The sequence below is a fragment of the Geotrypetes seraphini genome, chromosome 3 (genome assembly GCF_902459505.1).
Source record: "Geotrypetes seraphini chromosome 3, aGeoSer1.1, whole genome shotgun sequence".
NCBI classification, from domain to species: Eukaryota; Metazoa; Chordata; class Amphibia; order Gymnophiona; family Dermophiidae; genus Geotrypetes; species Geotrypetes seraphini.
This window is the reverse complement of record NC_047086.1, coordinates 233,708,225-233,830,120: the sequence shown is the minus strand read 5'-3', so window position 1 is coordinate 233,830,120 and position 121,896 is coordinate 233,708,225. Positions and strand designations below refer to the sequence as shown.

Below are 121,896 nucleotides of genomic sequence, written 5' to 3'. Positions count from 1 at the left end.
GCTGAATAATGCTCTTAACTGGCTGTTTTCTCACAAATCCGCAAACCTGGAAATTCAATGCCATGGCCTGGCATTGAATTTCTGGGCATAGCAGTTGTGGTGGTCATCAACACGCTGAGTGCTGCTGGCTGAATACTGAACCCTTATATTTTTCTCACTTTGGTGGGAAGGAGGATGCTGCTGCCTATTACCTGAATACAAAACCAATGAGTGCAATTGATTGTGATTTTCTCTTTTATTTCAATTGAGAATACAACCTCTTGCTGGATTCTACCCCTAAAAGAGGATGACTGCTTTTGCAAGTCAGTAGCTTCATAGACATGGTACGATGTCTCAACAAATGGTGGCAGGAAAACAGCACTTAGCCTCCCCCCCCCAAATGTAAGGTTTTGGAGGGGTAATGTTGAAGCGGCCTTACAATCAGCCAGGTCCCGGGTTCAATACCCTCGTAGAAGATTCTCATTAGGAAGTGAAATCAAATGACAAGCACAGCCAGAAGTGATTACATAAAGAATATAATGTAGAAATATGCTTAATATTATAGAAAGGCAATCTTTAGAAAGATACATAAGCTTTTACTTGGTTACAAATGGACAGACAGAAATAGACATAGGTTTTACAAATACAGAGAGGATTCAGAGATTGCTTCTGTGTTCTTGTGAATGAGAGGGAAAAGACAGCTTCCTGAATAGGTGCTGTGAGGAAAAAGAAAGAGAGACAAGGGGGTGGGGGGTGATGTTCCAAGCTTCAGGTTCCAGAGAGAGAGAGAGGAGGCTTTTATAGGTTGGAGTCTTATTCTAAAAATAGAAACTATTGTAGGCCAGAACACAGTACAGGGGTTCAAGGAAGGTTTAGATAGGTTCCTAAAGGTTAAGGTGATTGAGGGGTACAGATAGAAGTAGAGGTAGGTTATAAAAATGGTCAGGAACTACTTCACAGGTCATAGACCTGATGGGCCACCGTGGGAGCAGACCACTGGGCACGATGGACCTCTGGTCTGACCCAGTGGAGGCAACTTCTTATGTTCTTATGTATGTCCCAGTAAACTGTTTGAAACAAGGGTGAATAAGGTGAGTGGGGTGAGAAACCAACAACTCTCCAATCTACTAACCGCTGCCCTAGACTACAAAACCTTCAGAAAAGAAATAAAAACCCTGCTATTCAAGAAATCCATGAAGAGTAACTAACACCGTATGAAACATTTCAATCCTCTGAAGCAACCCGCTCTACTCTGTAACACCTCTGGACATGTCCAGAAATCCTCTTCTGTAATCCGCCTTAAACCGCAAGGCAATGGCGGAATAAAAATCACTAATGTAATGTAAGCTGCTGTAGGGGTTTCTACTGCATCCCAGAGCACTAAATGCTCTTGACGCTCACAGGAATTCTGTGAGCGTCGGAGCATTTAGCGCCCCATGCCATGGTAGAAACCTCTACTGCAGCTTAGTAAAAGGAGTGTGTGGGGGGGGAGGGTGGTTAGCCTTAAATCCTAGTTTCCACTATCCCAGGTAGACGGGAAAAATCATAAAGCAATACCCTGCCCCCCGATTACTTATATTGACTGTGTTAGAACAGAAGGTATGTTTCATAGCATTTGCTTCTTAAATAATCCTATTTGTCATTGCATACTGTTGCATTTGCTTTGAAAAGTTATTTTTATTTATTATTTATATTCCGCTTATAGTCTGTCAGTGGTCTCAAATTCACGGCCCGGGGACCACATGCGGCCCGCCAGGTACTATTTTGAGGCCCTCGATATGTTTATCATAATCACAAAAGTAAAATAAAATAGTTTCTTGATCATATGTCTCTTTAGCTATAAATTACAATATTATTATTAAGACTTAGCCAAAAGGAAAGATTTATAAACTATAAAGAGTTTTACCCCATTTCTATAATAAGACATTAACATTTTTTTCTGAAGCCCTCCAAGTACCTACAAATCCAAAATGTGGCCCTGCAAAGGGTTTGAGTTTGAGACCAAGTATTTCTCCCTACCTGTCCTGATGGGCTCACAATCTGACTAATGTACCTGGGGCAGTGGAGTGTTAAGTGACTTGCCCAGGGTCACAAGGAGCAGTGCTGGGACTTGAACCTGCAACCTCAGGGTACTGAGGCCGCAGCCCTAACCATAGGCATAGGAACAGGGTTGGTCAAGGGGGCCATGGCCTCCCCAAATATTGGCATCTTAGTTTGGTGCCCGCACTCCCACCTGTTTCCTGGCATGGTACTTTAAATCTTCGGGGCATCTGCCTTCCTGCATCAACGAGCAGACCTGCCCCGGAACCCTTCATTCTGCTTCCGGGGCTGCCCAGCGGCTGACCAAAGATTTAAAAATAAAGCGTCGGGAAGAGGTGGGTGGGGGAAGGCCACATCGTAGGACTCCACTTGGGCTAGGGCAGAGCTCCTGCCCCCTCCCCCCCAAAGAAAACCTATACAGTGTTCCGCTGCCTATGGTCCTAGCCACTAGTCCACTCCTTTCAGTTGAGTAATACAACACGGTACATCATCCTCTTTTAAACCGCCAACTTTTCTCAGCGTCATGAAACACTGCTATTCTCTGAATGCTGTGTACTACAAAAAGGCCTCAATGTACTGTGTTGTAATATGACCATCTGCTCGATGGGGCACTAACAATTTTCCACCCAGAGCCGTCCCGTGCAGTGTTCACTCCATCATTAAAACATGTTTGCTGGAATAGGCTCTCGTAGTGGCATCTAATGCAACCTTGTAGTCTGGAAATGGAACCTGTGTGCAGGTAGGAACGGATAGTTGTCCTCTTCTAACCATCTCTGCCAGTTCTGCAACCATAGCTTTTATCTCGCTTAGATCTGTATCAAAATGAGAACTGTAAAACACAAGCAACCTTTATGCATTCCTTTCTACCTCCACCACCTTCTCTCCATTCAAAAATGCTTGCGCTGCATTTCAGTGGCATAGCCAAACTGTACATTTTCAGGGGGCTAATGGGCAGATGCAATGCATTTTCTGTCCATCCCAAACCCCCCCCCCCCCCCCCACCCATCCCTGCTTCCCAACTCTCCCCAGCTTAGGCTGATAACTTTTCAGCGGCTCCTTGTATTGTGATGTCATAATAACTCATTCCACCAGTGCCTAAGAGCCAACCTCATCAGTGATGTCACAATGGCTTGGTTTCCCTATACTTGTGCTCATTTGCTAGATACATATGCCTCATTGAAACAAAGTGTCAAGAAAAGTGTGGAATAAGTGTTATGGCTCCATATGGCTCTTCTTGGCTGAGAATTTTTCAGCGGCCCCTCATAGTAGCAACATTCCATGCTACCAATCCCAAGGCAAGCAATGGTTTCCCCCATGAGTGCTTACCACCTCCCATTTTGTAGGTAGTAAGACCTGGATTCTCTAAATGGCGCCACTGTCGGCAGGTGCTTACATGACAGCGCTGTTTAGGAAATTGCGCCTCTGGCAAAGTAGGCGCCGAAAATGCAGACCAGGGTTTTCAAGGCCTAAATTTCTGGTGCCTACCTGTCACATGAATCACTCCTCCTTAGACATTTTACGGTTCCTAATGCCACTTCTGGTGTTAGCAACCCCTACAGTGGTATGGCGGTGCAATTCTGGTGATGGCCTTTTAGACGATGGTAGGCTCCTTGAAAATCAGTTTACAACACCATTTAAACGGCATTTTTCTCTTAACCTAGGTGCCTAAGTTAAGGCGCCATTTATAGAATATGGGCCTAAGAGCTCCTACATTATTCCTATACTAATGCAGATATGCTAACCCTGCCTCTGATATGCCTCCTTAAAAAACACGTAGAAAAGTTTTTATTAGCAAATTTCAAAGTTGCCGCAGGAGGTCTGAGCGGGTTCTGTGATACTTCCTTTTTTGCTGTGGTAGTTCCACATTAGTACCTAATGCAGCTTGGTAAAAGAACCCCTAAGGGGGGGGGGGAATTCACAAACGGGCCCTAAATGTGTTAATGCGTGCTAACCACTAAAGACACCCATTATATCCTATGGGCATCTTTAACGGTTAGCGCACACTAGTGTGTTTGCATGTGCTAATGCACTTGGTGCTATTTGTTGAAATGTCACCTAAGTGAAATATTGTGCAGTAATAAGCCCTACTGATGACACTACCCTAAAACAAAACATTCCCTTGCTTCTTGCTGTTCACAAGTTTCATGTGTGTTCTAATTCAATCCTTTGGGAAGCAGGGTGCAAAGATTAAAAGCTGGCTTCTTATTACTGATACTGATAGCAATAATTGAATAAACAAGATATAAGGGGGGGGGGGGCCCATAACCCAATATGTATGAGACACCCCTTGCTTGGGAAACCTGAAAAGACACTAATATATAGATAATAAAAGATGAAGCTGAAGGATATAGAAATGCTTCAGAGTTACAATATAAAGATATTGCTTGGTTAGCATTACTGGCAAATGTTAAAGTTTTTAAAGAGATGTTTGTTCCAGAATAGAGGAGGTACGTACCTATGTCATAGAGCATGTGAACAAGGTCAATGTGTCCTAAATGAACACGTTTTTACAAGACGTGCAATGCACTGAAATAAAACACCCCCTTGCATGTGATAACTAAGTCATTATTGTTGCTAGGAAAAATTACTAATAAAATAAGATTAACAAGAAACCATGTAACTTGAAACTAACCAAAAGAACATTGTTGGAGTATGCAATTTATCATTGGACCTTAGCAAAGCAATTGTAATTCAACTGGAAGATGCACCAACTAAATATGTTTAATTATTTCCTTAAGTGATGCCATAAACCCAATGAAATGGCCAATCACTTGTAATTCAGAGAGATTTTTGGTTGGTACCCTACCAGTTAGTAGGACACCAAGAACTCCCAAGGCCTTGAATGTTTAAACTACACTTTTATGTTTGGTAATTATTTGCTTGGCCTCCTCCAGAGATGGAAGAAACGGCTGTTCATGTAGTCATTCAGAGCAAACAGTAACTTTCTCTTAATGATAATGATAATTGTTGCATTATACTTAATGTTTGTAAAGGATTTGTAAGTTTGCTATATTCAAATAAAACTTATGGAATAAATATTTTAAAAAGATGGTTTGGGAAGCTGAGAATAATTAGCTATGAATTTCTGAACTTGCAATATTTATTTGTTTTTCTTTTATTTATTTATCCTGTGCTTGTAATATTGCTTGAATGTTTCAATTGAAGCAAAAAGAAAAAAGTATTATCCCAGGACAAGCAGGCAGCATATTCTTGACTGATGGGTGACGGCACCGACAGAGCCCCGGTACGGACAATTTTAGAGTGATTGCACTCTAAGAACTTGGAAAGTTCTGGTAGGCCGCACCGCGCACGCGCGAGTGCCTTCCCGCCCGACAGAGGCGCGCGGTCCCCAGTTTCTTAGTTTCCGCGGAGCTAAGAAGACGCGTTTCCTCAACGGCTGTTGAAGAAATATTTTTTCGATCTTCCCGCTCGCGTAAACCTTTGTTTTAATAAAGGTTTCTTTATTTCTTTATTATTTTCCTTTTTCAAAAAAAAAACAAAAAAAACTTAGTTGTTTTTTCTTTCTTTTTTCGTTTTGCCCCGGCGGGGCCTGTTGCCACAATCGAAGCCTCGGCTTTCGATTTGGCAGAGGCTGTCTTTACTTTCATGCCCCCTCAGCCCGGGTTTAAAAAGTGCCAGCGGTGCGCTAGGCCAATTTCACTGACAGACCCACATAACTGGTGTCTGCAGTGTCTTGGTCCCGACCATCAAGCGTCCACTTGCACCCGCTGTGCAACTTTGAAAAAACGAACACTTAAGAACCGCCAAATCCAGCAGCGGTTGCTATTCGGTGCCGAGATGTCCGATTCCAATGTACCGGCACCGACATCAATTGCATCTCAATCGGCACCGACTTCATCGACACCGCGCCGGCGTCGCAACCAGCAGGTAAGCCGGCTAAGAAGCCTTCCCCGCTGGAGCGTCCTCTGGTCTCTACTGCAGTGAGCCCAATCCTGCCGACCTCGAGGCGCCCACGGAAGCGCTCCGCTCCGATTGAAGTTAGCCCCTCGACATCGGGTTCTTCATCGGAGTGTCGAGCGGCACCCAAGGTACCGCAGAAGAAAAAGGCGGTACTGGTGCCTTCACTGGACGAGCGCATTGCCGCCGTTCTGCAGGTACAGCTGAGAGAGCAACTCCAACAGCTACTTCCTGCCTTTTTGCCCCAGAACCTTCCAGTTCCGGTACGGTCGGAGCCACCGGTGCCGATAGTGGAACGCCCTCTTTTATCGGCATCCACTTTATCGGTACCGGGTCTTACCACCTCATCGACCTTGATGCCGGTTTTAGCTCCAGAGCCTAAATCTCACCACCAGGCGGTTCAAACCTCGGTACCAGCACAACAGGTTACATCGCCTGGTACTGTATCCATGAGGTCGGGCAAGTCCACACATAAAACCCGACACCAGGAACCTTCCACACCAGAGTCTCGACACCAGGGCTCTCAGGTTAGGGATCCTGATTTGTGGGGTGATTCTGAAGAGCCCTTTCTTTCCGAGGGTGAATGCTCTTCTGATGAGGAGGAACACCTTGTTACCAATCCCTCTTCTCATCCAGATTCCGCATCTTTTCCTTCTTTTCTAAAGGAAATGTGTGAATCCTTGTCTATTCCCTTGGAGGCTGAGTCAAAGAAATCTAAGGCATTTCTTGATGCATTGGACTTTGACCAGCCCCCAAGGGAATTTCTTAAACTTCCTCTCCATGATATATTGAGAGAAACGTTTTATAAAAACCTTGAAACTCCCCTGACTGTCCCTGGAGCCCCTAGAAAACTGGACTCCTTATACAGGGTGATACCTATTCCTGGGTTTGATAAACCCCAACTCCCGCACGAGTCTCTTTTGGTGGAGTCCACTTTAAAGAAATCAGCGGGAGCTAATGTGTATGCCTCCGTCCCTCCTGGCAGAGAAGGGAAATCAATGGACAAATTTGGCAAGCGGCTATATCAAAATGCCATGCTTGCAAACAGATCAGGAAATTATGTGTTTCATTTCTCATTTTATTTGAAACATTTAATCCAAACAATTTCTACCTTTGAGAAATATCTGCCTGATCGCAAAAAATCTGCTTTTAACACTTGTACCTCCTCTCTTCTCCAGTTGAGGAAGTTTCTAGTAAGATCAATTTATGACACCTTTGAATTGACTTCTAGAGCCACGGCTATGTCAGTGGCTATGCGCAGGTTGGCATGGCTCAGGGTCTCAGAGTTGGAGGTAAACCACCAAGACCGTCTAGCAAATGCACCTTGCTTAGGGGATGAGCTGTTTGGTGATTCCATGGATTCCACCACACAGAAGCTATCGGCGCATGAGACACGTTGGGATACTCTTCTAAAGAATAAAAAGAAGACTCCACCTGCCAGGCCTTTCCGACAACAATCGGCCTACCAACGCCGCTATGCTGCTCGTCCTTTGCCTCAGGCTACTCAACAGCCTAGAAGGCAACGACAGCAACAACAACGTCAACCTCAGAGGCAGACGCAGCAGCAACAGAAACCTCCACCACCTCAAAAGTCTACTCAACCCTTTTGACGTGTTTCTCCTGAGCATAGCCAATATCATACCATCTGCCCATCTTCCCCAACCGATAGGAGGGCGCCTGACCCATTTTCTCAGTCGGTGGGAGATCATTACATCCGACCAATGGGTCCTAAACATCATCCGCCACGGCTACTCTCTCAACTTCCAGACTTCTCCCGCTCAAAGTCTACCAAAAGAGTCTGCTTTGAACACTCATCAATCCTCTCTCCTGATACAAGAGGTTCAATCCCTTCTTCTTCTAAACGCCATAGAAGAAGTTCCTCTAGACCAGAAAGGTCAGGGATTTTACTCCCGTTACTTTCTAGTTCCAAAGAAAACAGGAGATCTCAGGCCCATCTTAGATCTTCGAGATCTCAACAAATGCTTGGTCAAGGAGAAATTCAAGATGCTTTCTTTAGCAACTCTTTATCCTCTTCTCAATCAGGGCGAATGGCTATGCTCCCTCGACCTCAAGGAGGCTTACACTCATATTCCCATCCATCTAGACTCCAGACAGTATCTCCGCTTCATGATCAATCACTGTCATTACCAATACAAAGTTCTCCCCTTCGGACTTGCTTCATCTCCAAGAGTGTTCACCAAATGTCTGATTGTGGTGGCTGCTTTCCTTCGTTCACATCATCTGCAAGTTTTCCCTTACCTGGACGATTGGTTGATAAAGGCCAACTCTCCTCAAACAGTGCTACTAGCCACCAATCAAACCATCTTGTTCTTACAGATTCTGGGGTTCGAGGTCAATTTTCCCAAATCTCATCTCATCCCCACTCAGAGACTTCAATTCATTGGAGCGGTGCTGGACACGATCCTCATGAGAGCATTCCTGCCGTCCAACCGGCTCCACACTCTTCAGGTTTTGTGTCAACAGGTTCTTCCTCAAAGTTCCATCTCTGCCAAACAAATGATGATACTATTGGGACACATGGCTTCAACAGTGCATGTCACCCCTCTGGCACGTCTTCACCTGCGCACACCTCAATGGACCCTTGCTACCCAGTGGTCCCAAGCGACGGATCCTTGCTCACGTCACATATCTGTGACATCATCTCTTCGTCAGTCTCTACAATGGTGGTTGGTATCCTCAAATCTATCCAGAGGTCTTCTATTCCATCTACCTCCTCATCAACTAGTCATCACAACCGATGCCTCCCCGTATGCTTGGGGAGCTCATTTGAACGAGTTCCAAACTCAAGGTCTGTGGACAGCCCAGGAAAAGAAGCACCACATCAATTTCCTGGAACTCAGAGCGATGTTTTATGCTCTCAAGGCTTTCCAACATCTTCTCTTCCCTCAAGTTCTACTCCTGTGCACAGACAATCAGGTGGCGATGTACTACATCAACAAGCAAGGTGGAACGGGTTCTCGCCTCTTGTGCCAGGAAGCCCAGAAAATCTGGACTTGGGCCATAAATCATCATCTATTCCTGAAAGCGATTTACATTCAGGGAGAACAGAATTCCTTAGCAGACAAGCTCAGCAGAATTCTCCAACCTCACGAGTGGACACTCGATCCTATAACTCTTCAGTCCATCTTCGTTCAATGGGGCACTCCTCAGATAGACCTCTTTGCAGCTCCTCACAATCACCAGCTGCCCCTTTTCTGCTCCAGACTCTACTCTCCTCACCGTCTGACAGCGGATGCGTTTCTCCTAGATTGGTCAAATCTGTTCCTGTATGCTTTTCCTCCTTTCCCTCTCATGTTGAGAACCTTGTTCAAGCTCAAGAGGGAACGAGCCACCATGATTCTGATAGCTCCGAGATGGCCCAGGCAACATTGGTTCTCCCTTCTACTTCAACTCAGTTCCAGAGAACCTTTTCTTCTGCCACTGTATCCTTCTCTGCTTACACAGCATCAGGAAACCCTTCTACATCCCAACCTCCAGTCTCTGCACCTGACAGCTTGGTATCTCTCGGGCTGACTTCGAGTGATTCCCTTTTGTCTCAGCCTGTTCGTTCAATTCTGAATGCCTCCAGGAAGCCGACCACTCTGCAATGTTACCATCAGAAGTGGACACGTTTTTCTTCCTGGTGTCTTCTTCATCATCATGATCCCACTTCCCTTGCAGTGGAGACCTTATTGGACTATCTGCTTTCGTTGTCAGACTCTGGTCTCAAATCTACTTCAATCAGAGTCCACCTCAGTGCTATTGCGGCTTTTCATGAGCCAGTCCATGGAAAAATCCTCTCAGCTCATCCCTTGGTGTCCAGGTTTATGCGGGGTCTTTTTAATGTGAAACCACCTCTTAAAGCCCCTCCTGTTATCTGGGATCTTAATGTAGTTCTCTCCGCTTTAATGAAGCCTCCATTTGAACCCTTGGCTACTGCTTCTTTCAAGTTCCTCACTTGGAAGGTACTTTTCCTTATTGCTCTTACTTCTGCCAGGAGGGTCAGTGAGCTACATGCACTAGTTGCGGATCCACCTTTTACAATCTTTCATCATGACAAGGTGGTTCTACGTACACATCCAAAGTTTCTCCCTAAGGTTGTCTCTGATTTTCATCTCAACCAATCCATTGTTCTGCCTGTCTTCTTTCCGAAACCTCACTCGCATTCTGGAGAACGGGCTCTTCATACTTTGGACTGTAAGAGGGCTCTAGCTTACTATTTAGAGCGTACTAAGTCCCACAGGTCAGCTCCCCAGCTCTTCCTGTCATTTGATCCAAATAAATTGGGTCGTCCTGTTTCTAAACGTACGTTGTCTAATTGGCTAGCAGCGTGCATTTCATTCTGTTATGCTCAGACCGGACTGACACTGGAAGGTTCTGTCACTGCCCATAGAGTCCGAGCTATGGCAGCATCTGTAGCTTTCCTCCGTTCTACTCCTATTGAGGAAATCTGCAAGGCTGCTACTTGGTCCTCAGTTCATACTTTTACATCTCATTATTGTCTGGATACTTTTTCCAGACGGGATGGACACTTCGGCCAATCTGTTTTGCAAAATTTGTTTTCCTAATGGCCAACCTTCCCTCCATCCCTCTTTTTGTTAGCTTGGAGGTCACCCATCAGTCAAGAATATGCTGCCTGCTTGTCCTGGGATAAAGCACAGTTACTTACCGTAACAGGTGTTATCCAGGGACAGCAGGTAGATATTCTTGCATCCCTCCCACCTCCCCGGGTTGGCTTCTTAGCTGGCTTATCCTAACTGGGGACCGCGCGCCTCTGTCGGGCGGGAAGGCACTCGCGCGTGCGTGGTGCGGCCTACCAGAACTTTCCAAGTTCTTAGAGTGCAATCACTCTAAAATTGTCCGTACCGGGGCTCCGTCGGTGCCGTCACCCATCAGTCAAGAATATCTGCCTGCTGTCCCTGGATAACACCTGTTACGGTAAGTAACTGTGCTTTAGGGTCCCTTTTACAAAGCCACGGTAGCAATTCTCCCACAGCAAATGCACTGAAGCCCATAGGAATTGAATAGGCTTTCATTTGCTGTGGAGGATTCGCTACCGTGGCTTTGTAAAAAGGGCCCTTAGATTTCTGCTAAAATTAGTATATAATGGCTTTTGCAGAATTTTTTTTTTTTTTTTAACCAACTAAGGGCCCCTTTTACAAAGCTGCAGTAGTGATTCCCAGCATGGCAAATGCAATCAAGCCCAATTTCTATGGGTTTTGCAGCATTTTTCAGAGCGGGACTTGCTACTACAGCTTTGTAAAAGGAGCCCTAAAGGTGTTATTACTGAAACCACATACAAAATCTGTAGAAATTCCCAAAGTGCCATAGCAGCTCATGGTATCTCCTCTGCTTGACCCAGATGGGCACAACATAAACAGGGGGTGGGAACACCACATGTGCATCAAGTACAGGGCACCAGTCTTCACCAGTGGCAGTGTGATTCAGCGTAAGAGGAGCCACCTGCGAAGAAGCCGGCAGCATTACTGGAAGAGGTATAGTGGTAGGCGGCCCACACAATCTTAAGGAGTTGCACCAACACCCTCTTCTGCCATTAGGTTTGTGGCAGCCATGTCCAAGTTCAATCCTTAATGGGCACAAACAGGACAGATTTTCAGAATACTAGTGAGCATGAGAAATTTTATTTTCATAAAGTGGAAGCAGAGTAGATACAAATCTCTTCAAGCATAGTCATTAGGAATATGCAAAATAATCAACCTGTTTGTGGTTGTTAAGGACCAAATTTGGACGCCCCTGCTGTGTAGTTTGTGTGAATGATTTAATATGGAGCTCAGAGCCCAGGAATACTTACCATGCATGTTGTTTCTTTTCCACTGTGTCATCCAAAACCCGCACACATTGATATCTTTGAAGATAAGTGCTTTCTGTAACAGAAAAAAATATTAATGATGAATATTAATGGTAATCCATTATTCTGTAGAAAATAGTTCATGATTTTAAATAAATTTTTTAAAAAACTGATCAAAGATGAAAATAAAGACCTTCTTTACTGAGGCTTTTCCCCAAGTTTGTGTGTATGGGTAGAAATGCATGGTAAACTATTCACTCTCAATCTTCTTCCTTACTGTTCTTCCCCTCTCTTACCATTTTCTAATAATGTTCACACTTAACCACTTTTCCTTACAATCTTGTCCAGTTACCACCAACACAGTTTGGAATTTCCAGGCTATTGATCTTTGCATTGTCCACCACTATCTTTCTCCTCCTCTTAACAATGGTATCAGTGTCTATCAATGAAACAGTCTCTTCCAACAGCACCATATTATCTTCTGGTTTGGGTATACATTGTTCCACAGCACCCACATGTGATTTCTGGCATTCTTCAGATAGACAATTTACCCTTGGAAAGCAGTGCTTCTCAACCCAGTACTTGGGACTCATCCATTCAGTTAGCTATGGGGCTCATAATCGAAAGAGAAAAATGTCCAAAAACCATCCTAAGTCGGCACTTGGATAATCATAAATGAAAGACGTCCAAGTGCCGATTGACGGAACTTGGATGTTATGACTTAGACCATTTAAAACATGGTCTAAGTCACAAGAAAACACCTAAAGTCACCAGATAAGCACTGCAAATACACAATATAGACCTCCACACAGTACCCCAGTGATCACTGACCCTCCCCACCCCCATAAAAATATTAATCACAACTTGAAAATTGTGCCTCCAGAACATCATCACCTGGCAGCCTGGTATAGGAAAGCCTTGTGCTGCACAGAGGTTTCTTAAACCATCTTGGGAGTGGGTTAGGAACCCAGAGAGAAGTGGACCCATGCCCATAAGCCCCTGTAATCACTGCATTGATACTGAAACATGTGCATTCCTCTATATACCCCCAAAACCCTTTTTTACTAGCATATAAGTGACTCCTGCAGCCATAAGGGTGGTAGATAAATGGGTCTAGGGGATTCTGGAGGTGGTTTTGGGGGGGGGGGGGGGCTCACCATGACCTATAAGGGAGCTGTAATGAGATGAAGACATTGCACCCTTTTTGTGAAGTTCACAGCAGTGGCCTGTAAGGCCTGTAAGGTGGCATGTCTGGGTGTTCAGTCCATCACTTTGCAGACCCCTCCCACATCCAACAGGGCTTGTTCTAGGCATTTTTGACTTGGGCGAAAAGTTGGACGAAAATGTGGTATAAAGATGGATGATTTAGCGGCTTGGACAATCAGATCGGCAGGACATATAGTTAGTCAATTTTCGAAACAAAAAAAAATTTGGATGTATTTTTCAAAAATGTCTCCTAAGCTATTTTTTTTACTTTGGATGACTTGCGCCTTGGATGAAAACGGACTTAGACGTTCCTTTCGATTATGCCCCTCCACATGTACAATGAATATGCAGGAGACAAATTTGCATATCAAGAAAGCAGTGTATGCAATTTTTTTCCCATTTTTTTAACTTTATTAAAATGTTTGAACTTATAAACAAGTCATATTATCAAGACAATATTGTTTCACATTTTTACATTTTTTAACGTGTATATATGTGCGTCTTCATAAATGTCAGTATTGGCCAAGTGGTTTCAATGTTCAAAATATTTCTTTTACACTGGACTCGTCATCAGACCCGGTTAAATATTTATTTATTTATTATTTTTTTAACAATTATAAAGTGCTTTACTTTGTATTCATTTAAGTTGTATTTATAAGTTAAACTTTTCTTTAAAGTTGTTCGTATCGGGAAGGGACCTGTTGCTTCAACTTGTTTCACCATTAGGCTGTGTCAAGAAGAGTCCCGCTGTTATAGCTTATTGCACCATCTGGGACTTGTAATTTCTCTTGAACTTATAAACAAACATATTCTTATTTGTACAGCAAAGACAGTATCCTAACAAATAAATCAATTAGGATAGAAAAAGGAAAATATTCTGAGTCATTGTAACAAGCCCTCTCTCTCATGGTAACTAATTTTTTTTCTCTCAAAAATGTGCCAACATTGGAAATCTAATATATACATTTGAATGTGTGTCATATGTACTTCTTAATGTTGCCACCAGATAAGAGATGAGTGCAGCGTTCTCTGCGAGGGGAGAAGCAAAAAACAAATATTTGAAATCATTGCTTTGTTAGAGCATACCGTGTACAACATGGACAACAAAGTACAACTGTTTAACTGTTAACATCCTTCAAAGTAAAATATGTGTTCTTCACACCAGACCATCTACGATCTTCTTTAGATCTCAAGGGTTTATCTAGTGCTGGGAGTGTAGCTTAAAGGAATAATGCCGGGTTGTAGCGTTTAAGTCTTTTCTTTGTATTCTACTGCAATCTTACTCCCTATAATTTCTTTATTTCTCTCTTCCTCCTAATTGAGGTCTAAGGAAGAGTTAAGTTTCATAATAATTTTTATTTTAAATTTTTATTTCATGACACTGAGATGTTATGATGTTATTCTCGTTGGAACATGATTCTATATTTCTATATACTTGTAAACTATGTTACATTTAATAAAAATTAAAATACCAAAAAAAAAAAACCCCATCCTTTAAAGTAGTCTCCCAGGTTGTCTTGTGTGTCATCCAGTTGATGAGGAGCACACCGTGAATGCACAATGTTACAAGTCATTGCTGCGATCCCACCTGCATCATGCAGTACGGGAGAAACATCTAGAACTGTTGCACATTGCCATAATCCTACCTGACAACTCTACAGCTCACACAGCAGACAGTTGTTTACAGCGCTGGGGACGGGAGACTACTTTGAAGGATGTTAATAGTTAAACATACTCCCTCTCAAGGTGATTGTGCGGTTGATTTAGCGAAACAGCTAACATTTATTACTTGTTTATATTTAAAACAGAGATTGCTGCACTCATCTCTCATCTGTTCTCAACGTTAAGAAGTACATGTCACACATTTTCAAACATATATATTAGCTTTCCAGTGCTGGCACATTTTTGAGAGAGAGAAAAAAAATATTGCCATGACTTATGAATCAACTCACCCCCCCCCCCCCACAAACATACCCCCTAGACAGACAGACACACACACACATATATATATATATTCACCCACCCACAAACATACCCCCCCAGACACACACACACAAATATATATTCACCCACCCACAAACATACCCCTCAGACACACACACACATATATATATATTCACCCACCCACCCACAAACATACCCCCCAGACACACACACACACACATATATATATATATATATATATTCACCCAACCACAAACATACCCCCCAGACACACACACATATATATATTCACCCACCCACAAACATACCCCTCAGACACACACACATATATATATATTCACCCACCCACAAACATACCCCCAGACACACACACATATATATTCACCCAACCACAAACATACCCCCAGACACACACACACATATATATTCACCCACCCACAAACATACCCCCAACACACACACACATATATATTCACCCACCTACAAACATATCCCCCAGACACACACACACACACACATATATATATTCACCCACCCACAAACATACACTCCAGACACACACCCACACACACATATATATATATTCACCCACCCACAAACATACCCCCCAGACACACACACATATATATTCACCCAACCACAAACATACCCCCCAGACACACACACACATATATATTCACCCACCCACAAACATACCCCCAACACACACACACACACATATATATATTCACCCACCTACAAACATATCCCCCAGACACACACATATATATATTCACCCACCCACAAACATACACTCCAGACACACACACACACATATATATATTCACCCAACCACAAACATACCCCTCAGACACACACACACACACACACACACACATATATATATATATATATATATATATATATATATATATATTCACCCACCCACAAACATACCCCCCAGACACACACACACACATATATATATATTCACCCACCCACAAACATACACTCCAGACACACACCCACACACACATATATATATATTCACCCAACCACAAACATACCCCCCAGACACACACACACACATATATATATATTCACCCAACCACAAACATACCCCTCAGACACACACACACACACACATATATATATATATATATATATATATATATATATATTCACCCACCCACAAACATACCCCCAGACACACACACACACATATATATTCACCCAACCACAAACATACCCCCCAGACACACACACATATATATTCACCCACCCACAAACATACCCCCAACACACACACACACATATATATATTCACCCACCTACAAACATATCCCCCAGACACACACACACACATATATATATTCACCCACCCACAAACATACACTCCAGACACACACCCACACACACATATATATATATTCACCCACCCACAAATATACCCCCCCATACACACACACACATATATATACAGTATTTATACATACATACATATATATGAGGGATCTTCAAAAAGTTTCCACACTTATTTTTTTAAGCACTCTTTATAAAATATCTCAAAAGCAAATTACATCACTTTTCCACATAATCACCCTGTTTTGTGATACATTTTTACAAGCATCCTACTACCACCTCTCGTACCGCTTTTCCTACCCCAACCATTTCTCGTGAAAATCTGAAACTTTTTGAAGAACCCTCATCTATATATATATGACACAGGAGATGAAATGAGAATAAAGAAAACATAAAATGCAATCAAGAAGAAAAGGGATGGGGACGTATACTGCCTTTCTGCAGTTTCACAGCCACACTCAAAGCGGTTTACATACAGGTACATCAAGCATTTTCCCTATCGGTCCTGGTGGGCTCACAATCTATCTAATGTACCTGGGGCAGTGGAGGATTAAGTGACTTGCCCAGGGTCACAAGGAGCAGCGTGAGGTTTGAACCCACAACCTCTGGGTGCTGAGGCCGTAGCTCTAACCACTGCGCATGCAGATTTCTCATGCATATTCATGGTGGATACCCTGAAAGCTGGACTTCGCTGTCCCAAGGGTTGGCTTGAGAACCGCTGACATAATTAACAGTTTATACTCGGATAAATGACTTTTGAAAAGTGCACATTTTTCCATCCCATCACTATTCCCATGAACTGAGGTCCACTTACAGCAGGCACGGGCACAGGCTTCTTTGCCATTCCACCATAGGTCACCATAGTGCTCCCATATCTGAAAGACAGAGAGCCATAACAAGGAAAACAAGAACAGATGCAATTGGTAAATAAATGCATACTACACTTTCACCTATTTTGCTGCACTACATAGGTCTGAGGCCTCAATGCTGAAAAGGTTTCCGTACCATTAAGACTTGTTAAAGCAGTCTTACTGGCACGGAAACTCTCCTTCCTGTGTTCATAAGGGTTCTCTATGGCTGCAATTGATCCTCATAGCAACCACCGAGAACTCTATGCAAATGCATTACAAGGAGCTCATTAGTATTCTAATGAGCTATACTTGTGATGCACTAAAGGGAACAAACCCCCCCCTCCCCACACACACACACACACTTTTACAATTGCAATTTTCCAGCAGATTTGGAGCTGCTGGTAGCTGTTGTCATGTGTTGTTGATTCACACAACACACGCACAACAGCTGCGCCCTCCCCAACCAACGCCCCCCTCCCCCCAAAAAAGACTTCACCCGCTGTTATCTTCCTCTGCCCATCTGATGGCAGCTCTGGAGCCGCAATCAACTGAGAGCAGGCAGAAGGGAGAGCGATGGCTGCTGGTTTAGCTTATTCTGGGCTTACCCTGCCGGCTCCAGAACCCCAACTGATCGGGGCGTCCCCTGCTGTTTAGCTGTGATCAGCTGATTGGGACTCTGGAGCTGGCAGAAGAAGCCCCGACCAGATGATCGTGGCTAGCTGGAAAGGGAAGCCCCGATCAACTGGGACTCCGGAGCCAGCAGGAAAAGCCCCAAATGAGCTGCTACTATTTGTTTTTTTCCCAGGGACTTGTGACCATGAAGACGGGATACTGGGTTAGATGGGCCATTGGTCTGTCCCAGTAAGGCTATTATGTTCTTATGAGATAAAACCCTCAACTACCAGTTCTATGAACCAGCAAGAAAGCCCTAACAGTCTGAGAAGCATATTTCAGGCATATTGCCATCCCTGACTTCTGGATTTGTAAACATAAGTGCCCTCTTAAATCTTGGGTTTTAAAAAGACTTTCTAGTGCTGAGTTGAAAGGACTTCTGTCTCGCCCTCTCCTCCCATGCAGTCAGCTGGATCATCGGGAGGGGAGGGGGGGGGGTAACTATGTCCTGGAACTATCTGGAATGTTAAATCTAGGTAACACTTTGATTCTAGGTGTTTGTGTGGTAATGCTTTCCTTACATTAACTCTGTTTTTCTACACTGTTTAGCAAACACTTGATGTGATGTTTTCCTTTTCTTAACCCTTGCTTCTCTTCCCAACTCTTTTTTAAAATACCTGCCGCAGTGATGGGAGAATATTCTCTATTGGGGAAACTCTAGAACTCTAACCTTGGATTCTTTTAAGAGCTGGGAGTCTAGCCCAAGCAGGGAAAGATCTTCTATGGGCTTTCCCTGAAGACTGGCAGGAAAAAGTTGCTCTCTGTAGGGGAAAACTCTTTATCTCTGATCAGACTCTTAAGAGCTGGGAGTTCTGGCCCAAACAGTAAAAGTCTCCCTAGAGGCTCCTCCTGAAGACCAGCAGCCCTTGGGAACAATTTCAAGGCAGAGAAGCTGTGGGGAAAAAGCTCAAGGCAGAAAAAGGGCTGTTGAAGACACAATCGGTGCCTGAGGCCATGAAGACCAGAGACTTTTAGGAGCATACATAGGGCGGGTTGGGAACGATTAGTACCAGGACCAAGGTGGAGACAGTAGTTATTGGTACCAGGAGCAAGTGGAGGCTTTCAGGGTGCTATCAGCACCAGGGGCACAGCAGTGCTGGAGTGCAATCAACGTTTGGAGCTCAGCAGCAGGAACTGGCTCAGCCAGCCTGACTAGGCTCTCAATGAAAGTCCAGCAGCTACCGCCCCAATGTGTATATCTGTAGGAGGATGAGATTTGGGGTCTTGCAGGCAGATTCTCAAAACTCTCATGGAAAAGCCAACAGTGCATATCCCAAACTGCAGAAACAGTGCAGAAAACTAGATCTCCAATGCTCAAAGGAAGTGATATTCAAATTATATGTTCATTCAGTGGCATAGCAAGGGTAAATGGTGTCCCTCACCTGCCCACTTCTCCACCCCATCCCGCTCCTTCCTGAGCCCCCCTGCCGCACACAAGCATCCCTTCCTCCATACCTATTTTAATTTTCCAGGCAAGAGCAACAGCACGAACTTGCTACCCTTTGTTGTCACTTCCTAGGCGCGGGGCCCAGAAGTGACACCAGAGAGAGGTGACACCGACACAGGCAGCAAGTTCATAATACTGCTTGCACAGGAAAAATTAAAGAGGTATGAAGGAAGAGCGCCTATATTTGTCTGCCTCTATGTTTAGGACTGTCTTGCAGAGTGTGGCATTATCATGCTTAGACTACTGCAATTTGGTGCTTCTGGGTATGCCTGCATCAGCACCGAGTGCACTGCAGGTAGCCCAGAACGCGATTGTTCAAAGTCTGTTTCGATTAAAAAAAGAGTGATCATGTGACAGAATGTTATATATCTTTGTATTGGTTAAAATTAGAACAGCGAATCCTTTATAAATTACTGGTCATAGTGCATCTTTGTATACACAATAAGGCAGCAAAACATTTGATGGATAGCATTCTGCTATATGAACCACAGTGTATGTTGCGCTCGGTGACTCACGATGACCTACATTTTCCGACAGTGAAACGGCTGCGGCTAGCTGTGTCTAGAGCTAGCATGTTTTCGTGTGCGGGTCCTCGGGAGTGGAATAAGCTTCTGGGATATTTATGACGGCAAACGAGTTTGAGTAGTTTTAAGAAAATGTTGAAGAAACACCTCTTCTGGAAGATGGAAGTTGAAATATGAGACTTGATTTATAGTTTTTTGATGCGAGGTCTTTGTAATTTTAGGAGGCTTTACATTATCACTGTTATGTTTTATTCATGTTCAATTTGTTGTATGTGATTCTGTCTGTGTATGTATTGTATTGTGACCCGCCTTGGGAAAGGCGGAGTATAAATAAATAAATACAAATACGTCAGTGTGCACTGTAAAAGCGACAGCAAGGAGGATACTTGATGCATGCACAAAAGAGTTTTGCTGTAAGCGCAGATCTCGTGTGCATGTGCCTAGCAAACCCGACCATGAAGCACACATTGGTACTGCTCTTCTGTGCCTTTAAATATAAGCTTTTCAAAAACTTTTCAATTGGAAGGCTTATATTTAAGCCAATGAATGATTTCCACGTTTGGGTTTGCTGGGACTTGTGCACATTTCTTTCTTAGTACTGGTCTTTCATCTGCTTTAAAAGAAAAACACAAACAAACAAAAAAACCAACAGATTATATACTGGAAGTCAAAAGATATCCTCTCTTCAAATCCTCTACAACCAGCTCCAAGATGGTGTTACTTTTCCAGCGGTATGAGCAGGGTTTGTGCACTGATCTCTCCCTGAGCATCAGGAAAGCATAGCAAATGACACCATTGACCAACATACATTGGATTATATTTTAGTACAAACTGCAGCCAACTCTGCACAGTACATACCCTCTGAACATAACACACAGATTAAGATGTGTGCTATTCCAGCACTAACTGGCCTTACCACCAACAGTAGGTTTTGAGACTCAGCCGACTGATGGGGAAGGAGAAGGGTTAAGACTTGGGAGGAGAAAAGGGTGGGACTTAATAAAAACGTATTTATAACCGCAATACCTTGCAGTTCAGAGCGGTTTGCATCAAGAGAAACTGCCAAATGCAGTGAATACAAACAGCCATGCGTTTAGTACCAGACTCAGCCCCTCCTTTATGAAGCTTCGCTAGTGTTTTTAGCCCTGGCTGTGGCGGTACAAACTCTGACACTCACAGGATTTGAATGAGCATCTGAGTTCTTACCGCCATGGCTGGCACTAAAAACGCTAGCGTGCACGATATGACCACCAGCCTAACTGCATTTTCTACAGCTGGTGCAGATTTATGGAATATGATACCGGTTAGCCTTCTTTTGTTCAAGAACATTGAGCAGTTGCATAGATTGTTGAAAACGTATTTGTTTGCACATGCATTTTTTTTTTTTGTGCTGATTTTGTGGTATATAATAGGAAGGCTGCTATTGGGTGCTATTGTTGTTTTTATGTAAGTTGTATGTATGCTGTATTGTAACCCGTCTAGGTATTAGGTGGGAAAGAAATTTAAAAATAAAGAAATAATCTTCCCAGTTCTTTAATCTAGATCAGTGGTTCCCAACCCTGTCCTGGAGGACCACCAGGCCAGTCGGGTTTTGCGGTTAGCCTTAATGAATATGCATGGAGCAGTTGCATGCCTGTCACCTCCATTATATGCAAATCTCTCTCATGCATATTTATTAGGGCTATTCCCAAAACCCAACTGGCCTGGTGGTCCTCCAGGACAGGGTTGGGAACCACTGATCTAGATGCTTATTTTATGACCACTGGAGTAGTATCAGGAAGGCAGGCAGGCCAGAAAATAGTCACTCAGTTTGAGCATACTTTCCCATGTCAAGGGCTACGGTAACCTTCTCTCCCACCCAGCATATAAGCTGTGAAGTTTTAAGCCCTTGAGTGCTTGCTGGGCTCAGAATGCACATGTGGCAGAGGAAGTGAAGTGGGTTCTCCATAGACAGCAGGGGAATACAACCACAGTTGCTGGTGAACTGCTCAGACTGATCCTGTGTGTTAATGATCTCCCCCCTAGCTACAGCAAGCTTTTATCTTATTGGGAATGTGCAGGGACAGCTGATCTCCATAGCTCCTCCCTTTGCCATGTCAGTTTTTTCTCTAGATGAAAAATATATCTCTCTGAGAGGACAGCCTGTGGCTGCTTTCCCCTGCTGTGTAAGGAGAACCCAAATTACAGGTAAGCAACTTTGCTTTCTCTGGAGACAAGCAGGGGAGATGTAGGCACACTTGTTGGCGAGTCCCTAGTTTTACAGTATCCTTTTAACTCCCTTAAGAAATTACGTTAGTTCTAAATCTAATAGATACTCGCACTGTCATCTAGACCAGTGGTTCCCAACCCTGTCCTGGAGGACCACCAGGCCAATCGGGTTTTCAGGATAGCCCTAATGAATATGCATGAGAGAGATTTGCATATGATGGAAGTGATAGGCATGCAAATTTGCTTCATGCATATTCATTAGGGCTAGCCTGAAAACCCAATTGGCCTGGTGTTCCTCCAGGACAGGGTTGGGAACCACCGCTATAGTCCTTTGATATTCAACTTTTGGAAGTCAATATGGGGACAGATTAATACCATACTGGAATCATCAATTCCATTGACATATGAGATAGTCATATGTGGAACATTATTGCATATTAAGCCCCCCATGGACCGCTATAAAGGCCGGCTTTTCCTAATTATGACCGGGATAGCCATGCAGATGGTAACTTGTAATTGGAAAAATTATGATCGCCTTAATTTTCCTTTTTGGTGGGTGAATCTATGCTCAAGTTATAGATATGAAAAAATGAATGCTGACATATTGAGGCATAGTAATTTATTTAAACTGGTTTGGGGCCCATTGACGTCTTTTATTACTTCATTATAGTTGTCTTTTGTCTTTAATTTTTGTTTATTTCCACACACATCCAGGGAAGGGTGAGAGGGTGTGTGTGTGTGTGTGTGTGTGTGTGGGGGTATTTCTATCTTAATTTTAGCCCTTTGAGTATATACATAAGAACATAAGAACATAAGAAGTTGCCTCCGCTGAGTCAGACCATATGTCCATCCTGCCCAGCGGTCCGCTCCCGCGGCGGCCCCTCAGGCCCATTGCCTGAGTAGTGATCTATACCTATCTATACCCCTCAATCCCTTTTTCTTCTAGGAATCTATCCAAACCTTCTTTGAAACCATTTAATGTTTTCTTGTCTACCACAGCCTCTGGAAGTGCGGTCCATGTATCCACCACCCTCTGAGTGAAAAAGAACTTCCTAGCGTTTGTTCTAAACCTGTCCCCTTTCAATTTCTCCGAGTGCCCCCTTGTACTTGTGGTGCCCCGTAATTTGAAAAATCTGTCCCTGTCTACTTTTTCTATGCCCTTCAGGATCTTGAAGGTTTCTATCATGTCTCCTCTAAGTCTCCGCTTCTCCAGGGAGAAAAGTCCCAACTGCTTCAATCTGTCGGCATATGGGAGATTTTCCATTCCTTTTATCAGTTTAGTTGCTCTTCTCTGTACTCCCTCAAGTACTGCCATGTCCTTCTTGAGGTACGGCGACCAGTACTGGACACAGTACTCCAGATGCGGCCGTACCATTGCACGGTACAGCGGCATGATGACTTCCTTCGTCCTGGTCGTAATACCCTTTTTAATGATACCCAACATTCTGTTTGCTTTCCTTGAGGCAGTGGCGCACTGCGCCGATGCCTTTAGTGTTGCGTCTACCATCACTCCCAGGTTTCTCTCCAGGTTACTGACCCCTAGTAGTGTTCCCCCCATTTTGTATGTGAACATCGGGTTCTTTTTCCCCATATGCACGACCTTGCATTTCCCTATGTTGAAGCTCATTTGTCATTTTTCGGCCCACTTTTCCAGCTGCGTTAGATCCTTTTGGAGATCTTCGCAGTCTTCCCTGGTTTGAGCCCTGCTGTATAGTTTGGTGTCATCTGCAAATTTAATGACCTCACACTTGGTTCCCGCCTCTAGGTCGTTTATGTAGATATTGAACAGGAGCGGTCCCAGCACCGACCCCTGCGGAACTCCGCTCGTGACACCTTTCCAGTCTGAGTAATGGCCCTTTACTCCAACCCTCTGTTTCCTGTTTGCCAGCCAGTTTTTGATCCATCGGTGGACCTCCCTTTGCACCCTGTGGTTCCATATCTTCTTAAGCAGTCTCTTGTGTGGTACCTTGTCGAAGGCTTTTTGGAAGTCAATGTAAATGATGTCTATAGATTCCCCTTTATCCACCTGGCTGTTCACACCCTCAAAAAAGTACAATAAGTTTGTGAGGCATGACCTACCCTTGCAGAAGCTATGTTGACTTGTTTTTAGCTGCCCATTGTTTTCGATGTATTCACAGATGCTGTCTTTAATCAGTGCCTCCATCATCTTTCCCGGGACTGAGGTCAGGCTCACCGGCCTGTAGTTTCCTGGGTCACCCCTTGAGCCCTTCTTGAAGATGGGCGTGACATTTGCTATTTTCCAATCCTCCGGGATCTCTCCGGTTTTTAAGGATAGGTTGCATATCTGTCGAAGTGGCTCCGCTATTTCGTTTTTTAGTTCCTTGAGTACTCTTGGGTGAATGCCGTCCGGACCTGGCGATTTGTCGCTCTTTAGTCTGTCTATCTGCTTGAGTACATCCTCTTGGCTTACCTCTAAATTGACGAGCTTATCATCCTGGTCTCCTATTACGATCTCCTCGGGTTCCGGAATGTTGGTTGTATTCTCCATCTGACGTGAAGAACTTGTTTAACCTATCAGCTATCTCTTTCTCTTCTTTTACTACTCCCTTTCTGTCTCCATCATCCAATGGTCCCACTTCTTCTCTTGCCGGTTGCTTCCCCTTGATGTATCTGAAGAACAACTTGAAGTTTGTTGCTTCCTCTGCCAGTCTCTCTTCGTATTCTCTTTTTGCTTTTCTAACCATTCGGTGACACTCCTTCTGGTGTTCTTTGTGCAGTTTTTGGTTCTCCTCTGTTTGGTCTTTTTTCCATTTTCTGAACGATGCTTTCTTGTCGCTTATCGCCTTTTTCACTGCATTTGTTATCCACACTGGGTTTTTTGTTCTATTTTTTTTGCACCCTTTCCTGAACTTGGGGATGCACAGGTTTTGCGCTTCGTGCACAGTCCCCTTGAGTAAGGTCCAAGCTTTTTCTACGGATTCCATCTTCCCTATATTGCCTTTGAGTTTTTTCCCACCATTTCCCTCATGGCATCATAATTTCCTTTTTTGAAGTTGAGTGCCGTCGTTGTGGTTCTTTTCCCCTTTGATGATCCAATTTCTAGCCTGCACTGGATCGTGTTGTGATCGCTGTTACCTAGCGGGGCTAATACCGCCACCTCCTTTGCTGGCCCCCCTAGTCCATTGAAGATTAGGTCAAGAGTGGCATCGCCCCGTGTTGGTTCCGTGACCAGTTGCTCCATGAAACAGTCCCTCGTGACCTCTAGGAATTTAGTCTCCCTTGCGCAGTTTGAATGCCCAATACTCCAGTCTATCCCAGGATAGTTGAAGTCCCCCATTACCACCACATTTCCACTTCTGCATACCTGCCTCAGTTCAGCCTCCAGGTCCTGGTCGATTTCTTCCAGTTGTCCAGGTAGGCGGTAGTACAGACCCAATTTAATGTCTGCCCCAGTTCCTCCCTGTAGCTTAACCCATATTGATTCCAAGCCATCCGCCCGTACTGTTGTTTCCATCCTGGTTGAGGGTATGGAGTCCAGGTGGGATTACATTACTATTTTAAATAAGTAAAAGTTATTGAAAGAATCTATGCTTTTTTTTTTTTTTTATTGATTAGTTTTTGGGTGGGTGGGATAAAATGGTTGCTCATATATGTCTGTAAGATGAATGTGCTTTTCTTGATTTATTATATGCTTATATACTTGTGTATTGCACTGTTAATATTTGGAAAATCAATAAAGAATTTTTTAAAAAAGGAATTAAGCAGCAATGAGCCCTTTCCTTTTAACATCTGGAACTGGAAGGTCCCAATCACCCGTCCCCCCCCACACCCCACTCTTGAACCCCACACCCCACCACCGCTCAATAACTAACAGACACCAATTTATTGGAAAAATTAGGCCGCAGCCCTGTATATTGGACAAAACAAGGATAACAAACCACAAAATGTTATAACATCTGAGCTACCATGTAAACAATTTTTTCCTAAATCCCCAATTCCCCGCCATCCTTAGCTAGGGCCTGGGGGTGGCATGACCCTGATGCCCCTCCGATTTCCATTCTCTGATGCTCGTTCCCCCTGAGCTCGCGTCTTCTTACAGCTCATCGCCTGATGAGCCCACCCCCCAAAAGTCTTGGTAGCTTGGGACACCGCAGCTGCGACATCCCAACTCCAACAGCCACCGAACCACCCACGGAAGGGAGGGAGGGAGGGAAAAGCCACCCACAGGAGCCAGGAACCCCTGACCCCGGAAGGTCCCAGCCTTTTATACCCCCCTCTCTAGAACCTTCCATGCCCCAACCAATCAGAAGCTCTGACCAGTTGGGGCGGGAAAAAACCCTACATTATCTTTTTGCCTAACCTAATCCCAGTGGACGATAACTGGGCCCTCAAGCCCAGTATTAAATTTTGCCCATCGAGACTGACTCTCGGGCTTACACATTTGGCTTTCATTCCTATCCAATTTGTATTTCCAAGCCTATTCCCTTTTGTTTCCCATCTGTCTGTTTCATTTATCCCCTTTTAATATGCCATGTATCAGTTGATGTTTCTCTATAATTGTTGTCTTTCCATATGTGTTAATGGTATTGTTAATGGCATTTTTATTATGTTCATGATCTGTTGTTTCTTATTTTGTAAATATTGTAAATTCACTTAGAAATTGGATAAGCGATCGAATCAATTTTTAATAAAACCTTGAAACCTATAAACTGTATATGGGTGGTGGTAAAAGTTATGGAGCAAACAGGTTTCGCAAGGCTGATTGTCCAAAACAAATGTCCTGGGCTGAACTCTGGTCCAAACTGTAATGTTTAGTAGAAAATGACACGGTGACAAAATTCATCACCGTTCCCATCCCCGCGGATAACCGCGGGAAATAATCCCATGTCATTTTCTAGTGTCTATTTCAGCCTCGGTCCTTCTACACCAGCATTCTTCAAAGCAAAGCTTGCGGGTCAGTGGTTGTGGCCATTCATACTCTGATTCTTATGTGAGCCAAGGATAATGAAGCCATTGTGACATCACTGATGTGATTGGCTCTTAGGCATTGGTGGAATGAGGCATTATGACATCACAATATCTGCTCTGGATACCAGAGACTGTCAATCCTTCTACACCAGCATTCCTCAAAGCAAAGCTTGCGGGTCAGTGGTTGTGCCCAATTATACTCTGATTCTACCCTCTCTCCTTAAAGAATGACATGAAGATGGTTTCCCGCGGTTATCCGCGGGGATGGGAACGGTGATGAATTTTGTCACCGTGTCATTCTCTAATGTTTAGTAAAAGTGTGCACTGAAGACTAGGGACTCCTTTTACAAAGGTGCGCTAGCGGTTATATCGCACGCACCGGATTAGCGCACGCTAGCCCCAAAAAATCTACCACCTGCTCAAAAGGAGGGGGTAGCGGCCATAGCACGCAGCAATTTAGCATGCGCTATTCCACACGTTAAGCCCCTAGCACACCTTCGTAAAAGGAGCCCTAGGTTGCTGCTTTGCAGATGTCCTGAATTGGAATGGAAGTTTAGCTACTGATGAGGCTGTTGCATGTGGTCCGTGTGCTCCTATTCTGCCGGGATACGGTTGGCCTGGTTTAGTGTAGCAGTATTGGATGCAAAGAGATATCCACATGGAGAGGGTACTTTCAGAGGTCAGATGGCCCGGATTGGCTGGGTTGCAGGTGATGAAAAGTTGATTGGTTTGATGCAAGTTTGCAGTTGCTTTCAGGTCGAAAGGAGCGCTTTTCTGCAAGCCAAGATATGTAGTGATAATAATAATAATTTTATTCTTATATATCGCCAAAGCCGTGATGTTTCGAGGCGGTTTACAACAAAGAAGGGCTAGACAATCAGCGAATATAGGCAGTGGTGTACCTAGGGTATGTGGCACCTGGGGCCCATCATTTTTTGACACCCCCCCATGTAAAAAAATATTTTTTGTAATAACCATGAAACGGAATAAATGGCCAGAATAGAAATAGGCAGTGAAAATTTTCTTTTATTGAACCTCATATAAGTAGCCATTATTCCAAACATAACATAACAAATTATGTCTAGTGTCTGGTCTGCAACTACATATGGTGTAGTTGCAAGCGATGCTTGGGACATTTCTGATTGTGTTAGTTCGGTTTTATGTGTTTTTTGAATAGAAGGGTTTTTATTTCTTTTTTGAAGGTTTTGTAGTCTGTGGTCGAAGTCAATAGGTTGTAGAGTTGGGGGTCGAGTGTTGCAGCTCAAGTGGCTAGGAGGTTGTCGTACAGTTTTTTTCTTTTGACGTTTTTGGTTGGAGGGTGTGTGAATGGTGTGTGGGTTCTCCTATGTAGGCTGGGCTGTCTCCGTTTATTGCTTTAAACAGTAGGCAGGAAAATTTGAAGTGTATTCTCGCTTGTATTGGGAGCCAATATGAGTCATGGTATGCCTCTGTGATGTGGTTGAATTTCTTCAGTGAGTAGATCAGTCTTAGGGCTATGTTTTGTACTGTTTGTACACTTCTCCCTCCGATTCACAGGGGATAGGGGGCAGAGCCGGACCGCGAATGGTGAAAAACCTCAATACCTGACCCACCCCCGCCTCCCTCCCGCCTTCCCGGCCTTACCTGGTGGTCTAGCGGGCTTTCGGGGCAGGAGCAATCTTCCTAAGCTCCTGCCCCATGCAGATCGCCATTAGGAAATGGCTGCTGTGAGTTCCTGTAGTCTCTCGAGACTACGACGGGAACTCCCTACAGCTATTTCCTAATGGCGATTTGCACGGGGCAGGAGCTTAGGAAGATCGCTCCTGCCCTGAAAGCCCGCTAGACCACCAGGTAAGGCCGGGAGGCCTGGGGGAAGACTTAATGATGTTTTCTTTTGCTTTTTTCCCCCTCCCCAAAAAATCACGAATATCTGAAATCGCGATTACTGAAACCATGAATGGGGAGGGGGAATTGTAGTTGTTTTATCATGGTTGTGGATTCTTGACTGTTTTCCCTCCATTTTCTTTCTAGTTGTCTGCATTGTCTTTTTAGTAGGAGTAGTTCATTGCTCTGGGAGTTGGTAAGTATGAAAGAGAAAGATGAATGTAGGCAAACTTGTTGGAAACAAAAGACTTTTCACAAGGTACATAAGAAAGAGAGGAGGAATAGGAATAAGATTGGAAAGGTGGCAATTTGAATCAGTGGGGTAAGAGTTTAAAGAGTTAGGATTGGGACCGATAACCGAAGCAGAGGAGAACAAACAAGAGAGAGAGTTTGGAGATCATAACGGAGATGGCTGAATGAAAAGACCAGTAAAAGCTATCACATTGTTTCAGATCAACTGTGAAAAATATGATCTACTCTTTGGTATTAGCCAGCTACTTGTGATGCAGACTGCCTAAGGAACTTGGCTTGATATAGCATGGCTTATCTTAAGAACATGTGAAGAAAGTGGATACTGGGAGGGGTGAAAGAAAGAGGAAGATAGGTAAAAAAAAGGAGACATTAAAAAGTTTGGGAACCTCTATTCTAGGGATCCTATACTGTTAGTATATCCATTTTTAATAGCCTGGCTTCTGAACACCAAAGTAAACTTATTTAGCTGAAGAAATTAGTTACCTCCCCACTGCACGCACATTAATTCTCTTCCATTTTTGTTCCCATTATAAAAAGCACTGATAAGTTCCCAGAAAAAAAATACATTAAAATAAGAAGTGAAAACAAAGGCCCCTACAGATGAGAATATAACATAAGAATAGCCTAACTGAGTCAGACTAATGGTCCATCATGCCCAGTAGCCCATTCTCATGGTAGCCAATCCAGGTCACTAGTACCTGGTCAAAACCCAAAGAGTAGCAACATTCCATGCTACCGATCCAGGGCAAGCAGATGCTTCCCTCATGTCTTAATAGCAGATTATGGACTTTTCCTCCAGTAATTTGCCAAATCTTTCTTAAAACCAGCTATGCTATCTGCTTTTACCATAACTTCTGGCCACTTCATTTTTAAGCTTAGATATTTCTTTCCAAACAGAGACCTTGCTAGATGTCAAATACAGCACAAGGTAACTTCACATGGACTTAGCTGTGCAGGAAATGTGAATCTCCTCGTACACCCACCATATAGTGCAAAAATGTGCAACGGTCTGGTTTTTTTCTTTCGATCACTACATAGCCTAATGCCACACAAGCAGCGCTGTTACAAACATATTCTGAAGGTCAATGCTAAGGTTAACAAAGTTTCCTTCCTTGGACCACAAGGAGATACTGACAAACCACTTGTTTTGGGTGGAAGAGATCCCAAAACAACTACCCAGGCACAACACCCAAAAACCCATTCAGTGTGTGAACCAGTTGAGTGGAGTGGACTAACTGGGGGGTGGAAATGGGCCCTGAGTTTGCTCAGCAGAATTTCCCAGACCACCTCTTCCTCTCAACACATTAACACGCTGCCACCACCACCACCACTAGGAACACCTCACTGGGTAGGCCAGCAATGCTTATAAACTTTATAAAACACATTATTATATTTTCTTATAAAGCACATATTTTAACTGAACTCTCTGACATCCTTAGCCTTGCCATTCACAAAAACAGAAGGAATAAAAGTTCCCATTTCCTGCTGTCTCATGTCCCCGGCCTATAAAATATTTATCTTCTGCAGACCCTTCAAAAGTCTGACCAAATCCTCGTTTCACTTGCATAAAGGACTGAGGATGCCATCTCTCCCCATTCCCAGGTCCTAAAGTCTAAGACAGTGCTGCCTGATTCAGGAAAAAAAATTTTGATTCGATTCAGCCTATTGAATTGGTTTTTCAATTGAATTCGATTTTCCTGTCCAATTGGGTTTTTTTCTTTCAAACATCCTGGTGGGTTTATTTTGTAGCTTTTTCACCTCCTTTGGCTTCTCCTAACCACACTGGCGCTGTGGTGTAAAATAAAGAAACAAAAAGGACTTTTCCTCTCTCTGTTAAATCCTAACTCATGTTTGCGGTCTAACACCAACTATGGCAGGATACACTTTTCAAATCTGACATATTGTAATAACAAAACAGACAATAAAATTATTTTTTCTACCTTTTGTTGTCTGGTCAATATTCAAATCTTGTTGGTCCCAGGCTCTGGTTGTCTTGCTTGCCAGGGTCCCCTTCTTTCTTCTTTCTCCATGCTAACCATCCATCTGCCATCTCTGTCTTCCACTTCCGTTTCCCTGACCTCTCCCGGAGGTCTGGCATCTTTCCTTTTTTTTTTTTGTCTCCATCCACAGATTCACCTTTCTCAACTACCCTTTCATCCAGCATCTCTCCCTCCTTCCCCACCACCCCAGAGTCCACCATCTCTTCCTTTCCCTTCCCAACTATCCTCCTATCCAGTATTTCTATCCCCCTCCACACCATCCCTTGTGTCCAACTTCTCTCCCTTTCTGTTCCTTCCCTCCCTAAATCCCATTATCCACTATCTTTCTCCCACTCCTCTGTTTTTAGATCCATTATTTCTTCCCCCCAAAGTCCGGAATATGCACGTATCTTTGAACCCCCCCTTCCCTCCCTCCATCCATGTACTTCTAGACCAGGACGCTCTCCCCTAGAGGTCTGTACCCCTTGGAGGCCTGTCCCCCCCCCTCTCGAAGGACTGCACCTCCCCTCTGAAGGTCTGTCCCTCTGAAGGCCTGCACCTGCCCTGAAGGCCTACACCCCACCCCCTGAAGGCCTGCACCCCACTCCTGAAGGCCTGAACCCCCCGAAGGACTGTACCTCCCCCCAAATGTCTGTCCCCCCTGAAGGCCTACACCCCCCGAAGGTCTGTACCTCCCCCCAAAGGTCTGTCCACCATGAAGGCCTACACCCCATCCCTGAAGGCCTGCACCCCCACCTGAAGGCCTGTTCCCCCAAAGGACTGCACCTCCCCCCCCGAAGGTCTTTCCCCCCCGAAGGCCTGTTCCCCCTGAACCCCTGAAGGCCTGCACCCCCCGAAGGTCTGCACCCGAAGGACTGTACCTCCCCCTCCCCCCAAAGGACTGTATCCCTCCCCCCCGGGAAGGCCTGTGTGTTCCCCTGTGGCCTCCCGCGCCTCCCTTTACCCAATTCCTGCAGAAAGCAACCTGCAGAAAGGATCGCAGGTACTTTAGTGATCCTTGCAGTTTGCCATAGGGCTCCGGAGTTGTCGTCCCTCTGCCGCGGTCCCGCCCTCCTCTGAGGTCAGAGGCAGGATCGCGGCAACGGGATGACAACTCCGGAGGCCTATGGCAACCTGCAAGGATCGCTTTCTGCAGGAATCGGATAAAGGTAGGCGCGAAAGCCTTGGGGTCGGGTCATGAGAAGGGAAGTTCCCGGGCCATGACTCCAAGGCCGGGAGCACCCCCTCATGACTTGCACCCGGGGCGGACCGCCCCCCTTAGTATGCCACTGAATATAGGTACAATGTAAAGTCATCAAAATACAGGTGAGAAGTATACAGAGGTAAGACATGAGTAACGTGACCATTTATTTTTTTCATCAAAAGGGGACATCTATTAATTGTCAGTCCTGCCCCAGCCCCACCCCAACCCTGCCCTAGTCCCGCTCCCAATCCCGCCCCCAATTTCTTCCATTCATTTTTCATGTACACATAATATCTTCATATTAATTCATAATGGTAACCTTAAAATAAAAAAAAAACTACAAAGCACACTATACGCAGAGAAAATGTTAATTATCATTTATATTTGGGGGGTTTCAAAGATGTCAAGGCAAATGACTTTAAAATATGCAATGTCACCTCAGTAACTATAGAAAAATAGACAAATATAGTGCAAAATATAGACAGCAGATATAAATTCTCAAAACTGACACGTTTTGGTCACTAAATTGAAAATAAAATAATTTTTCCTACCTTTGCTGTCTGGTGATTTCATGAGTCTCTGGTTGTGTTTCCTTCTGACTGTGCATCCTTTCTTTCATTTCTTTCTTTCTTTCTGCACTCAGGCTCAACAATTGTCCCATTCTATTCCCTCCCTCCTTCCTTCCTATGTCCTCAGTGCCCCTAGTGCCTGTCCTGTGTCCTTAGTGCCCCCAGTGCCTCCTTCCCATGTCGCTAGTGCCCCCAGTGCCTCCTTCCCATGTCCATAGTGCCCCAGTGCCTGTCCTGTGTCCTTAGTGCCCCCAGTGCCTGTCCTGTGTCCTTAGTGCCCCAGTGCCTCCTTTCTATGTCCTTAGTGCCCCAGTGCCTCCTTCCCATGTCCATAGTGCCCCCAGTGCCTGTCCTGTGTCCTTAGTGCCCCCAGTGGCTCTTTCCCATGTCCATAGTGCCCCCAGTGCCTCCTTCCCATGTCCATAATGCCCCCAGTGCCTCTGTCCTGTGCCCCAGTGCTTCCTTCCCATGTCCCTAGTGCCCCCGGTACCTCCTTCCCATGTCCATAGTGCCCCCAGTGCCTGTCCTGTGTCCTTAGTGCCCCCAGTGCCTCCTTCCCATGTCTATAGTGCCCCCAGTGCCTTCTTACTATGTCTTCCCTTGCCTTTGTCCCTCCCCCTAAGCCAGTCTGCTTGCCTACCTCCTTTCCTCCCTCCAATGCCTGATTCAACCCCCCCCCCCCCACAGATTCAACCCCGCCCCGGGGATTCAAAACCCACGCCCGCCTGTCCATTCGTCCGTGTACCGCCGCTGCCTGACAGTCTACCTCCTTGCTGCGCCGATTCAAATCCTGGGCCACCTCCGCTGCTTCTTGCTTTATTCCCGACGTCAATTTTGACATCGGAGAGCAAGTTTGGGCCAGCAAGGCAGCGATTGTCTGGGCCGGAACTTCCTCTCTGATGTCAAAATTGACGTCGGGAAGAAGGCAAGAAGCAGCGGCGGCGGTCTAGGGTTTGAATCGGCGTGGCAGGGAGGGAAAGTGATCGCCCGTCCTAGTGTCCTCACGTGCAGCTTCGGGATGCTGTCCCTGAAAACGGAACATTTCGTTGTCCCGAAGTGGTGGGTCGGGACAATGGGATGGTCAGTCCAAAAACTGGACTGTCCCATTGAAAACAGGACGTATGGTCACCTTAGGCATGAGAGATCTTGGGAAACAATTCAGTTAGAGTTGAAGAGATAAGGCTTACGAGGTCTTAGGTTACAAATCGGTTAAACAAGTTTGCTTTTACTAATTTTCTGAAACTTAGGTAGGAAGAGGAGTGCGTGATAATATTATACAGTCAGTCATTGCCAGGCATTGCCCTGCTGGTGAGGCATGTGGAAGTGGAAAAAGGATGGTAGAATTATGTTTTAGTTAAGGTGGAAATCTGAAACTACCTTAGGAAGGAATCTTGGGTATGTGTGAAATTGGTTAGGGAAGAATTCTGTGTAAGGGTAGTAAGTTACTGAAGTTCGCTGACATGATTGCTGTAAGAAAAAAAACTGTCTTCCATGTTAGGTACCTGTGAGAGGCAGTCCCCAGTGGTTCAAAAGGTGTGTCCATAAGGTGGTCCAGAACAATATTGAGATTCCATGGTGGCGGTGGGTCCTGAGTAGGAGGGCAGAGATTGGTGAGGTCTCTTAGGAAGTGAATCATTAGGGGATTATGTGGGACTATTTCCCCATCTACTGGGCTGTGATAAGCAGATAACACAGATAAATGATACTGCACTGAATTTGTCTTGAGACTTGAATCAGACAAGTGGAGAAGGTAAGTCAGTATTTGTGGAATCAGATTTGCAATGGGAATCTGGCCTTGGGTAGATGTCCAATGAGAAAAATGAGTCTATTTTGACTGGTAGGATATTCTGAGTGAAGGCTGTCTAGCGGCTAGGAGAATCAATGTTACTGATTCCTAACCCTACTCTCAACCCCCCTTCCCTGGTCCAGTATTTCTCCTTTTCTCCCCCTCCCTGCTTCTCCTCCCATCCAGCATTTCTCCCATCTCTTCCCCGGCCAACAATCTATCATCTCCTCTTCTCTCCCAACCCTCCCCCTCCTAGAAGTGAATCACATGCACTTGCATTGACCAAACAGTCTTCTCTCTGATGCATCTTCCTGTTTCTGCATAAGTGAGAAGCATCAAAGACTATACAGTGGCAGTCTGACTTCCTTCGTCCTGGTTCGCTCTTTAGCCTGTCTATCTGCCTGAGGACATCCACTCGGCTCAAAACTGGTCCAACTAGAAGTGAGCAGAGTGGATGTCCTCAGGCAGATAGACAGGCTAAAGAGCGACAAATCGCCAGGCCCGGACGGCATTCACCCAAGGGTACTCAAGGAACTAAGGAACGAAATAGCAGAGCCACTTCGACAAATATGCAACCTATCCTTAAAAACTGGAGAGGTTCCGGAGGACTGGAAAATAGCAAATGTCACGCTAATCTTCAAGAAGGGTTCAAGGGGTGACCCAGGAAACTACAGGCCGGTGAGCTTGACCTCGGTCCCGGGAAAGATGATGGAAGCACTGATTAAGGACAGCATCTGTGAGCACATCGAAAACAATGGGTAGCTAAAGTCAAGTCAGCATGGCTTCTGCAAGGGTAGGTCATGCCTCACAAACTTATTGTACTTCTTTGAGGGGGTAAACAGCCAGGTGGATAAAGGGGAATCCATAGACATCATTTACCTTGATTTTCAAAAAGCCTTCGACAAGGTACCACACGAAAGACTGCTTAAGAAGCTATGGAACCACGGAGTGAAGGGGAGGTCCACCGATGGATCAAAAACTGGCTGGCAGACAGGAAACAGAGGGTTGGAGTAAAGGGCCATTACTCAGACTGGCAATGAGTCACGAGCGGAGTTCCGCAGGGGTCGGTACTGGGACCGCTCCTGTTCAATATATTTATTAACGACCTGGAGGCAGGAACAAAATGTGAGGTCATTAAATTTGTGGATGACACCAAACTATACAGCAGGGTTAAAACTACGGAAGACTGCAAAGATCTCCAAAAGGATCTGAAGACACTGGAAGAGTGGGCCAAAAAGTGGCAAATGAGCTTCAACATAGGGAAATGCAAGGTCATGCATGTAGGGAAAAAGAACCCGATGTTCACTTACAAAATGGGGGGGATCACCGCTAGAGGTAAGTAAACTGGAAAGAGACCTGGGAGTGATGGTGGACACAACATTGAAGGTGTCAGCACAGTGCGCCGCAGCCTCAAGGAAAGCAAACAAAATGTTGGGTATCATTAATAAGGGTATCACAACCAGGACGAAGGAAGTCATCCTGCCACTTTATTGTGCAATGGTGCGCCCGCATCTGGAGTACTGTGTCCAGTACTGGTTGCCGCACCTCAAGAAGGACATGGCAGTACTTGAGGGAGTACAGAGAAGAGCAACTAAGCTAGTAAAGGGTATGGAAAACCTCTCATATACTGACAGACTGAAAAAGTTGGGGCTGTTCTCCCTAGAGAAGCGGATATTAGAGGAGACATGATAGAAACCTTCAAGATCCTGAAGGGCATAGAAAAAGTAGACAGGGACAGATTTTTCAAATTATGGGGAACCACAAGTACAAGGGGGCACTCAGAGAATCTGAAAGGGGACAGGTTTAGAACAAACGCTAGGAAGTTCTTTTTTACCCAGAGGGTGGTGGATATATGGAACACGCTTCTGGAGGCTGTGATAGGCAGGAGCACGTTACAGGGCTTCAAAGAAGGTTTGGATAGGTTCCTAGAGGACAAAGGGATTGAGGGGTACAGATAGGAGTAGAGGTAGGTTATAGGGATAGGAGCAAGAGGTAGTTATAGAAATAGTCAGGGATCACTGCTCAGGCAATAGGCCTGATGGGCCGCTGCGGAAGCGGACCGCTGGGCGAGATGGACCTCTGGTCTGCCTCAGCGGAGGCAACTTTTTATGTTCTTACACCATAGACTGAATATCACCTAAACTGTAATTTTATGAATAACACTATAACAAAAATTGGAAAATAAATTAAATAATGAAGGTTTGGCACACAAGCTTTTTCCTTACACCATCCTATGCTAGTATCATTAATTGTCTGGCAGCTGCATGACTGTGAGAAAGTTAATGCTCTTTAAAGTGTGGGGGATATGAGCTTAGAAGCTCATTATCCCTCATTTAAATAATTACTTTGCAATAAATTTGATCCTGAATCACACTGGAGCAGCACCATTATCTGGTGCAGCACCAATTTAAGCAGTCGCGCTGTACCCCTGTCCTTCACTGGCCTGCAAATTGTTCAGTGGGAATTGCCAGACCGAACTGTACTTACTCCATGTGAGCGAGCAGATTTCCAGCGCTGTGGCCTCCCACACAGTTGAGAGCTAGCTTAGGTCTCCTAATGTCCTGGTAAAGAAAGCAGCACCGTGACCAGCATAATACGTAAAGTACAAGAAATAATTCATTATCACTGTCACTAGGTATTACTCTGGACACACTCCTACAGAAAGCAATCCCAGAGTTTGCACTGAAGCTCTGCAAGTAAAGCAAAGAAAGCAATTTAGAAAGGCAGTGATAGGGTGGAATGGAGCAGCTGAAGTGTATTCCCTCACAATTACCTTAAACAGATTAGTCACTTCTGGTTTCTGCAGTGCTTCTTCTGTAATTACAAGGCTGGCTCCCAGGGACTTCAGTTTATCTTTCAGTTCCTTCAGGTTAGGTCTGTGGAAATCATGTGGGAGATCAGGGAGCAAAGAATTCAACCCAGTGAAATAAAGATTAACTAGTAAATGAGCGGAAGGTTTTGGCATACAGATGCACATTATCAGATCAATTCTATCAAAGCCTGCCTTAACAATTATGCACTAATTAAGCATGTCATTCATTAGAATAATGGCATATATCTGCAAATTTCACAGACATCTTAAGACTCATTTATTTGTACAAGCTTTTTTTTTTAATGTTAAACGAATTGATCAGAGAAGAAATGTTATAAGATTATAGAACATATTTTTTAAACAATGCAGTAACATGGGGATGATTTCATTTTTTTAGCTTATTATGTTTTACGTGGAAAAGGGGAACGTAGGCAAGAATGTTGTTCATGAGAACTGGATTACGTCCTTGGGTTAATAATTTATGTATGTTTATTTTGTAACCCTAAGGATAGGCGGGATACAAATTTTTAAATACCGTAAATAAATAAATTTAATAAATGCCAGAATTCAGCCTAAGTGCTATTCTGCCAGCATGCGCGGATCCACGTAGATGGAGTATGGCAAGACTCCACTTGCAATAAAGATTACAGAATGAAGCCTTAAGACAGGGGTCTCAAAGTCCCTCCTTGAAGGCCGCAATCCAGTCGGGTTTTCAGGATTTCCCCAATGAATATGCATGAGATCTATGTGCATGCACTGCCTTCAATGCATATTCATTGAGGAAATCCTGAAAACCCAACTGGATTCTGGCCCTCAAGGAGGGACTTTGAGATCCCTGCCTTAAGACATCCACCCCATGTAAAACAGTTATAGCAAAACATGATCAATTTCTAATCAAGTTTTACTCATTATGATAACGAATGGACTTTTGTCATCAATTCCTAATATCAATTTTTACCATATATCTCTTTTTAGTATTCTTCCTATTTCCTCTTTGAGCAATGAAACCTGTGGTGGGCATATCATAACTCTACAGACGCCAGTCTTTAGAACCTCTTATGATATACTTATCATTTCAAGTTCCCGTCATGTATGTCTATGCCCACCACTACCTACCATTCCCTATTATATTTTTATATTTTTAATTATTTAACTCATTATTTAATAATAATACCCATAAATATATTTCCTAAAAAATCCTTATGAATTGTGTAGCAATGAACTTTCTAATTGTAAATGAAAGCAACACTTATCTTTGGATTTGGTGGGTCCTGCCACCGTCAACGTTGATATTTCCTGACTCCCGACGCCCTTTCTTTTTGTGGGCATTTCAACCCCAAACAGGTCTTCGTCGGAGGATGTTAAATATGAACTGCCTCTCGTACTGCTTAACCAGAACCTATATAGAGTTACTTCAGTCTTCTCAACATGTGTGTAATTATCCCATTTTTGTCACAACCAATGAACAAATTATATATCTTCTAACATTTAAGGCATGTAGCTCAAAAGTCTTAATGGGAAGAAATATCTACATTGATCATCCTACTTATATGCACATGTTTATACCAAATCAATCATCCTATATACTGTATATACAGATATAAACTAAGTTTACTATTGCAGCTAAATACATTATATTTATACACCTCCTAAGAAGATTGGTCATTTCAACTAGCTATAATCTATTTACACGCATCCCTGAAAGTTCTAGTTTCCTCTCTCTGTCAACTTCATAATTTCAGTTCAAGTAGTTTGAGAAAAGGACAGTCTTCATCCCTTTCTTGAATTTTCTGGTGTTGTTTTCTAGCTTTAATTCCTCTGGAAGGGCATTCCACCAAGTTGGGGCCATTACCGAGAACATTCTTGCCCTGGCGCTTTGGTATTTGATCTCTTTGAAGGAGGGGATTTGTAGTAAGGACTCTTGGCTCGAACGCAGAGCACATAGGGGTTTATGGTTTTGTAGTCTGGCTGCTAGGTATCGTGGTTCTGAGAGGTGAACAGTTTTGTGCATCAGCAATAAGATTTTGAATCTCACCCTGCTCTCAATCGGGAGCCAGAGTAACTCTTTTAGTAGTGGGGTGGCACTCGTCTGCTATTTCTTGCACTTATATGCCCACACAAGTGCCTGCACTTAACTCATAAGTGCATATTTTCTTTATGTATTCAGTCATTTTCTGCTATGTCCAAAAACTCTGCATCAGTTTGGTAAATAATGGGATACTTTCTATAGGGTGAAAACTAGATGGCATTGATGAATCAAGTCCTCCTGCTTTAGAAACATGATGGCAGATAAAGGCCAAATGGCCCATCCAGTCTGCCCATCCGCAGTAACCATTACATCTTCCTCTCTCTAGGATATCCCAAGTGCCTATCCCATGCCTTCTTGAATTCAGACACAGCCTCTGCCTCCACCACTTCTTTTGGGAGACTGTTCCACGCAGGTATAAGTGTCAGCATAATTTAGCCCATGTCAGATGGTAAAGAACCCAACTTTTAGCAAATTATTGATAGCAAAAGCTATCCAGTTAATTATTACTAAAGAAGCAGACTCTTGTCAGTTCAGAAGGACAGATTGTCCAGGTCCCACATGCGCCAAGGCACTATCCTGTGATGAAGGTTGTTCTGTACAATCATGTGCAATGAAACAGATGAAACAGGAGGAAGCAGTAGCTTTGCAGATTGTATTAAGTAAGGCAGATTGCTATAGGCCTTTTATGGCTGCAGTATTTCTGATCGGATAAAATGTGAACTGTGGAGCTGAAATATCTGCTTATTTCTAATGGAATTGTATGCCGAATGTCAGCTAATTTAGCATAATTTTTGTTTGCGAGTGGCATACCGGTTTTTTTTAGGATTGAAAGAGATTACAGCACTGTATAAATTTCCAAGAGGAGTTTGGTAGCTAGAACCTACAGACAATGTAAAGTATACAGGGCTTCTTGTCAAGTAGTGGCTTGAAGCTTCTCACAGAACGTGAGGAACCGTAGTTGCTACTTTAAGGTGGAAAGTAAAGTTTGTGATTTGGGCAAAATCTTTCCCTCCCTTATACAAAGCTGCACTGCCAAGCAGCGCAAACTAAATGCCGAGTCACCCATTCTATTCCTATTTGTGGCTCAGCATTTCATCTGCACTGCTTGGCAGCATGGCTTTGTGAAAGGGTGGGTTTGTGGTGTGGAGAATATAATTGTATATCAATATGCTTTGAAGATCACTTACTCTGGTTACTATAACCTTCTGAGAACTGCTGTTCATCAGTACTCTTCATGTGCTGCTGGTCTCTTTAGCTATTTGGTTTTGTTTTCTCTCCTCTGTGTTACTTTGCTAAAGAGGAAGGGAAAACAAAAAGAGGTTCTTCCTCAATCCTCCCAAGGGCTTCTCTGCCAGATCAATATAATAGAGCACCTTACCAGACCTGGGAGGTGATCTGCTCACTATGCCAGGTGGGAATGGGAGCGCCCCCTACTACCGTGTTTCCCCGATGGTAAGACACTGTCTTATTTTTTTTGGAAGGCCAAAATATGCTCTAGGGCTTATTTTCGGGGGGATGCCTTATTTACCCCTGAAGAAGACTACAGTACACAGTTATTGTTGAAAAAAAACAGAATTTTAATACCTGTATTGGATGTTCTGGCCGTGAACAAACTCCTGCAGTCTCCGTTAGGGAGGGATGAGGGAAGCTGCCTGTGTTTCCTTGCGCGGAGTCACGTGCGCGCGCTGCAGTCCTGTCACTTCCTCCTCTTCACTTCATGACGAGGCGCGGCACGCAGCCATGGAGGCAAATACGGAGGGACCACACGGAGTCACCCACCGTACCACCCGATTCGGGTAAGCGCAGGTATCGGTGGGTGGCTTATTTGCGGGGGGGGGGGGGGGTGCCTTATTTTACATTTTTTTCTAAAAAGGGGGGGCTGTCTTATTTGATGGCCCTGCCTTATCATCGGGGAAACAGGGTATGTATTCGCAGATCGAATACTTCATAGCCAGTCGCCTGGCAGAACGTTTACTGCAAGTAATCTCACTCAGAGACCTAGAAGTGGCTGGTCCACAAGCAGTGCAGGAGGGGGGGGGGGGGGGGGGCGCATGATGGAGACACTGTCTGCTCAGGACAATCCCCTTTGGTGGCTAGCCTTTCCCTAGTTGGTGCAACTGCAGTAGAGAATGGAGAGGGGTTGTTCCTGGGGCAAGGAAAACAATTGTGCCTATATCAGCGATGTAAGCCCGATCAAGTTAGACTACATTCTCTCATGAACATCGTTGGACGATTTAGTTTTGAATATGGTGAATATTTGCCTTGGTCTGTATCTGGGTGCCCCCTTTTAGGCATCCCAAGGACGCGCAGTGACAGCCTTTCTAGGACAGCATCCAGGCACTCAGATTTCATGATAGAATTACTAGTGTAACTTGGTATTGATTCATCTAACAGTTGCACAGCCGCTGTTACACTAGGCATAGCCTGGCCTAACTCTGATCATTCCAAAAGGATCTTTATTCAAATTCTGAGGCAACCCTGACTCTACACGTCCAGCGTTTCGGCACCTTACAGGTGCCTTCTTCAGGAGTCCAAGCTTTAGTATATTCACGTGTAGATGTGTCAATGGGATACAGCGTATGTTCGCAGCAGGTATTATCAATCTACTTGTGAATATACTAAAGCTTTGACTCCTGAAGAAGGCACCTGTATGGTGCCAAAACGCTGGCTGTGTAGAGTCAGTATTGCCTCAGAAGTTGAATAATGATCCCTTTGGAAAGATCTTTCTCTACTCTGTAGATGTATTGTCTTCGATATCGTAGAGGTTATTCTTCGTCCTTTTGGACTATTCCTATCTTGTCTAACTGTGATCATGTCAGTGTGGCAACGGCATGTGTAGCTTACATTATTCTGTAAGCTGTGGACATGTTAAGAAGCAGCTTTGCCCATACTCTTCCCATTCTCTAGCTAAGTGAACGTCCCCTTGCATTTACATGTTTTGTCAGCTATTCACACCCTTACAAAATAGTGGTTTGCCACTTTCCTGGTATTCTGTACATTTTACATGTGCAGGTGGCGAATATGGGTCACCAGTTACAGAACTGCCCTTTTTGTCTTCTCCAGAACATATCGGCTGTGTAAAGCATCAGAGGTATCCAACCTCAGTCCATGAGTGTCGCAATCCAGTCAGGTTATCAGGATTTCGCCAATGAATATGCTTGAGATCTGGTTACATGTATTGTTCCATTGTATACAAATGGATCTCTTGCATATTCATTGGGGAAATCCTGAAAACCTGACTTGGCGAGGGCCAAGGTTAAATCCCCTGATCTAGATTAAGTTCTTACAGTTCTTTTACTGTTGTTCAAAATCGTTTTCAGGCTGCTATCACTGTACTACAGTTTTAGTAAAATTAGACATATTTTCCAGATGTCAAGATGATCATGACCAGTGTTCAGATACCTGTCTCTAATTATGTTAATGGTACTGAGTCCCATTCCTGCAGCAATCTGAATGACAGCTTGTCCAACTGCACTGTTAGCACCATTCTGAATCACTGTGTCCCCTGAGGAGAGAAATATATGTCACACATGTCCAACAAAATCACATTTTCAAGTGTTCTATGCAAATTAAAAAGGAACATCTCTCTAGTGCCTTCACGTGAAGTTATATGGCCAGGGATGTACAAACCTCTTTAGGAGAGGTTCATACTGTATTTTTTTCAAACAAAGAATTTTCAAAGGTGGATCATATCAGTTTGATGAACCTTTTTAAAAAAGGCAAAATCTTGAAGGCAAAATCTCTTGTTGATCCATGGAAATTCCCAGATGAAATATGCTGTATTGTTTTGAAAGTCACCCACTCCATATTAGATTTCCCCCAAGATCTTCCTGGTTTCCCAGCTGCTGTCGGGATTGGTGTTTTCCTGTGAATTCATAACAGGCTGAAGTCTGCCTGGTACTTTTGCACTTACTATGAAAACACCATAGTTTCTTTTGAAGGTTTTTTTTTTTTTTAAGCTTTAGTTCTTCGAGATGCAGTAGCATCAAATCCCTGATGAAAGTCTTGAAAATGGGGCCTCAGATGCACAGAATTGTACGGAGTTGGGATATGAATATCGGCAGTTTCAGTTAAGGTAAGTCAATTTGGCATTTATGAATCGTGATGTTTTTGGATTGATTGGATAATATTGTGGGTTGTTTTTTTTTTTAACATTTTCTGAGCTTTTCACTTGGGGACATGGTTCTCCTGTAATTTATACACAAATTTTCATGAAGTTTCTAATTTCATTGTGGGATGCATAAGATTTCATATTAGAGGAGCAAAATGATGTGTATTGTCAGTGACAATTGAGTGCATTGGAACTCCTTATTGTCTTACTGGATGTATTTACAAATCACTGAAACCTCCTCATCTTTATAAAATATTTATTTTATTATAGGGGAATCATCTCCTGAGTGACACTCTCTTACATTTGGGGGAGTTTTTGATTTATTTGGATTTTAAATCTAATCTAATCTAATACACAATTTATTAATCACACTATACCAAACAGATTCAAGGTGAATTACATGCATAGAAGCCTTAAAATCTACAGGAGAATACAAAAGCAATCAATAATTAAAATATCATCATACCATGAATATTACAACAAGTCATATACTGTAAAAAAAAAAGTTTTCAAATTTTTACAACACCTTAATTGATATCAGTCCTAATGTGAATGGGTAGATTATTCCAAATTGTAATAGCAGTGTAAGCAAAAGAAGAGTTGAGTTGTCGTTTATATTGTACTCCTCTAATCTGTGGAAAATGTAGTAATAAAATACCACCTAATCTGGTGGAAGAATAATGCAAATGAGAAAAAAGTAAAATCAGATTATCTGAAGTCAGTCTGTAATATACAATGAACTATGAAAGCTGATTGAAGACTGACGTTGAATAACAGCTCTACATGCTATCGGTCGATAAACTCCTGCTAATGGAACAGCATAAACATAGTAACATAACGTAGTAACATAGTAGATGACAGCAGATAAAGACCCGAATGGTCCATCCAGTCTGCCCAACCTGATTCAATTAAAATTTTTTTAATTTTTTTTTCTTATCTATTTCTGGGCAAGAATCCAAAGCTCTACCCGGTACTGTGCTTGGGTTCCAACTCTTTTAACTCTATTCAAGCAAATGTGCTAGCCCTCCAGCTGTTTACCAGGTTTTAAGTTTCCAAAATCCTTCAGCATCCGATAAGCGGTGCAAGGGTTTACACCGAGAGTTGCAGCACTAAGGAGAGGGATGTCCTTCGCAACCGGGATCACATCAGTTGCTTTACAGACTACTTCCATTCTCCAGGTACCTAAACAAAGAAGCCATCAGCATTTTGTTAGCAATGCCAGCTCAATCTGGTTTTTATATTGATGAAATGAGGTAAACATCCCCTTCCCATGACTGGTTAAATCATTTGATTGGGGCTAGCTCAGGGGCGGGAGGACGATGGCCGCAATCCAGTTGGGTGTTCAGACTTTCCCCAACGAATATGCACAAGATCTATTTGCATACAGTGTAGGCAGTGCATGCAAATAGATCTCATGCCTATTCATTGGGGGGAAAGCCTGAAAACCCGAATGGATTGCAGCCCTTGTTCTCTACCCCTGGGCTAGCCACTAATATTCAGTGCCATTTAACTGGTTAACTGCCACTGAAAATTGCAGTTAGCACCTAAATCAAAGCTGGCTATGTTGGGGGCATTCTGGGGATGAAGTCAGCCCTTATGGGCTGCATATCACACAAATGGGACCGCATAAATGTTTATCCTATTTTTGCAGTAACCCATGTCCACTTAATTGATGATTATTGGCTTAAGCAGCTATGTGTTAGCCGGTTTAAAAATAATCAGATACTGTATTCAAAACTGAAGCTTTAAATATCCGGAAATAATGCCAGCAGTGGTGAGCAATACGCTCACTGCCCAATGGCTGAATAGTGATCCCTTGTTTAATAGCAAGTTTATAGCTCTTAGGAATGCCTATCTCTTGGTCTTGTTGTTATCCACAATGAACTGCCAAAGTATTTGCAGAAATATAAGTACTTTTAATCAGTGGCGTAACAAGGGTAGTAGGCACCCGGGTCAGTGGCATCCCCCGTGCCCTCCTCTCCATCCCCTCACTCCTTCCGAACCTACCTGCTCCTTCTCCGTCCTCCACATCATGCTAACATCCTCTCCCCCTCCTTTTAAATCTTCACCAGGGTCAGCAGCTTCTCTGGCTTGCTGCTTGTACCATCATTGGCTTTCCCCCTGATGTCACTTTTTGGCCTTGTGACCAGGAAGTGATTTCAGAGGGGAGCCAGGCTGGAGAAGTTGCTCGCGCTGAAGATTTAAAGAGGTGTGGCGGGGGGAAGAGAAGGCGCAAATGTGGCATGGGGTGGTGGAGCAGTGCCGGCGCCCCCACCAAGATGGCACCCAGGCAGTCTGCCCTTCCCCACCTTACTACGTCATTGCTTTTAATGTAATGCAATGTTTCATATAATGTAAACTGTGAAGTCAGTCCTTACCAAAACCAGCATCTACTGGAATCACCCAGTCTCCAGGCTTGGCATCACAGACTTTGCTCCCAACTTCCAAAACCTCTCCTAGACCTTCATTTCCCCCAACTGCAGGAAATGGTGGTAAGATAGCATACGTGCCTAAGAAAGACATGTGAATGGATTGCTTGTTATGAAGAAAAATGCTTTGGCTTTGTTGTAGCGTTCTTTGTAAAAGATGAGTTGCTAAGTTCATGTCTCCATCTTCCAAGTTTGTTATTTTTATATCCTGCCTATCAGTGGAGATTGTCTAAGTGTTTTTTACATTCAAGTACTGAAGCATTTTCCCTGTCTGTCCTGGTGGGATCACAATCTACCTAGTGTTTCTGGGACAATGAAGGATTAAGTGACTTGCTCAGAGTCACAAGGAGCAGGGCTGGGCTATAACCCACAACCTCATGGTGCTAGGACTGAAGCTCTAGCCAGGGGTGTCCAACCTGTGGCCCGAGGGCCGCATGCGGCCCCTTGAAGTATTTTGTGCGTTCTCGGTCCAGGGTGATGCAGTATTTTCCTCTGCTGCCCCCGGGTGTTTACCGTTTTGCCGGCTCCCTCCTCTGTCTTGCTGCGTTTGCGCAGCCCCAGAAACATTTTTTTCAGTCAATGAGGCCCAGGGAAGCCAAAAGGTTGGACACCCCTGCGAGTCTAGCCACTCTCCCTCCTTCTAGTAGTTTCTACCATTTACTAGCACACATGTTTTTATTGTCATTTTCTCCATCTCCAACTTTGTTGTTATTTTTCATCATCAATCAAAATTTCAAGGCGTTGAAAATCAAAGTAATTTTATTGTCCACAAATGGTCCCTGGCAGGTTAAATCGTCTGTTCGGGCTTTCCACTGTTACTCAGTGACACGTAACTACTTAGTGCCGCTGAATATCACTAAACTCAAAGCTGGCTATTTTGTGGGGTTCCGAGGCAATATTCGGCAATTAACCACCTAAATGTAGCAGTTAAATTGGACCGCATAAAAGTCAATCCTGTCTTTATATACATAGTAGATGACAGCAGAAAAAGACCTTAATGGCCCTTCCAGTCTGCCCAACCTGATTCAATTAAAATTTTTTCTTCTTAGCTATTTCTGGACAAGAATCCAAAGCTCTACCCGGTACTGTATACTGGACAGAGGCATAACATTGATCAAGCCTAGCAAAATATCCAGGGCTGCCCAATAGTGGGGAGTTAGATAGAAAAAATCACTCTATAGACCTGTTCAAAGGGTAAAGTTAATTGGATGATGTAACACAGTTCACCAAAACTTGCTCAGAATCAAGGAGGGGAAACTGGGGCGAACCCCAGAAAAACCACCTCACAGCCCAATCATCGCATGGAGGGTAAACAGTATCGTTATATCATTCCATGTATGCTTATAAGTTGAAAAAATATTTGCACTGTAATGATTGAATAGATTTTAAAGTCCAAGAACTAAGCAAACTTAACTTATAGCTTATAGCTTAACTTATAGTGGGGAGTGGCTGCAGTTGTCCCCCCCCCACACACACACACACATGTTCTCATCTCTTATTTCACATGCCCACCATCATGATTCTCCAGATGTGCAATGAGTATTGGTATAAGCAGAGCTAGAAACAGGCTGCCTCTGCTGGCCCCAGAAGGGCCTTTTACCTGTGCCACATTCTGCCCATAGGAAGTTACATTGGAAAGGCCAAAGAGCACAGGAAAGGCTCTGGAAAGACTGACAGAGGCAGTCTGTCTCCATTGCTGCCTTTGCTGGAAGCCCACTGGGACTTTGGAGAACCATGGGGGGGGGGGGGGCTAGAAAGTTGTTTAGGTGTAGGGGTGTGTTTGGTGTGTGTAGAAGTGGGGGAGGGGGAGGGGGTGATAAAATAGAAAATCACCAGACCTGGAGAGGAGGAGAGGGAAAAATATTGAACCTGCAGGCAGCAGAGAGAGTGAGAGACCTGGAGAAAAGGAAAGATTAAAGAAAAGGGGAGCAAAGGGAAGAGAGAGAGACTGAGGGAGGAGAGGAGGAGAGACACTGAACCAATGGTGGGAGAGAGAGATGTTGGACCATGAGGGGAGGAGTGTGCAGGAGGTAGGGAAGAGAGAGAGGAAAGGCTAGATATGGGTATGGACAGAAACACAGAGAAGAGATGCTGGGCATTGGTGAAAAAAATGCTGGACATAGTAGCATAAGGACACAAAGGAGAGGCACAGAATATGAAGGGAATATTTGGACACTGAGAAGGCAGATGCTGAACATGGGGGGAGAATGGGGAGACACTGACAGGATGCTGAGGAAAGATGGATGGTGGAGATAGAGAGAAAAGAATCATTATAAGGACAGGAGACCCTGAAAAGAGAGTTACAAATAAGCTAGAAAAGGAGATAAGAGACACCAAGACCAAAGCAATCCTTAGACAACAAAGGTAGAACAAAGTATTTCTTTTTTTCCCCCGAATGTATTCATTATAAAATGTCAGCTTTGGGGAAATGTATATCTCTGATTATCTTGCATTTCTATTTCTACCCTGTTTCCCCGATGGTAAGACACTGTCTTATTTTTTTTGGAAGGCCAAAATATGCTCTAGGGCTTATTTTCGGGGGGATGCCTTATTTACATTTTTTTCTAAAAAGGGGGGGGCTGTCTTATTTGACGGCTAAAGAATCGGTCGGCCGAAAAATCGTACCGTGTATGGCCAGCTTTATCCATCATACCATATATTGTACCATTTAATGTCCCCAATGTTCTCCATCAGGGAAACACAGTAAAGAGATTATTCTGTAGTGCAGCATCAGAGGGGACTTGACAATGTGAAACCATTGTTTATATACCGTATGCATTTTAAACAGGCTTTATATACAGTAAGTGGTATTGCTCACAGCAAAAGAAACCTGTCTGCGTGTCTCACTTTTGGATGTTCTGGCCGTGAACAAACTCCTGCAGTCTCCGTTAGGGAGGGATGAAGGAAGCTGCCTGTGTTTCCTTGCGCGGAGTCACGTGCGCGCGCTGCAGTCCTGTCACTTCCTCCTCTTCACTTCATGACGAGGCGCGGCACGCAGCCATGGAGGCAAATACGGTAGACGGAGGGACCACACGGGGTCACCCACCGTACCACCCGATTCGGGTAAGCGCAGGTATCGGTGGGTGGCTTATTTGCAGGGGGGTGCCTTATTTTACATTTTTTTCTAAAAAGGGGGGGCTGTCTTATTTGATGGCCCTGCCTTATCATCGGGGAAACAGGGTATTACTATGACAGGTTTTCTATGTAGGTTTGGAATATTTTTACTTTTTTCCAGAGTTTGTTTACTGAACCTATAAAGAGATTCTCCCTCCCCCTCCTCCCCCCCCAGTCTTGGGAGCTTGGGAGAGATAGGGGACTCATCTTGCTTTTTCTTCCTAGGACCCATTCAGTCACTGAGACTGTAAGTCTCTCACCCAAATGCCTCAGCAGTCACACTGCTGCTGTGCCATGGCTTCCTCTCTTAGGCTTGCTTAGTTTCTTCTGCTAGGGTCTAGAGCAGGCTTGCCAAATTTTTCCTGAAAGGGGAGACATTTAATATTTCATAGGTTAGGAGGGCCACGACATGCATGTGGACATACACATGCATGCTCTCTCTCCCATGCCTCCTACCAGCCTTTTTCTCTCTCTCTCATGTATCTTCCCCAACCTTCACCAAGTCTTTCTCTTGTACCTCTCAGCCTTCACCCAAACCTTTTCTACTACTACTACTACTACTACTTATCATTTCTATAGTGCTGCCAGACACACCCAGCATTGTACATTGTACCATGTAAGAGACGATCCTTGCTTAAAAGAGCTTACAATCTAATCAGATAAACAGGGCAGTTGGGGGTAGATGATTACAGAGGGAGCCAGTGGCGTAGTAAGGGGGAGCGGTCTGCCCCAGATGCCATGTTGGTGGAGGCGCAGACACCCCTCCCCCTCTCCGTCCCCGCCTCTTCCCACTCCTCCCCTCACCACGTGCTTGCCCCCTTCCCTTCCCCGCACCTCTAGTTGTTCACCGTTGTCAGAAACAACTTTAACATGCTTCCCACTGATGTCATTTTGGGGCGCCGCACGTAAGAAGTGATGTCAGTGGGATAGACAACCTTGGGGTTGCAAGGAGCAGGTTGAAGTTCTTGTTGCTCGCGGCGGTGAACAACTAGAGGTATGGGGAAGGGGAGGGCACTCGTGTGGCAGGGGGGAATCGGGGAAGGAGCAGGCGGGGGCGAAGACAAGGGTGGTGGAAGAGCTCCACAGCCCGGGGTGCCTCTCACCCTCGCTATGCCACTGAAGGGAGTGACAAAATGGACATAGAAACAAAGAAACAGAGAAACATGATGGCAGATAAAAGCCGAATGGCCCATTCAGTCTGCCCATCCACGACATCCGCTCTCGCCTCATCTCCCTAAGAAATCCCACATGCATGTCCCATGCTATCTTTACTTCAGATACAGTCTTCAAATACAGCACTTCCATCGGAAAACTATTCCGTGCATCTACCACCCTTTCTGTATTTTCGTACATTACTTCTGAACCGAGCGCTGCACTATATGTGGACGAACTATCCAACAGGCAATGTACGAGTACATATGTTGCATTTCGCTAGCTCTGTTTCAGTTATCGTGTAATTTACTAATTGCCTTTAATGTTTGATTCACCCTCGTAACATGTTTACATAATCCAGGCAGCTAAGAATTCAACACACATCTCTATCAATTTTCACACAATGGTTCTTTGGGCAGATAAATTAGTTAATACATTAACCACGTGTTCTATAAAAAATGGCTAATGTCAGCAAGCTAGTGCTCCAGGGGACTTTAGAAAAAGCCATTTTCCAGAACCTTTCAAATCTATTTATCTTTTATTCAACATTTTCCTGCCAGTATTAATATGCTTTCAAATGAAAAGGTTTAGTCGGCTACCTGTGATAAGCTGGGACATCTTTACTACACTATTGTAAAACAAGCATCCACTCTTGTGCAGATTAGAGAATGACACGGGGACACATTTTTCCCCCCATCCCTGCGAGAACTCATTTTCCCGTCCCAGCAAGTTCTTTTCCTGTCTCTGCCCCATTCCTGTAAGCTTCTTCCTCATCTGCATAAGCCTCAAATGCTTTAAAATTACAAGCGTCCAAGGCTTGTGAAGTTAAGGCAGAGCTTACAGGAATGGGGCAGGGGCAGAGACAAAACTTATGGGGATGGGAGGGGATGGGGAAATTTAGTTCCTGTGGGGACAGAGAAAAATTTGTTCCCGTGTCATTCTCTAGTGCAGATGCTTAGGATTAATTTAAGTGCAAAAAATTATAGGCGTGCAGTTCACCTGATGAAGATCTTGAGCTTGAAGGCAATAGAATAGAAGTTGTAAAGTAGGGGTAGGGAACTCCGGTCCTCGAGAGCCGTATTCCAGTCAGGTTTTCAGGATTTCCCCAATGAATATGCATGAGATGTATTTGCATGCACTGCTTTCAATGCATATTCATTGGGGAAATCCTGAAAACCCGACTGTAATACGGCTCTCGAGGACCGGAGTTCCCTACCCCTGTTGTAAAGGATTTCAATCTCCTGGGCTCTATTGTAAACAAAGAAGCAACTAGTAGGGAGAAAATACTCTGCAGAATAGCACTTGGTTGCTCTTTAATGAAAGCTCTTGACAAGGATTCAAAGACATTTACAGTGTTATTGCTATAATTAAATACCCGTGCAACGCCGGGGCATCAGCTAGTAATCTCTAATACCCCTGTGCACAGAAGGGAGGGGGGTCAGCTGCTTGGTTCCCCTACCATTGGTCGGCTCTGGCAATTGTGCCAGGCTCACTCAATGGCAGCTACGCTCCTGGTCCCAGGTGCACCGCATGCCTATAACAGGCACAAGCAATGAAATCATTGCATCGTTAACTGTGTGCCGCAGCACACTAATGTGACCTCGCAGATTCCAGGTGTGCCGCGAGATGCCAACGAGAAGAGGCACTGGCTTACTGCTTATGGGACGTGCCTCTCACACCTCTCCTCCTTCTCCTCACCTCTCCTGCAGCACCTCCCCAGCAATAATAGGAGACCCAGGGCCGGAACTGAAGGACATTCACACATCGACATATGCGCATTTCCGGGTGCCCTTGAGCCGCAGCCCTGAGATTAGTGTGCCGCAGCATAAAAAGTTTGCGACACACTTACTTAAATTAATGCTAAATATCTGCACCAAAGGGAATGTGTTTGCTTTTAAAAATGGAAACACACATATATTTAAAACTCTTTGTCCCTGCAGCTTTAGCACCTCCTTCTGAGACATGCATAAGTGTAGGCTAATCAATCATTTCAATCACAACTTTAGATGGAGCAATTATGCTCAGCCCTCTGATATTTAAAATGACCTGAAAAATGTAAAAATTGACCTTTAGAAGCTTGGATCCTTTATTAGTGACTATTATACATGCAGTTAAAAAAAAACAATAAAAAATCTGGTTCTTACAAGTGTTAAAAGCAAGTGGCCAAGTGATGCCTTTCTTTTCTGTATATGAATCTTTATAAAATGGTTGATCACACTGCACATTTGAGGAGCCCTGTGTGGCAGTATACATATTTTACAAAAGACTGCGGGGGTCAATGTTCAAAGGGGTATACCTAGGCAAGAGAGTTTCCTGCCTGGTTAAACTATGCTGCACTGGCCAGATGCCAATATTCAGAGGCACTTAATAAGGTAATACCACTCAATATCAATGCTAGCTATTCCCTGAGGGCCTGATTCTCAAAATGGTGTCCTGATTGTATGTGGCGGTAGGCATCCTACCACTATGTAACAGCCCAATTGGGAGGAATATTTTTTTTTAAAAATCAATGCGATGAATGATGCTTACAATGTAGGTGTCTGACTCATGCGTACAGAAGTGCTTATGCACGCCTATGGACACCTATAACTAGCATAGGCATGTCTTACAGTGGAAGTGGCTTTAGGCATCTGTAGACGTGCCTAGGCGGTTCCATAGACACAAGTGAAATGCCTTGGGCCACATGTCCTCTTTTACCAGATGGAAAATCTGGTAACCCTAATTGTGGGTACATGCACGCTTGTAAGTGGCACCTTGTTTTTGAATTCTATCACAACACTTACCTGTTATGATGATTTTCAGTGCTAATTTTGGGTACTCTATTTAGACTCTGGCATACATTAACAAGTCATGACTATAAATCTCTTCAGGTTTCACCACCTTCTGCAGATTCTCTTGCTTCTTTTGTTGAAAATAAAATCGTTACCATTAGGAATAATTTTTCTACAGTGGACTTTGGTCTTTTCTCCAATTTCAAGGGTAGTTTAATGCTGACGCCAGCAGATTGTTTCTGGCACTCATTTGGTATCTGAGTTCCAAGTCTCAAAACTATGCACAAAATTGATGAGATGTAAATGCATCCTTGATCCTTTTCCCTCTTATCTTTTTGCTAATATTCCACCTCAAGCAATCAATTGGCTGACTAAATTACTAAATTCTGCTTTAGAAACAGGATATTTCTCACATGACATGGGCATAATTAGCCTTACCCCTCTCTTGAAAAAACCAGACCTTGACACAACTGTCACTTCCCACTATAGACCGATTGCAAATATACCTTTTCTAACTAAACTTATGGAATCAATTATTGCCAGCCAACTCTCAAGTTACTTGGAGAAGTTTTCTATCCTTTTACCTTTCCAGCATGGGTTCCGCCCGAATTTCAGCACAGAAACCCTTTTGGTCTCTCTCCTTTCTAAGATACAGCAGTTACAATCTTGTAAGAAACATGCTATCTTACTTCAGTTCAATTTGTCTGCAGCTTTTGATGTAGTCAATCATAATATTCTGCATTACCCGCTCTCAGACATTGGCCCTGATCAGACTGTCTTGGACTGACTTGATAAATTTCTATCCTCCCGTTCTTACTCAGTTAATATGGAAGGATCTAATTCAAAATCTTGGAGAGCCCTTTATGGTGTTCCCCATTGCTCCCCATTGTCTCCAATCTTATTTAACATCTACGTGAGTACTTTGAAATACTATGACTTGAATATTTGGGAAACTCTATTAATGTATGCTGATAACATCTTCATATTACTTGAGGTCGACTCAGATCTTGTTAATCTAACAACCAGATGAAATTGAATGCTGCTAAGACCAAACTTTTATGGATCAGTCCAAAGGGGGAGGAAAGGAGGAGAGATGCCAAGCCTCAGTAGGAGGGGAGGAGAGGGAAGGAGGGGAGAAATTTCAGACTGTCAGACTGTAAGAAAAAGAGAGATATACCAGACCATGGGAAAAGGAGATGGGAAGGAGAAGAAAGGAAGGGGGAAGGAGAGAGAGATGCCAGACCATGGTAGGAGGGAAGGGAAGAGACTGCGTGAAGAAGAGAGTGATACCAGATCACAGGAATGGGGAAAGGAAGGAAAAAGATATCACACTATGAGAAGGGGAAGGGAGGAAGGAGAGAGACAGAGATGCCAGATAAGGGAAGAAAGATACCAGAACATAGTAGGGGGAGGAAGGAAGGTAAGGTGGGGATAAAGATGCCAGACTATGGGAAGGAGAGAAGAAAGATACCAGACCATAGGAAGGAGGAAAACAGAGCTGTCAGAACACAGGTGGGGGAGAGAGAGGGAGGAGATGGTGCACAGAGAAAGGAGGAGTGGGGAAGGAAAAAGAGATAGAAGAAATGCTGTGTAAATTGAAGAGAATAGGGAAGAAAGAGGAAGGAGATGGTGCACATGGATGGAGAAAAGGGGAAGAGCAGAGAGAGGGAGGAGATGGTGCACATAGATGGAGAGGAGGGGATCAGATGGAAAAATAGATTGAGAAGGAAGCAGAGAAATGGAAGAAAGTTGAACGTTAAAAGTTAATGCCAAAGATGGATGTAAAACAAAACAAACCCTACTCCCTGTTAATGTACTGGGTTGATTTCAAAAGCATATATAGCTATTTCAAACAAACATTATTAAATGTTTTCATGTGCTCATAAGTTCTTCAGCAGGATGTCACAACAGCGATATGACATCGCTGACACAATGGTTAGATTTTAATCACATCACATTTTCAATGGAGCTGACTGTGATACAAATGAGAAACGAATGGAATGTGAGGAATATTAATATTGAGTGAGATTGCCTTGGATACGTGACAGTTGTTACAGGGAAAACACAAGTACTATGAAAACAAGTCGTAAACACATACTGATTGGTGATCACAGAAGCACATCAGCTCAACATGCGATTAGCACGAGCCAGGCTAGGTGTTTCTAACACATACTGATTGGTGATTACAGAAGAACATCAGTTCAGCATGCAAGTAGCACGCATCTGATTATCCAATCCACAATGAGGGGATGGGTACTCAGCTCACGAGCCAGGCTAGGTGTTTCTAACACATGCGGATTGGTAATCACAGATCAGCATGCGTTTAGCACGCGTCTGATTATCCAATCCAAAAGGAGGGGATGGGTAAAAAGTACAATATAAATGGTGCTTTCCCTGAAAAAAGGTAGGGACTTTTCCACTGCTGACGAGCTGATGACATATTGAATAAGCCTCCTGATTGCGGTCCCCCGACAGAGTGATGATGCAATAACCGGTAACGTATTGATTCAAACTCTGTACTTAATTAATGATTATGGCTAAGAATACTATATTTATGTAATAAAACTTAATTTGTATACTATTTCGAACTCCTGGTATTCTTCCCAGTGAGGAAAAGTGACTGAAGGGTTTTTTTTGAAAACCCCTTTTAAATAGTAATACATTTCACTGCATAATAAAGTCATGGCTCTACAGATAACAAGTAGAAAGCCACTTATCTGAAGAGATGTTTCTCGGCTTTTACTTATCCCTCCCTGTTGTTTAACCCCTTATTTGTTTCTTTTACTATCAATTATTGTATTTCTTACCCTTTTTCCCTTTTGTAGTGTATGCAGTGTAGTGTATGTCATCAACCGCATTAAAAACTAACGTGGATGATGTGGAGTTTTTTAAATATTGATTGAAGAAATAAAGGAAGGTCAAGAACACTGTGTTTCATCCACAGTTTGTTTTGTCTGCTGGATTGCTCCTTTTCTGTGGACTTTGGGTCTTCATGTTTTTGTTTTTCACGGTTTGATATACTGAGTCTGTTAGTTCTTAATGCAATTGACTTACAACCAATATTTAATATCACTTAGATCATCACAAATCTGTTCTTTTGGTTTCACTTGTCTTATCCGCGGCATTCGACACCATAGACCATCATTTACTCATCAAAAGACTCAGTTTACTCAGTTAGAATCTCTGACCAAGTACTAAACTGGTTCAAATCATACTTTCAAGATCGATCAGCTAAAGTTATTTTTAATAGCTCATCATCAAACACTTTCACCAGTTCATATGGGATTCCTCAAGGTTCAATTCTTTCCCCACTTTTATTTAAAATCTTTTTATCACCCCTCTTAACCCTCAGTCAGTCTATAGGATTCTCCTCTTATGCATATGCAGATGATATTCAGCTCCTGTACCCCTTAAATACAGCAGATCTCAATGAGATAACAACCATAAACAACAAATTAAAACAAATAAGCCAATGGCTTAAGGATAATATGTTGGCATTGAACACAACCAAATCTTCCATAATGTTTTTCCCATGGAAAAATGATCTTAAATTTTCATCACAGATTCTCCTAGACAATACCCCTCTTCAAAAGTAACCACAACAAAAATATTGGGAGTAACACTAGATCAGGAACTTACCTATCATGACCAGATTAGTTCAGTGGTTAAAAATTGTTTTTATAAATTACGTCTCATTAGATCCTTATCAAAAGTCTTAAAGCCTGAGGCCCTTAACATACTAATACATACATTAATCATTTCAAGGCTTGACTATTGTAACTCTTTATTTCAAGGCATAACTCAAAAAGAAATAAGAAGATTACAGATAATACAAAACACAGCAATAAAAATTATCACTAACTCAAAAAAATATGATCACGTTATACCACTTCTACAAGCAACTCATTGGCTACCAATCACACATAGAATAACCTTTAAAATTTTATTATTAACTTTTAAAATTCAACAAACTCATGCTCCATCTTTTTTAATACCATATTCTCCATCCAGGGCATTAAGATCAACACAACAACAGCTATTGACTATTCCTTCATTAAAAATAATAGGAACCAGAAGATCTACCATTTTCTCAGTTATAGCGCCTCAGCTTTGGAACAATTTACCAATTTATATTCGTAATGAATCTTTTTTAGAAAAATTTAAGCATTCCTTAAAAAGTTTTTTGTTCAAGGATGCTTTTGAAAACAGACAACATAATTTTACAAATCACCAAACTTTTAGATCTAAATTAGACTTCTGTATAGATTATAGATTCATCTTTTTCTTTTTCTTTTTCTTTTTTTTCTTTCTTTCTTTCTTTTTTCTCATTTTTTCCTTTTTGTGTTACCTACCAAATGTGCTCCCCGCTAAATGTTTTCTTTCTCTCTTTAAAGATTGTAGCTCATCCCCTTCACCTTCCGTACCAGTTATGTATTAGAATGGATAGAATTTGAATGTAATTGTGTAAAAGAGTTTTGTTCTCCCCCCCATTTTAAAAATGTTATACGCTTTGAAGCTTTTGATATTGCGTACATAACAAAAATTTAATAAACTTGAAACTTGAAACTTGATGTAGAGTTTTTTAGACATTGATTGAAGAAATGAAGATAGGTCAAGAACATTGTGTTTCGTCCACAGTTTGTTTTACATGTCTTGTCCCCCCTGAAAGTTGTAAAGCTTTTAATAATGTACATCGCTTTGAAATATGATTAAGCGATTAATCAAATTTTCAATAAAACTTGGAAACTTACCTTGTAGCATGTTTATGTCGGCAGGATTGACAGGTGCAGCCAGCATTTTAATCCGAAGATCTTCATCCCCAACTGGGGGCAGCAGCACTTTTTCTAACCTGTAGTGGAAAGGTCTAAATTAGGGGTGTGCAAGCGAAAAAAAACCACTTTGTTTTAATTTAGTTTCATTTTATGTTCATATATTTTTGTTTTTGGACAATGCTGAAAAAACAAAACAAAACCAGGAAACAAGCCCAGATGTGGAACAGAAATGCTTAAACCTGTTCTGAGATGGTCCTTGCCGAACCAGTCCAGAAACAGGAACTCAAATTACCAGACAAACAAAACTCAGCTAGGCATGGGCTGGGTATAGCAGAGTTTCAAGAGGAAGAGTAATCCTTCCCGAAGGTGGATGTTTTCCAAACAAAGTCATGGGTTTAATCATGGCTTATGAATGATAGTAAGTAAAACCAAGACTACAATCAAGACCGGCATTCCAGTCATGGGCTGGGTATAGCATTCCAGTCATGGGCTGGGTATAGCATTCCAGTCATAGGCTGGGTTAGAGAATGACACGGTGAAAAAATTGGTCCCCGTCACCGCCCCGTCCCCGTCTCACCATCCTCTGCACCGCCCCGTCACCGTCATTCCCTTCACCGCCCCGTCACCGCCACTGCCACCCCATTCACCGCCCCGTCACCGCCACTGCAACCCCATTCACCGCCCCGTCACCGTCACCGCTGCATACATAAAAGCCTCAAACGGGTACGATTTTATATACTTTTCTAATATCTCCCCTATGTATCTGCCATTGCCCCCCCCTGTGTCCATATACCATCCCCATGGCATGTCCCCTTTTTGTCTCTGTCCCTATGCCCCATGCACATAATTTCCACTCTTTCTGTTACCTTCCTGTGTCCAGATTTCCCCTATCTTCCTCTTCCATACCAGTGTGTCTCTTCTTTTCAACCCCATCTAGCTTTTTTTCCCTCTTTCTTCCCCCCCCCCCTGCTTCTAGCATCTGGCTCACCTGCCTGTCCTTCCCTTTCTTTCCTGCTGTGGGTTTTTCTTTCCATTTTCATCACCTTGGCCCAGAATCCTTTTCCCTTTCACTCCCTCCTTACAGTCTGAGCCGGGAACACGGGTGATCGCACGGTCCTCGCAGCCCCCACCCGCCTGCCCAATCGATCCTAGTGTTTAGCCAGTTCTCTCCCTTCTCCTCACCTTAATTTGCAGGCTTTCTTTTTCAGCGACCTGCACACTTTCCCAAAGAGCCGCACACGCGCGGCTGCTCAGTGTTCAATCTTCTGCTCTGCTGCAACTTCCTGTTTCCGGTTGCGTCAGAGCAGAAGATCGAAACTGAGCAGCAGCGGCTCTTTGATAGCGTGCGGGTCGCCGAAAAAGAAAATCTACAAACTAAGGTGAGGAGAAGGGAGAGAGCTGGCTAAACACTAGAATCGATTGGGCAGGCGGGTGTGAGCTGCGGGGACCGCGCGATCCTTCATGCCTCACTGCGGGGACAAGACCCATTCACCGCCCCGCGGGCGGTGAATGGCCTTGTCCCCGTCGCCGCAGCGACTGCTAGTTTTCTTCCCCGTTTTCGGCGGTGACCCGCGGCTAAAATGCGGTGGCCGCGGGTAAACCGCCACCGTGTCATTCTCTAGGCTGGGTATAGCAGAGTTTCAAGAGGAAGAGTAATCCTTCCTGAAGGTGGATGTTTTCCAAACAAAGTCATGGGTTTAACCCTGGCTTATGAATGATAGCAAGTAACACCAAGACTACAATCAAGACCGGCATTCCAACCACTGAAGGGACCCAGGGGAAGGCCACAGCCTACGTACAGATGGAGGATGACCCAGGACGGTGGACAGAGGTCTCTGTGCAGTCAAGGCCATCCCCCAATAGTACACTACAGTCTCTACGCAGACAGCGGAGGTGGACCAGCTAGACGGAGACATCTTACAGGAACTGAGGAACCTAAGGGAGGAGGTGAAGCACTTGAGAAGCATCAGAGAAGATGAGGCCTTCATCGAAGGAGTCATCCAGGAGCTGTCCCAAATCACCGAGCAGGCACATGACAAGTCCATCCTCAAGACACCCAAACCTTCAGCTTTGAAACCAATGATTGGGGTACAGGAAATGGCTGGAGACGCTGACTCCTGGCAGCTGGTAACCTCCTCCACAGGCAAACACAGAAGACCCCCCCCTTCTCAGTTTCTTCTTCTTGTTCTCACAAACAGGGCAGTTTTACATCGACCCCACAAATCACCCTGAGGAGCAGATTCCAGATATTACAGGAAGAGACTGCCGATGAGGTACAGGAAGACGTCCGACACATGGCTCCACTTCCGGGGACAACTGATCGACTCCCCCCGAAGAAGCGCAGAGTGGTAGTTATTGGGGACTCCATGCTGAGGGGCACCGAGGGACCAATCTGCAGACCAGATATGCAATAAAGGGAGGTTTGCTGTCTGCCTGGAGCCAGGATCCAAGATGTCACCACCTGTCTAAATAGACTTCTTAAGCCCAAAGACCACTTCCCCATGCTTCTCATCCACGTCGGAACGAACACCCCGGAGAACATACCCAAAGACTTTGGAGCCCTGAGTAAGAAGCTGAGGCGGATCGGAGCGTAGGTGGTCTTCTCCTCGATCCTCCCAGTAAGAGACAAGGGGAGAGCCAGGGAGGAGCATATCCAGAGGACTAACGAGTGGCTACATGGATAGTGCAAGGAGATGAACTTCAGATTCCTAAACCATGGAGAGGCATTCCAGGGACTTCAGGGACCAGATGGACTCCACCTGACCAGAAGAGGTAAGAACGTCTTCGGACATCGACTAGCCTGCCTACTTCGTAGGGCTTTAAAATAGGTAAGTTGGGGGAGGGTACCCACTCAGATCCCAGCGCAGTAAGTAACTATCCTGAGGAGGTGAGTTGCAACTCCACTTCTGAGTCTGGGGTAAGTACACACACCGAAAACAATACTTTAGGAGTCACACTAACTCAGGCGGGAAACTCTCTACAGGGACTTAGCAAACATAAGCTATGGAGGGCTATGTATGTTAATGCACACAGTTTGGGCAATAAAATTCTGGAATTGGAGACGGAAATAATGAACGCCAATCTTGATGTAGTGGCGATATCCGAGACTTGGTTCACGAACTCACATGGGTGGGATATGGTTGTTCCGGGTTACAACTTAATTCGTCGAGACAGAGAGGGCAAGTTAGGAGGAGGGGTAGCACTATACACTAAAGAGGACATCAAAACTACCAGAATCACAGATGTTAAGAACACCAGGGAATCCCTCTGGGTGAACCTGGCCAGAGAAAACGAAAAATGCCTGTATCTTGGTGTGGTATACAGACCTCCAAGACAACAGGAAGACAAGGATATAGAATTAATTGAAGACATAGCGAACATCACTTTGCGTGGGGACACGGTTCTGCTAGGGGACTTCAATATGCCCGATGTAGACTGGAACACACTTTCCGCGACAACCAGCAGCAGCAGAAGGCTATTAACCTCCATAAAGGGAGCACAACTCAAACAAATGGTATTGGAGCCCACTAGGGACTAGGCGATACTGGACCTGGTACTCACCAATGGAGAAAGCCTCTCGGAAGTTTCAGTAGGTGATATGCTAGCCTCCGGTGACCACAACATGGTATGGTTCAACCTAAGGAAAGGTTTCACTAGATCAAACACAACAACTAAGGTCCTCAACTTTCGGGGCACTGACTTCAAGCGCATGGGTGATTTCGTCCATCGGGCGCTACAAGACAAAGCCTCTGCTATCTCATTTAGGATCAATTGGTGATCTTCCATCACGATTAGGTGAACATCATCAACCATTTCATCGGTTGTTGCTGTTTTTGAAGATCTGGAGTGGCGTTCATCAACAATGCTTGTCCGGCCATTTTTTAAACTCAGCAGCCCATGCTTTCACCATTGAAAATGAAGAATACGCATCAATATACAGTACACTGCATCTAACTCAGATTTAATTTCAGTAGGTGATTTTCCCTTCAAATGAAGGAATTTTATTTTATTTTTATTTATTCAATTTTTCTATACCGTTCTCCCAGGGGAGTTCAGAACGGTTTACATGAATTTATTCAGGTACTCAAGCATTTTTCCCTGTCTGTCCCGGCGGGCTCACAATCTACCTAATGTACCTGGGGCAATGGGGGGATTAATTGACTTGCCCAGGGTCACAAGGAGCAGCGTGGGTTTGAACCCACAACCCCAGGGTGCTGAGGCTGTAGCTTTAACCATTGCACCACACCCTTTATCATGGCGCAATATTCAATTTTGTCCATTTTTTTTATAAAGTGGAGCAGTTCACTTCAAAAGGCTGACAAGATAAAACTAGACATCAGACTGACTTGAAAATCTAGCTGTAAATGTTTATCAATGCTATCTGCTGGACAGTTATAGAATTGTGATGCTAATCTTGATCTTTCTTGGTCAGGCCATAAACTTTTCTGTTGACCCTCATATTAAATAAAGGTACTTATTTTGTACTTGGGTCAAATGGAGGGTTAAGTGACTTATCCAGCATTACAAGGAAGCTACAGTGAGAATCAAACACAGTTTCCTAGCATCTCAGCCAACTGCACTAACCTCTACTACCAGAAATAGGATACACAGCAAGGCATGGGGCTGGTTATAGTAGACTATTAAGATGGAAACTATCTCCTCCTGGAAGGTCACAGGTTCAAAGCTAGCAGATGTCTTATTATACCAATTAACATTGGAGAAAAAAGTGCTGACATTTAAGGACACTTGAAAGAAACTTGTTTCAAGTTAGAAATGTTCCAAACAAATGCACATCCATCATGTACATTATTGCTTTAGGAATCAGGTCTATGAAACAACCATTTTACAGGATACATCAGGAAACCCAAAGAGGGCAGAAGTATCAGGTACTATGTTACTCAGGATTGCTTTCTCCAATTTAAAACCAACTAACAGTGTGAGTTTGGTCAAATGAAACAGTGGGATTGGTATTTAAAAAGATTTATTTCATTAACTTGTGAAATTTGGGATTACACTCAGCATACTTTTGGCTAGATATCTAGATATCTGACAAAAGTTATCCATTTAAGAGGGGGAGGGCAAAGAGGTGTTTCATAAGTGAGTTTAAAATGAAAATAAAAAAGCAAGATAATGGGTGACCAACCTAATACATATATACAGAAACAGGACAAAGACAAAGAAAGGAAGAGTCCACACAGATATCATTTAGAACCAAGAGCAGAGGTAATCCCTATGGCTGCATAGGCGTTGGAATGGGGGGACCACAGGGGCCGTGGCCTCCCCCAAAATTAGCACTGCCCAAGCCCCCTTCCATTCCTCCCTCCCCTGTCAGCTCTTCACCAGTGGAATTGGAACAAGTGGCAACGAGCACTCCCTCAGCCAGTCAACAAGCTGCTCAGCGCCAAGCAGGAGCACCAAAGCGTGTTCCTGCTCATTGCCACTGAGTGGCAGAAGAAAGCCGATCCCGCGGTTGAAGAGCTTGACAGGGGTTGGGAGGGAAGGGGTCTTGTGCAGTGCTCGTTGCCACTTATTCCGATTCCACAGGTGAAGAACTGACAGGGGAGGGAGAGGGAGGGATGGAAGGGGGCTGAGTGAAGAGCCTGACTGGGGAAGGAGGGGGGCTAGGTACAGTGCCTGATGGGGAGAGGGGGGAGGGGAGGACAGGGAAGAAGGGGGCTAGGTGCAGTGCCTGATGGGGGAGGACAGGGGGATGGGTGCAGAGCCTGATGGGGAGGGAGGGAGGAGGCCTGGATGTAGTGCCTGACAGAGGGGGGAGGGAAGGGGGCTGGGTGGAAAGCCTGACAGGGAGGGAGGGAAGGGGGCTGGGTGCAGAGTCTGACAGGGTGCAGGGGGTAGGGAGTTGGAAGTTGGGAAGGCAGGGAAGACAGATGCTCAGGGGGTTGGGAAGCCAGATACTGCACATACAGGGAGAGGGTTGGGAAGGACAAATGCAGGGACTGGGGGGGGGGTAGGAAAGGAGCTTCACAGGTGGAGTAGTAGGAAGGGATAAAAAGAAATGCTGCCAGTGGGGGAGAGAAAAGGAATAGAATTATTGGACATAGGTATTTGGCATGAGAGGGAAAGAGAGATGATGTATATGGGGAAAGGAAGAAAGAGGGAGAATTGTTGGACATGATAGTGGTGGAGAGGAAAGAGGGAGAAATGTTACACTGGGAGGGAAGAGAGAGATGACCCAAAGAAGGGAGAGATGTCAGACCACTGGAATGGGAAGGAGGGAGAAAGATGCCAGACACAGAATGGAAGGGAAAGAGGGGAGAGAGATGTTAGACTTCGGGAAGATGGAGAGGAGAGAGAGAGATGCCAGACCATAGGAAAGGAGAGAGATTCAAGGCTATGGGAAGGAAAGGAGAAAGATGCCAAATCATATGAGGGGGGAAGGGAGAAGAGGAAGACAGAGATGTCTGACCATGGGAGAGGGATGAAATGGTGCATAGGGATGGAGGGGAAGGGGGAGACAGCAGGAGGAGATGGTGCAGAGCAATGGGTGTGGCAGGGAAGACATAAAAAGAAATGCTTCTTATGGATAGACTGAAGTAGGGGAAAAGAAAGAGGAAGGAGATGGTACACATGGATAGATGGGAAGGGAAGGCATGGAAAAGTATATTTTGAGAATAAAGCAGAAAAATGGAAGAAAGTTGAATGATAAAAGATAGTGCTAAAGATGGATGTATAGAACAAAATACAAAAAAACCCCTCTCATCAATACTGGGAAAGTTTCTCAAATAATATCTTCATATAACATTTAAAGGCTTTTAAATATTTAAATGTGCTCATAAGCTCTTCAGCAAGGTGCCACAGCAGCGGTACAATGTTGCTGAATTTTAATCATAACACATTGCATGGAGCAAGGATTCTCGCTTCTTCTGTAGTGGCAAATGTTATGGCTCTACAAAAGTTGTTTAACAGTAGACCACTTATCTGAAAAGGTCAGTTCACGGCTCCAACACAGTCTGTGTTTCGCTATGCTAAATCAGGAAGCCAGAAGGATAAGCTTTTTATATTGATTTTATTTGCAGTGTGCAGTGCCTGAGTCCTTTGGTCTACACACTTGATGTTGAAAAAAGATGGCAGATGAATGACAGAAAGTGAAGGAGAGAAAAACAACAAATGGTTAAGGTGGCCCTGGATACACCGTTAAGATCACAGACAGAAGGAAGTGCAGCCAGAGACTGGGAATGATAGTTTGTAAAACAAAATCTCCCCAGACAACAAAGGTAGGGGAAATGATTTTATTTTCAATGTAGTGATTAAATTGTGCCAATTTTGGGACTATACATCTGCTGTCTATATTTTGCACTGTTCAGGAAGAAATGCATTTGTTTCTATTTCTCTGGGGTTGTACTTCATGCAGAGTCTTGAATCGTAGGGTTTCGTTTATATATATTAGTACTTTTAGTATGTAGTCCCATATTTTCATAGAAGTTATCTGTGTTCTGGTAGGAATGAATGTTGAGAAGCATACGTACCGTGTGCTTTGTGTAGTTTAATTTTGTGGTTAGCCATTATGTGTTGTTAATAAGATTTTATTGTGTGTATATATGAAAAATGAATAGAAAAAATGGTATTACTATTAGTACTATTATGGGGGCGGGGTCTGGGGTGTAGATTGGGCGGGGTCTGTAGCAGTGCTTGTGGGCCCCCCCCCCAAACAAAAAAGCATTCTGCTGCCTATGCTATGGCTTATACAGAGAAGAAAAAAAAATCATTGGGAACTGTTTAGTATCTTTTATTCAGAAACATTCTCTGTGCTGCTAATGGAAAAGAGAATGTCGAATGTGTGATTAAAGTTGTTGCTCTTTCTATTTTAGTTTTTGCATAACTTTCTTAATCACCTTTCATAACATAATACCAATCAGGTTTACAATAAAACTATTACATAAACATATATAAAATAATAAAATGCACCACAGAGCAAAGTTGACATTTCATGCAGAACAACTTTTACTGAGATGTGAGAATATTGTTCTGGAAATTTCTGGGGAATATACAGTATAGGGGCATCTCTAGTTACATGCTGGCTATCTTTGCTGGATTAGTTTTCTGCTATTTCAGTTCCTTTTTACACAGATCGCATTCTTTAAAAATACTAGTTGTAGAGATGATTATGCATCTTATTAAAGGCCAGTATGTTTTAGAACATAAAAATTGCCGCTGCTGGGTCAGACCAGTGGTCCATCGTGCCCAGAAGTCCGCTCACGCGGCAGCCCTTAGGTCAAAGGGCTAACTGAGTCTAACCTTACCTGCGTATGTTCTGGTTCAGCAGGAACTTGTCTAACTTTGTCTTGAATCCTTGGAGGGTGTTTTCCCCTATAACAGCCTCCAGAAGAGCATTCCAGTTTTTTACCACAATGCATGAGATAAAATATTCAGATCTTTCTCACATTTGATACAAATAGGAGAATTAACTAATCCTGCAAGAAATGCTTGTACCTGTGAGAAATATGCCCTATGCAAAACTCTATACGTACATTCCCTCCAGACATAACCCTTAATAATTTTAGGCAATCGATGAATAGCTTGACTAAAATCTTGAAGTGATATTTGAGTCCCCAACTCATCATACCATTTTTGTATAATGCTATCATATATTCTATTTGGAATTAAACACCACCACCACATATGCAACAAAGATACAGAGATTGGAACCTCATTACATTAATTTAAAAAATTGAGAAGCCTTTCACAAACACCCAATAGAAGACTCCCTATTCATATTTGACCAACATAATGCTCTAATTGCATATATCCATTTAGTGACCCTGGCCCACTTCCAACCGTTAAGGAAAGGTCTGGAAATCTCCTTAACTTCTCAGACTCATCCAAAATCTGAGCAATAAACCAAACCCCCTTATTTGCCCAGGATCGAAAAATGACATTAGTCATACCCGGGGTAAAATATCCATTTTCCTGACTTGGCAAAAAATCCGTAACATTTGGATGATACTCCCATAATTTCAACATTTTACTCCAACAGTGGGGATAAAGGGCACCCCCGCCTTGTTCCCTGACTCACTGAAAAAAAATCTGAGAAAATCCCATTTAAACTTACTCTAGCCTGTGTGTCCGAATATAAAGTTCGAAGGGGCGATGCCGATTCTCGGGGGGAGTGTTCGCTGGCAGGGGGAGTGATGCCAGTTCTTGAGGGGGCGTTCGCTGGTGGTGGGGGGCGATGCCGGTTCTCAGGGGTGTGTGGAGAAGGGCCGGTGGCCTCGGGGGGGGGGGGGGGGAGGAATGAATCAAGCGAGTTTCCCTTACTTCCTATGGGGAAACTTGCTTTGATATATGAGTAATTTGGTTTACGAGCATGCTTCTGGAACGAATTATGCTCCTAAACCAAGGTACCACTGTATATTGTTCGGTACTTCAATTAAGAATAGGAGCCCGCTCAGTAATTCCAAGGATAAACTTCTTCGCATTATGACAGGAGTTGCTTTACAAATGATTACAAGGAATTGGAAGCAATGGGATGGGTTAAATATGCCGTTTTGTTGGGAGTCTCTTTGCATGTATTATCGATATGAGAAAATGCTAGCAGAGAAAGTGAATGAATCCCAAAAATTGATAGGAATCTGGGGTCCATTAGATTCTTTTGTTAAACAGCTTTAAAAGTATTCTTAAACCTGCCAAATTATAAAGGGGGGTTGTTTATTTTGTGTTTCATGTATAGTACATAAGTGCTTTTAAGGAATGTTATTGATGGCTATTTTGTTGCACTTTCTGTAAGATGTTTTTACAAAACCAATAAACCGTTTAAGAATGAAAAGCAAGTCAGAGCGAAGCAACAGCATAGCATCAAACAATGAAGTAGGTCACACGAATTTGCTTCCTTCACTCTGTTGTGTTGCTCTTTTTTTCTGCTCTCCCTAGGTTGTTTTGTTTTGGGGTTTAAAAAAAAAAAAAAATCATTAAAAAGTGTCTATAATATATGCGGCTTATTGTTTTTGTGGTTGTTTTCAATATTTTCTTTCCCTATCTAATAATATTCTTTGGATTTAATCTTTATTTTATTACTTTTCTTTCCTGATACAATATTGCCTGTCCCCCCCTCCCCCTCTCTTTATTCTTAAACAAAACTCAGTACTGGCTGAGAGTAGGAAAATCTTTATTCTAAGAAACACCAAGGTTGTACAAAGGTTGCATCACTTAATTCCGACATTTTGGGGGAGGTATTTGCCTCACCAGGGCTATTATGTACTACGTGTTAGGCGTAGAAAACATGAACAAAACCACATGCAAATCATAACTAACTGATCAGGAATTCATCAAGTTAAAGAGGAAATAATATGTGGGAACCGAAGAAAGCAAATATAAAAGAGGAAAGCACTATAACGACAATGATGGTAATAGAGAAATACTGTGTGTCACAAAACAGGAACAGCATCCAACCACGTGCTGACATGGCAAAAGGTTCTTTAGCTTAAAGGGAATGAGGATGGGACTTGAAATACCTATGGCCTCTCTGTGGTTACAATCAAAGCATTTTACATATTATATGAGGGACGTTCAATAATTTATCTACCTCAGTAGGCACGAAAACAGTTTTCAAAAAAGTTTGGTTTTGGTTTTCAGTATTTCCATTTACTTCATCCACTTTTCCTTTAACCCCTTTGAAAAGAATTCTTCTGTTTGACCTTTAAACCAGGACGTCGCAGCTTCCTTGATGTCTTCATCACTTGAAAACTGCTGTCCAGATTTTACAATTGTAAAACCTGGCAACCCTACTGCAGTCGAGTAAGTAACTGAGCATTGGGGGGGAGGGGCGGGGGCAGACCTCAGCAGTGGAAGGGGAGGGGGGTTCAACTGCAGGAGGTCCCTACCATTGGATGGCCCTGAGCATTTTGCTCAATGGTAGCTATGCCCTTACCCTCTGGGTGCCAACTTTTAGGCCCTCCTATTATAGAACTTCTCTGTTAGTTTCTATTATAAAAATGAGTCCTATACAGATGTCCTGAAGCTGACTGTAGTATGACCTACAGGAACTACAGCATTGTAGAAACCTGTGCATTAGAAAAATGCAACTCAAGTCAGTTCCAGTTAGATAATGACACGGGTACAAATTTTTCCCCGTCCCTGTGCCCGCGAGTTTTGTCGCTGTTCCTGCCCCTTCCCCCAAAGTTAGAGGAATGGTCTAATGCCTGGCAACTAAAATTCAATGCAAAGAAATGCAGAGTAATGCATTTGGGGATTAATAATAGGAAGGAACCGTATATGCTGGGAGGAGAGAAGCTGATATGCACGGATGGGGAGAGGGACCTTGGGGTGATATTGTCTGAAGATCTAAAGGCAAAAAACCAGTGTGACAAGACAGTGGCTGTTGCCAGAAGGATGCTGGGCTGTATAAAGAGAGGCGTAGTCAGTAGAAGGAAGAAGGTGTTGATGCCCCTGTACAGGTCATTGGTGAGGCCCCATTTGGAGTATTGTGTTCAGTTTTGGAGACCGTATCTGGCGAAAGACGTAAGAAGACTTGAGGCGGTCCAGAGGAGGGCGACGAAAATGATAGGAGGCTTGCGCCAGAAGACGTATGAGGAGAGACTGGAAGCCCTCAATATGTATACCCTAGAGGAAAGGAGAGACAGGGGAGATATGATTCAGACGTTCAAATACTTGAAGGGTATTAACGTAGAACAAAATATTTTCCAGAGAAAGGAAAATGGTAAAACCAGAGGACATAATTTGAGGTTGAGGGGTGGTAGATTCAGGGGCAATGTTAGGAAATTCTACTTTACGGAGAGGGTAGTGGATGCCTGGAATGCGCTCCCGAGAGAGGTGGTGGAGAGTAAAACTGTGACTGAGTTCAAAGAAGCGTGGGATGAACACAGAAGATTTAGAATCAGAAAATAATATTAAAGATTGAACTAGGCCAGTTACTGGGCAGACTTGCACGGTCTGTGTCTGTGTATGGCCGTTTGGTGGAGGATGGGCAGGGGAGGGCTTCAATGGCTGGGAGGGTGTAGATGGGCTGGAGTAAGTCTTAACAGAGATTTTGGCAGTTGGAACCCAAGCACAGTACCGGGTAAAGCTTTGGATTCTTGCCCAGAAATAGCTAAGAAGAAAAAATTAAAATTAAAAAAATAAAATAAAATAAAAAAAAAAAAAATTTAAATTGAATCAGGTTGGGCAGACTGGATGGACCATTCGGGTCTTTATCTGCCGTCATCTACTATGTTACTATATGTTCCCCATGCCTGCAAGCTCTGCCTTAATTGCACACTTATGATTTTAAAGTGTTTGAGCCTTGTGCAGATGAGGACAGAGCTTGCAGGAATGGGGCAAGGACAGGGAAAGAACTCGCCTGGAAGCCAAAATGAGTTCCTCCAGGAATGGGGGAAAAATTTGTTCCCGTGCCATACTTTAGTTACAGCATAATCCATCATTTGAAACATTTACTTACTGCAAAACATCATCGTAGTGCCCATGCCTGTTGTAGACAAGTGCATCACAGGCTTGCTGAGCTGTTGTGTGTCCTGCAAAGGTCCTTTTGCAGATTCTTGAACCATCAGAAAACTGAGCTGGCTTCCTAGTAAGAAATCTAATGCTTTCTTTTAGAGGCTGGAGCCTTGGACATGTTCTCAGTTTCATGTCAGTATTTCAAAGCCCTGTCTGCAGCGCTGCCCAGACACTTTGTGTTGCTGACTGGTTTACCAGACTGACTCTGCCCATTCGATGGCATCTGCATTTCAAAGAAGGAGGAAGAGGAGCTGTGATAGAGGAACATCGTGCAAAATTGCACAACTGTGGTTTGGCTTTTAACAGGAAGAAGCAATCACAATTTCCCAGGTGCTTGCAACTGACTTTGGGAAAGTGCTTTAGGTCCAAAATCATGGGCTCTGCACCCCCTCAGTAGCTCTCCTCTTTTCTCTCTCCTTATGCTGCACTCCTCCCCGGAAACTCCGTTCATGGGTAAATCTCTCTTATCTGCAGTGGCGTAGTAAGGGGGAGGGAGTGTGTGGTCTGCCAGGAGCGCAGCCTTCCTTTTTTTCTATATCTTTATTTATTTTTAAAAACCAACAAGTTCAACATATTATCAATGTACAAAATAAACAGCACTTAATTCCATCAAATCCTCTATAATAAAAGGCTAAGCGCGCATGTGCTTTTCAAAGATCGTGATTCCTGGTGGCATGAGGTGTGCTTTTGTGCCAGTCCTCACTGCGCCTGTGCAGGCTGGAGACACGTGACTGTGCAGAAGACACCAGCGACTCCTCCCTCCCACTGCCGCTCCTCTTCTAAATGGCCTGCTGAGGTTCGCCAGCCGTTGTAGCGAACCTCACAGGCTGCTCTCCACCTTCCCGACATAGTGCTGAAGAAGGAGTCGGGGTTTCCGCTGCTGCCACACTCGCACATCTTCCTGCAGTCCCGCCCACCGCCATGAGGCAGGAGAACCTGCTCGACGATCTGGGCTGAGAGGTGAACGATGCAGCCCCAGCTCCAGTTCAAGGAATGGAGGGAGGGGGGAGGGGTGGAAATGGAAGGGGGCCATGGGGCAGGCAGGCATTGCACAACAGGGGAACAGGGGGCGAGGGAAAGGGGGCTGCTTTGGGGGAGGGGGCATACAGAAATCATCAGGGGGAACAGAAGGCCACGGAGCACGCAGGCATGGCACAAAAGGCACGGGGCAGGCAGGCATTGCACAACAGGGGACCAGGGGGAGAGGGAAAGGGGGCTGCTGTGGGGGGAGGGGTATGCTGGGGGCAGACAGCAATCATAGGGGGGAAACAGAAGAGGGCCACGGAGCACGCAGGCATGGCACAACAGGGGGAGAGGGAAAGGGGTGTGCTGGGGGGCAGAAAACAATCATGCTTTGCTCTGGGAGGGAGGAGGAGACTGAAGGGGGCCACGGAGAGACAGGCAGGCATGGTGCAACAGGTTGGCAGGGGAGCCAGGGAGATACACAGACAGAATAAATGACAGACAGACAGACAGCATCTAAGGATAGAGAGACAAAGAAAAAACCCCAGACAGACAGACATCTGCTCTAGCGCCCGTTAATGTAACGGGCTTAAAGACTAGTGATTTAATAAATACATATCCTTTCCCCCCCCCCACCCACCAATCCTTTCTTACAGTATAAAAATAAGCAAAAGTAATACAAATGATCAAGACCAACAAATTACAATCAAATAATAATTTAGAGGCATATCCACCTCCCCCCACCCCTCCTGGATGTGTATAATCAAAGGGCTAAAACCAATAATTAATCTTTACAAAATTTTGTCAATGGGTCCCAAACATCCTTAAATTTCTTATAATGTCCCAATTGTATTGCTCTCAAATGTTCAAATTTATAAGTTTGGCACAAGGATTCCCACCAAAAACTATAGTTTAACCTGTCCCAATTTTTCCAGTTTTTCAGAATAAGTTGCATGGCAACTCCCGTCATGATGAAAAGCAGCCTATTGTTATGTGAAGTTATTGGACTCTTGGCCATCAATAATGTACCAATCAGCACAGCATCATCTTCCTAAGGGCGCAGCACCCCCCTCCTCCTCTCTGCCCCCTGCTCCTCTCCTTGCCGCGTGCAAGCACACCTTGCCTTCCCCTGTACCATTTTTTACTTCCCCAGCGCAAGGTTGCTGTCTGCATCAGCATCGGTGCTCTGGCATCCCTTCCGGGACCTGCACCTAGGAAGTGATGTCAAAGAGCGAGCGGATAGCGTAGCTGGTTTTAAGAAAGGTTTGGACAAGTTCCTGGAGGAAAAGTCCATAGTCTGTTATTGAGAAAGACACGGGGAAAGCCATTGCTTGCCCTGGATTGGTAGCATGGAATGTTGCTATGTCTTGGGTTTTGGCCAGGTACTAGGGACCTGGATTGGCCACCGTGAGTACGGGCTACTGGGCTTCATGGACCATTAGTCTGACCCAGTAAGGCTATTTTTATGATCTTATGATGCTGCTCACACTGGAGAAATTAAAAAGGTATGGGGAAGGGGGCACCCATGGGGCGGGAAGGGGGCTAAGGAGGGGAGCCACCACCCCAGGCGCTGTTCACCCTTACTATGCCATTGCTTATCTGTACCCTTCTCCTCCACTGCCAACTCCAGATTCCATCCCTTCTATCTTGCTGCACCGTATGTCTGGAACAGACTGCCTGAGTCAGTACCTCAAGCTCCATCTCTGGCGGTATTCAAATCTAGGCTAAAAGCCAATTTTTCATGGCTGCTTTTAACGCCTAACTCTCACTCACTTGTAAAGTACCTATCATATATCTGTTGTATCTTTCCCTCTTTGAGAAATTCCCTAACTCCTATTTGTCCTATTTTTCTGTTTTAATTAGATTGTAAGCTCTATTGAGCAGAGATTGTCTCTTACATGTTTAATGTACAGCTTTGCGTATGTCTAACAGTGCTATAGAAATGATATGTAGTAGTAGTACTAGATTGAAAAGAACTTCCTTAAACCTATATTTTTGGGCTGAAATCAGACTTAACAGGCTGATACAGTGATACCTTGGAATCCGAACGCCCCAGAATCTGAACGCTGCTTTGAAATCTGAACGTCCTGCACGTTGTTCATGTGTGTTTGTGCATACGTTTCCCCAGCACTCGGGCCACCCATACGTCGTTCAGTTCAATGTCGGAAGCTGTAGTGAAAGCCTCTTGTGTGATTTTCGCCTTTGTGTAATGAGGAAAATACTGTACTGTATTATTATTATTTGTTAAAATTTTACTTTAAAATCCAGTGTATTTACTGTTAAAATTTGAGTTCGTGGGACCCAGGAATGGATTCATCTATTTTCTATTATTTTATATGCTGAAAAATTTTCTTGGAACTCGAACAATTTGGAACTCGAATGGGGTTCTGGAATGGATTAAGTTCGGATTCCAAGGTATCACGGTATAAGAATGGGCTGGGTTTGAAGTGCAGTGAGAGCAGGCTAAACAATTATCTACTTAATAGTGATATTCAGTTGCTCTTCAGATAGGTTCTAAATTTACATTAGGCCTAGTGAATTGCAGGCCTAGAATAAATGGATAATGTCGACACTTACCCCCCTCCCTTTTACAAAACTGTGATAATGATTTTTAGCACAGGCCGGCGTGCTGAATGCTCTGCGCTGCTTCTAATGCTCATAGGAACTGTATGAGTGTCGGGATGAGCACAGAGTATTCAGTGCACCGGCCTGCACTAAAAACTGCTATTGCAATTTTGTAAGGGGGGGCTAGAATTGCCCCCATGGCGCAGTCACTAACTGGCACCCCTGTCAGTCATCCAGAAACTATGTGCTGTGACCCCCTAGCAAATATATATAGTATGACCAAGTGGTCTAAACCCAAAAACTAAATAAATCAGACAAAACCCACTAATAGATAGGGTTACCAGATGTTCGGATTTCTCCGGACAGCTTTTCAAAACCATAGCTGGACGGAATGGGGCATGACCGAGTAGCATGGGGCATGTCCAGGTAGAATGGGGCGGGGCCATGGGTCTGGATTTTCATTTACGAAAATCTAGTAATCCTACTAATAGATGTCCAGTGATATCTCAAAGCAGTTGTCTAAAATTATTTTATTTTTTTGAGGTGAAAAAAGCCTCAGAAAAATGTCACCATGCTTTCGTGTAGATGAGGAGAATAAGGGAAGGGAAAGAAAGAAGTAAAGAAATAAGGGAAGGAATGAGTAAAGCATGAAACATAAGTTTAGTACTAAAGATTCGATAACATCTATATGACATGAGTTAAATAAATAATGTTACTACTTCTAGCAATAGTAAGAAGTGCAGTAAGTTTCATCTGAAGCATGCAGTTGTATAACTTGGCGATTACCGTAAATAGCTTTTGTTCAAGAGACCCAAGTCTAAGGAGAAATCATTGAGTAATGTATAATCTTGAAATGTTGTCATATGCTTTTTCTTTCTTCATGTTTTGTTATCAAAAGCTTTAATAAAAATTTTCATTAACTTAAAATAAAAGCCTCAGAAATGGAGCTATACACCTAATTGGATATCAAGAGTGATACTATGCCATATTGTTTCTTATACTCCATAAATATCAACTGGGAATCATTTGCGGTTTACATGAGATTAATAAGATTAGCAATATAGACATTATGAATCATAGCAAGACAATAATGAAAACAGATACAGTTTTAGCACCTTCCTAAATTGAAGATGGGAATGAGCAGGTCAGGAGGCAGTTCCAAATTTGGGGGCCTTGAAACTCAAAGGTGGATTCAAGGAGTGATTTCCTCCAATGCATTGGTCCTCAATTAAACAGCTTTGTGGACTGTTGCTATTTATGGGTGAAATTGGGCAGAGGTTTTAGCTTGGTCCTATTTGGTCTCCACAAAGGGCTCTTTGGCGAGGCCCGCCAATGGTGCAGGCCCACCTAACACGCAGCCCTTTATAGGACTGCTTAATCAAGTCCAGGAGATAGTAGGTGGGGCCTCAGTTCAGCTGAAAATCCTTAGGAGGCGAGAGGAGGGACAATCAGCTGACTCCCTTCTCTCTTTGCTGGAAACAGAATGATACATCACTACTCTCCTGTTTAAGTCATTGGCAAAAAAAAAACCCCACCTCTGTGTAAAGTTCTTCATAAATAATTATTTTGAAATTTTTTAATACTTTTTCTAAAAAAAAAAACCCTTAAATTTTTTTTGTAATATCAAGCATTTCTCTGCTATTCATAAATCCATGCAGTTAAATAGGTATTGAACAATGATGCAATTTCAACTGTTCATGCAGCAAAATAGTTTATATGTTATATCACTGAATCAGGGAACAGCAGTTCAACTGGGGATATTCTCATTTTATCAGTACTATCCACGTAGAGAAAAAAAATTGAACTTATCTCAGATCTTTCACTTCTTTGTTTTATCTTCATTAAATCTTCAAGCAATCACTTTCACAATTCATTTTTTTTCCATGTAGGCTTCATTGCTGCTGTGTTGCCACCGACGAAGCCAGCATTTCGCAGGGAATAGTTTACTCATGCTGCATAAGGGTAATTGCCCAGCAGCCTTTTTCATTTCTTAGACTCCAAAAGCTGTCTGCCTTGCTTCCCTTCTTGAGCTGTATTATCGTCTCCAAACCAAACGTGGTTTGATTTCAGGCTTCTGGTTCTGCTTCTATGCTCTCCTGTGACCTCCCCCCAGGCCACCATCTAGGGCAGTATTTTTCAACCTTTTTACACCTATGGACCTGCAGAAATAAAAGAATTATTCTGTGGACCGGCATCGGTCTGTGGACCGGCGGTTGAAGAACACGGGGCTAAGTCGTGGGCCAGACCCTGCCCATCTCTACCCAATCTCCACCCCAGACCCCACCCCCACAATAGTACTAATTGCACCTTGCACGTCCCGTGCCTCATCTGGAAGCCTTCCCTCTGACGTTGCAACGTCAGAGAGAAGGCTTCCGGTTCAGGCGCAGGATGCTCGTAGGAGCCACTGCCTGTGGCTTTGTGCACTGAATCAGTTAGGAAGAGGGAGCTGGCTCAAAGATAACGCCGCATCGATCGCACCGTGGACCGTCGGTTGAAGAACACTGTTTTGGGCCTGATGCACGTGCTGGCCCTGTGGACCGGCAGGAAATTTCTGTGGACCAGCACTGGTCCATGGACCGGTGGTTGAAGAACACTGTGCTAGCGCACATGGGAAGCGGAAGACACAGTGCATGGTGTGGCTCCAAGGACAAGGGGACTTTCTCCAGGCTTCCCTAGATGACTCAGCACACAGAAGTCAATCAGAAAGCTGCAACTTTAAACTTTAAACTCAGGACAGCTTTTTATTCCATTCTCACACTTTAGACAAAAAGAATTACAGAACACTGAACTTATATCAAGGAATTTAATTCACAAAAAGGAGCCAGTCTGTAAAACAAGCAGGGCGGTTTCAAAAGTTCATCCTCACAAGGTTTTCTTTCCAACTAGTTCTTAAGGTCTCCTGAACACTAAAGTCAAATCAGCCTAGGCCCCAGCCTAGACTGTAGCTTTAACAGCAGTTAGAATATTGCAAAAAGAGCTGTTCCCATAGTTTCTTATTTATCTCTGCTCTTTCAAAGTCCATAAGGCAATTGGTTTCTTCCTCTGACTTTCCTTTAGCAGCTGTTACACCTTTGCCAAGCTCTACTCCAAACAAATGTTCAAACACTGCTTTTCTTAGCACAAAAGAAAATTTGGACTGGAGTTTATTTCTTTCAGTCTGTTTAGCCAACTTAACTCACAATCAAACATATTCTCAGAGAGTTAATTAGCTATTTAACTCAGGGGCAAAACATTTCTTCATAACACCTTTGAGCAGGTTAGGAATTATAAGGAAAAGAATGAAAACAAAGATAAAAATATTATAATGCCCTCTTGTATCGTTCTATGGTACGACCACCCTCGAATACAGCGTGCAGTTCTGGTCATCATATCTCAATAAAAGATCTACCCCCTCTTCTATTAAACTGCGCTTGCAGTTTTTAAGTACAGAGAGCAGCGCTGAATGGCTCGCGCTGCTCCCGACGCTCATAGAATTCCTATGAGCGTTGGGAGCACACAGCTCCCCATGCTAGAAACTGCTAGCGCAGTTTAATAGAAGAAGCACATAGTGGAATTAGAAAAGGTTCAGAAAAAGGCGACAAAAATAATAAAAGGGATGGGATAACTTCCTTATGAGGAAAGGCTAAAGTGGCTAGGGCTCTTCAGCTTGGAAAAGAGACAGCTCAGGGGTGATATGATATAGGTCTATAAAATAATGAGAGGATTAAAAAGGGTAGATGTGAATCGCTTGTTCACACTTTCCAAAAATTCTAGGACTAGGGGACATGTGATGAAGCTACTAAGTAGTACATTTAAAACAAATTGGAGAAAATATTTCTTCACACAACGTGTAATTAAACTCTGGAATTCATTGCCGGAGAATATGGTGAAATCAGTTAGCTTAGTGGGATTTAAAAAAGGTCTGGATAATTTCCTAAAAGAGAAGTCCATTGATCATTATTGAGATGGCCTGGGGAAATCCACTGCTTATTCCTAGGATAAGCAGCATAAAATCTGTTATACTACTTAGGATCTAGCTAGGTACTTGGAACCTGGCTTGGTCACTGTTGGAAACAAGATACTGGGCTTCGTTCTGTCCCAGTATGTTAATTCTTATGTTCCTTAACATGTGTGTGATGTCACCGCGTTGCGTCTGTGCATGCGAAGAAGCATGCAAGACTCAGGCTCAATCTTACCAGTTTTTCAAAACCCAAAATGCCAGGTTTTGAAAAGCCATCCGGATGCCTGCACAGTCCTCCAAAAAGACACGCTGTCCTGTTGAAATGGTGCATATTCAGATACAGCAGGTATTATCTGTCCCTGAAGGTTTAGAGGGGCATAATCAACAAGTTACTGGGCAGACTTGCACGGTCTGTGTCTGTGTATGGCCGTTTGGAAGAGGATGGGCAGGGGAGGGCTTCAATGGCTGGGAGGGTGTAGATGGGCTGGAGTAAGTCTTAACAGAGATTTCGGCAGTTGGAACCCAAGCACAGTACCGGGTAAAGCTTTGGATTCTCGCCCAGAAATAGCTAAGAAGAAAAAAAAAATAAAAAAAAATTTAAATTGAATCAGGTTGGGCAGACTGGATGGACCATTCGGGTCTTTATCTGCCGTCATCTACTATGTTACTATGTTACTATGTTAAGTCATATAAAAGCTCTATGCGTCGGCGGTGTAAGATGTCCAAGTTTCAAGTTTCAAGTTTATTAGGATTTTATATACCGCCTATCAAGGTTATCTAAGCGGTTTTTACAATCAGGTACTCAAGCATGTCCTAGTCTCTAAACCTGTCGCCTATTGCTCCTACCCCTATCTTTCAAGGAACTGCTTGCTTATTCTGTGTTGAGAGATATATATATATATATAAAGGAAACATAGATAGATAATGAAGGATAACAATATCTTGGCAGGCAGATGTTTAACATCTGGATATGTCCCTACCTCATCAGAATATACATGACAGATGTGATGCTCTCAGTCCCCCCATAACGCTGCGTATGTTTGAAAAGGACTGTCAACTGACCTTATTCTCCACCATATCTTTCTTCCAGGCGTTATGGTGTGTACCGGGACCTTGAGTCCCTGAGGCGCAGGTGGCGCAGGGTCCACCGTGAAAACCCAGCCCTCATCCAGCGCACCAGACACCGCCTCCAAGCTGGACGTGAGTGGCAGCCCCTCCCCCCTCCTAAAAAAAAGTCAGTAGCACAGGTATGGCAGCTGCCATGTAAGAAATATCAGAACTCCTGAAACGTGTAGGTGACTATCAGATGCTAAAAAGCTATAATGGAGGAATGGGAGGTAATGGTCAGATCAATGAATATCTCTCCAGTTGATATTGGCGCTGTAGCATACTGAGTGATCATTCTCTGAAGCCCCTCTCTGCAATCATCTGCATTGTCAAGGAGGCATACCTGAACAAGGGATATACGCCTCAGAGGCTGCCGGCCACATGTTGGTCTGGAGGTCACGCTCATAGCTCCAGACCAATGTCAGGCCTGCTGTTGTGGAGGCATATATCCCTTGTTCAGGTATGCCTCCCTGACAATGCAGTTCATTGCAGAGAAGGGCTTCAGAGAGACATGATCAGATTCTAAGCATCATGTGTGCTTCATAGTTGCACCTGTCACCCTCTATCCTATGTCATCTCATGTCTGCTACCTCTCAAAACTCACCTTCTTGTCAATGTGCTCTTCCTTGGCAGCTGTTCTGGTATGCAACCTATTGCCACCCAAAATGTGGCTGATGAGATACCGGTCAGTCCACTGTGTCAACATATTGTCACGACCCTAGCCCTAAAGCTGGACTTATGCCTAGCCGTGCTAGGACTAAGGTCACCCCTAAAATACAAAACACTAGTGGAAGAGGTAGGGTAATGAGCAGTAAGAAAGAAATTACTGACTGCCCCTTTAAGTCTGGAAAAATCCAGTTGCAGGGAGTGGAGGTTGATAAGAGGAACAGCCTGGAACAGCCTCTGAGACATACCTCTCCCTCTGCTAGTCCCCAGCTGAAGGTGATAAGCAAGAATGCAGGCAAACCTAAGCAGGCAGGACAGATAACTCCTCCCCCTCTGAGAACAGGGCGGGGAAAGTTGTGCAATTTAGAGGCTGCCCTCAGAAGGAGAAAGGCAGTCTTTCCTGGGCCAGCTGGAGGAGAAGTTCCTCCTGAGGGAATACTGGAGTCCCAAGATATAGAAATGACTGAAGCTGATACCGACCTTGGGACCAGCCAGCAGACAGTACCTGAACCCATGGACTGGACACAGACAGAAGTATTGCCTGAAGATTCCTGCATGGACTTGAGTTAAGTGGCAGTTCTGTATGAACTATAAGATAGCAGTGATAAGCTAATGGGATGCTGTTCAAGGTAAACTGCCTTGAGAAAAGAAAGAGGCTAGTTCTGCTATGTTCATTTGGAACAGAGAGAAGAAAAAAAAACACATTTGTTTTGTTCCAAACTTTAAGTGTCTGAATACCTGAAGTTTATGAGCTATGTTTTGGCTGGGTTAAGGTACCTGAGGGAAGTAAGTAACTTTGGGGAGAATCCACTTACCATTTGGGTGGGTTAGTGGAGCCCTTTGTGGCATTCTGTTTTGCAGAAAAGTTTAAAAGGTGGATTCACTTACTCCCCTCCCCCCACATCAGCCTAGCTGAGCTGATTGGGAACAAGCCAGCAGAACTACAAGGCTTGGATATAGCACTAATAAGAGTGCTAGCTTTATGGTTGCCAGCCTATTGGAGTTTTATGGCAGCAGCATTTTTGTGCGAACGTTATGGTGACCAGCTAACAACAATGGCTTTTGGACTATGTAATATTTTCTTTACTTACCTGAGTTAAGGCGATAATGTAGCTCTGTTTTCTTGAGCTCTATTGAACTTTGTTTAGTGGCTGGACTTTCCTTATTAACGGTGGAGTCAGGACTAGCTGTACTTAGACTCCCCCATGCCACAATAAAGTGCTTTATTTTTGAACTAGGATTTGAGTTTCTTTTGTGACAATTAGGGTTCCAGTATTGTCAAAGCTGTTCCAGCAGGACTTCCTACTTGAAGGAAGCACGCGAAGGTGGAGTTGAAGTGAGCAGAGTCCGGGGAATTCTGAAGCTACAGGTACCGGCTCCGCTACAATATACATCAAGGCCATTCAGTGTCACTGCATAAGCCGGCCACCTTTTGTTTAGATGTATACCGGTGTAACTGTACACAGAAAGTAGTTTACATATGTGGTCACACACTGGCCTGACCTGTCTCCCACTTAGTGTCACTGGGTTGGGTGGGTGGGGGGGGGGGTTTGATAGGTAATTGTGTATGTAGTATGCAACCAATGCACGATATGGTAACCCTGACTTCATATTCCTACTGCACACAGATCACGCACAGCATGCTGCTGAGGGCATAGCCCAGGAGGTGGTGCAGGACATGTGCCAAGAGGCAGCCATGGAGGTACTGGCTGAAGCACAGGCAGAACAGGAGCTGGAAGTCTACTCTGCCTCCGAAGAAAGTCTGCCACCTGAGAATGTGGTTGAGGTCTTGGATGTGACGCCCAGGTGGTAGAGGCGGAGGTGGAGGCGGAGGTGGAGCAGCAGCAGCATGTGGTGAAGGAGCAGGGCGCATGGGAGGTCCCTGACCTCTATGAGGATATGACCCCTCTTGAAGGGGATGAAGAGGTGGTCGTGGAGGCAGAAGCCCCGGCCCCACGCCATGAATTACAGCCAGCGGCCCCAATACCTCCTCCCTCTCCTAAGGCGTATGGACAGCTGCTGAACGTTGTTGCACAAATGCGCAGCGAACTGCAGGAGCGGGAGGAGGGAAACTATGCAGACCTTGGCAGAGATCATCAGCCTTCTGCGCCAGCTGGTTGGCATCTTTCAGGAGCCTGTTTAGGAGCCGAAGGGGCAAACCTGAGGGCCACGCTGCCAATGGATCATTGAGGCCCCAATCATGTCATCAACAGTGCCCCTGACAGCTCACAAGTAGCTGGCAGAAATCCAATGACTGAAAGGACATCACACGGCCTCTCCTTCGCATATTCAGGAGACTTTACCTACTGTATCTCATTTGGACATACTTGGATGTTAACCTACTTGATGTTACTGGCTGTGGGCTACAATGCTGTCACCATATTCTCTGCCAATGATTGCAAGTGTTGAGATGTGATGTACAGATGCAAACTGTACAGTGATGGTTAAGGTGTGCAATAGTTGCAATGAAGGTGTGTTCCAATCCCATGACTAGAATAGGAAGACATGCATATGGTGGAACAGTGGTATACGCAATATAGGGTACCTTTCCCATATCAGTGGAAAACAGGTATGCAGTGAAATGAAAAGACCCTGCCATCAGATGGCATGTGGTGAGGGGGCCCTAAAGATTGACACTGAAAACATGGGAATGGTAGGCTGCATATTTGAGGTGACAGCTTGCCTAACCTATGGGCCATTGGATGATGATGATGTAACCAGGCCAGGGGTACAGGGAGCAGCAGTGAGATTAGAAGCCACAACCTCTGGAGACAGAGGCTGCTGCAGCAGGACAGCCCTCACAGATATTTTCTGTCCCTTACAAATGAAAAGGTATGTGAGGTTCAGAACTGCTCGCTTACTTTGCACAGGTCGGAGCAGTATCAGGCATGTTGGGCCAATCAGCCTGGCATGTGCCATGTTGTTACCATAAGTATGATATTGTGTTTTCTCATAAAGCGTACATATATGTATGGTGATTGTTCTATGACAGCCTTTCCAGCAACGTGAGCCCCAGACATGTCTATGAGCATTCCAAACATCATAGATGAAGCAGGAATACTTGCTTACCTGAATACAGCCATAGGCTTGAAAAGGCAGCCCATGTAATATGTAACATCCAACAAACGAGTGCGGATTGCATCAGTAGATAGGAAGGTGTCTCCGAACAGACAGGAGACGAAAGTTCGTGGTGAAGTAAATGTATCCTGGCCCTCTGAATTTAAACGTACCAAGGAACGTGGGCTAGACGTCTTTTGGATTTGTCCTTAACCTACCTGATGGACGTATTACATCAAGTCGTCTAACGAACTGCTTGTTGGATGTGCTTAATTGTGTATAAATACGTCTAACCTCATATTATCAAAAGTGTGGGTACTGAAAACTATGTTGAGAAAGCCTAACTTCACCCAGGCTGAGACCGAAATGCTGGTGCAGGAGGTCCACACTCACCACCAGCACCTCTTTTCGCCCCAGGGAGAAAGACTCGGGGCATACTCCAAGAGCAAGCTCTGGACCAAAATTGCTCACCACCTCAATGCAGTCCACCACCATAAGCTGGATGTGGAGGACTGCAAGAAGAAATGGCGAGCCATTAAAAGGGAGGTGAGAGCAAAGGTGGGGAACCGGCCTCCAGATGGTGACATGTCAGATCTCAGTCCCATGGAGCAGCTGGTGCTGACTTTTGTGTCAGTATCCTCCACCTATGGTGTCGGCACCCAGGACACCTCAACTGCCCCACCTGCACAGCCTTCTGGTAAGTACCTATCTTCATCCCCAGTCTCACAGCTATGTCCCATATTCTGAGAGACCTCTCTTTCATCTGCCTTCCTCTACCCCTCTAATGGGCCAGTGAGTACACCTGCTGTTCAAACCTTCACATAGCACCTGTTTGGTACTGCTGATGGCACAGCATGGAATTAGAATCCAACACCCTTATACTCACAAATTGGAGCATTTGCTATGATCCCCAGGTGTGATCACGTAAGGTGTGTGCACATACACTGCTTTCATCCTCTTCATAATGTCACCAACCCACCGCCCTATGGTTGCTGGCTATGTGCTAATACACCTTTGGGATGCATGTTACTGCCAACTCATCTCACATACACATAGGTAGCGCACCTGTGCTATGCGATGACATCTATATGTGCTTTTCCCCTATGTAGATGACAGCTCTGATGAGGAGCAGCCCTGCTGTAGTGGCATGGACACAGCAACTCTGCAGGATGAGCCAGCTACAACAAAAGTCAGCCAGCAGGAGCTTGAGTAGTCCCAGCACACCCTCACACAGGAGCCTGCGAGTGGAGCTGAGGACCTGAAATTCTCCCACCACCTGAGCAGTTTGCCACTGTGGTTGGCGAGACTGAAGATGGCAGTGAGGGAGGCCAGGTTGGTCGCTGGAGGGCACCCAGTCGCCAGCGTCGATACCTGGTTCGACTGGCCCAGAAGCTACTGGGCCACAATCTGACCCTGGAGGGGTATCGCCAGCAGAAGCTCCAGCTGCTGAGAGAGGCTGTGGAGGCAAAACAGCAGGGAGTGGAGGCCCAACGGGAGATGAATGATCTTCTATGCCAGCTTGTGCATACCAACACTGCCATCGTTGGCAAGCTGGAATGCCTCCGCAGTGAGCTGAGAGCTGCACACTGTACTCCCTCCACAAGTCACCACACTGATGAGGTGCCTGCACCACCCTCCAGCACTGGCTCAGTGCCAACAGGGCGCAAAGCCACACAGAAAACAAAGCACCCCCAGGTGTTGGGGCTTGTTCCACGCTTGCCTTCCTCGGCTCCCTTAAGATGGCCAGCTTTTGAACACAACACTACCTCCAGCAGTGAGAGTGGCAGCTCAGACACTGATGTGGCGCCAGTTGTTCCAGAGGCTACATCTCTACCTAAAGGGGGGCTGTCAGGGGCCGTGGGAGACCACGTGGGCGAGGGAAGGGGAAGTAGGTGGGGGCTGCAGTTGTTTGTGTATAGGGTGGGGGTGGGTTTGGTGAGAATGTGTGTATGTAGGGGTGGTGTTTTGCACAATATGTGAGATAATAAAGGTGTTTTTGGAAAAGAACCTATTGTCAGTGCTGTTTTCCAGCTTCAGTTTATGTACACTGAAGCTGGCTTGGTTTGCAGATGAAATGTGGTGAGACACACAGCAGTGAGAACATAAGTGGGGAGGTTGAGATAGAGATGGTGAGAGTGAGGGGGTATACACACACGATATTACACACTTATCCCTTACCTGATCACTGCACGACACACACTCAGGAATAGCTTAGACGTTGTGAAAGCAGGTCTAAGTCAAAATGCTACTTTGAACGCACAGAGCAAATTGATGTGGCTTTGGTTTGGGGCCTAAACCCGCCCTCGGAACGCCCCCAAGTTGGACGACTTACGTTAGACGTTTTGCAGCGTAGGACGTGCAGCTGGCTGACTTTTGATTATGGTTACTTGTACGTTTTGCCGGGTAACATGTCCAAACCCCGACTTAAGCGCTTTTTTAGACGTTTTTGTGTTTTGATTATTACACCCATAGAACCCATAGAATTCATGCCCTGTGCTAATTATCACTAAAAATCCTCCTGAGAACTTCCCCCACCTAATGGACATTTTCCTTATGCTCTGTCCTTCCCTAAAGGTATCTGACCCATGGAGCTTAGCACAGAAGCTCCCATGCCCCAAATTCTGATATAAAAACCTTTCAATATAAGTGAGTTTGTTTACTGCTGTGCCAACATCCTGTATACCATCATGAATGTATTTATCCCTGGCCCTTAGAGACCTTATCATAACCGAAGAACTCCTGCTTATAAGGTTTGATTTGATATGATGTAAATACTTAATATACCACTATAAACCGAAGTGCTATAGCAGTTTACAATTCTAAAAACAGCTCATTATAAGAAGTTACAAACACCCCCATTTTACAAAACTGTGAAAGTGCGGGCCGGCGCACTGAATACTCTGCGCTGCTCCTGATGGGAGCCATGCAGAGCGTTCAGCGTGCCAGCCTGCGCTAAAAACTGCTATTGCGATTTTGTAAAATGGGGGGGGGGGGGGGGGTTAACAACATTTACGTTAAAATGCACCCTAAATAGAACATTCAAGGGTCTTATGGGACACTGCTAGGCCACCCACACATCACACATACACCCATAGTCTGAAAAAAAGAAGACACAGAAGAAAAGTGGAGAAAAAAACCCTCAATTAAGCTTCATATGGCTAAAAAAAACCCCTCCACTTATGTGTCTTCACTATATCAAAAACAGTGGTGAAAAAATGAGGCACAGTAGCAACCCCCCAAAAAACACCTCACATCCAGCACGGCAAAATCTCACATACATTGTGTGAAAAAAGATTGCAGGGTTAATAACATCTCATTGTGGAGCTACAATTATTATTATACTAATTATAACATCACATCCCTAGGGCCCACCTCAAATATTTATTTATTCAATTTTCTATACCATTCTCCCAGGGGAGCTCAGAACAGTTTTACATGTATTTATTCAGGTACTCAAGCAGTTTTCCCTCTCTGTCCCTGCAGGCTTACAATCTATCTAATGTACCTGGAGCAATGGGGGAGGGGGGGAGGGATTAAGTGACTTGCTCAGGGTTTGAACCCACAACCTCAGGGTGCTGAGGCTATCGCTTTAACCACTGCGCCACACTCTCCCCTATAATAATCTAATTGCAACCCTCATTATCAAATCCACGCTAACTATATAAAAGACCTCAAATACCTGTTACCCATAGCATTCTGACTCTCCTTACCATAGGCACCAGAACACTTTTTTGTTTGGGGGGGCCCAAAAGCTCCACCCTAGCCCCAGCAGGATTCTACAGCATGACGATTCCCCCTACCTACCTTCCCCAGTTCCTGTAACTTAAAATCTTCGAGCAGCCGCTGCGCAGTGTCAGTGAGCAGGCCTGCCCCGGAAGTCTTCCTTCTGCAGCAATGCAGCGCAGCGGCTGCATGGCAGCCGCCCACAGATTTAAAAGCCAGCCGGGAGGAGATGGGTGAGGGAGTAGAGCCTTAACTGACTCTTCGGACCACCAATAGCCTCCCCTGTTCCGACGCCTATGCTCCTTACTATCCATATTACAGTATAGTGTTCATTCGACAATTCAAAAGTTTTCAGTATAAAGCCATGTTTTCAATAGCTTATGAAAACCCAAATAACTTTCCATAGATTGCAATTCAGTTGGCAGCTTATTACACAAGTTAGGTCCAGCGCAACAGAATGCTCTTTTCTAAGTTCAAGGCAATCTTTCTTTATCCAATGATGGTAACTGAAGCAGGTTCCTCCTTTTCGAAGGTGTGTGTCATCTTTATGACGTGCTAAATGTGGGCCACCTGAAAGAACTACTCCATTAGGACACTGACCACCTCGCAGGCACCCATAAATTGCTTTTACTGTCCTCCACATGGGCTTTCCCAGCGGGGCAGAAAGGATAGCTGTTTCAGTGACAATAAAGACACCCCCTGGCTCATGCAGGAATTTGTGCTGCTTAAATACTTCATGATTTCTCTGGTTTTGGCTTTTCTAAGGTGATGTAGAATCCAGGTGTGACTATGACTCCTCTTGCTATTTTACAATGGAAATACATGTCTACTGTATTCTGGCATTTACATCTGCTCTGAGCCACACGTGATCATTCGGACCTACAGTTTGTACCAGGAATGGAACACACAATGGTACTTCTCTCTCTGACATTTAAATCCACCTCAAGGATCTAAAAATTTGGAATTTATAGCTTGGTTCCTTAATTAGCTCTTCTTGGGTGTGTGGTTTCTTAAAACTCAGCCCTGATATGTGGCGATATCTGCTGAGGGAAAGAAACAAATGTTGGATAGGCTCTGGAGTAATATAAGGAAAGTGGTGGTGGAGACAGAGACTGTGTCTGAATTCAAGAGGGCCTGGGATAGGCCTGTGGGATCTCTCAGAGAGAGCAAGAGATAATGGTTACTGCGGATGGGCAGACTAGATGGGCCAGTTGGCCTTAATCTGCCATCATGTGTCCAGTATTGGTCACTGTACCTCAAGAAGGACATGGCGATACTTGAAAGGGTCCAAAGAAGAGCAACGAAAATGATAAAAGGTATGGAAAACCTTTCATACGCAGACAGGTTGGGAAGGCTGGGGCTCTTCTCCCTTGAAAAGAGGAGATTCAGAGGAGACATGATAGAGACTTTCAAGATCATGAAGGGCATAGAGAGGGTGGAAAGGGACAGATTCTTCAGATTATTGGGAACCACAAGCACAAGGGGGCACTCAGAGAAGCTGAAAGGGGACAATTTTAGAACCAATGCTAGGAAGTTCTTTTTTACACAGAGGGTGGTGGACACCTGGAATGCGCTTCCGGAGGTTGTGATAGGACAGAATACACTACAGGGGTTCAAGGAAGGATTGGATAAATTCCTGAACGATAGGGGGATTGAAGGATACAGATAGAGGTAGAGATAGGTTTTAGACAGAGTATGGATAGAAGGATAAAAGGGATTAGAGAAGGATCACATTACAGGTCATGGGCCTGATGGGCCGCCGCGGGTGCGGACTGCTGGGCACGATGGACTTCGAGTCTGACCCAGCGGAGGCAACTTCTTATGTTCTTATGTTTCTGTTTCATTGGGAGGTAGAACAAATTAATTTTATCTTCTATTTGTGATTACAATATGTCAGATTTGAAATGTGTATCCTGCCAGAACTGGTGTTAGACAGCAAGCAAGCTAAAGGCCTACTTTTTTGAAACTACTTTCAACTCTTAACTCCCACTCACTGCTGTCAGATACCTAGACCCGTTGTATTATTTCTTCTACCATAATCTCCCCAACCCTGTAATGTCCTGTCTAAATTAGATTGTAAGTTCTTCTGAGCAGGGACTGTCTATTGTATGTTAAAATGTACAACGCTGCGTACACCTTTTCAGCGCTATAGAAATAATAAATAGTAGTAGTAGTTTATTTTATTATTTTGTTTGCACCGGTAGACTTCAGAGTGTGGTGGTGAATGGTGCCCCTTCAAAAACGTCAGAGGTGATCAGTGGAGTGCCTCAGGGCTCGGTTTTGGGCCCGATCCTCTTCAACATATTTGTGGGAGATCTGACTCAGGGGCTTCAGGGTAAAATCACATTATTCGCCGATGACGCCAAACTATGCAACGTAGTAAGTGAGAACACTTTACCAGACAGTATGACACAGGACCTACTTCTATTGGAACACTGGTCCTCGACTTGGCAGCTAAACTTCAATGCTAGAAAATGTAAGGTCATGCACCTTGGCAGCAGGAATCCATGCAAAACTTACACACTTAATGGTGAGACCTTAGTTAGGACCAAGGCGGAACGTGATTTAGGGGTGATCATTAGCGAAGACATGAAGACTGCCAATCAAGTGGAGAAGGCTTCATCAAAGGCAAGACAAATGATGGGTTGTATTCGTAGAAGTTTTATCAGTCGAAACCCGAAGTTATAATGCCGTTGTACAGATCCATGGTGAGGCCTCATCTGGAGTATTGTGTACAATTCAGGAGGCCACATTACCAAAAAGATGTGCTGAGACTTGAGTCGGTTCAACAAATGGCCACCAGGATGGTCTCGGGACTCAAAGACCTCCCGTATGAGGAAAGGCTGAATAAGTTGCAGCTATACTCACTCGAGGAACGTAGAGAGAGAGAGAGGAGACATGATAGAGACGTTTAAATATATCATGGGCCGTATTGAGGTGGAGGATGATATCTTCTTTCTTAAGGGTCTCTCGACCACAAGGGGGCATCCGCTGAAAATCAGAGGTGGGAAATTTCATGGCGACACCAGGAAGTTCTTCTTCACCGAAAGGGTGGTCGATTGTTGGAATGAACTTCCACTTCAGGTGATTCAGGCCAGCAGCGTGCCAGATTTTAAAAGGAAATGGGATACACATGTGGGATCTCTAGGGGGTAAAAATGGAAATGGGATACACATGTGGTATCTCTAGGAGGGTAAATTCAAGGGGATGGGGTCGTTAGAGTGGGCAGACTTTATGGGCTATGGCCCTTTTCTGCCGTCATCTTCTATGTTTCTATGTTTCTATAGCACTGGCGTGGGGTTGGAGAGGGCAAAGGGCTATAAAATAAACCTGCCAGGACGTTTGAAATAAAATGCCTGATTGGGTGGGAAAAGCGAATCAAAAAATTGATTCAATAGGCTAAATCAAATTTGAAATTTTAAAATCGGGCAGCACTACTGCTAACACAGGTAAGTGATGCTATTTGCAGATTCAAAGCCCCAGCTGATGCCACATTTAAAAACGTACTTCTTTGTAAAATGGTTGTTCCCACTCCATTTGCCATCAAATACATACCTTTTTCACGGCGCCTTTGTTGGTATTTTATAGAAGGCTCCCTAGTTCAGCAAGCTTTCCATAAAATACCTTCCAAATTTTGAACATTCCATGTTAGACTTTTGTCTCCTAGTTATCCCCCCCTTTTTTTTTTTTTTTAACAAAACCGTAGCGCAGTAACAGTTCTGAAGCTCATAGAATTCCTATGAGCATTGGAGCCTTTACTGCCACGGCTGGCACTAAAAACCGGGGGTTTTAAAGCCTATATAAAATTGGCTTTAAAACCAGGTTGAAAAAGAAGGGGGTGTCAGAATGGAATGGAAAAGGCATGAATCTAAGAAAAGGTAGTTAAAGAGAGAAAAGGAGACGACAAAACCTTTCTCAAGTACAACAATATCTTGTTATAGGGAAACATACTTAACAGACTTTTGTTTAAATAGAAATTCTGTTGTGGGACCTAAATTTGATTTCTGAAATGGAGACTCACTGTAATGTAATTTAGACTTGCTATAACAGACTGGAAACTGGTTATAATGGAATTCAGACTCTGTATAATACATTTTATTTTATTCTTTTCCTTAATATACGTACCACCTCACCTTAGTAAGCCCCAAAGCAGTTCACATAAAAGATAAATGAATGAACTTGACAAGTAGCAAAAAGGGAATAAAATGACAGAGAAAATGTGACATATTATTTTCCCTTAATATCTCATATAGTTGTTTTTGTTTTTTCTTTTTTTATCTACTGTACCATGGAGTTACAAAGGATGAACACAGGAATACATCTCCAGGCTCATAATGGAAGTCAATGAGAAAACAAGTCTTAATTGATGGAAGTTCAACGCACAGAAAATTACGGGAACATATCTCCTATGGAGGAGAAGGCTAATGTTTAGTGTAGTGGGCTTTTTAAGCTAGCTTAATCATTCTGTTCTCTAGCGATATTTTATCCTGTGGCACATTTTCCCTTGTTCAAAGACCCCTGAATTTGTAACTGCCTCTACTATTCTACCTGCCTGACCTTATAAATAAATCTGCTCTGTAAAAATAAATTTCCAGTTTGTCTCCACATGCTCTAAATTTCTGTTCTTTAATACATCACATATATTAAACATAGCTAAGCTATATACAGGCAGGGCTTTCCCAAAATTAATCTCTTTATAAAATTTATTCCTCTCTTTGAGGGTGATATATTTTATTGATGGAGAATTATTCTTATAAGTGTATAATACTAGCAGATTGGATTTGTAGACTTTATACTGATTTCACTTAGTAATATAGTTGCAATATACTTGACACCTTTATATAAGGAGGAAAGAACATGGGATTTTTTTAAACTACCTTTTTGTGGTTACAATCAAAATGGTACATAAGAACATAAGAATCACCATATTGGAACAGACCAAAGGTCCATCAAGTCCAGTATCCTGTTCCCAACCTAGGTCCCCAGTACCTAGATAGATCCCAAGCAGCAACAGATTCTATGCTGCTTATACTAGAAAGCAGTGGATTTCCCCAAGCCATCTCAATAATGGCCTAAGGAATTATCTTTTAGAAAATTATCCAAACCTTGTTTTAAACCCCGCTAAGCTAACTGATTAGAAACATAGAAAGATGACGGCAGATAAGGGCTAAAGCCCATCAAGTCTGCCCATACCATTGACCCACCCTTTTAAGTCTACTGGCCCCCTTAACTCTACTGACCTGCTCTACTAAGTCTATATCCTAGTGACCCTATTCATTGGTATGACCCTCGCAGTGATCCCACTTAGGTATCCCATTTATTTTTGAAGTCTGGGATACTGCGGGCCTCGATCACCTGTACTGGAAGCTTGTTCCAATGCTCTATCACTCGTTCCGTGAAGAAGTACTTCCTGACGTCTCCACGAAACTTCCCTCCCCTGAGTTTGAGCGGATGTCCTCTTGTGTTCCTTTGAGAAGAAAGATATCATCTTCCACCTCGACCCGTCCCGTGATGTACTTAAATGTCTCAATCATGTCTCCCCATGTGCCACATTCTCTTGACTACAAATTCCAGAGTTTAATTACACGCTGTATGAAGAAATATTGTCTCTGGTTTGTTTTAAATATTGTCTCTGGCTTGTTTTAAATCTACTACTTAGTAGCTTCATCACATGTCCCCTAGTCCTAGTATTTTTGGAAAGAGTGAACAAGCAATTAACATCTATCCTTTCCACTCCACACATTATTTTATAGACTTCTTTCATATAATCCCTGAGCTGTCTCTTCTCCAAGCTGAAGAATCCTAGCCACTTTAGCCTCTTCTCATAGGGAAGTCGATCCATCCCTTTTATCATTTTTATCACCCTTTTCTAATTCCACTATATCTTTTTTAAGATACGGCGATCAGAACTGCACAGAATATTCGAGGTTTGGCATACCATAGAACAGTACAAGGGCATTATGATATTTTCATCTTTGTTTTCCATTCCTTTCCTGATAATTCCTAACATTCTATTTGCTTCCTTAACAGCCGCCTCACATTGAGCTGAGGGTTTCAACATATCCTCAGCAATGACACCTAGATCCTTTTCCTGGGCAGTGACTCCTAAAACAGAACCAGTTATAGTTCGGGTTCCTCTTTCCCACATGCATCACTTTGCACTTGCTCACATTAAGGGCTCCTTTTACAAAGGCGCATTAGGGCCTTAGCATTAGGGCATTAGAGCATTAGCTCTACAGGGACCCCTGTCGTGGCTCAACAGTCAGAGCACTCGCCCTGTAGTCCCCAGGGTCCCAGGCTGGACCCGGTTCAAACCCCGCCTCCGCTAGGGAAATTCAAGCTGCATGAAAAAAAAACAACAGTCGCCTCCGAACCTCGGCAATGATAAAGTCTGTTAAATGTACTAGCTCTACATGGACCCTGTCATGGCTAAACAGTCAGAGCACTCGCCCTGTAGTCCCCAGGGTCCCAGGCTGGACCCGGTTCAAACCCCGCCTCCGCTAGGGAAATTCAAGCTGCATGAAAAAAAAAACAACAGTCGCCTCCGAACCTCGGCAATGATAAAGTCTGCTAAATGTACTAGCTCTACATGGACCCCTGTCATGGCTCAACAGTCAGTGCACTCGCCCTGTAGTCTCCAGGGTCCAAGGCTGGACCCGGTTCAAACCCCGCCTCCGCAAGGCAAATTCAAGGTGGTTGAAATAAAAAAAAACAGTCGCCTCCGAGCCTCGGCAATGATAAAGTCTGCTGAATATACTAGCTCTACAGGGACCCCTGTCGTGGCTCAACAGTCAGAGAACTCGCCCTGTAGTCCCCAGGGTCCCAGGCTGGACCCGGTTCAAACCCAGCCTCCGCTAGGGAAATTCAAGATGGTTGAAAAAAAAAAAAACAGTCGCCTCCGAGCCTCGGCAATGATAAAGTCTGCTGAATGTACTAGCTCTACAGGGACCCCTGTCGTGGCTCAACAGTCAGAGCACTCGCCCTGTAGTCCCCAGGATCACAGGCTGGACCCTGTTCAAACCCCGCCTCCGCTAGGGAAATTCAAGCTGGATGAAAAAAAAAAAAACAGTCGCCTCCGAGCTTCGGCAATGATAAATTCTGCTGAATATACTAGATGTACAGGGACCCCTGTCGTGGCTCAACAGTCAGAGCACTCGCCCTGTAGTCCCCAGGGTCCCAGGCTGGACCAGTTTCAAACCCCGCCTCTGCTAGGGAAATTCAAGCTGGATGAAAAAAAAACAACAGTCGCTCCCGAACCTCGGCAATGATAAAGTCTGCTAAATGTACTAGCTCTACATGGACCCCTGTCATGGCTCAACAGTCAGAGCACTCGCCCTGTAGTCCCCAGGGTCCCAGGCTGGACCCGGTTCAAACCCCGCCTCCGCTAGGGAAATTCAAGCTGCATGAAAAAAAAAAAAAAAGTCGCCTCCGAGCCTCGGCAATGATAAAGTCTGCTGAATATACTAGCACTACAGGGACCCCTGTCATGGCTCAACAGTCAGAGCACTCGCCCTGTAGTCCCCAGGGTCCCAGGCTGGACCCGGTTCAAACCCCGACTCCGCTAGGGAAATTCAAGCTGCATGAAAAAAAAAAAAAAAGTCGCCTCCGAGCCTCGGCAATGATAAAGTCTGCTGAATATACTAGCTCTACAGGGACCCCTGTCATGGCTCAACAGCCAGAGCACTCGCCCTGTAGTCCCCAGGGTCCCAGGCTGGACCCGGTTCAAACCCCGCCTCCGTTAGGAAATTCAAGATGGTTGAAAAAAAAAAACAGTCGCCTCCGAGCCTCGGCAATGATAAAGTCTGCTGAATGTACTAGCTCTACAGGGACCCCTGTCGTGGCTCATCAGTCAGAGCACTCGCCCTGTAGTCCCCAGGGTCCCAGGCTGGACCCGGTTCAAACCCCGCCTCCGCAAGGGAAATTCAAGGTGGTTGAAAAAAAAACAACAGTCGCCTCCGAACCTCGGCAATGATAAAGTCTGCTGAATATACTAGCTCTACAGGGACCCCTGTCGTGGCTCAACAGTCAGAGCACTCGCCCTGTAGTCCCCAGGGTCCCAGCTGGACCCGGTTCAAACCCCGCCTCCGCAAGGGAAATTCAAGGTGGTTGGAAAAAAAAAGAACAGTCGCCTCCGAGCCTCGGCAATGATAAAGTCTGCTAAATGTACTAGCTCTACATGGACCCCTGTCGTGGCTCAACAGTCAGTGCACTCGCCCTGTAGTCCCCAGGATCACAGGCTGGACCCTGTTCAAACCCCGCCTCCGCTAGGGAAATTCAAGCTGGATGAAAATAAAAAAAACAGTCGCCTCCGAGCCTCGGCAATGATAAAGTCTGCTGAATGTACTAGCTCTACATGGACCCCTGTCATGGCTCAACAGTCAGAGCACTTGCCCTGTAGTCCCCAGGATCACAGGCTGGACCCTGCTCAAACCCCGCCTCCGCAAGGGAAATTCAAGGTGGTTGAAATAAAAAAAAAAACAGTCGCCTCCGAGCTTCGGCAATGAAAAAGTCTGCTGAATATACTAGCTGTACAGGGACCCCTGTCGTGGCTCAACAGTCAGAGCACTCGCCCTGTAGTCCCCAGGGTCCCAGGCTGGACCCGTTTCAAACCCCGCCTCCGCTAGGGAAATTCAATGTGGATGAAAAAAAAAAACAGTCTCCTCCAAGCCTCGGCAATGATAAAGTCTGCTGAATATACTAGCTCTACAGGGACCCCTGTCGTGGCTCAACAGTCAGAGCACTCGCCCTGTAGTCCCCAGGGTCCCAGGCTGGACCCGGTTCAAACCCCACCTCCGCTAGGGAAATTCAAGATGGTTGAAAAAAAAAAAACAGTCGCCTCCGAGCCTCGGCAATGATAAAGTCTGCTGAATATACTAGCTCTACAGGGACCCCTGTCATGGCTCAACAGTCAGAGCACTCGCCCTGTAGTCCCCAGGGTCCCAGGCTGGACCCGGTTCAAACCCCGCCTCTGCAAGGGAAATTCAATGTGGATGAAAAAAAAAAACAGTCTCCTCCAAGCCTCGGCAATGATAAAGTCTGCTGAATATACTAGCTCTACAGGGACCCCTGTCGTGGCTCAACAGTCAGAGCACTCGCCCTGTAGTCCCCAGGGTCCCAGGCTGGACCCGGTTCAAACCCCACCTCCGCTAGGGAAATTCAAGATGGTTGAAAAAAAAAAACAGTCGCCTCCGAGCCTCGGCAATGATAAAGTCTGCTGAATATACTAGCTCTACAGGGACCCCTGTCATGGCTCAACAGTCAGAGCACTCGCCCTGTAGTCCCCAGGGTCCCAGGCTGGACCCGGTTCAAACCCCGCCTCCGCAAGGGAAATTCAAGGTGGTTGAAAAAAAAAACAACAGTCGCCTCCGAACCTCGGCAATGATAAAGTCTGCTGAATATACTAGCTCTACAGGGACCCCTGTCATGGCTCATCAGTCAGAGCACTCGCCCTGTAGTCCCCAGGGTCCCAGGCTGGACCCGGTTCAAACCCCACCTCCGCTAGGGAAATTCAAGATGGTTGAAAAAAAAAAACAGTCGCCTCCGAGCCTCGGCAATGATAAAGTCTGCTGAATATACTAGCTCTACAGGGACCCCTGTCATGGCTCAACAGTCAGAGCACTCGCCCTGTAGTCCCCAGGGTCCCAGGCTGGACCCGGTTCAAACCCCGCTTCCGCAAGGGAAATTCAAGCTGCTTGAAAAAAAAAACAACAGTCGCCTCCGAACCTCGGCAATGATAAAGTCTGCTGAATATACTAGCTGTACAGGGACCCCTGTCGTGGCTCAACAGTCAGAGAACTCGCCCTGTAGTCCCCAGGGTCCCAGGCTGGACCCGGTTCAAACCCCGCCTCCGCTAGGGAAATTCAAGGTGGTTGAAAAAAACAAAACAGTCGCCTCCCAGCCTCGGCTATGATAAAGTCTGCTGAATATACTAGCTCTACAGGGACCCCTGTCGTGGCTCAACAGTCAGAGCACTCGCCCTGTAGTCCCCAGGGTCCCAGGCTGGACCCGGTTCAAACCCCGCCTCCGCTAGGGAAATTCAAGGTGGTTGAAAAAAACAAAACAGTCGCCTCCCAGCCTCGGCTATGATAAAGTCTGCTGAATATACTAGCTCTACAGGGACCCCTGTCGTGGCTCAACAGTCAGAGCACTCGCCCTGTAGTCCCCAGGGTCCCAGGCTGGACCCGGTTCAAACCCCGCCTCCGCAAGGGAAATTCAAGGTGGTTGAAGTAAAAAAAAACAGTCGCCTCCGAACCTCGGCAATGATAAAGTCTGCTAAATGTACTAGCTCTACATGGACCCCTGTCATGGCTCAACAGTCAGAGCACTCGCCCTGTAGTCCCCAGGGTCCCAGGCTGGACCCGGTTCAAACCCCGCCTCCGCAAGGGAAATTCAAGGTGGTTGAAAAAAAAAAAACAGTCGCCTCCGAGCCTCGGCAATGATAAAGTCTGCTGAATGTACTAGCTCTACAGGGACCCCTGTCGTGGCTCAACAGTCAGAGCACTCGCCCTGTAGTCCCCAGGGTCCCAGGCTGGACCAGTTTCAAACCCCGCCTCCGCAAGGGAAATTCAAGGTGGTTGAAAAAAAAACAACAGTCGCCTCCGAACCTCGGCAATGATAAAGTCTGCTAAATGTACTAACTCTACATGGACCCCTGTCGTGGCTCAACAGTCAGTGCACTCGCCCTGTAGTCCCCAGGGTCCCAGGCTGGACCCGGTTCAAACCCCGCCTCCGTTAGGAAATTCAAGATGGTTGAAAAAAAAAACCAGTCGCCTCCGAGCCTCGACAATGATAAAGTCTGCTGAATGTACTAGCTCTACAGGGACCCCTGTCGTGGCTCATCAGTCAGAGCACTCGCCCTGTTGTCCCCAGGGTCCCAGGCTGGAACCGGTTCAAACCCCGCCTCCGCTAGGGAAATTCAAGGTGGTTGAAAAAAACAAAACAGTCGCCTCCAAGCCTCGGCAATGATAAATTCTGCTGAATATACTAGCTCTACAGGGACCCCTGTCATGGCTCAACAGTCAGAGCACTCGCCCTGTAGTCCCCAGGGTCCCAGGCTGGACCCGGTTCAAACCCCGCCTCCGCTAGGGAAATTCAAGATGGTTGAAAAAAAAAAACAGTCGCCTCCGAGAATCGGCAATGATAAAGTCTGCTGAATGTACTAGCTCTACAGGGATCCCTGTCGTGGCTCAACAGTCAGAGCACTCGCCCTGTAGTCCCCAGGATCACAGGCTGGACCCTGTTCAAACCCCGCCTCCGCAAGGGAAATTCAAGGTGGTTGAAAAAAAAACAACAGTCGCCTCCGAACCTCGGCAATGATAAAGTCTGCTAAATGTACTAACTCTACATGGACCCCTGTCGTGGCTCAACAGTCAGTGCACTCGCCCTGTAGTCCCCAGGGTCCCAGGCTGGACCCGGTTCAAACCCCGCCTCCGTTAGGAAATTCAAGATGGTTGAAAAAAAAAACCAGTCGCCTCCGAGCCTCGACAATGATAAAGTCTGCTGAATGTACTAGCTCTACAGGGACCCCTGTCGTGGCTCAACAGTCAGAGCACTCGCCCTGTTGTCCCCAGGGTCCCAGGCTGGAACCGGTTCAAACCCCGCCTCCGCTAGGGAAATTCAAGGTGGTTGAAAAAAACAAAACAGTCGCCTCCAAGCCTCGGCAATGATAAATTCTGCTGAATATACTAGCTCTACAGGGACCCCTGTCATGGCTCAACAGTCAGAGCACTCGCCCTGTAGTCCCCAGGGTCCCAGGCTGGACCCGGTTCAAACCCCGCCTCCGCTAGGGAAATTCAAGATGGTTGAAAAAAAAAAACAGTCGCCTCCGAGAATCGGCAATGATAAAGTCTGCTGAATGTACTAGCTCTACAGGGATCCCTGTCGTGGCTCAACAGTCAGAGCACTCGCCCTGTAGTCCCCAGGATCACAGGCTGGACCCTGTTCAAACCCCGCCTCCGCTAGGGAAATTCAAGCTGGATGAAAATAAAAAAAACAGTCGCCTCCGAGCCTCGGCAATGATAAAGTCTGCTGAATGTACTAGCTCTACATGGACCCCTGTCATGGCTCAACAGTCAGAGCACTTGCCCTGTAGTCCCCAGGATCACAGGCTGGACCCTGTTCAAACCCCGCCTCCGCAAGGGAAATTCAAGGTGGTTGAAATAAAAAAAAAAACAGTCGCCTCCTAGCTTCGGCAATGAAAATGTCTGCTGAATATACTAGCTGTACAGGGACCCCTGTCGTGGCTCAACAGTCAGAGCACTCGCCCTGTAGTCCCCAGGGTCCCAGTCTGGACCCGTTTCAAACCCCGCCTCCGCTAGGGAAATTCAAGCTGGATGAAAAAAAAACAACAGTCGCCTCCGAACCTCGGTAATGATAAAGTCTGCTAAATGTACTAGCTCTACATGGACCCCTGTCATGGCTCAACAGTCAGAGCACTTGCCCTGTAGTCCCCAGGGTCCCAGGCTGGACCCGGTTCAAACCCCGCCTCTGCAAGGGAAATTCAATATGGATGAAAAAAAAAAAACAGTCTCCTCCAAGCCTCGGCAATGATAAAGTCTGCTGAATATACTAGCTCTACAGGGACCCCTGTCGTGGCTCAACAGTCAGAGCACTCGCCCTGTAGTCCCCAGGGTCCCAGGCTGGACCCGGTTCAAACCCCACCTCCGCTAGGGAAATTCAAGATGGTTGAAAAAAAAAAACAGTCGCCTCCGAGCCTCGGCAATGATAAAGTCTGCTGAATATACTAGCTCTACAGGGACCCCTGTCATGGCTCAACAGTCAGAGCACTCGCCCTGTAGTCCCCAGGGTCTCAGGCTGGACCCGGTTCAAACCCCGCTTCCGCAAGGGAAATTCAAGGTGGTTGAAAAAAAAAAACCAGTCGCCTCCGAGCTTCGGCAATGATAAAGTCTGCTGAATATACTAGCTCTACAGGGACCCCTGTCGTGGCTCAACAGTCAGAGCACTCGCCCTGTAGTCCCCAGGATCACAGGCTGGACCCGTTTCAAACCCCGCCTCCGCTAGGGAAATTCAAGCTGCATGAAAAAAAAAAAAAAGTCGCCTCCGAGCATCGGCAATGATAAAGTCTGCTGAATATACTAGCTCTACAGGGACCCCTGTCGTGGCTCAACAGTCAGAGCACTCGCCCTGTAGTCCCCAGGGTCCCAGGCTGGACCCGGTTCAAACCCCGCCTCCGCTAGGGAAATTCAAGATGGTTGAAAAAAAAAATAGTTGCCTCCGAGCCTCGGCAATGATAAAGTCTGCTGAATGTACTAGCTCTACAGGGACCCCTGTCGTGGCTCAACAGTCAGAGCACTCGCCCTGTAGTCCCCAGGGTCCCAGGCTGGACCCGGTTCAAACCCCGCCTCCGCTAGGGAAATTCAAGATGGTTGAAAAAAAAAATAGTTGCCTCCGAGCCTCGGCAATGATAAAGTCTGCTGAATGTACTAGCTCTACAGGGACCCCTGTCGTGGCTCAACAGTCAGAGCACTCGCCCTGTAGTCCCCAGGGTCCCAGGCTGGACCCGGTTCAAACCCCGCCTCCGCTAGGGAAATTCAAGCTGCTTGAAAAAAAAAAAAAAGTCGCATCCGAGCCTCGGCAATGATAAAGTCTGTTGAATATACTAGCTCTACAGGGACCCCTGTCGTGGCTCAACAGTCAGAGAACTCGCCCTGTAGTCCCCAGGGTCCCAGGCTGGACCCGGTTCAAACCCCACCTCCGCTAGGGAAATTCAAGCTGCTTGAAAAAAAAACCAGTCGCCTCCGAGCTTCGGCATTGATAAAGCCTGCTGAATATACTAGCTGTACAGGGACCCCTGTCGTGGCTCAACAGTCAGAGCACTCGCCCCGTAGTCCCCAGGGTCCCAGGCTGGACCCGGTTCAAACCCCGCCTCCGCTAGGGAAATTCAAGATGGTTGAAAAAAAAAAAACAGTCGCCTCCGAGCTTCGGCAATGATAAAGTCTGCTGAATATACTAGCTGTACAGGGACCCCTGTCGTGGCTCAACAGTCAGAGCACTCGCCCTGTAGTCCCCAGCGTCCCAGGCTGGACCCGGTTCAAATTCAAGATGGTTGAAAAAAAAAAAACAGTCGCCTCCGAGCCTCGGATATGATAAAGTCTGCTGAATGTACTAGCTCTACAGGGACCCCTATCGTGGCTCAACAGTCAGAGCACTCGCCCTGTAGTCCCCAGGGTCCCAGGCTGGACCCGGTTCAAACCCCGCCTCTGCAAGGGAAATTCAAGGTGGATGAAAAAAAAAAAACAGTCGCCTCCAAGCCTCGGCAATGATAAAGTCTGCTGAATATACTAGCTCTACAGGGACCCCTGTCGTGGCTCAACAGTCAGAGCACTCGCCCTGTAGTCCCCAGGATCACAGGCTGGACCCGTTTCAAACCCCGCCTCCGCTAGGGAAATTCAAGATGGTTGAAAAAAAAAAACAGTCGCCTCCGAGCCTCGGCAATGATAAAGTCTGCTGAATATACTAGCTGTACAGGGACCCCTGTCGTGGCTCAACAGTCAGAGCACTCACCCTGTTGTCCCCAGGGTCCCAGGCTGGAACCGGTTCAAACCACGCCTCCGCTAGGGAAATTCAAGCTGCATGAAAAAAAAAAAAAAAGTCGCATCTGAGCCTCGGCAATGATAAAGTCTGCTGAATATACTAGCTCTACAGGGACCCCTGTCGTGGCTCAACAGTCAGAGAACTCGCCCTGTAGTCCCCAGGGTCCCAGGCTGGACCCGGTTCAAACCCCGCCTCCGCTAGAGAAATTCAAGGTGGTTGAAAAAAACAAAACAGTCGCCTCCAAGCCTCGGCTATGATAAAGTCTGCTGAATATACTAGCTCTACAGGGACCCCTGTCGTGGCTCAACAGTCAGAGCACTCGCCCTGTAGTCCCCAGGGTCCCAGGCTGGACCCGGTTCAAACCCCGCCTCCGCTAGGGAAATTCAAGCTGCATGAAAAAAAAAAAAAAAGTCGCATCCGAGCCTAGGCAATGATAAAGTCTGCTGAATATACTAGCTCTACAGGGACCCCTGTCGTGGCTCAACAGTCAGAGAACTCGCCCTGTAGTCCCCAGGGTCCCAGGCTGGACCCGGTTCAAACCCCGCCTCCGCTAGGGAAATTCAAGGTGGTTGAAAAAAACAAAACAGTCGCCTCCAAGCCTCGGCTATGATAAAGTCTGCTGAATATACTAGCTCTACAGGGACCCCTGTCGTGGCTCAACAGTCAGAGCACTCGCCCTGTAGTCCCCAGGGTCCCAGGCTGGACCCGGTTCAAACCCCGCCTCCGCTAGGGAAATTCAAGATGGTTGAAAAAAAACAACAGTCGCCTCCGAGCCTCGGCTATGATAAAGTCTGCTGAATATACTAGCTCTACAGGGACCACTGTCATGGCTCAACAGTCAGAGCACTCGCCCTGTAGTCCCCAGGGTCCCAGGCTGAACCCGGTTCAAACCCCGCCTCTGCAAGGGAAATTCAAGGTGGATGAAAAAAAAATACAGTCGCCTCCGAGCCTCGGCAATGATAAAGTCTGCTGAATGTACTAGCTCTACAGGGACCCCTGTCGTGGCTCAACAGTCAGAGCACTCGCCCTGTAGTCTCCAGGGTCCAAGGCTGGGCCCTGTTCAAACCCCGCCTCCGCTAGGGAAATTCAAGCTGAATGAAAAAAAAACAACAGTTGCCTCCGAACCTCGGCAATCATAAAGTCTGCTAAATGTACTAGCTCTACATGGACCCCTGTCATGGCTCAACAGTCAGTGCACTCGCCCTGTAGTCTCCAGGGTCCAAGGCTGGACCCTGTTCAAACCCCGCCTCCGCAAGGGAAATTCAAGGTGGTTGAAATAAAAAAAAACAGTCGCCTCCGAGCCTCGGCAATGATAAAGTCTGCTGAATATACTAGCTCTACAGGGACCCCTGTCGTGGCTCATCAGTCAGAGCACTCGCCCTGTTGTCCCCAGGGTCCCAGGCTGGAACCGTTTCAAACCCCGCCTCCGCTAGGGAATTTCAAGCTGCATGAAAAAAAAAACAACAGTCGCCTCCGAACCTCGGCAATGATAAAGTCTGCTGAATATACTAGCTCTACAGGGACCCCTGTCGTGGCTCAACAGTCAGAGAACTCGCCCTGTAGTCCCCAGGGTCCCAGGCTGGACCCGGTTCAAACCCCGCCTCCGCTAGGGAAATTCAAGGTGGTTGAAAAAAACAAAACAGTCGCCTCCAAGCCTCGGCTATGATAAAGTCTGCTGAATATACTAGCTCTACAGGGACCCCTGTCGTGGCTCAACAGTCAGAGCACTCGCCCTGTAGTCCCCAGGGTCCCAGGCTGGACCCGGTTCAAACCCCGCCTCCGCTAGGGAAATTCAAGCTGCATGAAAAAAAAAAAACAGTCGCCTCCAAGCCTCGGCTATGATAAAGTCTGCTGAATATACTAGCTCTACAGGGACCCCTGTCGTGGCTCAACAGTCAGAGAACTCGCCCTGTAGTCCCCAGGGTCCCAGGCTGGACCCGGTTCAAACCCCGCCTCCGCAAGGGAAATTCAAGGTGGTTGAAATAAAAAAAAAACAGTCGCCTCCAAGCCTCGGCTATGATAAAGTCTGCTGAATATACTAGCTCTACAGGGACCCCTGTCATGGCTCAACAGTCAGGGCACTCGCCCTGTAGTCCCCAGGGTCCCAGGCTGAACCCGGTTCAAACCCCGCCTCTGCAAGGGAAATTCAAGGTGGATGAAAAAAAAATACAGTCGCCTCCGAGCCTCGGCAATGATAAAGTCTGCTGAATGTACTAGCTCTACAGGGACCCCTATCGTGGCTCAACAGTCAGAGCACTCGCCCTGTAGTCCCCAGGGTCCCAGTCTGGACCCGTTTCAAACCCCGCCTCCGCTAGGGAAATTCAAGCTGGATGAAAAAAAAACAACAGTCGCCTCCGAACCTCGGCAATGATAAAGTCTGCTAAATGTACTAGCTCTACATGGACCCCTGTCATGGCTCAACAGTCAGTGCACTCGCCCTGTAGTCTCCAGGGTTCAAGGCTGGACCCGGTTCAAACCCCGCCTCCGCAAGGGAAATTCAAGGTGGTTGAAATTTAAAAAAAAAGTCGCCTCCGAGCTTCGGCAATAATAAAGTCTGCTGAATGTACTAGCTCTACAGGGACCCCTGTCGTGGCTCAACAGTCAGAGAACTCGCCCTGTAGTCCCCAGGGTCCCAGGCTGGACCCGGTTCAAACCCCGCCTCCTCAAGGGAAATTCAAGGTGGTTGAAAAAAAACAAAACATTCGCCTCCAAGCCTCGGCAATGATAAAGTCTGCTGAATATACTAGCTCTACAGGGCCCCTGTCGTGGCTGAACAGTCAGAGCACTCGCCCTGTAGTCTCCAGGGTCCAAGGCTGGACCCTGTTCAAACCCCGCCTCCGCTAGGGAAATTCAAGATGGTTGAAAAAAAAAACCAGTCGCCTCCGAGCTTCGGCAATGATAAAGTCTGCTGAATGTACTAGCTCTACAGGGACCCCTGTCATGGCTCAACAGTCAGAGCACTCGCTCTGTAGTCCCCAGGATCACAGGCTGGACCCTGTTCAAACCCCACCTCCGCTAGGGAAATTCAAGCTGGATGAAAAAAAAACAACAGTCGCCTCCGAACCTCGGCAATGATAAAGTCTGCTAAATGTACTAGCTCTACATGGACCCCTGTCATGGCTCAACAGTCAGTGCACTCGCCCTGTAGTCTCCAGGGTCCAAGGCTGGACCCGGTTCAAACCCCGCCTCCGCTAGGGAAATTCAAGATGGTTGAAAAAAAAAAACAGTCGCCTCCGAGCTTCGGCAATGATAAAGTCTGCTGAATATACTAGCTGTACAGGGACCCCTGTCGTGGCTCAACAGTCAGAGCACTCGCCCTGTAGTCCCCAGGGTCCCAGGCTGGACCCTGTTCAAACCCCGCCTCCGCTAGGGAAATTCAAGCTGGTTGAAAAAAAAAAACAGTCGCCTACGAGCCTCGGCAATGATAAAGTCTGCTGAATGTACTAGCTCTACAGGGACCCCTGTCGTGGCTCAACAGTCAGAGCACTCGCCCTGTAGTCCCCAGGATCACAGGCTGGACCCGTTTCAAACCCCGCCTCCGCTAGGGAAATTCAAGCTGGATGAAAAAAAAACAACAGTCGCCTCCGAACCTCGGCAATGATAAAGTCTGCTGAATGTACTAGCTCTACAGGGACCCCTATTGTGGCTCAACAGTCAGAGCACTCGCCTTGTAGTCCCCAGGGTCCCAGGCTGGAGCCGGTTCAAACCCCGCCTCCGCAAGGGAAATTCAAGGTGGTTGAAGTAAAAAAAAACAGTCGCCTCCGAGCCTCGGCAATGATAAAGTCTGCTGAATGTACTAGATCTATAGGGACCCCTGTCGTGGCTCAACAGTCAGAGCACTCGCCCTGTAGTCCCCAGGTTCACAGGCTGGACCCGTTTCAAACCCCGCCTCCGCTAGGGAAATTCGAGCTGGATGAAAAAAAAACAACAGTCGCCTCCGAACCTCGGCAATGATAAAGTCTGCTAAATGTACTAGCTCTACATGGACCCCTGTCATGGCTCAACAGTCAGAGCACTCGCCCTGTAGTCCCCAGGGTCCCAGGCTGGACCCGGTTCAAACCCCGCCTCCGCAAGGGAAATTCAAGGTGGTTGAAATTAAAAAAAAACAGTCGCCTTCGAGTCTCGGCAATGATAAAGTCTGCTGAATATACTAGCTCTACAGGGACCCCTGTCATGGCTCAACAGTCAGAGCACTCGCCCTGTAGTCCCCAGGGTCCCAGGCTGGACCCGTTTCAAACCCCGCCTCCGCTAGGGAAATTCAAGCTGGATGAAAAAAAAACAACAGTCGCCTCCGAACTTCGGCAATGATAAAGTCTGCTAAATGTACTAGCTCTACATGGACCCCTGTCATGGCTCAACAGTCAGTGCACTCGCCCTGTAGTCTCCAGGGTTCAAGGCTGGACCCGGTTCAAACCCCACCTCCGCAAGGGAAATTCAAGGTGGTTGAAATAAAAAAAAATAGTCGCCTCCGAGCCTCGGCAATGATAAAGTCTGCTGAATATACTAGCTCTACAGGGACCCCTGTCGTGGCTCAACAGTCAGAGAACTCGCCCTGTAGTCCCCAGGGTCCCAGGCTGGACCCGGTTCAAACCCCGCCTCCGCTAGGGAAATTCAAGCTGCAAGAAAAAAAAAAAAAAAAGTCGCCTCCGAGCCTCGGCAATGATAAAGTCTGCTGAATGTACTAGCTCTACAGGGACCCCTGTCGTGGCTCAACAGTCAGAGAACTCGCCCTGTAGTCCCCAGGGTCCCAGGCTGGACCCGGTTCAAACCCCGCCTCCGCATGGAAATTCAAGGTGGATGAAAAAAAAAAAAACAGTCGCCTCCGAGCCTCGGCAATTATAAAGTCTGCTGAATATACTAGCTCTACAGTGACCCCTGTCGTGGCTCAACAGTCAGAGCACTCGCCCTGTAGTCTCCAGGGTCCAAGGCTGGACCCGGTTCAAACCCCGCCTCCGCAAGTGAAATTCAAGATGGTTGAAAAAAAAAAAAAACAGTCGCCTCCGAGCTTCGGCAATGATAAAGTCTGCTGAATATACTAGCTGTACAGGGACCCCTGTCGTGGCTCAACAGTCAGAGCACTCGCATTGTAGTCCCCAGGGTCCCAGGCTGGACCCGGTTCAAACCCCGCCTCCGCTAGGGAAATTCAAGCTGCATGAAAAAAAAAAAAAACAGTCGCCTCCGAGCTTCGGCAATGATAAAGTCTGCTGAATATACTAGCTCTACAGGGACCCCTGTCGTGGCTCAACAGTCAGAGCACTCGCCCTGTAGTCCCCAGGGTCCCAGGATGGACCCGGTTCAAACCCCGCCTCCGCTAGGGAAATTCAAGGCGTTTGAAAAAAAAAAAAAAAACAGTCGCCTCCGAGCCTTGGCAATGATAAAGTCTGCTGAATATACTAGCTCTACAGGGACCCCTGTCGTGGCTCAACAGTCAGAGCACTCGCCCTTTAGTCCCCAGGGTCCCAGGCTGGACCCGTTTCAAACCCCGCCTCCGCAAGGGAAATTCAAGGTGGTTGAAAAAAAAAAAAACAGTCGCCTCGGAGCCTCGGCCTTAACGTGTGGAATAGTGCACGCTAAAATGTCACGCGCTAGCCGCTACCACCTCCTCTTGAGCAGGTGGTAGTTTTTTGGCTAGTGTGCACTAATCTGGTGTATGCGCTAAAAACATTAGCGCACCTTCATAAAAGGAGCCTCTAAATGTCATCTGCCCCTGTATCGCTCCATGGTACAACCTCATCTGGAGTATAGCATTGAATTCTGGTCTCCTTATCTCAAGAAAGATATAGTGGCGCTAGAAAAGGTTCACAGAAAGAGTGACCAAGATGGTTAAGGGGATGGAACTCCTCTCATATAAGGAAAGACTAAAATGATTAGGGCTCTTCAGATTGGAAAAGAGATGGCTGAGGGGAAATATAATTGAAGTCTCCAAAATCCTGAGTAGAGTAGAACAGGTACAAGTGGATCGATTTTTCACTCTGTCAAAAATTACAAAGACTATGAAGTTACAGGGAAATACTTTTAAAACCAATTGGAGGAATTTTTTTTTCACTCGGATAATAGTTAAGCTCTGGAACGCATTGCCAGAGGATGTGGTAAGAGCATATAATGTAGCTGATTTTAAGAAAGGTTTGGACAAGTTCCTGGAGGAAAAGTCCATAGTCTGTTATTGAGAAAGAAACGGGGAAGCCACTGCTTGCCCTGTATCAGTAGCATGGAATATTGCTACACCTTGCGTTTTGGCCAAGTACTAGTGACCTGGATTGGCCATCTTAAGAACGGGCTGCTGGGCTTGATGGACCATTGGTCTGAACCAGTAAGGCTATTCTCATGTTCTTATTTTGACACCCAGTTTTCCAGTTTCACAAGGTCCTTTTGCAATTTTTCACAATCCTCTTGCGATTTTTCAACTTTAAACAACTTTGTGTGTTCAGCAAATTTAGTTATCTTCCTAGTTATTCCCATCTCTAGATCATTGATAAATATGTTAAAAAGCCGCAGTCCCAGCACAGACCCCTGGGGAACCCCACTATTTAACATCAAGAAGCTCTGAAGCTTTTATGAGAAATGAGATAGAGAACTTATATCCAACTACTTATAGGAGGAAAGGCCTCAGAACCCTGCTAGGGAAGGTGCCCTTTTCTAACTAGAGAGGGTGTCAAGCAAAACATAAGACTAGCCTTACTGGGTCAGACCAATGGTCCATCAAGCCCAGTAGCCCATTCTTACAATGGCCAATTCAGGTCACTAGTACTTAGCCAAAACCCAAGGTGTAGCAATATTCCATTCTACCGATACAGGGCAAGCAGTGGCTTCCCTGTGTCTTTCTCAATAACAGATTATGGACTTTTCCTCCAGGAACTTGTCCAAACCTTAGTGTGTCACAAGAAACATTTGCTCCATTTAGTATGCCAGGGCTAAAAAACGGTTGAGAGACATGGCTCTAGGCAGTTGATACTATGGTTTTTCTGGAGGAACTCTAGGTATGGGTGCCCTCACTATTGGAGGAGTTTGGTTTGTCCAGATTAACTCTGAATTTTGATACCTTTGAAAATCAACCTAAGGCAGTGGGGTGGAGGTGCGTTTTTAGGATAGCTTTAATCAACTATTTTCCTTGAACTTTCTACTTAGGGAATGAATAGAGAAGGATATGAACCAATGGGAACGGCAGCCTTTGAGCTAGCTGGGAAGGGCGCCTGTTCTAAAAATGGTGCTAGTCCCCCAGTGAAAAATCTGGGATTTAGGTTGGTTAAGGTTTGTGTAGGTTGGGGTTCAGTTACTTTAGAGGTCACTGCAAGAGAACCTATATCATAACCATATCAGCTATGTCATAAAGTCATCTTTCTTTAGGCTTCGTCAAATCCGATCTGTTGCACAATTCCTTAACAATAATTCTCTTAATATTCTCATCCATTCTCTCATTATTTCAAAGATTGATTACTGTAATGCACTTTTTAAAGGCATAGCTCAAAAGGAAATCAAACGATTACAGATCATACAAAATACTTCTATTAAGCTCATTTTCAAAGCCAAAAAATTCGATCACGTTACTCCACTTCTTAAGGAAGCTCATTGGCTTCCTGTTGCTCATAGAATCATATATAAACTTAGTCTGCTCACTTTCAAATCTCTTTCTTTTAAAACCCCGGCCTTTATTTATAAATTACTTATCCCTTACACAACGAATAGAACACTTAGATCTACTGAACAACATTTGTTAACAATTCCATCTCTTAAAATCATAAATACACGACGCCAATACATTTTTTCTGTTACTGCACCCCAAACCTGGAATTCCTTACCCTACCATTTGAGACAAGAAACTAACTTAGAAAAATTTAAAAGTAATCTGAAATCTTTTTTATTTATTGATGCCTTTATAAGTCAACAATAATTTCATTATAAAATAATTCCAAGACTTTGTTCTTTTCCCTGCCTCATGTACTTTCCCTAAATGTTTTCCCCATCTTTATATTATAATGTAACTTCTAGCCCCTCTCTTTCCTAAGTGTTTCCAGTATTGTCAAATTTGTCAGTAGTTTAGTCAACATTCTTTAATGTATTACTTTTTAAATTGTAATTTTATTATGTACATCGCTTTGAATTAAGATAAAGCGATTAATCAAATCTGAATAAACTTGAAACTTGAACTTGATATCGGATATTGTTTTCTGGAGCCTGGCTAGATAATAGCAGAGCCATAGCTAGGTGGGGTGCAAAGTGTATGGCTGCACCCCCAATTTTGAATGAAATGGTGCTTATGTGGATCAGCCCTATAGACTCGCACTGGTACCTATATGACAATAAATCTGCTTCCCCTGACGTCAAAACCTAGGTATACTTCTGAATAGTAGACCTTACTGGGAGAAGGGGAGGCACTTGGTAATACAGATCTGTGTTGAAAAATGGGAGGGGATAATGGAGGAGGGTTGTTAGCTGCAGGGGACCATTAGAACATTGAAATGTTAGTTCTTGAATCAGTTGGAGCCATATTCTATAAACAGCACTGTTAGGCAGCAGTAGGGCCCTACCACCATCTAACTTAATTGGCTTAATTGTCTTTAATTGGTGCAGTAATTGACTGTGTCATTTAAAACCAATTAAAATGTCATTACAAAAAAGTAGGCATCCTTAGACCCGTCCAAAAGGGGCACCACAATCACGGCTACAGAGATGCCTACCGCTGCCTAAGGTCAAATTAGGCCTGGTTCTGGTCAGAACTGACCTTTGACGCCTCTTTAGATGCGATTCATATCAAATACAGGTGCCGGGAATGTAGGCCTTCAAAACCCTGGCCTATGTTTAATGGTAGGTGTAATTCTGCAAACAGTGCTGTAGCACGACTGACACATGATTGACAGCTTTTTTGTGGGCAGGCTGTCCATGTAGGTGTCATTTTCAGAAGCCAGCCCTTGTGCTAATATAATTTCTGTCTGTCTTGTGCCAATATACTTAAGAGATGGGATAGATAAAGCTCCATACTGAAGCAAACAATACAAAAGGGAGCATAGACAACCGGGGTATCGAAGCTGGCAACAATTTTATTCAGTGTATAAACAAATGAGAATGAACCAAACATGAGCCATCTTTCGTTTTGTTTGCTGAAACTCTGTTCGAGCGCATCTGAATCCTCTGTTTTTTACGAGGGTAAATAAGAAAGTAAAGGCAAAACACATTTAACGGCTTTAATAGAAGTAAGTGTGAGCAATTGAACATATCATTTTTCCACATAGTCCCCATGCAAGACGATGCATTTGTTGTATTGTTCAACTAGCTTCTGCATTCCTGCAGCGAAGAAGTTTTTGGGCTACTCCTGAAGCCAGGTGAGCACCGCTTCCTTTACTTCGTCATGCTTTGTCTTTTGCTCTCTGAATCACAGTGATGCACTCATGTCTCATCGCTGGTGACAGTTATCTCTAGAATACTCAGGAGTTAGAGCTACAGCTGCAGCACCCTGAAGTTGTGGGTTCAAATCCCTTGCTGCTCCCTGTGACCCTGGCAAGTCACTTAATCCCCCCATTGCCCCAGGTACACTAGTATAATGTAAAGTTAAAAAATAAAGTTGTAAAAAATATCTATTTTGGAAGTTCAGGATTCCAAACTATACAATGCAAAGATCACTTGAGCTCAGGTGAATATTAAAAATACTTTTCATTTTGAGCAGAGGTGCTATATCTCACTATACCTCAGGGTTCCATTGCAAGTTGACTAAAGAGTTCCTTTGGATTCCATTGACTATTTACGATTCTGTAGATGGTATACTCCAAATTGCATATGCCAGATTAAAATCTCCCAACAGCAACATCTCCCCTTTCATTGTACTTCTGTGCCTGTTTTATAAGTCTCCAGCAGAGACAGAGTTCTGGGCTAGGATATAGTAGGACTGCCCTAAATCATTCCAGTGTGGATGGAAATGCCACGTCCAAGATAATCCCTACTGCCGCAGCGCCTTCTGCCCTTCTGGTTCAAAGGGGGCTTCCTCTGCCGGACTCTGATGAGAGCCTTAAATGCAGTTTTCAACTGACTGTACTTTTTTTGGATATCCGCAAAAAATATTGATTAAACATATTTGAATGCAATTGGGCCACAAATTAGGTTAATTTTCATATTTGTTGTTATTCTGAACACCAGGACCTGTTTGCAATTGCATAATAAAACCAGATTCTGGCTCAACTTCTCCTTTGGGCTTCCAAACCAGACCCTTCAAAGTAGTTTTGAAATGGAGTTTGAAACCTTCCATTACCTTATACGAACTATAAATATGGGGAACCACATTAACTTGAAATACTCATCGGACGGCACATTAAATCATTCATCTTTAATATTTTTGTAACAGAAGCATACAAACTGGTTATGCACACTTTTGACCCATAATGAACATGCAAGCGAGTCACTTGAAAGTGTTGGCGTTCCCATTAAACTACGTTAACAGGCAGTATAAAAAAAATGCCATCATAGCTGAGCAAAATAAATGCTCTGTTCCAATTTACCAGTTCAGTATACAGTCATTTAAAATCAATATACACTGATGGAAGTTATCACAGCACTCTCAACACGGCTAATAATGCAGAGAAATTTAGTTTCATGCTAACAGAAGGAAATGGTAAAAATGGAGGGCATTAAAAAAGGCCAGCTTGGTTTTTATTTACTGGATGTATTTTTCCATTTCCACTTGACATAATTTTATAGACTACAATAAATACTGTAGTGGTTTTTTGTATTCCCCTGAATTCACTGTACTATAATGTATTTCAATATACATTCTGTATATATTTACATATATGGCATTAAAATATATTTGTTTTCTACCATAAAATACCGTATATATTAGAATATAAACTGGGATAATAGGGGTCCCAGAATTATTGCAGGCCGCCGCCAGGCTCTTCACCCTATCCCCCCTCCCTGCCCTGTCCTTGTACTTCCTCTGCCGATCCCTGTGGTCCAGAGGTGCAGTGGGAAGGAGCAAGCTCTCCATGCTCCTGCCCTATTGCTAACCCAGTCGGTGTTGGCTGCCGTGAGATTGGGTTTCTTCAGCCACTGAGCAGCAGCGTGCTATGATGCTGCTGCTCGGCGCTGAGTGGCTTCCTGACTGGCTCCCACGACTGGGTGCAGAGCCTGACAGGGGAGGGAGGGAAGGAAGAAAGGAAGAGGGCTGGGCACAGAGCCTGATAGGGTTTGGGAGGGAAGGGGGCTAGGTGCAGTGCCTGACAGGGGAGGGAGGGAAGGGGGCTGGGTGCAGAGCCTGACAGGGCAGGGCACTTGAATATTAAGCCACCAGACTTATATTCGAGTCAACCATTTTTCCTCCTTTGGGGGAAAATGGGTGTCTCGACTTATATTCAGATCGACTTATATTCGAGTATATACGGTAGTTAAGCCATCACTGATGAAAATATATTAGATTTAGTTTGCAGGACATGTTAAAGGTTGGACTCCCTTTAGCTCCAAGGCTTTGCTGAAGTTGATTTCTTGAGGCTTGCCTGTGCCTTTAGTAAGCTTCAAGTCTCGAATACATCCTCTAAAACGAGTACTACTGATCAGTGCAAATTGATTAATGCCTTCTGGAAAAAACAAAAAAAGGAAAGTGTTAGGAAGATATTGAAAGACCTTTCCTTCCCTCTAGGAGTTTCAGGAGCCATACATACGGGTTTTTCAGCACTAAGAATGAAAGATGAGAGAATATTTTTACACTTCATAAATTCTTTTACCCATTTGGCTTTAGTTAGGGCTAGAAAATCAAAGCCCCCCCCCCCCCCCGATAATCAGCCTATTGCACACTATAGTCTGATTTCAGCCTTGATATTCAAAATACTGCTGTCAAAATGATCTTTCAGGCTACAAAATTTGACCATGTATCCCTACTTCTAAAAAAATGCCCATTGGTTATCCATCTCTCATAGAATTACATACAAAATTCTCTCTCTCGCTTTCAATGTTCAGGTCAATCAGTCATCCATGTTTATTGACAAACTTTTGATTCCGTACAAAACTTCACGCTCGCTTAGATCATCTCAACAACACCTTCTTGCAGTTCCATCCGTTCATCAATTATTTGATGACTCAACACATAAAACCATTTATTCTGTAGTTACACCCTCATTATGGAACTCTAGCCCAATAACTCTAAGACAAGAGACTAATTCTAATCATTTCAAATCTAACCTTAAAACCTCTCTTTAGGGATGCGTTTGGGATTTAGATAAAAGGGTTCATTTATGTCTTCTCCTTTACCATATTGTTTTGTCTATTATCTCCTTATTTTATTTTGAAAATTGTAACCCCCCATTTCCATGTCTCGTCAACTGAATTATTGTAATTACATGTCCTTTCCCTCATTTTTAACTTTTTTTTAATTTTGGTTTTTAAAAATTTTGTACTACCGTGTTTTCCCGAAAATAAGACAGTGTCTTATATTAATTTGGGGTCCAAAAAATGCACTAGAGCTTATTTTGGGGGATGTCTTATTTTTTTCATGTACAGCAATCATCTCTCTCTTCCTCTCCTCTACCCCAATTTTTCCTATTTCCTTTCTTCCCGCCCCCCCATGTATAGCATCATTCCTCTCACCCATCCCCTTGTGCAGCAGAACCCCACCGACCCTTCAATCGTGAAACTGACATACCTCCGCTCCGAGGCCTCCTACAGCAGCAGGGGTGGGGGGTGCTGAATTGACGAGTCAGATTTTTTTGGCAAATTGGGCAACATTAGTGTCAGGGATGGAGTCAGGGAGTGTTGAGGACATTCAGGTGGGGCTTTGGGGGTCGATCTTAACTAGGATTTATTTTTGGGTTAGGGCTTATATTAGGAGCATCTTTAAAAATCATGCTAGGGCTTTTTTCGGAATAGATCTTATTTTCGGAGAAACAGGGTATGTAAACCACTTTGGTATTTAAAGCTGTATATCAAGCTATAATAAACTTGAAATTTGTAAGCACCTATCTGGGTACCCGTGCCTACACTGAATATACGGGCTCCGTCTGCCTTCTAGAAATTAACTAGGTAGGTGTAATCTTCAGCCTAAAACCCTGTTAGCTCAAGGGCTTCCCACCTCCCTATGACCCCTCCTGGTTCTCTAGGGTTGCTCATTCAGGCAGTAAATCCCCCATTTGGCTCTAGGTACATTTCAGTTGTATTTCCTGGGCATAAGTGCTATTCTATAAATCACGCCTAACTTTAAGCATGACTTATAGAATAGCTCTTTTCTGGGCACCATATATAGAGTTTAGCCCAGAACATACTTGAACCAGTGGAGTCATTTGTAAGAGGCATCTTATGTATGTATTCAGGCCCACACGCATGAAAAGTTATTTACAGCATATCTGCATGCTGGCTGAATATCGCCATTGCCTAACTTTTTAACTTGCTCTGGCCCAACTCCATCAGCCCAGAAATATACAGATAATATTGGACCCTTTAGTGATTTAAACTACAGTGGTGCCTCACACAACGAACTTAATTCGTTCCAGGAGCAAGTTTGTTATGCGAAAAGTTCGTTATGTGAAACGCGTTTTCCCATAACAATACATGTTAAAAAAAATAATTCGTTCTGTAGCATAAAATATGCTAAGATGACATAAAAAAAGATAAATTTATCTTGTTAGAGCTGTTAGCATGATATAGAGGGGATATATGTGAAGGGGATGGGAGACAGGGGTTTTGTTGATCCTTGCTGTGTATTATAATCACCCCCCACATACTCCCCAGTACCTTTTTTAATTCCTCCCATCTTTCCCAGCCAGTGGCGTACAGGCCAGAAGCGCAGAGATCAGGAGCAATTCCTCTGCACGCCTGTGTGGGCCCATGCCGATCTCCGAATGGCTGCAGTTAGTTCTTGTGAGTCCCGCGAGAGCTGGCTGCAGTTAGTTCTTGTGAGTCCCGCGAGAGCTGACTGCAGCCATTCAGAGATCAGCGCAGGCCCAGGCAGTAGCACAGAAGGCTTGCTCTTGATCTCTGTCTGCGCTTCTGGCTGGGAAATTTGCTAGACCACCAGTTCGAGTGAGCGGGTGAGAAAGTTGCAGCAGTGGTGGCTTTTTTAAAAAAATATGTGGCGGCGGGGGGAGGTTTAAAAATATGTGGCGGCGGGGGGAGGTTTAAAAATATGCGGTGGCGGGGGGAGGTTTAAAAATATGCAGCAGCGGTGGCAGGGGGGTTTAAAATATGCAGCAGCGGCGGCAGGGGGGTTTAAAATATGCAGCAGCGGCGGCAGGGGGGTTTAAAATATGTAGCGCCACTGCACAGGGAGCCAGGCGGAGAGAGGGCAGTTAAGCGATGCAGCTCGGGTGACTTCGTTGTGTGAAACGAAGTTCGTTGTGGGAAGCAAGACCTGAAGTTCGTTGTGCGCAGCGTTCGCTGTGCGAGGCGTCCATTATGCGAGGCACCACTGTATTATCAATTTGGTTTCTGAAAATATATGAATAAAGCAATTATGCATTTTCTGGCCACCTGTGAACATATAAATTACCTTTTGAATATCAGCCCACAAAGTTATTGAAATCTCATATTTGTTTTGTCTGTTTCTCTTGGCTGGACTGTAAGTCTACAGAGTGAGGACTGCCTCATGGGTGTATCTGTACAGAAATGCATGTGTCTAGGGACACTGAAGCTAAAATCTTATCTGAGCACTAATCTCTGGATACATACCGGGATATCCTCCAATAAAGACTGGGTCATTGGTGTCTGCTGAGATAGAAAGAGTATTTGAACTGCTGCCTTCCACTTTCTTTCCATCTACTGTCAGTTCCAAGCGGCTTTTAATCTTCTGTGCTGTAACCTCATGCCACTGTCCGTCACACACGCTGCCAGGGACATCTGGTTCATAGCTGGCTGAAAACCTGCCTACTCCATTATCTGCATGGAACAGAAGCTGCAAAATAAAATAAAAAATAATGCAGTAAATAGATTGACGCACATTTGCTTCATAGAAATATTCCAGATTGCCAAGCAAAACCTGACATTTTCTGCTTAGTTTTATCACAACATGGTTTGATTGTGTAGCAGTGATCAATATCTCTTCAGTGGGCTTGGCTGGTTTGCTTAAGGGAGGTTCTTAGCTATCAGACCCTTAAAATTATGAATGTAAGCCAACAACTTACCAGACCCTAGCCTTCTTTAAGACAATAGACACTCCCCCAACTTCCTTAGACTCTGCCCAGGCTCAGGGCCAGATTAACCAATAGGCCCAGTAGGTACGTGCCTAGGGCCTGAAATGGTCAGGGGGGCCCGCTGAAGGCGAACACTGAAAAAAATGTTCTTTAAATGGCGACGGGGCCCCACCCAGCATTGATCGTCAACACCGGGCCCCCCCCTCGATCATCAACACCGGGCCCCCACTCGTTCGGCAACACTGGCCCCCCCCCCATTGACAGAAACAGGGCCTGCTACTGCTCTCTCTCTCTCTCGCCTGCCGCTGCCTGTAAACAAATTTAACATATGCCGCAGGGCTCTAACAGTGTGCATGACGCTGCTGGATTCCCTCTTCCTCCTCCATAAATGAAATGGGAAATTACGTCATGAGGGGGAGGAAGGAGGAAGGAAGCTGTCACGCGGCACGTGCACTGAGCCCTGTGGCGTGTGTTAAATTTGTTTACAGGCTTTGGCAGCAGCGAGAGAGAGAGAGAGAGAGAGCAGTAAATGAGTCTTTTGGCAATGGCGGGAGAGAGAGCAGTAAATGAGTCAAAGCCGGCAAGCCTGGGGATGGGAAGATGCTAGATGGAACAGCAGTCGGGGAGAACAAGAAATATGGTATGTTGGAACAGTGAATGAGAGGGAGGGAGAGAAGGGGAAATGTTGAACAAGGGCGGGAGGGGGACTGGATCATAGGGTGTCAGGGGGAGAGAACAGCAGGAAAGAGAGCGGAAGCAATCTTGGACCCTGAAGGGGAGGGAAGAGAGAGGTGATGAAATAATTGATTATGGGGGGAGGGAAGAGAGATGGGATAGGAAGATAGTGAAGGAAAAAGAACAGGGAGATGTCAGGCCATCAGAGATGGAGAGGAGATTCTGGGCTACAAGAATGGAGGGAAGGGATATGCTGGAAATTGTGGAAACCATGGGAAAGACCAAGGGACAGGGGTGGCAAGGAGATGAATGAGAGGAAGATAGCCTCTAGCCCCTCACCTCCTCACTGCTGCTGCTGCTTTCCAACATGTGCCTGACACTGACGGTACATGTTCTCCCCACTTCCATCATCTGCCCCCCTTCTTTCTCTCCCTCCATCCCAGGCAATTTACTGAGGGGGCAGGATAACGTGATGGAATTGCCTGGGATGGAGAGAGAGAGAAGGGGCAGATAATGAAAGTGGGGAGAAGAAAGAGAAGGAGGCAGATGATGGAAGTGGGGAGAACTTATGCCATCAGTTTCTGCCGCAAGTGAGGAAGCAGCAGCAGCGGCAAGGAGATGAATGAGAGGAAGATAGCCTCTAGCTCCTCACCTCCTCACCACTGCTGATGCTTACCCACATGCTAGATCGGAGGAAGAAGATAGAGTTAGTGAGATAGTGGAAGGGTGAAAGAAAGGGGTGGCAAGTTGTGAGTAGACACAGTGAAAAGAGGGAAACTGAGGACTGAATAGTAATAAAGAATTTAATTTAGATGGAGGCAGAAAACAGAGAAGGAAGACCAGAGAAGAAAAGGGAAGAGAGAGGAGAGATGCCAGAAAATGGGGAAGGAGACAGATATCAGATCTGAGTGGAGGAAATAAGAAGAGAGAGAGATGCTAAAAACCACAGAGGGGAGAGATGCCAGACCATGAGGGGAACAGAGGGATGCCAGACCAATGGGGGGAGGGGGGAAGCAGGAGGAGAGATGGCAGAGGGAGGTAGATATTTTCTGGAAGGGGCAGACACTGGATGGAAGGAAGAGAATGACAAGAAGATGAGGAAAGCAGAAACCACAAGAGGAAGGTAGAAAAAAAATTCTATTAAAATTTTTTTTTTTTTTGCTTCAGAATAAAGTAGTATTGGAGCTGTGTTGATAAGTGTTTAGAAATAGAAATGGTGATCCTTTTATTGGACTAATTTTAATACATGTTTGACTAACTTTCCTCTGAATACACTGCACAACAATTTTTTGGTTAAGTCTTGATTCCTGAAAAGTTTTTGGTGATTATGACAGGTACCAACTTGGTATGCTCAAATATGGTTTTGGTTTTACTGCATCACGTAAGAACTATGAGAAATAGACATTTTTATGTTTACTGACAATAAAATATATAGTCAAGTTTACGTTTCGCACAAGCGACTAAATGAAACAGAATTAAAAGTGTTTTGCTCCCGAGTTTCTTTTATATTCAGTGTCTGGTGCATCACGTTGTAGCATCCAACAATAGTCGGCAAGCATTGACGGATTCCAATTGCCCTGGTATCGTTTCTCCATCGTAGCTATGTCTTGATGAAACCTTTCACCGTGCTCGTCACTCACAGCACCGAGATTTGCGGGGAAGAAGTCCAAGTGTGAATGGAGGAAATGAATCTTGAGTGACATATTGCACTTCATTCTCTTGTATGCTTTGAGAAGTTTGTCTACCAGCTGAATGTAGTTTGGGGCTCTGTAATTGCCCAGAAAATTGTCAACAACGTCTTTCAAGGCTTTCCAGCCAATTTTTTCCGGCCCAACTAACAGATCTTCAAATCGCTTGTCACTCATAACATGTCTGATCTGGGGGCCAACAAAAATACCCTCTTTGATCTTGGCATCAGTTATTCTTGGGAACATCTGTCTTAAATAACGAAAACCTTCCCCTTCCTTGTTCATTGCTTTCACAAAATTCTTCATGAGTCCCAGTTTAATGTGAAGAGGAGGCAAAAATATCTTTGTCGGGTCAACAAGCGATTCATGTGCTACATTTTTCTGTCCTGGAACTAACTTTTTACGGAGTGGCCAGTTCTTTCTAGAATAGTGCGACTCTCTGTCTCGGCTGTCCCATTCGCAGATGAAACAGCAGTACTTTGTATAGCCAAGCTGCAGTCCTAGTAACAGAGCAACGACTTTGAGGTCTCCACAGATATTCCAGTTATACCTGGTTGATAAGACACTTATGGGAGAAAAAATTGTTTGCATCCAAATATAAGAAAAAATCACGACAAAATTGAAGATTTCTCTGAAATGGTACGTGATGGGTAATTTTTGATGTAATATTCATGATCAGCACCCAAAATTCTATAAGAAACACCCAGCAGTGTTCAGGAAGCAAAAACTTTGTTGTGCAGTGATATCTACTTATTGTATTTCGCTGAATATCCAGCACTCTTGATTGTCGCAAGATTGTGGCGGTATAGAAGAATAAAGTTATTATTATTATAACTTTCAGAGACCAAATTCTTCTTCCTCAGGTCAGGACAGAATATTGTTAACAGCAGTATACTTTACTGACCTAAGGAAAGAGGGTTTAACCTCTGAAAGCTAATTTAAAAATGTATTAGTCCAATAAAATGGTATTATCTTATTTTACATTTTTTGTTTTATTTTTATTTGTTAATTTGTAAAGTGATTTGTTATTTCTCTTTTTTCAAATTTACATCTGCTATCTTCATATTTTGTTCAGTATTGGGGGATATGCACCACTGTTTCTTCACCCCCTAAACTGTACCGTTCCTTCGGTTTGTAACACAAGCCAGCATGCTGAATGCTCTGCATTGCTTTGATGATCGTCAGAACAGCGCAGAACATTCAGCCTGCCAGCCAGTGCTAAAAACCTCTTCCGTGCTTTTGTAAAAAAGTGTGTGTGTGTGTGTGTGGGGGGGGGGGTTAGTTTGTGATTACTTATTACATACTGGGTGAGGGTGGTTCTGTGTCCTGTGTGTATGAAATAGTAGTAAAACTTATCCACTATTTTTTATGCAATCCTTATATATATAGTTTCTTTATAGGATCCTCAGCGGCACCGCTTAGAGCTCATTAACATCTCATTGCTCTAAGTTTCACATGTCAGCTCATCATTGGATCCCTTTTTCAAAATCTTAAGTGACTATTTCATTTTTCTTTGCTTTTATTTATATTAACTTTTTAATTTAATGTTTTAAGCATATACTTAGCTTAGATCATGTGGTCTCTGGCTAGGGATTTGCATGGTAATCTTTGCTGTTTGTTTTGAATTTTATAATAAAAGAAAAAAAGAAATACAAGTGGAAATAAAGAAGTAAATAAGAAAACAGGTAAAATAAATGAAGGCGGGGCAGGGGGCGGGCAGGGGCGGAGCTAGGGGGGCCCCAGTATATTTATGTGCCTAGGGGACCCTCGACAGATTAATCCTGCCCTGCCCAGGCTCCAACTCATCACTGATGAGTCTAAGTTAGCGTGCAGCCTTTGAGCTTTTAGACTCATGGGGCAAATGCTCAAAACTCTCCATGTATTTAACGATCGATGCTAAACCAGTTTTAACTGGTATAGCATAGAAGTATTTCAGCTATCGATGCCCAAAATGATTATTATGGTCTTTTCCGTAGTTTGTAGCAGCTTGTGATAATTGTATGTAAATGGATTAGAATGAGCTCATCAGATGATTTTCAAAACGAAGCACTGGTTTTTAGCGCTCTGAAATCTCTGTTAGGTCTGGATTGTTCTTTTATTTATAAAAAAGCACAGCTTTTTTTTAATGAGTACAGATATTATGTGTATATACCACACCTGCACTATATCTGTCCCCATTAAAAATTTAAAAAGAAATTGTGCCAGGTCCCCCACCTGATGGCCCCCATCCCCAAAACCCTCCCTAAGAAAAATCACAGTACAGGAGGGATGCCCACGCCCTCCTGCCTTGGCCACCCAGACCCTCCCCCACTCCCCGTGAAGATCAGCAGGATAGATACCAACTCCCTTCTGCCTCAGCATCCTGGACCCCCCACATGCTCCCGTGAAGGACCCCCCACATGCCCCCATGAAGACTGGCAGCAAGGATGCCCACTCCTTACTTCCTTAGCCACCTGAACCTCCCCCTAACCCCCCCCCCCATGAAGGCTAGCAGGAGGGATACCCATTCTCTACTGCCTCGGCCATCTGGACTCCCACAATCTCCCATGAAGATCGTCAGAAGGGATGTGCACTCCCTCCTGCCTCGGCCATTCAGACCCACCCCCCACCCCGCCCACATACCTTATTCAGAAGATGAACAGGAGGGATGCCTACTCCCTCTTGTCAGAAGGCCTGCCTCTATAAAATGGTGTGCCTTCCTCTTCTCGGTGCATTATTCCCGATGATTCTGATTGGTGCAGCTACCTAAGGACACTCTTATAGGAGGGGCCTTAGGCACCTGAGCCAATCAGGGCCTAGGCCCCTTCCCGGTGCATTCTGGGATTGCTCTCCTTTCTGTGCCCCTTATTCTGGTTCCTACTCCTGTTTTTAGTCAAACCTCTGAGTCCCATTTATGCACTAAACCTGGCTGCTTAAGTGCTGAATATCAATACTTAAGTAGCCAAGAGCTGACTCTGTCCCCTGAACACCAAGATAGTCAGCTTACCACTTTCTTCTATGATCAACAGCCAGCTTAACCCCTTATACAAACATTATCACCTCCTTTTCATGATATTTAGTTACTGAAATTTGCTAATCTTTCACCTTCCAAGTATCACTGGAATGAACTCAGATTAAACAAAACTTCCCTTTTCAACTTCAAAAATTTTCACATATTCACTCTTGCAGACTTATACAGAATCCGCTTCCCCTCACTACTGACCTTTTTCATTTTGTTCATTACATGCCAGTTAAGTTCAGTCAATCTTACATCCTCTGGGACTTTACCTTTCTTGACGATATACTATACGAGGGTGGTTTTAAAAGTTTGGTAAAAAAGCAAATTAAACAACAGTCTCCATTGAGTGCTATATGCGTGGAGGGCCATAATCGAAAGAAACGTGTAAGTCCGATTTGGATGTAGGGTGCTATTCGCCCAAAGTTGGCAGGCATAAATGTACATTCTCGAAAAATACGTCTAAAGCATACTTAAAAAAAAAAAAAAAAAAATCGTCCATCTGTACATTCTAGGCATTTGATCGCAAAGAACGCTACTACATCTATCTTTATACCATATTTTCGACCAAAAATACGTCCAATACAAGACCTTTTGGACCTGGGAGGGGCCAGCAAAATGATGGACTGGCTACCCAGATATAACAAGAGAGCAGTTGGGCACCTTACAGGACACTGCTTAAACTTC

The 121,896-nt window shown here is 44.8% G+C and overlaps 2 protein-coding genes across 2 annotated transcripts in view; both read right to left on the bottom strand.

Annotated features, from left to right (window-relative positions):
* Positions 1-2,035: 2,035 nt before the first annotated feature.
* On the bottom strand, positions 2,036-70,311 carry LOC117357258 (enoyl-[acyl-carrier-protein] reductase, mitochondrial-like). Its single transcript, XM_033937631.1, has 10 exons — positions 70,124-70,311; positions 57,691-57,788; positions 45,852-45,983; positions 44,512-44,655; positions 42,765-42,867; positions 37,295-37,397; positions 37,009-37,082; positions 17,052-17,112; positions 11,750-11,822; positions 2,036-2,831 (listed from the first exon to the last, which is right to left on the bottom strand). The coding sequence occupies exons 1-10, from the start codon at positions 70,309-70,311 to the stop codon at positions 2,668-2,670; spliced, it is 1,140 nt and encodes a 379-aa protein (XP_033793522.1). The 3' UTR covers positions 2,036-2,667.
* Positions 70,312-111,044: 40,733 nt separating this feature from the next.
* Positions 111,045-121,896, bottom strand: part of LOC117357257 (laminin subunit alpha-2-like) — a 466,835-nt gene continuing 455,983 nt past the window's right edge. The window contains exons 48-49 of the mRNA XM_033937630.1: positions 115,391-115,613; positions 111,045-112,311 (exon numbers count right to left, since the gene is read on the bottom strand). Of these exons, the coding sequence (XP_033793521.1) occupies positions 112,154-112,311; positions 115,391-115,613 (381 nt within the window). The 3' untranslated portion in view covers positions 111,045-112,153. The remainder of the gene's footprint in view (positions 112,312-115,390; positions 115,614-121,896) is intronic.

What these genes read in the sequence shown, in the direction of transcription:
- LOC117357258 (XM_033937631.1), bottom strand. Translation starts at nt 70,311, where the DNA reads ATGAAACTGAGAACATGTCCAAGGCTCCAGCCTCTAAAAGAAAGCATT. An exon ending in AATCTGCTCGCTCACATGGA is followed by an intron (nt 17,113 to 37,008) that starts GTAAGTACAGTT and finishes TCTGTCTTTCAG; the next exon opens with ATATGGGAGCACTATGGTGA. An exon ending in GAAAAGAAACAACATGCATG is followed by an intron (nt 2,832 to 11,749) that starts GTAAGTATTCCT and finishes ATTTTGATACAG; the next exon opens with ATCTAAGCGAGATAAAAGCT.